Source organism: Ornithorhynchus anatinus, chromosome 18 (assembly GCF_004115215.2).
Source record: "Ornithorhynchus anatinus isolate Pmale09 chromosome 18, mOrnAna1.pri.v4, whole genome shotgun sequence".
Taxonomy (NCBI): domain Eukaryota; kingdom Metazoa; phylum Chordata; class Mammalia; order Monotremata; family Ornithorhynchidae; genus Ornithorhynchus; species Ornithorhynchus anatinus.
Genome location: NC_041745.1, coordinates 12,606,929 through 12,719,858, shown reverse-complemented (window position 1 = coordinate 12,719,858; position 112,930 = coordinate 12,606,929). Strand labels below are relative to the sequence as shown.

The window sequence follows — 112,930 nt, the reverse complement described above, 5'->3', positions numbered from 1 at the left end:
CCTGTGTCTGTACGGTTCCTTTTCCTGTTGCAATATAAAATAAAGGGATTCTTGTATTTTTTAACCACGGGAACATAATCGGTCAAATGTGTTTCCTTCAAGTGATAAGTCGTGGCCCAAGCCGGGCGAGGGTCTGATGATTTGCAACTAACCATTCCAGACTAAATCAGCTGGATCATCCGTGGGAAATTGAGAGGGGGGGAGGGAGGTGCAAAATCATATCCCCGAGAATCCCTGCCAGCACAGATGTCGAACCAGCGTGTCTTTGGGATCATTTTAATAGATTATTTCAAGGACGAGAAGCAGAGAATTGTCGCGTAACTGTAACGATGAATAAAACAGTGATGTTTCTCACCACGATTCAAGCAGAAAAGCCAGACCGTCACCCCGTCGCCGTGAACCTCGTTTAGCCACTTTCGACGAAGGTGTGTTGGCAGCCCGCCGGAGGACGTTCGAGCGGGTTGAACTGGTTCTTCGCAAAGTCCCGCCGACCGGATCCTCCTCCTCCAGGATGGCGGGCAGAGGCCACGAGAACAGGAGAGACCTCAGTGGCTCCCGGACCCTTTACGCGGTACGTGGACGATACACCTCGTAGCTGCCTTCCCCACGTATGCGTGTCGGCTCTGCAGGATCAGAACGTCCCGTCGGTAATATAGGTCACCCGTGAGGACTATTTTCCGTCGGACGGTTCAACGCAAAGCCGGAGGGGGGGTAGGCCGGGAGCGGGTTGGACGCCGCCTCGGGGCGGATTTTCCTCCTGTCTCTTCCCTCTGCTCCGTCTCCGCTGGCCACTTCCCCGTCTGGGGACGGGGGAGGGCGAGATCGGGACGCTGGACTCGGTTCCGCCGGCAAGAGGGAAGGTTCAGGGACGGAGCAGTCGGCGTAGATCCAGGGCCGGTGATCTGCGGGGATCATCTCTGGTCGAGACCCCCGAGTCCCCGGGCTTTGTCAGGCCCGGTGACAGGCGAGGGGCGAAAGGGAGGCCTTGATTTGCCCCCTTTCTTCTCCCCCCCCGCCCACAGCACTATGTACGTGTCCCTAGTTTATTTTAATGTCCGTCTCCCTCCAGTTCGGCGATCTCGAATACCTTCTGAATCTCTACTCCTTTTGCTTTCCAAAGTCTTCCCGAAAGCATAAGCGTCACGCGGAGGGAAAGCGAGGCCGTGGCCGAGTCTCAGATTCAGCCACTTCCCCATCCGAGGCGTGCCGGAAAAAATCGAAAACCACAATCGGCCCATAATTTTTCAAACGTCTTCGGCTTTATTCGTGTTCATTAGAAAAATGACGAATGGGCCGTTTTAATAAAGGGAACCAGAGGTTTTGTGGTTTGCCGTGAGTATCCCCGGGGCGGGAATTACTTCTTCATAAAATGTTTAAGTGAGTAAAATAACATTTTCCAGAGAAAAAAATTAGTTCATGACTCTTGAATTTTAACTATCCAATGGGCTACTGGCGTTAGGGTGGCACTTGATGCCTACAAGAAATTAAAATCCCGGGGGGCCGGGCGGATGGGAGACGTTCCGTATTTTTTTTTTTTTTTTAACCAAACCTTTCCCCCTAACTCGGTCAGCAACCGGACGCGTCCGCCGCGTCGGTCCGGTTGTCCGGCCGAGGGCTACGTTAGCCCGGATTATCCCGTCGCTTCGATGTCTCCCGTCTCCATGGGCGTGTTCACTTGGGCAGTGGTAAGCTCGGAGCCACAGGCCCGCTTTGGGGAAGGACGGGCCCTCTTTCGAGCTGGTCCAGCCCCAGACCGTCCCAAGCGGAGCCCACGGAGGATAAATTGGCCCCAGGCCCGTAGTAGCAGTGGTGGAGGGAAGAGTAGGGAGATCTATTAAGCATTTACTCTCTGCAGAGGACAGAGTAGGGACCTCGAGCGGAGGGATTAAGTTTTCGGAGGTGGTGGGGAGAGGAGAAGGCTGCATGACAAGAAGCTCTTTGGGCCACAGGAAGAGGCCGATTTCAGAGTCCAAGCTGGCAGATGGCAAGGGCTTGGACCCCGGTGACGGGATTAAGAGAGAGGCAGGACGCGGAGGGGGAACGACGTAGAGACGTTAAAGATCGCACAAACACTGTGACCTTTTTACGACCGAGAGGACGGGCTGGGGGAGGGGGCTTGGAGGGGATTGGGGGAAACGGTTGACTGAGATGGGAAAGGTAGAAGGAATTGTACTTTCCAAGCGCTCACTACAGTGCTCTGCACACAGTAAGGATTCAGTAGATATGATTGAAAAAGCGGGACCCTCGTACGCAGGTGCCCTGGAAGGAGGTGGAACTGCAACTTGAAAAGCGAGTTGGAGGTTGCGGCAGGTGTGATCGATTTGGAAGTGATAGTTGAAGCCGTTCATCCAGTCGTATTTATGGAGCGCTTACTGAGTGCAGAACACCGTCCTGAGCGCTTGGAAGAATAGAATACAATGCTGCCCACAGTTGGCTTTCAGTCTAGAGGGGGCGGTGCGTTCTCCGAGGGCCTTATGGTAGTGTGAAGAGTAAAAGATGAAGAATAGAGTCGTGTGGGACACCACAGCTCAAGGGAAGAGAGCCCCCGCGGGAGCAGTCAGCGGTGAGGGGAGGAGCAGGAGAGCACTCCGTCGGCGAAGCCGAGGCCGGAGAGCGGGTCCAGAAGAGACGCAACAGGATGGAAAGCAGGCAAAAAAGAAAACAGAGTCGAGTCCCAGTCACTGAACCCGTGGGTGAGTGGGATCCCAGCGGAATGAAGGGCGGGTAAACCGGGTTGCTGGGGGGGCGGGGGGGGGGGTGAGAGGATTATTGGTGGAAAGGAAGTTGTAGACAGAGGTTGTAGCCAACCAGTTTGAGCCGTTAGGACAAGAACAGGAGGAGGAAGGTTGGGATAATAGTTGGAGGGGGTCGTGGGGGCCGAAAAGACTGATCTTCTGTCACGGAGGAGGTCCAAGAGTGTTGGATAGTAGGAGGGAAGCAGGTAGGAGAGGGAGACTGAAAATCGAACGGTCTACAATGGAGCGAGGTCCGCCAACGATCCATTCATTCCGTCGTATTTATCGAGCGCTTACCGTGTGCAGAGCACCGTACCGAGCGCTTGGGAAAGGACAATACGACCGCGATCGGTGACGTGCCCCGCCGACAAGGAGCAGAGGTGCCAGAAGCCAGGCGAAACTGTTGGAGAGCGGAGGGGAGTCGCGCGCGGGACTGCGATGTGGTAGGCGACGGCGGGGCGTTCCTGGCGGGGGGGAGGGGTCGGGGGTCGGGGACGGCGAACGAGGGGGCAACGGGTATCTGGGGAGCGGAGCGATGGGTGAAGGTGGAGTGAACTGAATCGAACACCAGAGGGTTAGAGCTGGGAAGCAGCCAGCCACTTTGGTGGTGGGTGGGGTCGGGGGGAGACTTTTCACAAGAATGAAGAGTCGTTCATTCATTCAATCGTATTTACTGAGCGCTTACTGCGCGCAAAGCACTGTACTAAGGGCTCGGGAGAGGAAGCACAACAAAGAACAGACACATTCCCACCCCACAACGAGGTCACGGTGTAGAAGGGGAGACGGGCATTCATGTAAATAATAGAATGGTCACAACAACTGCTGTCCAAGTCCCTTCCGTGTGCTGAGCACTGTACTGAACACTGGGTTAGGTACAAGAATAGCCGGCCAGGCGCAGCCCCCATCCCAAGCGGGGCTCCCGGTCTACGAGGAGAACAGGTATTTCCTCCCCACGTTACGGCTTGGAAAACCGAGGCGCAGAGAAGTGGGCCAGAGAGGTGAGTGGAGAGGAGGCGATGGGGAGAACGTGCTTCCGGGGGGTTCCCAGAGGGGGAGACCCCCAGACCGGGGCATCCAGGGGGGAGACGGTACCTCAAATGGTCCTTATTTCTTCACCTAAGAGCCAGGGAAGAAGCCCCGTTCCCGGCCCCCAGCCCGTCCCCAGCTCTAGCTGTGGCGAGGGGCTTCCACGTCCCCCGGCTCCTTCGGAGGGTGACGTTCGGCTTCTAGGGCGTTGGGCGGTGGAGCAGATGGGGGCGTCGCCGGTGGTGGGCCCGGGGGGTCCTACTTGGCCTCCTCCCCCGGAGGGCGGTGGGAAACGCGCTCCGGCTAGGTGAGCTGAAACGGAATCCTCCGCCGCGGAGTTTTTGGCCCCGGGCCCTGGAGGTGGGCTCCTAGCCGGGCCAGCTACAGGAGGAAGGGAGGGGAATTAATAATAATAATAATAATAATAGTATTAAGTGCTTACTACGTGCCGGACCCCGTACTGAGCGCTGGGGTGGATCTAAGCAAATCGAGTTGGACCCAATCCCTGTCCCCTGCGGGGCTCACAGTCTTCCCGTTTTACAGATGAGTAACTGAGGCCCAGTAAAGCGACTGCCCCGGGTCACCCAGGACACCGGAGCCTGGATCAGAACCCGTGACCTTCCGACTGCCAGGCCCGTGCACTGGCCACTCCGCCTCGCCCAGTCAGTTCTCCAACCGGGGTCCCGCTCCCCGGAAGCCAGGGTGGGCCCCGAGGTCACAGGACACAGGCCGGGGAAGCCTGGCCCGGCCAAAACGGACGCTTCCAGGCTCCCGGCTTTCCAGCCCCCCGCTTTCCGCGGTGCTCACGGGGCCGGAGGGTGAGCCCGGGGAGGGGCACGGCCAGGGGATGAGGCCGCGGGGGGAACGGAGCCGGCCCAGGAGCGGGCCCCTAGACAAGCGGAGTGACGTAGTGGATAGGACACAGGCCTGCGAGTCAGAACGTCGTGGGTTCTAATCCCAGCTCCGCCACCTCTCTGCTGTATGACCTCGGGCGGGTCATTACAGAAGCGGCGTGGCTCAGTGGAAAGAGCCCGGGCTTGGGAGCCGGAGGTCATGGGTTCGACTCCCGGCGCTGCCGCTTGTCAGCCGTGTGACCGTGGGCGAGTCGCTTCACTTCTCTGGGCCTCCGTTCCCTCATCCGGAAAATGGGGATTGACTGTGAGCCTCACGTGGGACGACCCGATTCCCCCGTGTCTCCCCCGGCGCTTAGAACGGTGCTCCGCACGAGGAAGCGCTTAACGAATACCAACATTATTATTTCTCTGGGCCTCAGTTCCCTCATCTGTAAAATGGAGATTGAGACCGCGAGCCCCACGGGGGACAGGGATCGGGTCCGGCTCCATTTGCTTGCTCGCTTAGTACACCGCCTGGCGCATAGTAAGCGCTTAACGAACACCGTCATCGTCGTCGTCGTCGTTATTATTAACAGGCCCCGCCGCCCCCCACCGAGGGGAGGGGAGACGGGGAAAAGTCAGAAGAAAAGCGGAGGAGAGCGTCAAGGGTGCCGAGGAGCGGGGCCCGGCCGCCGGCCGCCGCGCGCGGCTTTTCCCGTTCCCACATCCCGGGAAGAGTCCGGCCTGCGATTTCCGAAGCCCCCCCCCCCGCCACCACCACCACAGAGGGGAGCGATGATCCCCGCGGAGGAGAAGCGGCTCCCCGGGGCCGGGAGGGAGCGAGGCACCCCGCCGGGGCCGTCTCCGCCCGGCCCGGGCCCGGGCGGCCGTCCCCCGGGGGCTCCGGGGACCCTCACTGGTCCGGAGCCGGGGTCCTCTGGGCCGCGGCGGGGGAGGCGGGGTCCGGCGGGCCCTCCCCTTCCCCCGGGGGGTCCCCGTCGCCCCGCTTCCCGGCCGGGGCCTCCAGCCTGCCGAGCCTCTGCTTCACCTTGATCTGGCTGGCGCCGAACTCGGCCAGCAGCCTGGCAAAGCGCGTCTGCAGGCCGTCCAGGGCGGCCGCCAGCCGGTCGACCTTCTCTTCCAGGTCGCGGGGGGCGGGCCCGGCCCCGGCCGCCTCCTCGTCGATCAGGTTGTCCTTCAGCAGGATCTGCCTCCCCTTCTCCTCCAGGGCCTTCTTGGCCTCGGGGTACTCGGCGAGAGCCTCCATCAGGTCGTCCTTGGACAGGCAGAAGAGGTCGGAGTAGCCGATGCTGCGGATGTTGGCCGTGCGGCGGTTCCCGGCCCGGCTGCCCTCGATGTTGAGGATGCTGATCTCCCCGAAGTAGCCGCCGTCGCCCAGGACGACGAACTGGGTCACGCCGTCCTCGGCCACCACGGCCAGCCTGCCCTCCTTGATGATGTACATCTCGCGGCCGACGTCGCCCTTCTTGCAGATGTAGTCCCCGGGGCTGAAGACGGCGGGCCTCAGCTTGAGCACCAGCTCCACCAGCAGCCCCGCCTCGCAGTCCTGGAAGATGCGCACCTTCTTCAGCGTGTCCAGGTGGACGTTGATGGCGATCTCGGCCTTGAGCTTGTCGGGGAGGTTCTTCAGGACCTCCTTCTCGTCCACCGTCTTCTCGTTGGCGCGCAGATAGTCGAACCACTTGACGACGCGGGCCTCCAGGTCCTCGGTCACCTTCCGGAAGTGCATGTACTGCTTGACGGCGTCCACCTTGGCCTGGAAGTCGGCCCTGGAGGCGTTCACGTTGGAGATGGTGGAGCCGACGTTGCCCACGATGGTGGCGAAGATCAGCACCCCCACCAGGAAGTCGGCCACCACGAAGAGGAACTCTTCGTCCCGGACCGGGGGCGGGGTCTCCCCGATGGTGGTCAGGGTCAGGGTGGACCAGTAGAGGCTGTAGATGTACTTCCTGGACAGGCGCCCGTACTCGGGGACGGACACGTTGGGGTAGACCCACGAGTCGGTCCCGAAGCCGATGAGCTTGGAGATGGCGAAGTAGACGCAGGCGTTCCAGTGGACGATGACCAGGATGTAGAGCACGAGGATGCCGATGCGGAAGCCGTTGGGGTAGTCGGTCCTGGTCTCGGTGCGGTCGAAGAACTCGAACAGCCGGGCCGCCTTGAGCAGCCGGTTGAAGCGCAGCTCCGGGAAGTTCATCCCCAGCCGGACGTAGGCCAGGTCCGTGGGCAGCAGCGACAGCACGTCCAGCTTGAACTGCCGGCTCCCCGTGTAGCGCCGCCTCAGCCTCTCGGGCTCTCGGACCAGGAGTCCCTGTTCCAGGAAGCCTGCCCGGTGGGGTGGGGGGGGGGGGAGGAGGAGGGCAAAAGGCAGGAGGGGAGGTGGAGGAGGAAGAGGGCAGAAAGGAGAAAGGGGGAGGGGGAGGAGGAGGGCAAAAAGGAAGAGGGTGAAGAGGAGGACGACGGTGAGATGGAGGAGGACGGTGGAGAGGAGAAGGAAGAGGGTAAAAAGGAGGAAGAGGAGGATGGTGAGGTGGAGAGGAGGAGAGGAAGGTGGGGACAGAAGAGGAGGGAGACGAAGGGGAGGAAGATGTCAAGCAGGGATGCGCCAAGAGGAACTGAACTCTGACCGGCCTTCTTGAGCTGACGGTGCCCTGGAAGCCGTGCCCGCCTCCGAGGGGCCCCGCGGTCTTCCAGCCGGGACTCCGGACCTTGGACGCTGAGACCGGAGATCCCCGTGACCCCAGCCGGCTTCTGGGAGTGGGGGGGGGGTGCGGCCAGAAGCGCCCGCTGCCACGGGAACGGAGGTCCTCGCCCTCTTCCAGCCCCCCCCGCCAACCTCGAAGCCGGCAGGCGTTCCAGCCGGGCCGGCGGTGGTCACCTGGCCAGCCGCGGGTGACGGCCCCGGGGCCTCACCGGCCGCAGGCTGGGAAGGAGAGACCGGGAACGGACACCGAAAGGTCGTTCCCCCGAATCTAGGAACCCTTGGGGCTTTTGTCCCAAACCCTGGCAAGGCAGGCCGGTCTTCTGGGTCAAACGGCAAGATGATTCCGCCTTGGGACTCGGCAAGGCCCGGACCCCCCCAGGCACGGGGGATGCCGGTCCCGCAATCCCGGCTCCTGGAAAACAGGAGCTTCTGGACCCGCGGAGCAGAAATTCCATTCCGGCCAGGAACCCGTCTGCCCCGAACCCGCAGAAGGCTCACCTGTCCTGGCCCGGATGAAGGAGTCACAGACATAAACGGCGTCGGCTGCGTAATCCAGGACCAGCCACATCATCAGGTGGTCGGTCTGAAGTTCGTCGAAGCAGGATCTGGGCGAGCGCAACCCCAAGTGAGTCACCCTCGGGCCCAGGGTGGGCGGGACGTCCCGGGGCCGAGCGTTCTCGGGTTACCGCCGCGGCGCCGAGAAGCGCCGCGGCCTCGTGGAGAGGGCGCGGACCCGGGAGTCAGAGGACCTGAGTTCTAATCCCGGCCTGCCACGTGCCTCCTTGTCCTGGGGTAAATCACCTCACTTCTCTGTGCCTCAATTCCCGCGTCTGTAAAATGGGGATCCGATACCCGTTCTTCCTACTTGGACTCGGAGCCCCGTGTGGGACCTGATTAACCTGCATCTACCCCAGTGCTTGGTACCGTGTTTAGTACGGAGTCAGCACCTCACGAATACCGCACTTATCACGAACACTGGCCGGGCAAAGTCGGAGCGTGCCGCCTTCCGGATCTTCATCAGTAATGATGATAGCGACGCGGTGTTTGTCAAGCACTGCGCTAGTCGCTGCGGCAGATACAAGTTATTTAGATAAGACCTAGTCCCCGCCCCACATGGGGCTCGTGGACTACAGGGGAGGGAGAGCAGGTATTTCACCTCCATTTTACAGACGGGGAAACTGAAGAACAGAGAAGTAACTTGCCAAGGCCACGCTGGCAGAGCCGGGATGGGAACCCAGGCGCCCTGGCTCCCGCACCCCCGCTCTTTCCGCTCGGCCACTCTGCTTCTCTCCGAGTAACCCCGCCGCGGCCCGCTTCGCCCGTGACCTGAGCCCACCGGGTGAGTCTGGGCACGGCCCCCGACCTCGATCCCGGGCGGAGCCCGCCCCCAAAGGCGCGTCCTCGGCTTCCGTCTCCCCCGACCGCGAAGCGACCGCGGTAACCACCGCCTTCCCTCCGGCCACCGGAGACCCCCCCGCTCCAGCACGCTCTGCGCCCTCCACATTGCCTCCCCAAGAACGGGCATGGCTCCCCTCCACCCCATCGGGTCGCCTCTCTAACCACGGCCCCCTGCTGATCGTGCTTTTCATTTCGCGTCCTTGTGTTTTCCGTGCCTTTGACGTTTTATCGTTCCGTGGCTCCAGATGTGTCCGTCTCCAGCCCCTTCTCCCCTAGTTTTACTCGTAGATTGTGAGTCGCCGGAGAGACAGGGCCTGCGGCTAATTCCCAAGTGCGTATTCTTTCCCGTGGCCTAGTGCACTGACCTGCACACGGTAAGCGCTTTAATAAATGCTATCACGCTCACCAACGCTCATCCAGACGGGCCTCCCCGGGACCCGGTGTTTCGTTCTCCTCCGGAACCCAAACCCCTTCTCCAAGGAAGACTTAGATTCCGGGTCTACTCCCGTAGGGCCCGAGGAACCCCCACCGTCCGCTCCTGCCCTGCCGTGATCCATCGGGACAAGAGACATCACGATTATGGTATTGGTTAAGCGCTCACTGTGTTCCGGGCACTATTCTAAGCGCCCGCATCCTTTTCTATCTTCTTCGGTGTTCCTTTTTAGCCAAGAGTATTGAGCCTCCAGCCCGAAGAGGCTGAACTGAATCAATCGATTGATGCTGTCTATCGACCGCTCGCTATACACAGAAAACTGTAACTAAGTGCTGGGGAGAGCGCAGTTAAGTTGGCAGACGAGTATCCCGCCCTCGAGGAGGTCTCCGTCTAGTTGAGGAGACAGACGCTAAAATTACTCACAGAACAGAGTATAAGGATATGGGCTTAAGCGCTGCGGGGGTTGGGCGAGTATCAAAACGCTTAAAGAGTACAGAGCCAAGTACGTGGGTGACACAGAAGTCAAGGCTTCTAATCATCTCTTTTACTACCGTTTATCCTCACTTCTCTCCCACTTCAACCCAACCCTCACACTCAAGCCTACTTACTTGCCTCACTCTCCCCCCCACCCTCCTCTCAACCCTTTGCTCACGGCCTCCCTCCCGCCAGCTACGCTTGCCTGTAATTCGTTTTACCGTCGGTCTCCCCCGCTAGACTATAAGCCCCTTAAGGACAGAAATCGTGTCAAACGACTGTATTGTATCCTCGCGAGCTCACGGTCCGGTGCTCCGCTTTCGTTCATTCTGTCGGTCGTGTTTGTCGAGGGCTTACTGTGTGCAGACCGCTGTACTAAGCGCTTGGGAAGTAGCGACGGATGGAGACGATCCCTGCCCACAGTGGGTTCACAGTCTGGAAGGGGGGAGACGATAGGCATCGAAACAGGTAAACGGGCGTCGGTAGCATCATTATAAATAGAATTTTAGATATCTGCACATCATTAAGAATAGAATTCCAATTATAAATACGTACATATATACACAAGTGCCTCGGGGTGGGGAAAGGGGGTAGAGCAAAGGGAGCGAGTCGGGGTGATGGGGAGGGGGAGCTGAGGAAAAGGGGGGCTTAGTCCGGGAAGCCTCCTGGAGGAGGTGAGCTCTCAGTGGGTCTTTGAAGGGGGGAAGTGCGCTTTGAAGAGGGAGGGCCTTCCAGGCCAGAGGTGGGACGTGGGTCAGGGGGTCGACGGCGGGACGGGAGAGAACGAGGAACAGCGAGGAGGTGAGCGGCGGAAGAGCGGAGTGTGCGGGCCGGGCTGGAGAAGGAGAGAAGGGAGGTGAGGTGGGAGGGGGCCGGGGGATGGAGAGCTCTGAAGCCGGGAGTGAGGGGTCTTGGCTTGCCGAAGTGAGGGTTCGACAGTCCAGTGCTCAGGGTCAGACCTCCTCACTCCAGCCCCAGGCCCGGGCCTTCTGGAAGGGATGAGTCCTTACCTGCACACCAGCAAGCACCAGTTGTAGAAGACCGGGATGGCGATGACCATCAGCCATCTGTAATACAGGTTGCTGGATGGGTCGATCACAAAGATTTCCTTCCTCTTTCTGGAAAGGGAACGTGGTCGCCTGCGTGCGGGCCCCCCAGGTCGCTTCGGCCAGAGTTCCCGGCTCGGTCCGATCGTCCCCGCCCTCGTACCCCGCCAGCCGGGGAGCCTAGATCCTCTAAGAGCCCCCGCGAGGGATCTCCTCCAGGCTCCTCCTGTTAGGCCTCGGTCCAAGGACAGTTTTCAGTGGCCTGGGTGTCATCCTACCCCCTGGCCATAGCATGGGCCACGTGGGGGAGAGTGCGGGCCAGAGCTGAGGTCAAGCACCTCTCTCCCGTACTTACCGGACCCCGTCCAGCAGGCTCCAGCGCCACGGGCTCTGCCCTCAAGAGGGGCACTGAGCCTGTCAAGTTTCTCCCAGACAAGGACCATACTGTGTACTGGTGGTTTCATTTTCCTTAGCCCCCGGGGCTATGTAATAGGCCACCGGCCCCATGGTGCGTGCCTCCTGGAGACACCGGGGCCCTCTGGGGAAGCTAGAGCCTTCAGAGGACGCTGGGCCGGTGCCCTCCGGGGTCGCTAGAGCCAGACCTCTTCCTCGCTCTTGGCTACGGCCAGGAGGACGTTGAGCCAGGGACCCCAGCGCCAGCTTCCCTGGAAAGGCAGGCATCTACATTCCTGACCCGTCACTCCCAGGCCGCTCTCTGCCGCTCTCCCGGATGGCAGCTTCTTTGAGCTCCCGTCTCTGAACCGGGCGGAGGCCGCACCTCATCTTCCCCAACTGGTGCCGAGGGAGGAGGGCAGGGTGTCCCGCCACCTCGGCGTATCCCGCCTGCTCTCCTGGTTTCGGGTCCCGACTCTCCCCACCTCCACCCCCGAGCAGGGAATAGATTCCCCCTCCGGAGGGCTGGGCTTGGGATGGCGGGGGAACAAATGAGCTGGGAGGGGGAGACCCCAGCCCGGGCAGATCCCCCCCACCCCCCGGGGCCCTCCCACCCGGGGTCCCATCCACCGGACCCTCCACCTGGAGAGCCGGAGTGGACGGGAACCTAGTTACGCGGTACACCCGCCGGCACTTACTCCTCCTCTTTCTTCTCTTCCGTCTTCTTCCCCTGCTCCTTTTTGCTGTGGGATAAACGGGAGGCATTTAGCGGCTTTAGACCCCGGTGAGGCTGCCCCAGGGTCTGGGGTGGGGGGCTGGGGGAGAGGGAGGAGGGAGTTTGGAGGTTGGACTAGCCAGGTGGAGCGGAGAAGTTTCCCAACATCCCGGTTCGGGCCTAGAACCGATCGATCGCATGGGACGGGGCAGGGCCCCTGCCCGGTGCCGATGGCCAGGCCGGGCTCCCGCTCATCACACAGCCTCACCTCCGATCTTGCTCAGCGTTTAGCTCGGTAAGTGACCCAAGAGTTCAGAGTTTAACCTCCTAAGCCGAAGGCACCCTAAGCAGCGTGGCTTAGAGCCTAGAGCACGGGCCTGGGAGTCAGAAGGACCCGGGCTCTGATCCCCGCTCCGCTGTGTGACCTTGGACAAGTAACTTCACTTCTCTGAACCTCAGTTACCTCATCTGTAAAAGGGGGATCTAAACAGTGAACCCTATATGGGACAGGGCCTGTGTTCAACCTGAATAACTTGTAATCTACCCCAGTGCTCAGAACAGTGCTTGACACATAGTAGGTGCTCAAGAAGTATTATCAGAAGGTACCTGCTCCGGTTGAAGCTGTGCGGGCAAGAGGACGCGTGAGATTGCAGGTGGAACGAGTTAGTCTTATTTATTGAGCACTTACTGTGTGCAGAGCACTGAACTGAGCGTTTGGGAAAGTACAGGGTAACAATATAATGGACACATTCCCCGCCTTCGGTGAGCTTACAGTCTAGCCGGGGAGACGGACGTTATTATAAATTACAAATATGTACACGAGTGCTGCGCGGGGAGGGGCCGGCATCCGAGTCGCCCGCTCAGAGGTGGGAGCTGAAGCCACGGGAGAAGATTAACCTCCAGGGACCCCGCAAGCCCCTCGTGGGTAAGGAGTACGCCTACCGACTCTTCTGACCTGCATTCTCCCAACCGCCTAGTTCAGTGCTCAGCCCGTAGCGAGCGCTCAACAGATAAGCACCGATCCATTGGCTGAAATGAAGATGAAGGGAGGAGAGTCGGGAACCCAGAAAATGCCTTTTTGATGGTATCCGTCAGGCGCTTACTACGGGCCAGACACCGTACCGAGCACCGGGGCAGATACGGGCTAATCAGGTCGGACACGGTCCGTGTCCCACATAGGGTTGGCCGCCTAAATCCTCATTTTACAGATGAGGTAACTGAGGCACAGAGGAGTAAAGTGACTTGCCCAAGGTCACGCAACAGACCTTGGAGTTGCAGCCAGAATTAGAACCCAGGTCCCTCTGATTCCCAGGCCCGGGCTCCGTCCACTGGGCCGTGCGGCTAGAGGCATTCCCACTCAGTGGGTGAGGGACCGAAAGAACTCCAAAAGAGCAGTCAGAGAGGTAGGAGGGAAGCAGGATAAAAGCGCGTTGGGGAAACCGAGATTAAAGATCTGTTTCCGGAAGGAGGGAGGGGTATCTGGTGTCAGAGGCAGCCGAGGGGTCAAGGAGGATTGGGATCGAGATGGTTGGACTTTGCGGGGAGGGGGTCCTCGGTGACCTCGGAGGGGAGACAGCGGGGGCCGAAACCAGACCCAAGAGCGTCAAGAAGGGAGCTGGAGGAGAGGAAGTGGAGGCCGCGGATTCGGCTAGGCAGCTGTAGCTAGAGGGAGCGGTGAGGCAGGGGATTTATTGATGATCATAATAATGTCGGTATTTGTTAAGCGCTCACTATGTGCAGAGCACTGTTCTAAGCGCTGGGGTAGATAGAGGGGAATCAAGTCGTCCCACGTGAGGCTCACGGTTAATCCCCATTTTACAGATGAGGGAACCGAGGCACGGAGAAGTTAAGCGACTCGCCCACGGTCACCCAGCTGACAAGAGGCAGAGCCGGGAGTCGAACCCATGACCTCCGACTCCGAAGCCCGGGCTCTGTCCACTGAGTTGAGCGTGCTCGCCGACCCAAGCGAAGCATCTTCAGAGAAGACGGGGGTCGAGGAGAGGAGAAACCGCCCCCCCCGAGCCGGGAGTCCCGGTGCCCCTCTCCCCACGCCCCTCCCAGAGATCATCTCCGGCCGAGGCCGGACAGAAAGTCGTTCCCGGGACAGTCGCTTCAGCTCACGCACCGGAGCCGAGGCCCTGGAATTCGGCCCCACGATCTATTCCCGGAACAGGCCGGCCCGGGCTCTGCCGCTCTATCTCTCCAGCGGGGAGGACGGCCAGGAAAACACCCCTTCACCCCCGAAAGAGCTTCTCCTCCAGAAGGAGACAGAAGCAGAGGGTCGAGGCTCCGGGGATCCCCCGGTCGGATGTCGGAGCGGTGAGCCGGCCGAACCGGGGGCCCCGCCGGACACGTCCAGGCCGGACGTGACCTTCGTCTCCTCCGTGACTTCCCTTCGAAGGGCTGGGAAATGGACGGAGACACGCTCCTCGTTCTCCAGCTCCGCGCCGAGAATGCACGCCGAGCCCTCTGACTGGGCAGAAAAAATATCTCTTCCGAATCCCGCATCCGGATGCCCCTCGGGGAAAGCCGCGAGGAAGATGGCGGAGGGCCCGGGGGTGGGGGGGGCCGGGGCTGCCGGACGGGCGGGCCGGCCGCGGGCAACCCCGCCCGCTGCCGACTCCCAGCGTTCTACCTTCCGAGCGGCCGGCGCGGCGCATCGCGCCGGGTGGGCGCTCGGCAGATACCTTTACCGCTATCACAGCAGCTTGGGAACGACCACGGCCGTCCGGGTGGCGGAGGGTCGCCGAAAGGGACCGGTCGGCGGGGGCCGGATGGCGGTCGGCAACGTCTGCGGGCCGAAGGGTCGAGAAGGCGGGAAGGAGAGCCGGGTCGGGAAGCGGCGTGGCTCCGTGGAAGGAGCACGGGCTTAGGAGTCAAAGGTCATGGGTTCTGATCTCGGCTCCGCCACCCGCCAGCCGCGTGGCTTGGGGGAAGTCACCTGACTTCTCGGAGCCTCGGTTACTTCGTCTGGGAAACGGGGATGGAGACCGTGAGCCTCACGTGGGACAACCCGATTACCCCGTATCTACCCCAGCGCTCGGGACAGTGCTCGGCACAGAGTGAGCGCTCAACAAATACCGTATCATTACGATCATCATCATCATCATCTCCCATCCTGGGTTCCCGGAGGCCGAGCGACGGAGTCACTCGGGCGTGTCCATCCGCTCAGGAAGAGGCGGACTGTGGGAGCAGTTCACCCACTCATTCGGTCGTATTTATTGAGCGCTTACTGCGGGCAGAGCGCTGTACTAAGCGCTCGGGAGAGTACAACGCAATAAGCGCACGCCTTCCCCGCCCACGAGGAGCTCACAGCCTAGAGGCGGGAGACAGATGATAAAATAAATTCCGCATATGGGCAGATGTGAAACTTGAGTGGCGAATAGGCAGCCCCTCCCAACCCGCCGCCTGTGTCCCCGACTGAGCCGACGGGGCGAGGGGCTGAAGCCCCGGGGGACGGGGAGGAGCAGAGGTGGGACCCGCCGGACCTAGAGGAGTCAGAGGGGTTGCGAGAGGAGGGGTTGGGGACGGAGATCAGGCCGCCCCGAGCGGGCACGGAGGTACTTACTCTCGGTTGGCGTCGTGGCAGTTGTTGGCGTTATATCCGGCCAGAGGCCAGGGGCTGCTAGGAAGGAAAGAGAGCGGAGGCATGGAGGAGGCGTGGGCCGGCCGGGGCTCCACAAACCTCCCGCTCCGGCCACCGTCTGCCACCCGGGGAGCGGCACGGCCCTGCCCCCTTCCCCCTGCCCGGGGGAGCCTCGTTGGGGTGCGGCGGGTAGAGAGACGGACCGGGGGAGAGAGGATAAACGCAAGTGGCGCTGCCTAAGTGGGAACGCGAAGGAACGTGTGTGAGTTTGAGTGGAAGGGTAGTGAGCGTGGGAGACTGTGTGTGTGTGTGACCGCGGCAGAGTGCAGGAAGGTACCTGTACCTCGAGCCCAGCCGTAGGCGTGAGTTTCTATCAGCGCATTCGATTCGATCGTATTTATCGAGCGCTTACCGCGTACAGGGCACCGTACTAAATGCACGAGCGTCAGTCAACTAATCACACCGTGCGTGAGCGTGCGTGCGCAGGCATCCGGCTACGGCAGCCATCGCTCTCTCCTTCTGGACCGAGAGGTTATTTTCGGTCCTCGACGGCCAGTGCCGAGCCCCCCGCCCGGTACGACGGCCACGTCCGGCCCTCTCCGGGCTGAGGCGGGGCCCGGGGTCGGAGCTGGGGCGGGGAGGCCGGGCGTTCGGGGGACCGAGGGGCCGGGGGGCGGGCGTGGGGGTGATTCTCCCCCCGGCCCCGGCCCGGGGCAACGCCGCCCGGCCCGTTTCGATCGGCTCCGGAGGTGTCGAGCCGCGGGCCCGGGGGAGGAAGGGGAAGCCGACGACCCCTCGCCCGGGAGGGCTCAAGGATGGGCGGTCGGGGAGACGCCCCGGTGCCCGACCCGGTCCTCCCGGTGCTAGGCCGGACAATGCCGGGGGAGGCCGGTGCCTAAGTAGAGCCGGCGTCAGGGGGCCGGCGCTGGGGGAGCCAGCTCCGAGGTGACCCTCCGCACTCCGCCTGCCGTGCGACTCCTCTGGGAAGCCTTCCCAGCCCGGCCCCGTTCCACGGGGCTCCGCGACCTGGGGCTGGCTGGGGCGGAAGGACGCATTTCCCCCCCAGCCCGTGTCCTCCTCAACCTCTTCCCTCTGACCGGAAGCCCCTCGCAAGGGAGTCGGAAGGACCTGGGTTCTAATCCTGTAAAACGGGGATTGAGACCGTGAGCTAGCGTAGCGGACTCCGCAGGGAGGGACCGCAGAGGCCGGGAACCCGGTGGGGGAATTCGGGGACGAGGTGGGCGGTAGGGGGAATGGCGAGGGAGGGGACCTGGGCTCCCGGCCCACCCCCCGCCCGGCCCCCCCCCCCCAGCGAGCCTCTTACCTCCGCCGGCCTCCGGTCTGGTGGCTTTCGTCTCGCCCGGGCTCTCCCCTCGGCTCCGCCCCACGAAAACGCTCCAGGAAGGAATCCAGGCGACGCGCCGGAGGAGGAGGACGATGCAGGCTTCTGGCCAGCCAGGCCCGGAGCCAGGCCCAGGAGGGTAAACCCCACCTGCCTCCCGGGAAGGAGCGGACTCAGTGCGTGCCCGCTTCCCCGGGAGCCCCCGGCGGTAGCCCCGGGCCAGCCCAGGATAGACCGGGGATGGGCCCGGGATGGGCCAGGCACAGGCCGGGGGCAGCCCGGGGACGGGTAAGCCGTAGACAAGCCCGGGGCCAGGCTCGGGCCAGGCCGGGGAGACCCCACGCAATCCTTCCTGCCCCCCCCCCAGGCTGGAGGCCCCAGCTCGGCCCTTTCCCCGGGCAGTGAGGAGGCGCGGTCGGGCAGCGGGCAAGCAGTGGAACCGGGATTAGAACCCAGGCGTCTGACTCTTAGGCCCAGGTTCTTTCTGCCTGGCCTCGTTGCCGACCGCCCCCCCTTCTCCCCTCCCTCCCCGACCCCCACCCCCCGGCCTACCCACCTAGGCCCCGGTCGTTTGCCCGACTCGTACCCGGTCGGGTTCCCGGAGCGGGGGTCCCGGAGGGGTTCAGACGGCCCTCGAGGCTCCGCGACGATCACCCGCTGAAGGGCCGGCGACAAGTCCCGGCCCGCAGACGGGGTCCTGTGGAGACAGCTGGCCTTCAGGGACCGTTCTGGAAGCCCCTTCCCCGGAAGGACCACTCAACTGGAGGGCTCAGGCCCCAGCAGCCGGGTAGGGGGTGAGAGGGAAGTGGGCAGAGAGGGATTGGGATGTACCGAAAGAATGAATGAACGGGGACCCCTCCCCCTTGAAGCGTCGGAGCTCTCTGTGGGCAAGGTACGTGTCCGTTTATCATTGTATCGTACTCTCCCAAGTGCTCGGTACAGGGCTCTGCACACAGTAAGTGCTCGACGAGCGCAACCGAATGAAGGACTGCGGGGAAACTGCCCCGCGGACGGGGAGTCTGGGAAAATGAATCAGGCCTCGTGTCAGGTTGGGAGAAGTGACTCTCGGCGTCCCGGCGTCTCCGCGGCCCGCTGAAGATTTGGCTCTGGCGAGGAATGACCGACCCCCTCGAATTTGCTCCTCCAAGACAGACCACGCAAGAACAGTCCGTCGGCTCTCTTCCTCCGCCTCTTCCTATCCACCCTCGCCCCTCTCCCACTGCTACCTAGCCCGCACACTTCGCTCCTCTAATACCAACCTATTCACTATCCCTCGTTCTCGTTCGCCCGGCCACTGACCCTTGACCCACGTCCTCCCTCTGGCCTGGAACTCCCGCCCCTCGGTCTACACCAGACCACCGCCCTCCCCCCCCTCTTCAAAGCCCTCCTAAAATCACCTCCCCTCCGTGAAACCCTCTCCGATGAACCCCTCGTTTCCCCACCCTATCTGCCCTCCCTCCTGTCGTCTGTTACCCTCGAAATACCTTGATGCTCCTCCCGCCGCGGCCCCACGGCACGTACGCGTGAATCCTCGTATCTCCCGCTCCCCTTATCCGTAATTCATTCGAATGTCTGTCTCCCCGACTAGGTTGCGAGCTCCTCGAGGGAAGGGCACGTGTCTGCCCACTCTGTTCTACTGTACTCTCCCAAGCGCTTACTCCGCTCTGCCCGCGGTAAGTGTTCGATAGATTGCGTTGACCGACGGATTGACCAGAGTGGTGCCGGGCATTCTGGATCCCCCGTCCAGACGCGGATAATAATAACCGTGGCATTTGTTAAGCGCTTACTACGCGCCGGGCTCTCTCCTAAGCTCCGGAGTGGATACGAGCAAGGTGGGACACGGTCCCCGTCCCCCCCGGGGCTCACGGTCTTAATCCCCATTTGACGGATGAGGTAGCTGAGGCGCAGAGGAGTGAAGTGGCTTGCCCAAGGTCACACGGCAGACGAGTGGCGGGGCCGGGATCAGAACTCGGGCCAGCGCTCTTAACCGCTAGGCCCCGCCGCTTCTCAAGCCATGAGGAAGTCAGGCTGTTTGCCCAGGGCAACCGTGGGGATGGAGCGGGGTCAGAGAGGAGGAGGATCCGCGTTACCTGCTTTCTGCTGCATCCGTCGCCCCGACCCAGTGCCCTGGCGAGGCCGGGAAGCAGGGCTGGGCGCTGACCCTCGCCATCTTCACCCCGTCCCCACTCCCAGCGGCTTTCCCATGGCAGCTGAATAACGATAACCCTGAAAATAATAACCATAAACGATATTCGTCAAGCCCTTTCCTGAAATCAAGCACTCTTCTAAGCGCTGGGGTTAATACCAGCTAGTCGGGTGGGACCCAGTCCCTGTCCCACATGGGCTCCCGGTCTTAAAGCCCATTTTACAGGTGGGGTCCCTGAGGCCCAGAGCAGTGAAGCGCCTCGCCCGAGGGCACAGCACAGACGTGGGACGGAGCCGGTATTAGAATTCAGGTCCTCCTGACCACCAGGCCCGTGCTCTACCCACAAGGCCGCACTGCGGAGGCTACGGCTGGAGCGGGGCGGGTTGCCCGTGCACCGGTCCTGGCCGGAGGACGGGAGGGGGATGTGATGATCGCCCGCATCCCCAGGGATACTCAAGCAGGCTGAGCGGCGCCCAACATAGACGCTGACTCCGCTAGGATCCTTGAGAAGGTTTCGTTCCGGGGGGGCGGGGGGGGGAAGGAGGCCTCAAACGACCGTCGGGGACGGCCGGCGTCTCTCACATCACCTCGTCACGTTCCAGAGGTCAAGACCAGCTGGGCCTAGAAGCTGGGAATCCCCCGAGGCAGACTCCTCTCGACTGTCAGCTCGCTGCGGGCAGGGCACGTGGCTACCAACTCTTGTACTGTGCTCTCCCAAGCGCTTAGTACAGTGCTCGGCACACAGTAAGCGCTCAATCGATCCATCGGCCAATCAGCGATATTCATTGAGCCCTTACTACGGGTAGAGCACTATATACGAGTTTGAGGAAGCGTGTTGTCCCAACTGTGTCCTAGTTGCTCGTTGCCTTCTTCAGCCCGACGGTGTAGAAGAAACCGTACTGCGTCAGGTTCGCTACGTCTCCTTTATATGGTTTAAAATCGAAAATGTGCTTAAATATGAGCAAAAGACTCCAAATACTAAATGCTCTAGAGAAGATATTTCTAGCCGGGCACCAACTAAAAGTTGGGTTTTGAGGGGGGTTTTCCCTCCTAAATGGTATTCGTTAACCGCTGACTATGTACCGGCACCGTATTAAGCACCGGGGTGGATGAAAGCTGATCGGGATGGACACGGTCCCGTCCCACGTGGGGCTCACGGTCTTAGTCCCCATTTTGCAGATGAGATAACGGAGGCACGGAGAAGTGAGACGACCTGCCCGGGGGCACACGGCGGAGGGACGGGGACCGTAACTTCCGCCTGTGTGTTTTCTCCCGGTGCTCGGTAGAGTGCCGTGCACCCAGAAAGCGCTTAATACATACTTTTCTCACCACAAGTCTCACAGTCTTCGGAGTAAAGAGCCGAAGTGAATCGCTAAGTGTTGTGAAAAGTTGCGGACAGGTGGTTCAGATTGCTATCGTTCTCGTCCGTCTCCCCCCATTAGACCGTGCGCCCGTCGAAGGGCGGGGACCCTCCCTATCTGTTACCGACTTGTAATAGTAATGTTGGTGTTTGTTAAGCGCTTACTATGTGCCGAGCACTGTTCTAAGCGCCGGGGTAGACACAGGGGAACCAGGTCGTCCCATGAGGCGCTCACAGTCTTAATCCCCATTTTTCAGATGAGGTAACCGAGACACCGAGAAGGTAAGTGACTCGTCCAAAGTCACACAGCTGACAGGTGGCCGAGCCGGCATTCGAACCCATGACCTCTGACTCCAAAGCCCATGCTCTTTCCACGGAGCCATGCTGCTTCTCTACATCCCAAGCGCTTAGTACAGTGCTCTGCACATAGTACGCGCTCAATAAATACTACTGAATGAATGAATGAACTGCTTGGGAGAATACAATACAGCACAACCGGCAGGCAAGTTCCTTCCCTCAAGGAGCTGGGAGATGATCGATGGATCAATCATTTACTGGGCGCTTACTGTACGCAGAGCACTCACTAAGCACTTGGGAGAATACAATGTAACAATATAACACACATTCCTTGCCCGATGAGTTTAAGGTCTAGAGGGGAAGACGGGCATTATCATAAAATGAATGAATTAAGGGTATGGATACGAGTGCTACGGGGCTCGGAGGGGGATGAAGAAAGGGAGCGAATCAGGGTGACGCGGAAGGGAGTGGGAAAAGAGAAAATGGGGGCTTCGGGAAGGGCTCTTGGAGGAGATGGGCCTTCAAAAAGGCTCTGAGGGCGGGGAGACTGATTTTCTGTTGGATACGAACAGGATGTGAGCGAAAGGTCAGCAGCCAGTTGGAGGAGAATGAGGTACACCGAGTAGGTTGGCATCAGAGGAGCACAGTGTGCGGACTGGGTTGCTGTAGGAGAGTAGCGAAGTGATACAGGAGGGGGCAAAGCGATTGACTGCTTTGAAGGTGATGGTTAAGAAGACAGAAATTGGGCTTCTCCAGCCTCCGTTTCCCACTGACTTTTGTTTGAGTATTGGGTGTTTGTCCTTGTCTCTTATTTTGTTTCAGTGTTTCTAGGCTCCCGTTGTCTGTCTCCGGTCCTCGCCTTACTTATATTCGGAGATCGGGAGCCCCCCGAGGGACGGGGACGGCGTCTGATCCCAAAGCGGTATCGGTCCCTAACGCCGTCGCCGGGGAGGACGCCGCCGGGACGGCCCAGGCACCGTCGCCGGAACGGCACCGCCACGGGGGTCACCGGGACATCGGCATCAAGATGTCGCCGGGCACGCGACCGCGGAGCCCGGGTCGGTAGTCGCATCCTGCGCCGACGCCGTCCCGCGGACCGTGGCCGCCAGGCCGGTCCCCGCGGCCTCGGTCGGACTCTGCCCTTGGCAGGTGGGGCCTCGGCCGCTTGGGCTCCCGCAGGGTTTTTGCGTCCGTGCTCGGGGCAGCTAGCCCCAGCTGAGGGCGAGGTGGGGAGAAGGAGTTGGGGGGTGGGGGGCGACGGTGGGGGGAGTCTCTCTGGCCCCCGGCTCCGGGCCCCGGGGCCGCTCGGCCGCAGGAGATAGACGATTCCCCCGGTCGGGGCGGGGCGGGGTGGGGAGGAGAGGCCAGTTCAGGGCAAGGAGAGGCGGAGAAGGGCAGGGAAGGGCAGGGGTGGGGTGGGGAGGAGAGGCAAATTCAGGGTAAGGGTGGGGCAAGAAGGAGAGGGGAAGATCAAGGCAGTGGTGGGGAGGGGAGGGATGGGCGAGATGAGGGCAAGGGTGAGGTGGGGAGGGGAGAGGAGGGCAGGGGTGGGGCAGGCCGGGCGACCGTGAGAGTAGTTGAGGCCGGGGGCCGTGTCTCTGTCGGGGAGCGGAGGTTGCTCCCCTCGGCCTCCCCTATTGCCCAGGTGCCCCCGCCATCCACCCATCCATCCATCCATCCATCCATCCATCCATCCATCCATCCATCCATCCATCCATCCATCCATCTCTCTTCTCTCTGTCTCTCTCTGTCTTTCCCTCCCCCGCCCAGTTAAAAGGTGGAGCCCTTCCCGGGGGTCCCGGGACGGTTTGGCCGGGCCCCGCTATCGCGGGGGCCCGGGAGCAGCATCGCTACTAGTCAGGCTAGAGAGCTCTTACTGGGTGCCGAACACTGGGAGAAGCTCTGGGAGAGGGGACCCGGGAGGGAACTAGGCAGGGAGGCTGTCCGTCGCAGCGTTTGCAATCTAATAAATTGGAGCCGGGGGTTGGGGGCTGCAGGCGGGGGCTGAGGCTGGGGGCTGTGAGCAGGGGCTGAGGCCGGGGGGCTGGGGCTGGAGGCTGGGAGCTGGGGCTGGGGGCTTGAAGCCGGGGCTGGAGCTGGAGGCTGAGGCCGGGGGCTGGAGGCTGGGGACCGGGGGGTGGAGATAGGGTTAAGGGCCGAGGCTGGGGGCTGGGGGGCTGAGGGTCGGGCCGGGAAAGCGGGTAGGGGAGCCGGGGTTCCCGGTGACGGCAGGAGCCTTGGCCCCCCGCGGGGTTCCTACCTGCCCGCGCAGATGTACACCGGCACGGCACCGCCAACAGCAGGAGGAGGACGAAGAACGGGAGGAGGGAAGGTGGAGCAGGGGAGGAGGAGGAGGACAGACCCCCCCCCCCTTCGTACCCCCACTGCTAGGCCCGCCCCCTCCCTGCCCTCCCAGCCCCGGCACACTTAGCTACAAGTCTGTCCCCGGACGGCCCCAAACCGCTCATGGCCACATCCCTCATTTTACTGATTCGTATCGATGTCCGTCTCCCCTCCTCTACGCCGTGACCGGGGAATGTCACCGTCGATTGTCGTATTCTACTTTCCCAAAGGCTTAGTACGGTGCTGTGCGCACGGTAAGCGCTCGGTACATACGATCGAATGAATGACACGTCCCGCCCCGGCCCCCGCAGCCGTCCCTGCCCTGCTACCGGACCCTTCCCACCCCCTGCCCGGAGTCGGAGAGGCGCCCGGCGGCCCAAGATAGATGCCCTTTCCGCTTCTCGACCGGCGTTCGATCCATCGGTCGATCCATCCGAAGTATTCCCTGATCGCGACCCCCCTTAGGAAAATGGATCCCTGTCCGGTTCCCACCTGTATACTCTTTCCCAGCGCGTGGTCCGGCTCTCTGCCCACACGGTGACCATTCGGTCCTACGTACGGAGCGCTCGCCTTTTGCGGAGTGTGGGGACAGACAGTAGAGTTGGTGAACGTGATCCCTGCCCCCTAAGGAGATTACGGCCCGGTTGGGGAGACAGTCACTACATCGGATTCAATCGGTGGCGTTGGAGAGAGGGAGAGATCGCCGACGCTAATCTCCCGAGCTTTGGGAGGTCAGGGGCAGGCCTGGCTCTGCCGTGTTACCCGGAAGGGCGAGGTGGAGCTGTTCGACCTCAAAGAGCCCCAAGAGGGAAACGGAAACATCATGAGCGCGAAAAGGCCTTTGAGCTTCCCCTAACGGTAATAATAATGATACTTAGGGTATTTGTTAAGCGCTTACTGTGTGTCGGACACTGTTCTAAGCGCGGGGGTAGATACGAGGTCGTCGGGTTGTCCCACCTGGGGCTCACAGTCTTAATCCCCACTTCACGGACGAGGTGACCGAGGCCCAGAGAAGCGAAGCGACTTGCCCGAGGCCACACAGCAGACAGGCCCGGGCTCTGTCCGTTTCTCCATGCTGCTTCCCTAACCCCAGCAGCTTCAGCCGGGGTGGAATGGGGAGAGCAGGATGGTAGGCAGGGGGAGAATTCAGGATGAAATTGGCAGGGGCAGCATCGGCCGGTCAGAGCTCTCTCTGCCAGGCTCCTGGCCCGGGCCCGTCTGCGCTGGGAGCGCTGGGTGCCAGGCCCGGGAAGCCCGCTGGAAACCCAGAGGAGCTGGACGCGGTCAGGGATTGTCCGCTCTGGCCTCGGGGGATAAGGGGATTAGCTTGGTCATGTGCAGGATCTCTGGGGGATTAAAAAAGCCGCGGCCCCCTCCCAGCCACCGCTAACTCCGGCCAGCCTTCTCCTGGGCCTGGAGCTGGGGTGGGGATAGAGGGGAACGGAGATGGGAGAGGTACAGGGAAGGGGAAAGACAGCAAAGAGAAACACCTCTGACGATACTCTGTAAAGTGCTCGTTATGGACTCGCAGTCCGGCTCAGCGGCAGGAGCCCGGGCTTGGGAGTCAGAGGACGTGGGTTCTAATCTAGGCTCCGCCACTTGTCCGCTGAAGCGCACTGAATTCCACCAGGATCGAAGCGATACTTACGTCATTCCCGCGCCAGTCCCAAATTGTGTTAAATTAATTTTTAAAAAATCACAAAGTAAACCAGAGTGTAATACGTTCTCCCTCCTATTAAGACCGTGAGCCCCTTGTGGGACGGGGCCGTGTCCAAGATAACTCACTTTTACCTATCCCGGCTCTTAGAATAGCGTCTGGCACATAGTGGTCCCGGAACGACTGCAGATGGAGGTGGGGCGTTGGGGAAGAGGTGTGTCTTTGGAGTTGCTATGGGTCAGAGACGACACGGCAGCGTAAGACGAGCGCTTAACAAATACCGCAAAGATTTTTAAAAAGCGTGGAGGAAACAATTATTAGCAGGATTCCTAAGATAGTCGGTCACCTTAGTCCCTTAAGTTGCCTCTGATTTATTTATTTATTTTTAATCCCGTATCGTCAATCACAACGCCGCTCAGGTAGCAGAATTCCACGTTACCATTCGGCCTCACGTCACCGACGTTAATTAGTTGTCGACGCGTAGGCTTTCCGAGGTGCAGGACTCTGGACTCCTTCGGACGGTCAGTTCGTAGTGCTCTCCCGATTCATTCATTCATTCAATAGCATTCATTGAGCGCTTACTGTGTGCAGAGCACCGTACTAATCCGTAGAAATAGTAGTAACGACATTTATTTCTTCATTTATTTAGGCATGGCCTACCTGATGCAATTCACTCTACTAAGAGTTTTGGAAGACCAACGGGAAGCCCTGCCCACATGGAGCTTAGACTCTTGGTTCATAATCACGTGAAAATCCTACCTCCCGCCCAAGACCTCCCGGGATCCAGTTCCAAATCCTCCCGAATGTGGGAGAAATTCTTCACTAGCCGGATGGTGCATAACTTGACCTCGCGAGACTGAACACAAGAGCAGCGTGCGGATAGTGCGTATCGGGTGACCGTACTCCGGTGCCGAAAGACAGAGTTTGGCTCTCCGTCGGAAAGGCCCAATCACGGTTTCGTCGAGAGGTCAAGCGGTGCTGCCAAGACGAAAGAAAAACCCGAAGTGAGTACGCTTGGCTTCCCCGACCTACGCTCGACTGCGAAGGAGATTCAGGTGGGTGCGAATCTACGGATTCACTCACCCCTTCCGGGCCTGGGCCTCTCTAATGTAGGAGCAGGAAGCCACAAATTTAGCCTGGCTGATTTTCACCAGCGCCCGCCGCAGGCAGTCTTCCTGCAGTGACATGGATCGATCGGTCGGTCGATCGGGACGTCATCAGCGTCCTCCCCGTTTCAATCAGTAAGCGTCACAGTTCAGAAAGACCGAAACCCCGATTTCCCACACCGGGTTCCAAATCGTTCTGCTGCTTCTGCTTCTCTTTCGGGCCTGCGCCCGGGGGTCGTTAGCTGGGGACGCGGAAGTGGGAAAGGAAGCAGGCCCTGATGCTGGACACTAGGAGCAGACCCGGCTCTGCCACTTGTCAGCTGGGTGACTGTGGGCGAGTCACTTCGCTTCTCTGGGCCTCAGTTCCCTCATCTGGAAAATGGGGATTAAGACCGTGAGCCCCACGTGGGACGACCTGATCCCCCCCCCCCCCGTGTCTACCCCAGGGCTTAGAACAGTGCTCTGCACATAGTGAGCGCTTAACAGATACCAACATTATTATTATCATTATTACAAGGGAATGTCCGGGTAGATCAGCGAAGAGCAAGAGGCGTTTGGGGGCGGGGGAGAAGAGAGTGGGCGTTTGTGACGGGGCCACGAAATGAATCCACTTTAAAACCGAAGCAAGCCATTTATCAGATGGCAACTCGGGGTGAATTCAAGAGAAGGAACACCCCACGGCTGGGTACGTTCGATTTACCCCCAAATCTGAAATGCGGAAAGCCCTCGCCGCTCAGGGCTCGTGATTCCCCTTCTCTCGTAATAATCGTGATGAGCCCGGCCTAGTGGATGGAGCCAGGGGCCTGGGAGTCAACATGTCACCGGTTCTAATTTCGGCTCTGCCGCTTGTCTGCTGCGTGACCCGGGGCAAGTCGCTGCACTTCTCTGGGCCTCACTTCCATCATCTGCGAAACGAGCATTGAGACCGTGAGCCCCACGCGGGCCGGGAACCGCAGCCGACCTAATATCCTTGTGCTCCCCCTCGGTCTGGCACGTAGTAAGCGCTTAACGAGTGCCATCGTCATTCTCATTATCCTTATTGTTATCTGTTTAAGGGTCGTATGCGCCGAGCGGCACTGAGCGCTGGGTCGGATACCAGATAGTCCGGTCGGACACAGTCGCCGTCCCGCACGGGGCTCACGGTCTAAGTGGAAGGGAGGTGTTGAAATCCCCATTTTACAGATGAAGAAACCAAGGCACGGAGAAGCTAAGGGACTCGCCCGGGGTCACGCAGCCGACCAACGGCGGAGCCGGGATTAGAACCCAAGTCCTCCTGACTCCCAGGCTCGGGCTCTTTCCGCGAGGCCACATTCTCGATTCTATCTATTGCCACTGTCGTCTGTCCGTCTCCCCCGACTAGACCGTGCGCCCGTCGGAGGGCAGGGACCGTCTCCGTCCGTTACCGATTTGTCCGTTCCAAGCGCTTAGTGCAGTGCTCTGCACGTAGTAAGCGCTCGATAAATACCACCGAATGAATGAACGAATGAATTCCCCCTCTGGCGGCCGGGACCCGTCCGAGAGGTCACCTGTGGTTTGGGCCAACGCCCGCGAAGGACGGAGGGAGGCGAGGCGGCGGCGCCGGATCGGGGTCGGGTTTCTTCCGAGTCCCGTGGGCGCGGGCGGCTCAGCCCTTACCTTCTCGTTGTCGTACTTCAACACGGTGTAGAAGGGGTCCGCGCCGCCGGCCGGAACGAGGATGACGATCGCGGGGACGAAGCGGTCCTGGCCCCTCGAGGTCCCGCTTCTGGCCAACACGAAGTCCCCAACCTGTTCGGGACAACCCGTTCGCGGGCGGCTCACGGTCCCCGGGCACGGCTGCCCCACGGGGTAGGGCCGGCGTCGAGGAGGCCGCCCTCTCCCCCGTCCCAAAGCCATCCCCTCCGGCGTGGCCGACCACGTTTCCCGGTCCTCGTTTTCCCAGAGCGGCAGCTGGGCAGAGGTGGGATCGTTCCGGCCCTGGGCCCCGGGCCTCCCGCCGGATCCAGAAGCGGCGTGGCCCAGTGGAAAGAGCCCGGGCTTGGGAGGCGGAGGTCATGGGCTCGACTCCCGGCTCCGCCGCATGGCAGCTGTGTGACCGGGGGCGAGTCGCTTCACTTCTCTGGGCCTCAGTTGCCTCATCTGGAAAATGGGGATGAAGACCGTGAGCCCCACGTGGGACCTGATGACCCCGTATCTACCCCAGCGCTTCGGACAGTGCTCCGCTCATAGTAAGCGCTTAACAAATACAAACACTATTATTATCCGCCCTCACGTCCACCCCAAGCTGATGGCTGATTCCAGATCTGGGTGGAGCCCCATCAGGGTCAGTTAGTTATAATAATGACGGCACTTATTAAGCGCTTACTAGGTGCCAGGCACTGTTCTGAGCCCTGGGGTGGATCCAAAATGATCAGGTTGTCCCACGTGAGGCTCCCGATCTCCATCCCTATTTTACAGACGAGGGCAGTGAGGCACAGAGAAGCAAAGTGGGTTGCCCAGGGTCACACAGCTAAACAAGTGGCGGAGCCGGGATTAGAACCCACGGCCTCTGACTTCCAAGCGCGGGCTCTTTCCCCTCAGCCACGCCGCTTCTCGTTCTGACCTCCGTCGCGGCCAGTGAGAAGCTGGATCCAGCCCCCCGCCCCCCGCCATCCCCAGGGTGACCGGAACCCCAGAGAAGACCCCCCCCCCCCCCCGGCGGACTAGAGAAGCAGCGCGGCTCCGTGGAAAGAGCACGGGCTTTGGAGTCAGAGGTCATGGGTTCGAATCCCAGCTCCGCCCCTTGTCGGCTGCGTGACTTTGGGCGAGTCGCTTCACTTCTCGGTGCCTCAGTTCCCTCATCTGGAAAATGGGGATTGGGACTGTGAGCCCCACGTGGGACGACCTGAGTCCCCTGTGTCTACCCCGGCGCTTAGAACGGTGCTCGGCACGTAGTAAGCGCTTAACAGATACCAACGTTGTTATCATTATTATTAGAGAGCCGCGGGGGGGGGGGGGGGGCGGGGTCCCAAGGCCAGGACCCCAAGAGCATGACAGTGTAGTATCACGGGAGTAGGGGAGCGTGGGCCTGGGAGTCAGAAGGTCATGGGTTCTAATCCTGACTCCGCCACTCATCTGCTGTGTGGCCTCGGGCATATCGCTTCACTTCTCTGGGCCTCAGTTACCTCATCTAATATTAACTCTGGTACTTGTCAAGTGCTTACTCTGGGCCAAGCACTGTCCTAAGCGCTGGGATAGCCAAAGACTAATCAGGTTGGACACAGTCCCGGCCCCACGTGGGGCTCCCGGTCTTAATCCCCATTTTCTAGATGAGGTGACTGAGGCCCAGAGAAGGGAAGTGACTTGTCCAAGGTCACACAGCAGATAGGGAATGGAGCTGGGATTAGAATCCAGGTCCTTCTGTAAAATGGAGATTGAGATCGTGCCCCCCCCCCGATGTGGGACAGGGACTGTGTCCACCCTGATTTACTCGTATCTCCCCCAGCGCTTAGAACGGTGCCTGGCACATAGTAAGCGCTTGACAAGTGCCAACAATATTCTTATTATTAGTAGTAATAGCTGCTAGGCTGAGTGGTGCCAGGAAGTGTAGACTGTCAGCCCGTTGTTGGGCAGGGATTGTCTCCGTTGTTGAATTGTAATAATAATGTTGGTATCTGTTAAGCGCTTACCAGGTGCCGAGCACCGTTCTAAGCGCTGGGGGAGATAGAGGGTAATCATTGTCCCACGTGAGGCTCACGGTTAATCCCCATTTTCCAGATGAGAGAACTGAGGCCCAGAGGAGTGAAGCGACTCGCCCACGGTCACACAGCCGACGAGTGGCAGAGCCGGGAGTCGAACCCGTGACCTCTGACTCCGAAGCCCGGGCTCTTTCCACGGAGCCACGCTGCTTTCCAAGCGCTCAGTACAGCGCCCCGCACATAGTAAGAGTTCAGTAAATACGACCGAACGAATAAGAGGACAGAACCCTCCCTGGCCGGGACAGAGCATCGGGACCGACCTGGAGCAGAGGACCGGGCATCGCTCCCCCGACGGGAATGAGGCCCGCAGTCGGGACCATCTCCGTCTCTCCGTGCCGGAAAGTCACCAGGGCCCGGGTGGCGCTCGGGCGGAGGATCGCAGTGCCTGCGGAGGAACGGCGCCCTGGCTTCCTCCGGGCCGGGCCACCGAGCCGGCCCCCTCCGCCTCCCCCGCTCCAGGGGGATCCTCGCCCAGCGCCCGCTTCCCCCCGCGCTTGTCGGTCGGCCCCGCCGAGCCCACCGAGGCCGCGGGCTCAGTTACCGAGCCTTCGGACGGATTGATCGGGCGCTCACTGGGTGCAGGGCGCCGCACTGAGCGCTCGGGAGAGGACCGTACGACGAGCATTCACGTTCCCCGGCCACAGCGAGCTCACAGCCCGGGAACTGGAAGCAAACGGCGGCTCTCCAAAGAGATCGGCCGGGCCCGGGAGTCGCGAGACCGGGTTTCTGATCTCGGCTCTGCTGGGTGACCTTGGGCAAATCGTGGCACTTCTCTGGGCTTCGGTTTCCTCATCCTCGTAACGGGGATTCAAAACTTGTTCACGCTTCTACTTAGATTGTGAAGGACGGGGACAGTATCCGAGTGGGAAGAGCCCTGGCCTGGGAGTCAGAGGTCACGGGTTCGACTCCCGGCTCTGCCGCTCGGCAGCCGGGTGACCGTGGGCGAGTCGCTTCACTTCTCTGGGCCTCAGTTCCCTCACCTGGAAAATGGGGATTGACCGTGAGCCTCACGTGGGACGGACCCGATGACCCCGTATCTACCCCAGCGTCTAGAACGGTGCTCTGCACGTGGTACGCGCTTAACAGATACCAACATTACTAATCATCATTATTCTTATAGTTCCTCTACCTAGTTATAGGGCCCCATTTACACCGGGCCCCCTTCCCACGGTCCAGGAGCTCTCGAGCTCTGAGGAGAGGAAGGAGAAGAGGCTCTGGGTTTGGGTAACCCCCAAGTGGACCCTGAATCCCCAGACTGCCGAGGACCATCCAAGTGTCTAAAATTCCTGGGGGTGGGAATTCCGCCCGGCTCTCACCTGGAAAATAAAAGCCGCTGGCCTCCGACCGGGCAATCACCCTCTGGCCTCTGAGGGCGTCCGCCTTCCTTGCCGGGCGCCTCTTCTCCGGGCCGGTTGGGTGTTTCTGGGATGGAATAGGGCCGGGAGGAGGTGGGTTGAAAGACGGGGAGCCCGCTCCCTCTGGCCCACGGAGCGCCAGGAACAGCCCTCCCGGGGGCGGCTGCCGGGCGGCGCAGGGGCGGAAGGAGGACAACGGTCCCGCGGCTCAGTGGCGGGAAGACGGGGAGCGCAGGAGGTGCCCGCCGTAAATGGCAGAGGTCGCCTCGACCCGAGTCCCTCTCGTCCTCGCTCCCCGGGATTGGGGGGGTAGAAGAGGCTCTGAGGGCGGAAAAGGGGGTGCAGGGCGGGGGCTCGACAGATTAAATCAGCTTACCTTTAACATTTGGAGTGGGCACGGGGATTATTGATAAAGATGATGGTGACAATAATAATAACGATCGGAATGATAGTATTTAAGTCGTATTTATTGAGCGCTTACTAAGTGCAGAGCACTGTAATAATGAAAATGTTGGTATCTGTTAAGCGCTTACTATGTGCAGAGCACTGTTCGAAGCGCTGGGGGAGATACAGGGGAATGAGGTTGTCCCACGTGAGGCTCACAGTCTTCATCCCCATTTTACAGATGAGGGAACTGAGGCCCGGAGAAGCCAAGTGACTCGTCCACAGTCACACAGCTGACGAGCGGCAGAGCCGGGATTCGAACCCATGACCTCTGACTCCCAAGCCACTTTCCACTAAGCCACGCTGCTTCTCCATCCAACAGTCCAACGGTAAACAGTGACGTTCCCTGCCCACTACGAGCTTAGGGGCTAGAGCCGGGGACATGGATGCAAATAAATAAAATTACAGATATATACATAAACGTTGAGGGTTAGCACTGGAGGAGTATGCGGGCTGCGTACTGGGAGAGAAGCGAGTGAGGTAGCAGAAGGCGAGGTGATGGAATTGTACGTTCCAAGCGCTTAGTACAGTGCTCTGCGCATAGTAAGCGTTCAATAAATACTATCGGGGAATACTATATTGGGAAAGTAGCGTGGCTCAGTGGAAAGAGCCCTGGCTTGGGAGTCAGAGGTCAGGGGTTCGTATCCCGGATCTGCCCCTTATGAGCTGTGGGACTGTGGGCGAGTCACTTCACTTCTCTGGGCCTCAGTTCCCTCATCTGTAAAATGGGGATTAAGACGGTGAGCCCCACGTGGGACGACCCGATCCCCCCGTATCTCCCCCAGCGCTTAGAACAGTGCTCTGCACGTAGTAAGCGCTTAACAGATACCAACATTATCATTATTATTATTATTCTCTGTGCCTCAGAGAAATCTGTAAAATGGGGATTTGAGCCGTGAGCCCCCCGCGGGACAAGGACCGTGCCCGAACCGATTATCTCCTATCTACCCCAGTGCTTGATACAGTGTCTGGCGCGTAGTAAGTTTTTCATAAATGCCCTAAAAAAGAGCAGAGCTATAGATACAACGGTGCTTGGGTTCTGGCTATTTCTTCTTCCCAGGGCTTAGAACGGTGCTCTGCACATAGCAAGCGCTCAACAAATACTAACGTCGTCATTATTATCATCGTCGTCGGACGGATGAGTGTTCTAAAGCCAATGGCGAGGAGTTCTTGTTCGTCACTCCCCAAGAGTCCGTCCCTGCCCGGCTCTGGCCTGGGGTCGCCCGGGAGATCGGGCCCAGGCCGGGGGACGCGGGGCCCGGAGAGGCGAGGCCTTGAGACGGCTCGCCCGCCGGGGCCCTCGGAGGCCGCCCGGTGAGGAGGAGGAGGCGGACTGAGCCGGAGCCACGCTTGGGCTCCGCTTAATTGGCTCCTCTGTGCGGGGCGTGAGGAGGGTCTGCTTCAACATGCCCGGCTGCCCGGCCGGTGGGTCTCCCCGGGGAAGGCCCCGCGTGAGGGGAGCTTAGAATTTCTGCCCGAGCAGGCCCGTCCCCTCCTGGGACCCTCGGCTACCTGCCAGATGCCGGCGGGCGTCGGGGGGGGGGGGGGGGGACGACGGCGACGACCCTCCCGGATACCAAACACCTACACGAACGCCGCAGAGCACTAATAATCATAATCGTGGCACTTGTTGAGCGCTCACTATGTGCCAGGCACCGGACTGATATTTTGTTTAACGAGAGGTACATCACCCTGATTCCATTTATCTGCCATTGTTTTTACGAGACGTTCTTCCCCTCGACTCTACTTATCGCCATCGTTCTCGTCCGTCCGTCTCCCCCGATCAGACCGGGAGCCCGTCGGAGGGCAGGGACCGTCTCCATCTGTCGCCGATCTGTCCGTTCCAAGCGCTTGGTCCAGTGCTCTGCACATAGTAAGCGCTCGATAAATACTCTCGAATGAATGAATACGAGCAAATCAGGTCGGACGCGGTGCCTGTCCCACGCCCGGTCTCGATCCCCATTTTACAGATGAGGCAGCTGAGGCCCAGGGAAGCGAAGCGACTCGCCCAGGGTGCCGCGGCGGATGAGTGGCGGAGCCGGGATTAGGACCCATGGCCTCCCGACTCCCGGGACCCCCGATCCCCAGCCTTTGCTCCAGGCCCCCTCCGGACCCGGGCGCCGCTTCCGAGCCGCAGAATTGGGCGGCCGGACCGGAGGAGCGAGGAGGACGTGCGCTTCCGAAACAGACCCCGGACGTAAAGGTGGGTGATGCCCCGCGGGAAACGATCCTGCCGGGCCCGGGAGTCAGAAGGAGTCCTGGGTTCTGATCCCGTCTCTGCCACTTGGCCGCTGGGTGACCCCGGCCAAGCCATTTCACGTCTCTGAGCCTCGGCGGCCTCTTCTGTAAAATGCGGGTTGAGACTACGAGCCCCACATGGGACGGGGACTGCGTCCAACCCAATTTGCTCGTATCCACCCCGACGCTTCGTACGGTGCCTGGCGCCCAGTCAGCGCTTAAAAAATACCGTCGTCGTTACTGTTGTTATTAATTGCCTTGCGTCCGCCTCAACGCTCAGTACAGTGCCTGGCACACTGTAAGCACTCAAATACCACGATTATCGTCGTCACCATTATTATTATCATCCACCCCGAGGCTCAGAACAGCAGGGTTAGTGGAAAGAGGACAGGCTTGGGAGTCAGAGGACGTGGGTTCTGATCCTGCTTCCGCCACCCGTCTGCTGTGTGACCTTGGGCGGGCCGCTTCACTTCTCGGAGCCTCCGTTACCTCATCTGTAAAATGGGGAGTAACGGTCTCCTATCTACCCCAGCGCTTAGAACAGTGCTTGGCACATAGTCAGCACTTCACAAATACCATTATTATTATTATGATTGTTATTAGCGGTGCCTGGTTTTGACCGTTAAAAAAAGCTGGGCTGTCCTGGTTAAAACCGGACCGATGGCCACCCTGATAATAATAACCTGCTCTACCCCGTGGAGGGGAGGGGGCAAGAGGGTCTTTCATTCAGTCACTCATTCGGTCGTATTTACTGAGCGCTTACTGTGTGCGGAGCACTGCCCTAAGCGCTTGGAAAGTACAGTCCGGCAAGAAATAGAGAGACAATCCCTGCCCACAGCGGGCTCCTAGTCCAGAGGGGGTGGCAACCGAGGAGGCAAGCAGAGAGGCTGCCGGGGCCTGGGCAGAGTTGGGGGGCGGGGGTGAGGTAGGATCCGGGGAGAGGGGAACCCCGTCACACTGAACTCTCCCAACTGCTTAGTACAGTGCTCGGCCCACGGCACGTGCCCAGTCGGTACGGCCGGTGGATCGATTTGACCGATTGAGGGGAAGCCCGGTTTTCGGGAGAAGCCCTGCGTGGGGCCCGGCGACCCGGCCGTCCCCGGATCGAGCGACGGGTCCGCGTCTCCCTGTCTTCTCCCCGCCCGTCAAGGCGGGTCTCGGGCGGTGGGCCGTCGGCTTCGAGGGGGCGGATTTAGCCCGACCCCGGGTCGGCTCTGATCACCTTCCTAAAGCGGGTTAACTCGGGACGAATGATTGCACAATGTTAATCTCGTTAATGCCCGGATTGTCCCCTCTGGGCCGGCAGAGTGACCGAGCCCGGCTGAACCAAAAACCCGCCACCGTGAACACGTTTCCCGTGGGGGCGGGAGAACCTTCCAGAACTTTTAAGGCTCTCCTCGTCTCCAAAGCCTCCCTAAACCCCCACTCCTCCGGGAGTCTCTACGTTTAATTGCTATTTAATCTCCGGGGCCGCTTTTTTTAAGCTCTCTCAGCTGAGGGGGTCTGGAGGACCTGGGTTCTAATCCCGCCCCCTGCACGTGTCTGCCGTGTGACCTCGGGCAAGTCGCTTCACTTATCTGGGCCTCATCTGTAAATCGGGGTTAAGAGCGTGAGCCCTACGTGAGACGGGGACTGTGTCCAACCGGATTTGCCCGTGCCCAGCTGCCCAGTGCTCAGCGCGGCTCCTGGCACATAGTGAGCACTGTACAAATACCACCGTTCTCATTAATTTCTTTATTTTAATATGTGTCTCCCCTCTAGACCGTAAACTGGTTGTGGGTAGGCAACGTGCCTGTTTTTTTATGATTACGCGCTGGTCAGCTGTGTGACTGTGGGCAAGTCACTTAACCTTTCCGTGCCTCAGTTCCCTCATCTGTAAAACGGGGATTAACTGCGAGCCTCCCGTGGGACAACCTCATGACCCCGTATCTACCCCGGCTTTTAGAACGGTGCTCCGCACATAGTAAGCGCATAACAGATACCAACATTATTACCGTTACTCTCGCCAGCACTCGGTGCAGTGATCTGCACGCAGTGAGCGCTCGGTAAATAGGACTGAACGAGTGAAGGACCCGGCGGGGGCGGGGGGGGGGGTCAAGGGGAGGGGCCTGGGCCCCCCTCCCCACCTCACCTGGCCCCGGTTCCGGTCTCGGAGCTGGTCCTTCCCGGCAGCTTCCTGGAGGTCCAGGGCCTGCCGAAGGTAGGCGGCCCCAGCCTCGATCTCATCCTCCAGGAGGGTCACGTCTTCCCGGGGAAGGGGCCAGTCGAGCCGCTCCAAGGCCTCCAGGAAGGCCTCCCGATTGTCCAGGTAGGTGACCGTTCCCTCGCCGTCAAACCTGGGCAGGACGAAAAGCCCCCGTGATCGGCGGACGGGCTCCGAGAGGATTCCCCGGGGGAACCTCGGTACCGGTTCTTCCTGGGCTCCCCCCAACCTCGCCGTCTAAACCCCCCTTTTCCTCCCCTCCCCATCGCCCCGACTCCTTCCCTCTGCTCTATCCCCCTCCCCGCAGCACTTGTGTGTATCTGCCCATATTTATTATGATTTATTTATTCTATAATTCTATTTCTATCGATGCTATCGAAGCCCGTTTACTTGTCTAGATGTCTGTCTCCCTCCCATCTAGACCGTGAGCCCGTTGTCGGTTAGGGATTGTCTCTATTTGTCGCTGAATCGCACTTTCCAAGAGCTTAGTACAGTGTTCTGCCCACAGTAAGCGCTCAGTAAATAGGAGTGAAGGGATGAACTGTCCCACAGCGCTGAATCACAGCGGCCTTGCCTCGTGGACAGAGCCCTGGTAGTGGCGGGTTCTAGTCCCGACTCCACGACCTATCCGCCGGGTGACCTCGGATAGGTCGCTGAACCTCTCTGGGCCTCAGTTTCCTCACCTGAGAAATGGGGATGAAGTACCCGGGCTCCTTCCCTCTTAATAATAATAATAATACCAATGGTATCTGTTAAGCACGTGGGGGCTCACAGTCTTAATCGTGGCTTAGCGGAAAGAGCCCGGGCTTGAGAGTCAGAGGTCGTGGGTTCTGATCCCGGCTCCACCACTTGTCAGCTGCGTGACCTTGGGCGGGTCACTTCACTGCTCTGTGCCCTCAGTTACCTCATCTGTAAAATGGGGATTAAGACCGTGAGCCCCACGTGGGGCAACCTGCTGACCTTGTATCTACCCCAGCGCTTAGAACGGCGCTTGCCACGTAGTAAGAGTTTAACAAATACCGTAATTACGATTTTTGCTAATCCCCATTTTACAGATGAGGTAACTAAGGCACAGAGAAGTGAAGTGACCCGCCCAGAGTCACACAGCTGACGGGTGGCGGAGCCGGGATTAGAACCCATGACCTCTGACTCCCAAGCCCGGGCTCTTTCCGCTAAGCCTCGCCGCTTCTCCCTTAGACCACATGAGACAGGGACTCTTTCCGGTCGGACTGTATCGTAGCAACCCCAGTACTCAGCATATAGTAAGCACTTAATAAATATTATTACTGCTAATTATAATAGTAACAAGGGTCAAACCTAACGGCCCGTCTTGTCGGAGCCGGGATTAGAACCCAGGTCCTGTAGCTCCGGGGCCTGTGTTCTATCCCCTAGGTCTCTGAGCCCGCAGGGGAACCATCTCTGCAGAAGGTAAAGCCGACGTCGGCCGGTCCTAGGCCCGGGTCCTTGACCCTCCCGGCTTGTCCGAGCGTCGCAGCCCTCCCTTCCCACGTTCACGTCGGCGCCGAGACCACGACGGAGCCGTGGAGCCGGCGTGGGGGAAACAGAAGAAATGGACGTAAAAGCTTCCGATCTCTAGCGGCGTCGGTCCGGGACAGGGTAGCTGAAAGCCGGGCCGCCCGGTACCCGGCTGGACAAATGACCACATCCAACCGGTGGAAGAGCAGCAGGGCGTAGTGGAAAGAGCCCGGGCCTGGGAGCCAGACCACCTGGGTTCTAATCCCAGCTCCACCGCCTGTCTGCTGGGTGACCTTGGCCAAGTCACTTCACTTCTCTGGGCCTCAGTTCCCTCATCTGTAAAATGGGGATGAAGACCGGGAGCCTCACGTGGGACAACCTCATTCCCCTGTGTCTACCCCAGCGCTTAGAACAGTGCTCTGCACGTAGCATGCGCTTAACAGATACCAACATCATTACTTTTATTATTCTCTGTGCCTCAGAGAAATCTGTAAAATGGGGATTTGCGCCGTGAGCCCCCCGCGGGACAAGGACCGTGCCCGAACCGATTATCTCCTATCTACCCCAGTGCTTGATACAGTGTCTGGCGCGTAGTAAGTTATTCATAAATGCCCTAAAAAAGAGCAGAGACATAGATAGAAGGGTGCTTGGGTTCTGGCTATTTTCTCTTTGGGTGGAGGGGGATGGATCCAAGGCAGAACCATCCTGACAGGGGCAAGACGGCCAATTAGTTGTTCAAGCTTTCCCTTACAGTCCAGAACAGCGGGGTGGTCAGGGAGGTCGTACCGGGGAAGTCCGAAGGGCCGAGAGGACTAGGGCCGGGCAGGTCAGCCAGGCAGACCCATCCTGTGGCCCCGGTGTGGTCAGTTAACTGCCCAAACTTTCTGTCCGTTCGTTCATTCGATCGTATTTATAATAATTATAATAATTGTGACGTCGGCTGAGCGCTTACTTTGTGCCAGGCACTGTATTAAGCGCTGGGGTGGATACCAGCAAATGGGGATGGACACGGTCCCTATCCCCCAAGGGGCTCGAAGCCTCCACCCCCATTTTATAGATGAGGTAACTGAGGCACAGAGAAGTGAAATCGTTTGCCCCGAGGTCACCCAGCGGAGAGGTGGCGGAGCGAGATTAGAACCCATGACCTCCCCGCTCCCAGACCCGCGTTCCGTCCGCTACCCCGAGCCGCTTCTGATATTTATGGTATTTAAGCGCTTACTGTGTGCCTCGCTCTGTTGAGCTTTTGACTCACATTAGAGACCCCCTTAAACCCCACTGGGGAAACATCGCCACGGATAGAGAAACAAATCAAATCAATTAATCGATTGTAATCCCTGCCCACCGGGAACTTACAGTCTATAGGGGGAGATAGACATTAAAATAAATTTCAGATGGAGGAAATAGAAGAATATAGGGACGCAAGTGCTGAGGGGTTGGGCGAGCATCAGAGTGCGGTAGCCAGTCAGTCCGTCGTATCTATTGAGCGTTTTCTGGGTGCAGAACACTGAACTAAAGGTTGGGGAGAGTACGATACAACAACAAAGAGATACGTAAGCGCTTCGTACCGTGCTCTGCACGCAGTAAGCGCTCAATAAATACTACTGAATGAATTCCCTCCTCGCCACGAGCTTACAGTCTAGAAGGGACAGACATTAAAATAACACAGCCAAGTGCACAGGCGACACAGAGTTGGGCTGATAAGAGAAATGAGAGCTTAGTCAGGCGAGGCCTCGTTGAGAAGAGGTGAATTTAGGTGAATTTAGGTGGGGAAAGCCCAGGATGGAGGAAAAAGAAGCCAGGACAACTCACCTGTCCCTCTCCTCTTGAGACAGCGCCTTCCAGACGATCAGATTGAGGCGCCTATTAGAAATAAATACCAAATGAATCCCAATCCAGCTCCCGCTCCCGGGCACGGCGCATTGGATAGAGCACTGGCCTGGGAGTCAGAAGGTTACGGCTTTCCATCCCGGCTCCGCCGCTTGTCCGCTGCGTGACCTTGGGCAAATCACTTCACTTCTCTGTGCCTCAGTTACCTGAACTGGAAAACGGGGATTGAGACTGTGAGCCCCATATGGGACAGGGACCGTGTCCAACCCGATTTGCCTGTATCCACGGCGGGGCTTAGTACAGTGCCTGCCATATAGTAAGGGCTTAACAAAGACCACAGTAATAATCATTATTTTGATTATATTTAATTGGACACGTATTCCACTGTTCAGGAAGCCAGCGGGACGCAGCTGGATCCTCCGCACTTGCCTGGGAAATTATCCCGGCTCCTCCACGGTCCAGAGATTTGTTCCCAGTCTCTGGGGAGGTCCGGGGTTTCTCACGCTGCACCGGGATCCGGAACCTCCAGCCTCTCGGGGGGGGGGGGCTGTGTCTTTCCCTTTCCTCATCTGTACGGGGAGAGTAAATATTCATTCTCCCACTTGATAATAATAATAATGATGTTGGTATTTGTTAAGCGCTTACTATGTGCAGAGCACCGTTCTAAGCGCTGGGGGAGATACAGGGTCATCAGGTTGTCCCACGGGAGGCTCACGGTTAATCCCCATTTTACAGTTGAGGTAACGACTTACCTAGACCGTGGGCCCGACGAGGGTCGGGGATCGTATCGACCCCAACTCTTAGCACAGTGCTCGGCACCTAGTAAGCCCTTTACGCATACCGCGATTATATCATTAGGGCCCAGACCCGGGAAAACGAGGGACGGGACAACCGGCCGCCGGCCCCCGTGAACGCCAGACATCACGCCGACGGGGAGGGTTCCACGCGTGACTAGCCGAGACTGGATTTGGGCAGATTTTTTTTTAAGTGGTGTCTGTTAAGCGCTAACTATGCGCCAGGCACTGTACTAAGCGCTGGGGTAGATATAAGGTAATCAGGTTGGACACAGTCCATTAACTATGTGGCGCTCACAGTCTTCATCCCTACTGTACAGACGAGGGAACTGAGGCCCAGAGGAGCGAAGCGACTTGGCCAAGGTCACACGGCAGACAAGTGGAGGAGCCGGGATTAGAATCCCGGTCCTCTGACCCTCGGGCCCGGGCTCCGTCCGCTTGGCCACACCGCTTCGGGTCCTGCAGAAGTGCAGTAACTGGAACGGCCGTCACCCCTCAATCATTCAAGCCCATTTATTGAGCGCTTACTGTGTGCAGAGCACCGTACTAAGCGCTTACCTCCCCAGCCCAGCACCTGGACGTCGTGGTCTCCTCGACGGCCAGAGTCCGAGGGGGCTGACCGGAGGAGGGGGATTGAGGGGGAAGGACCCCCCCCCCCCGAATACGACTGATTCACATAATAATAACTGTAATATTTGTTAAGCACTTACTACGTGCCGGGCACCGTGCTAAGAACCGGGATGGATTCGAGCGAATCAGGTTGGACACGGTCCCCGTCCCACGTGGGGCTTCACAGTCTCAACCCCCACCTTACAGATGAGGTGAGCGAGAAGCGAAACGTCTCGCCGAAGGGCACGGGCGGCAGGCAGGGGGAGGAGGCGGGATCAGAACCCGTGACCTCCCGACGCCCGGGCCCGTGTCTTATCCACTGTGCCATGCTGCCTCTCTAATTGACCTGGACAAGGAGGGGCTTCTCTGCCGGCCCGGACGGTCTCACCTCTGACAGGATCGGACGACCCGCAGGACCTCCCGCCGGTATCCCCTGAGATCCACCGCCTGAGGGTTCACCAACGTCACCTGCTTGGTGTCGCCGCTCACGTGGGCCACGGGGAACAGCTTTGACAGAGAGGAGGAGCGTGAGGTTCGGCTGGAGAAGGCGGGCTTTGCACTCCTTCCTCCCTTCTACTTCCCCATTAATAATAATAATAGTGATACTTCTTAAGCTCTTAAGCACCGTTCTAAGCGCCGAGGTAGATTCAAGTCAGTCAGATCAGACACCGTCCCACCTTGGGCTCCCAGTCTCAATCCCCGTTTTACAGATGAGGTAACTGAGGCACAGAGAAGTTAGGTGACTGGCCCGAGGTCACACAGTTGACAAGGGCTGGAGTCGGAATTAGAACCCACGACCTCTGACCCTCAAGCCTGGGCCCTTTCCACTAAGCAACACAGCTTCCGCACTAAGCCACGCTAGGCAGAGTGGCCTAGTGGGAAGAGCCCAGGATCGGGAGTCAGAAGACCTGAGTTCTAACCCCGCCTCGGCCACCGGCCTGCCTGGTGGTCGGAAGGTCGTGGGTTCTAATCCTGCCTCCTCCACTTGCCTGCCGTGTGACGTTGGGCAAGTCGCTTCACTTCGCGTGGCCTCAGTTTCCTCAGCTGCATAATGGGGATGAAATACCTAGTCTCCCTCTTAGACTCTTTTATCTTTATATCGTTCTCTCCCGAGTGCTCTACGCACAGTAAGCGCTCAGTAAATACGACTGACAGATTGATGGACCCCTGGACGGGCAGGGACCGCGCCTGACTTGATGAACCCGTATCTACTCCAGCACTTAGTACGGTGCCTGGAACGTAGAAAGCGCTTAACAAATATCGCGATTATTAATATCGTCATTGTCATCGTCATGAGTATCAGCGGCAATGATAACGCCTACGGGCCTGTTCGTGGCTTGTAGTGTCAAGAAAAGAGCTCTGCCCACAGTAAGCGCTCAATAGATGCGATTGAATGAAAGAATGTCCAGAATTCTACGTCCGGCCTGAATCTATTCTACGAGAAACATTTTCCTGACCCAAGGGATGACTATAATTTGTACCATCTCCACGACCTTCCAGGCTGGATGAAAATGATAACAATAATAATAATTATTATTTTATTTGTTAAGCACTTACTGAGTGCAAAGCACTGTTCTGAGAGCTGGGGTCGATATAAGGTATCATGGCAAACGACTTTAGCTGGCTGATGGATTCGGCCCCTCCTGACCCACGCAAATTCGCTCTTGAGGATTCACAAAACCCACCCACCGAGGGAAGCATTCAGAGACAGAGTCCCCCCGCCCCGCCCCCAAGGTAGACGCACCCAGAGGATCAGAGACGTAAAAGCCTCTCTTAGGGACCCAGAGAAAAACAGTCACGGAAACAGGAACAAAGAGGAGTCTCCGAAGCACGAGACCCAGTGGATCGGCAGACACATCATCAACCCATAAAAGAGACGCTTTCCTTGAAGCATTTAAAATCTTCTTTCTTTCCCTTCTTTCCCCACCCGGCCTTCTTCCTGACCGAAAGAGATCTCCTGAGACGTCCAGGGTCTATTCCCAATTTTGCTTCTAGGCTGCGGTTTAATCTCTGTGCTGGCTTCCCAAGCTATAAAATGGGGGGGAAATGACCCGCTCCTCCAACTTAGAACGTGAGGCCCACATGGGACAGTGATTGGATCTGATCCGATTTTCTTGTCTCCGCCTCCACTCTACGTTTGAAAGCCTGTTAGTCTGTGGTGGAGTCTAACTTTCTACACGGTTCTGAGAAGAACCCAGCTTTCTCGAGCGGTTCCGTTAACGTCACCTATGCGCTACATTCGACATCAAACAACAGGGCGAGAGAAATCTTCCAATGCGGTCGGCTCGCCGGCGTCGAGGCGACGCTCAAAAGGAACGCAGCATCCCCGGACAGGACCCGTGGGGAGAATGGATGAAGGTAAGGACTCCCAAACGGTGGCGCGGGGTGAACTGAATGGGGTAGGGGGAAGGAAGGAGAACGGACCCATTGTTTTCATTACGCTAAAAAACGGAGTCTCAAATCGGTCAGGAGTGAACTGCCTACTCTGGTGGTTAACCATCAGGAGAGGGATTGTACTCCCCGAAGCAAAGGTTTCGGGGAGAACGGGACCCCAAAAGGCAAATCAGACAACAGCGACAGGTCACGAGCCTGGTAAAGTTCGGTGTTTCCAAGCATAGACGGAATGGGGGGCTTATAGTAATTTTCCACCAAATCCGTGTGGCTGGAAGCCCGTCGATTTGGGTTTCTCCAAGAGACGCGCTTGCGTTTTACCTCATCGAATACTTTGGAAACGACGTGCTTATCCAGAACCGGGACGTACTTGGCCCGGTGGGGGATTGCCGTAGGAGCCAAGGCGGCCGTTAGCGTGAGTCTCCTGGCCTCCAGGCCGTGGATCCGAAGCCAACGGGCTGACGAGGAGTCCAGAGGCCTAAGGGCACAAGAGTGGGAGGCCAAACGGAGGGAAAGGAGAAAGTGAAACGACTCTAGGGCAATTATACGACAAGGATCGCTTTAGTGAATCCAGACTACTTACTCCTCGGGGGTCCCTGCGACCTCTTTTCCTGCCAGCCCATCAGCTGCCGTGTTGGTTTCTGTGGAAAGATATACTTCTCTGTGGGAGAGAACATCCTGCCGGCTCAAAACCATAGCGCTCAGGAACTACGGGGCCTACACCTGCGGGGTTGGCCCGGAACCTGGCTCTTCATCGGTGAATCTTGTCTTATGCCGTCGAGTCGTTTCCGACCCATACCCGTAGCGACCCCACGGACGTATCTCTCCCAGAACGTCCCCGCTCTCCATCTTCAATCGTTCCGGGAGTGGATCCGGAGAGTTTTCTTGGTCAAAATCCGGAAGTGGTTTACCATTGCCGTCTTCCGCGCAGTAAACTCGAGCATCCGCCCTCGACTCTCTCCCTAGCCGCTGCTGCCCAGCACGGGTGAGTCTTGACCTGTAGCCGACGGCTCTCCACTCGCTAGCCACTGGCCAAGCTAGGAATCGAGTGGACAGGCCTCTGCCTGACTCTCCCTCCCGTAGCCGAGACTGGTAGAGGACCGGAAACTCTCCAGGTGCGACCCTGAGAGGTGTTCGTCGGTAAATACAGACCTTATTTTCTCCAGGTCCTACTTCAGGCTCCCGAAATTAAATCATCTTCCCACCTTTCCCCAGACATTCATTCAGTCGTATTTATTGCGCGCTTACTGTGTGCAGAGCACTGTACCAAGCTCTTGGGAGAGGTCAGGCAGCGTGGCATAGCGCATAGGGCACGGACCTGGGAAGGTCGTAAATACTAATCCCGGTGATTGACAGCTCAAATCCTAGTATTCGATATTTTTTCACGTTGACGTGATCATAAGTGACTGGTTTGAGTGGCCCAGTGGAAAGAGCACAGGCTGGGCGTCAGGAGACCTGGGTTTCTCTTCCCCGCTCCACCACTTACCTGCCGTGGGACCTTGGGCAGGTCTCTGGGCTTCTGTTTCCTCATCTATAAAATGTAGAAAATGCAGGTATTGACCTGCCCTCCCTCCTATTTGGACCGCGAGCCCGATGAGAGACAAGGACTGTGTCCAACCTGATTATCCGCATCTACCTCAGTGCTCAGTAAAGTGCCGGACCACAGGAAGTCCTTATCCGATACCAGCAGCGCCCGCTCGTCCCGGCTGCGTTTGTTTTCATCGCTGACAGCAAGCATCCACGCCCATGGAAACGGTGCTCGATGGGCTGTTCCTTACCATGAGATGCTGGATTTCTTCCACCTGAAGATGCCTTCACGGTTGGGCAGTCTCCTCGCCCCTTTGTGCCTCTGAACTGGGCTCTGAGCAGGCTGGTCTTGGTCTCTTCTGGTGGATGAAGAAGAAGGATCAAAAGTCATTCTCCCATCCAGAGAAGCAGCTTGGCCCAGTATCCACCCCAGCACTTAGTAAAGTGTCTGGCACATAGTAAGCGCTTAAAAAACAACCCAGTTATTATTAGCGGAAAAAGCAAGGACCCGGGAGTCAGAGGTTCAAATACCGGCCCGCCACCTACCCGCCACGTGACCTTGGGCAAGTCACCCAACTCCTCCACGCCTCAGTTCCTTCATCTGCAAAATGGGGATTCGATACCTGTTGTCCCTCCTACTTAGACTGTGAGCCCCATGTGGGACCTGATTATCTTGTATAATAATAATAATGGTATTTGTTAAGCGCTTACTATGTGCAGAGCACTGTTCTAAGCGCTGGGATAGATACAGGGTAATCAGGTTGTCCCCCGTGAGGCTCACAGTCTTAATCCCCATTTTCCAGATGAGGTAACTGAGGCACAGAGAAGTTAAGCGACGTGCCCACAGTCCCACAGCTGACAAGCGGCAGAGCTGTATCTACCCCAGTGCGGAGAACGGTACTTGGCGCATCGCTTGGCGACGCTTGGCAATGGTCAGTGAATTATCATCTAGGGGGACCGAATCCTGAAACCAGGCAGCTGCTTGTACGTCTCCCCTTAACTGCTCTAAAACAACTGCCCAGGGCGGAGGGGGCCGGGGAGTCGCTCGGGATGGCAGTTGAGCTGCTCTGCAGCTCTGCCCCTCACTCATCGGCCACTCGCACACCCCACGTTTCAATTCAGCCAGCAACTCCGAATGCCAAATAGAAATGCTTGCCCGTCAAGGATTTACGTGCCCCCTCTGCCTAGGTCTTACTGTCTCTGCCTCTCTGGGGCTTTCAATTTCCCCCTCTAGTTCTTTCTGTGTCTGTCTCTCTTTCATTATTATGAATAATGATAATATTTGTTAAGTACTTACTGAGCGCCGAACAATATATTCAGCGCTGGAGTAGATAGAAGTAAACCTGGTTGGATACAGTCCCTGTTCCATAGAGAACTCCCAGCCTAAGGGAACGGATATTAATCCCCATTTTAAAGACGAGGCCCAGAGGAGTTGTGACGTGCCCAGGGTCATGCAGCAGGCAGATGGCACAGCCAGGAATAGAAGCCAGGTCCTCTGACTTGCAGGCCTGTGTTCTTTCCACTATACTAATGATAACAATAATAATAATTGCGGTACTTGTAAAACACGATGTGTCAAGCACTGCCCTGAGCACTGGGGGAGATGGAAGATAATCAGGTCCAGGAAGACGGGCAAATCTGTGAAGCGTTCCATTTTCTTAAATCATTTCTCTACAGAAACGTTCGGGCCATGTTGCCCCACTCCTTAAAATATTCCCGTGACTGCCCACCCAACTCTGCGTCAAACAGAAACTCCTCATCATTGGCTTTTAAAGCAGACGATCACCTCGTCCCCTCCTATCTCACTTGGCTCCTCTCCCGCTACAACGCAACCCGCACACTTGGCTCCTCTAATGCCGACCTTGTCGCCCTAGCTCGATCTCATAACGACGTTGCTCTTTGTTAAGCGTTTACTACGTGCAGAGCGCTGTTCTAAGCGCTGGGGGAGATACAGGGTGATGAGGTTGTCCCACGTGAGGCTCACGGTCGATCCCCATTTTACAGATGAGGTAACAGAGGCACGGAGAAGGTAAGCGACTCGCCCACAGTCACACAGCTGACAAGTGGCAGGGTCGGGAGTCGAACCCGTGACCTCCGACTCCGAAGCCCAGGCTCTTTCCCCTGAGCCACGCCGCTTCCTCATCTCTCTCTGTCGACCTTTTGCCCACATCCCGCCTCTGGCCTGGAACGCCCTCCCTCCTCATATCAGACAGGGACTCTTCGACCTCTTCACGGCCTTCCCGAAGGCTCATCTCCTCCAAGAGACCTTCCCCGACTTAGCCCTCCTTTCCTCTTTTCCCACTCCCTTCTGCGGCAACTTGACTTTCTTCCTCCCCCTCCCGGCCCGCCGGCACTCAGGTACGTATCTGTGACTTATTTATTTATGTGAACATCCGTCTCCCCCTCTAGACTGTGAGCTCGCTGCGGGCAGCGAATGTGTCTGTTTATTGTTATAATGTACTCTCCTAAGTGCTTAGTACAGAGCTCCGCACACAGTAAGCGCTCAGTAAATACGACGGAGTGAAGACACAGGAAGAGGTGTCCTGGTACGGTGGGAGGGGGGCACAGCTCGATGCTGTGATTGGACCGTCCCACCCCCAACCCCTCCGAAGCAGGAGGAAGGAGGGAAATGCTGGAAGGGCACCGTTACCCGCATGGAGCGCCTTCTTCTTCCGCCCCCCTGGGTTGGGACCAACTGGGAGCGCTCTTCCGGCCCCTCCGGGATTCTGGGGTGACGCCTCTCTTGGTTCCGCTGCAGCAGACGCCCAGGGGTGGGGGCTGCCTGGGGCCGAAGGCACCGCCAAGTCCCGCTTATGATGCCTGTTTCGGGGGTAAGGAAAGGTTAGAAGGAGCGTGGCCAAGCAGAAATAGCCCGGGCCTGGGAATTACAGGACCTGGGCTTCCTCTAGACGGTAAACTCGTTTTAGACGGGGAATGTGTCTGTTTAGTGTTATGCTGTACTCTCCCAAACGCTTAGTACAGTCCTCTGCACACAGTAAGTGCTCAATAAGTACAACCGACTGACTGACTAATCCCGGCTCTGCCACATGTCTGCTGTGTGACCTTGGGCAAGTCACTTCACTTCGCTGGGCCTCAGTTAACGCCTCTGTAAAATGGGGATCGAGACAGCGAGCCCCTTACGGGGCAGGGAATGTGATGATGATGATGATGATGACGATGTTGGTATTTGTTAAGCGCTTACTCTGCGCCGAGCACCCTTCTAAGCGCCGGGGTAGACACAGGGGAATCAGGTCGTCTCACGTGGGGCTCACAGTCTTAATCCCCATTTTCCAGATGAGGTAACCGAGGCACCGAGAGGTTAAGCGACTCGCCCAAAGTCACACAGCTGACAAGTGGCCGGGCCGGGATTCGAACCCATGACCTCTGACTCCAAAGCCCGTGCTCCTTCCACTGAGCCACGCTGCTTCTCGATTGTGTTCAACCGGATTGGCTTCTATCCATGCAGTCGCTTAATACGGTGCCTGGCGCGTGGTAAGTGCTTAACAAATGTCATGATTATCATTATTATTATTAATAAACACCATTCATTGATTTCTCTGCACAAAGTAAGCGTTCAAAAAATAGCCCTGATTGATTGTTAGGGTGGATGGATCAATCAGTGCAGAGCAGTGTACTGAACGGTCGGGAGAGTATAATACAACAAAGTTGTTGGATGTGTCTTCTGCCCACAGCAAGTTTATAATCTAGAGGGAAAGGAGGGAATTCTGCCCAGCGTCGTCTCGATCCTCACAGGGGTCCAATCCTGGAAATGCAAAGTCAAGCAGAGACTGACTTTTGGGGCCAGTAAGGGTTTCTACATCACCTGTCTTCACCGTCTTTTTCCCCGTTAAACCACCCGTCCAACATCAGTCCTTCAGCATAGAGGTCCTGCACTTTCTGGAGGTCTCTTCTTCCCTGTTCCATTTCTCTCTGTAAAAGGTCTAAATCTTCACTCTGCAAAACAAGGTCCGAACCCCCACTTTCAGGTTCCTGACTGGACGTGGTGGACACGAGGAACGGCGCGTCTCAGTGGATAGAGCACGGGCCTGGGGGGGGTCAGAAGGACCTGGGTTCTAATCCTGCCTCTGCTGTTTGTCTACTGTGTGACCTTGGGCAAGTCATTAAACTTCTTTGTGCCTCATATACCTCGTCTGTAAAAAGGGGATTAAGTCTGTGAGCGCCTCGTGGGACAACCTGATTACCTTGTATCTACCCCAGCGCGTAGAAGAGGGCTTGGCCCATAGTAAGCGCTTAACAGATACTGCTATTATTCTCTGGTCCTCACTTACCTCATCTGGAAAATGGGGATTAAGAGGGTGAGCCCTATATGGAACAGGGACTGTGTCCAACCTCATTACCTTGTATCTATCCCAGTGCTAAGAATAGTGTCTGGCGCGTAGTAAGTGCTTAACAAGTACCATAGTTATTATTATTATTATTATTATTATTATGTTTTAGCCGGTGGAGAACAAGCTGTTATTATTCTCCACTGGGAGGCAAAGTGCTGGGGCAGAGATTGAAGCAGCTTTTTCCTTTCGATGTTACTATTATTAATTCGTTAAACCCTTGCTATGAGCCAGGCACTGTCCTAAGCACCGGTTAGATCCAAAATAATCAGGTTGGACACAGTCCCTGTCCCACATGGGACTCTCGCTCTTATTCCCATTTTACAGTTGAGGTAACTGAAGCCAGAGAAATAAAGTAACTTGTCCAAGGTCCCACGGCGGGAGAATCCAGGTCTTTCTGACTCCCGGAAGAACCGGAGGCCGGCACGGTCTGATGGGAATGAACGGTCACCTTATCATCACAGTGATCCTTCACGGGGTTAGGCGGCTTCAAGTTGTCTTGGAAGTATAACAAATGATAATAATCATGGTATTTGTTAAGCGTTTACTCTGTGCCAGGCACTGTACTAAGCGCTGGGATGGATACGACCAAATTGGGTTGGACACAGCCCTGTCCCATGTGGGGCTCTCAGTTTCAATCCCCTCAGATAACTGAGGCACAGAGAAGTAAAGTGACTCGCCCAGGGTCATACTGCCGACAAGCGGCAGGGCCGGGATTAGAACCCGAGACCTTCTGATTCCCAGGCCCGTGCTAAGGCAAGGTTGGAACAAGGAGACGAGTCTAGGTCCAGGAACGTCTGCAAGCGACTGAATACCAGCCCACCCAGCCCCTTCCCGAACCTCCCACCCTCCCCGGCGGAGAACTTGGAGGTGGCTTACGGAGAACTCGGGGCCCACCCCGGCCTCCCAAGGGCCGGGGCTCCAGAAGTGGGGGCGTCCTCCAGTCTCCCGGGAGAGGGCATGCAGAAACGCGCTGGCCTCGGGGTCGCTGCAGCAGAAGGCGATGGTGTGGATGGGGATCGGGGGGAGGAGCCGGGCTTGGGCCAGGATCGTTTCGGGAGGCTAACGTTCGGAGACAAAGGAGAGAAGATGACGGATGCAGTTTTGGGCAACACGCTGTGGACCCCCTTACCCTCGGACCACCGTGGGGAGCATGTCTACCAACACTGTTAGATCACAGTAATAATAATGTTCCTTCATTCGTATTTATTGAGCACTGACTGCGTACTAAGCGTTTGGGAGACTGTTAGCTGGTTGTGGGCAGGGACTGTCACTGTTTATTGTCGTGTGGCTCTTTGCCAAGCCCTCAGTACGGGGCTTTGCGCCCAGTAAGAGCTTAATAAATATGATTGAATAAATACAATATAACAATAGACAGACACATTCCCGGCCCACAACGGGCTCGTGGTATTTGTTAAACGCTTACAATGTGCCAGGGCCCGGAACTGTTCCAAGTGCTGAGGTTAGATACAAGCTAATCAGGATGGACACAGTCCCTGTCCCAGATGGAGCTCACAGTCTCAATCCCCATTTTACAGATGAGTTGACTGAGGCACAGAGAAGTGAATTGACTCGCCCGAGGTCACCCAGTAGGTATGTGGCGGAGCTGGGAGGAGAACCCAGATCCTTCTGATGCCCAGGCCCGAGTTCTATCCACTGGGCCATGCCGCTTCTCTAACAGCTTAGTACAGTGCTCTGCACACGGTAGGCACTGATTGATTGATATTGGCAGCACGGTATCGAGCAGCGGAACTGAGTGGAAAGAGCACGGGCCCGTGAGTCAGAAAGCCTTAGTTCTAATCCCGGCTTCACCACGTTTCTGCTGGGTGACCCTGGGCGTGTCACTTAACTTCTCCGTGCCTCGGTTTCCTCGTCTTTAAAAATGGCTCAAAACCTGTTCTCCCTCCTACACAGACCGTGAAGCCCATATGGGACCCGATCATCTTCCAGTTGCCCCAGCACTCAGTACGGTGCTTGACATTTAGTAAGCGCTGAACGAATACCTCAGTTACGGTTTCCTCAAGCGGCCGCTTCAGTGGACCAACCATTAAGGGGAAGCAAACTGTGGGGGAGGGCTGAGGGAGAGGATGGCAGCTATTAAGTTTAGAGGTTGGCAGTCCCACCCCCTGGCAGCTCCACTGCATCACCAAAAGACCAGTACCGATGAGAACCCCAAAACAAGCCAATAATAGTGCCATCCGTTAAGCACTTCTGATGCGCCGGGCACTGTAATAATAATGATGACATTTGTTAAGCGCTTACTATGTGCAAAGCACTGTTTTAAGCGCTGGGGGAGATACAGGGTAATCAGGTTGGCCCACGTGGGGCTCACAGTCTTAATCTCCATTTTCCAGATGAGGTCACGGAGGCCCAGAGAAGTTGAGTGACTCTCCCAGAGTCACACGGCTGACAGAGTGAGGACGAGAACCCACGACCTCCGACTCCCAAGCCCGTGCTCTTTCCACTGAGCCACGCCGCTTCTCACCAAGCGCTGGGGTAGATGCAAGCAAATCGGGTTGGACGCAGTCCCCGTCCCACACGGGGCTCACAGTCTCAATCCCAATTTTAGAGGTGAGATCACTGAGGCCCAGAGGAGTGAAGGTCCCACAACAGACAAGTGGCAGGGGTGGGATTAGAACCCAGGTCCTTCTGCCTCCCAGGCCCGTGCTCTTTCCGCGAGGCCACGATGGGAGAAAGAGTCAAGATCTCTTCCCTTCTCGTTCCAAGGCCCTCAGCGGCGGGATGAATATTTCGGCCCAACCGTCCAGTGGCCCCGGGGGGGGGGCCGGAGGGCCGAGGACACATTTTTCCTGCCGAGGACGGTCACGGACCTCCATCGCCTCCGTGAACCCGGCGTGGGCGGGGCATGCCTGTCTTTATTGCTCTATTGTACTTTCCGAGCCCTTAGGACAGTGCTCCGCGCGGAGTAAGTGCTCGAAAATACGATCGAAGGGATGAATACCTGATCCGGCCTCCCATCGCTCAGGAGGTAGATGGCCTGAACGTCTCCATCGGCTACGGCGATCTGGAGGGCTCTCAGTGTGTTGGTAGAACTTCCCACCTAAAAACACGAAGAAGAGCAGAATGAAGAACAGACTGTCCCGTTGGGCTAGATTACTCTGTTGCATTGTTCTCTCCCAGGTGAATAATAAGAGTAATTATTATACTTATTAAGTACCTACAATATGTGCCAAGCACTGCTCTAAGCGCTGGGGTAGGTACACGTTAATCAGATTGGACACAACGCCTGTCCCACTGGGGCTCACAGTCTTAATCCCCGTTCTACACCATGCTGTTACGTCTACTACTAATAATAATATTGGTATTTGTTAAGCGCCTATTATGTGCAGAGCACCGTTCTAAGCGCTGGGGGAGGTACAGGGTGATCAGGTCGTCCCACGTGAGGCTCACGGTTGATCCCCATTTTCCAGATGAGGTCACTGAGGCACAGAGAAGTGAAGCGACTCGCCCACAGTCACACGGCTGACAAGCGGCAGAGCCGGCAGTCGAACCCGTGACCTCCGACTCCGAAGCCCGGGCGCTTTCCACTGAGCCACGCTGCTTCCCTCTACTAATAATGGTAGAGAAGCAGAATGGAGAAGCGAAGCGGCTAATGGAGAGGAGAAGCGGCGTGGCTTAGGGGCAAGAACCCGGGCTCGGGAGTCAGAGGTCGTGGGTTCTAATCCCGGCTCCTCCACGTCAGCTGGGTGACCTCGGGCAAGTCACGTTGCCTCATCTGTAAAATGGGGATGAAGACTGGGAGCCCCAAGTGGGACAAACTGATTACCTTGTGTCTACCGCAGTGCTCAGAACAGTGCTTGGCACATAATAAGGGCTTAACAAATACCATTATTATTATTATTATGATCACTAATATTATCATCATTCCTGCTATTACTGCTGCTATATTAGTATTACTACTATTTTTCTACTACTATTATTATTAGTCCTCGGGTGAGGGATGTTGCTGAACGGTGAAAAGAAGTGAAACCCCTCCTGAGTCCCCGGTGTCCTATTCCATCACCTGTGTGGGTCACCACCAGGCGTTCAGGGGAGAGAAAAGGGCGTTCGATTAATCCGTCGGTGGTATTTATTGAGCGCTTCCTGTATGCTTGTCCTGCCTTATGCCGTCGAGTCATCCCCGACCCACAGCGGCGGCGTGGACACATCTCTCTCAGAACGCCCCGCCTCCATCAGCAGTCTCTCTGATCCAGAGAGTTTTCTCGGTAAAAATCCGGAAGTGGTTTACCGTCGCCTCCCTCCGCGCGGTCAACTTGAGTCCCCGCCCTCGACTCTCTCCCGTCCCGCCGCTGGCCGGCACAGGTGAGTTTTGACTTGTAGCGGATGGCCTTCCCCTCGCTAGCCACGGCCCAAGCTAGGAACGGAATGGAATGGACAGGCCTCTGCTTGACTCTCCCTCCCGTCGTAGACCGGTAGAGGACTGGAAACTCTCCAGGTGCGACCCTGAGAGGGGTTCCCGTAGGCAGAGCTGTACTAGTAGTTTGACAGAGTACAATAAAACGGATGTTAGATGTGATCCCTGCCCACAAGAAGCTTACAGTCTACAGGGGGAGACGACCGTTAAAATAGATCAGGGATCGGGGAGATAGCAGAACGGTAGAGTACTCTCGGCCCCACAGCTCTCTGGCACCAACCGTAGCCTCTTCTTACCTCCAGGGCTCTGACCCAGGACCGGGCCTGCCTCAGGTTCCTTTCGTTCACTTCCGCAAGTCTGTCCTGCCACGCCTCAGCTCGACCGTCGAACTTCACAAAGTTGAATTTCCTTTTGTGCCTCAGCTGCTCCTGTAAGAGATGATGCTCGTTCAGATCTGAAAAAATATTCAGTCCTTCTCACCCCACTCCTCAAGGACCTTTCGTGGCTGCCCATCCACCTCTGCGACAAACGGATTCTCTTTGCCACTGGTTTTTACGCACTCAGTCACCTTGCTCCCTCCTACTTCACCTCTCTGATTTTCTACCACAGCCCAGCCCACACCTTTCACTCTTTCTAATGCCAACCTGTTCACCGTACCTCGATTTCACCTCCCTCGCTGCCGACCCCTCTCCTACGTCCTGCCTCAGGCCTGGATCTCCCTCGCTCTTCATCTGACAGACGTTCCGTCCCCTCACCTTCAAAGGTTTATTAAAATCACATTCCCTACTCCCCGTCCCTTCTGTGTTGCCCCATAGCGCTGAAGAACAGAACCATAATTTACGTTTTTATATAAATGTCCATCTCCGCCTCTAGACTGTAAACTTGTTGAGGCATATTTACCAACTCTGCATCTTGTAGTCTCCCAAGAGTGGAACAGTGGCCTGCACACAGGAAACCCTCAGTAAATTGTCTTGTCTTATGCTGCCGAGTCGCCCCCGACCCATAGCGGCTCCATGGGCGCGTCTCTCCCAGAGCGCCCCGCCTCCATCTGCGGTCGTTCCGGTAGTGTATCCGTAGAGTTTTCTTGGTAAAAATCCGGAAGTGGTTTCCCATTGCCTCCTTTCACGCAGTAAACTTGGGTCTCCGCCCTCGACTCTCTCCCCTGCCGCTGCTGCCCGGCATGGGTGAGCTTTGACCTGTAGTGGATTGCCTTCCACTCGCTAGCCATTGCCCAAGCTAGGAATGGAACGGACAGGCCTCTCCTTGACTCTCCCTCCCGTAGCCGAGACTGGTAGAGGACTGGAAACTCTCCAGGTGCCATCCTCAGACAGGACCTCAATAAATGCCATTAGATTGACTGATTAGAAAACACTCCTCCAGAAGGAGTTGGGACAAAGGGTCAAATGGATATCTGGATTTCTGGGACTTTGATAGTAACTGTCAGTAATGGAAAACTGGTCCCGATTTGCTATTTTGCCCAAGAGGAGCTCTGGAGGACGGCCATGGGCGGACCAAGCCGCTCCCAGCCATTGTGGAGTGTGGGATACAGGATTCAATCCATCCATCCATCAATTAATCATATTTACTGAGCGCTTATTGTGTGCGGAGTCAATCAATTATATTTATGGGGTGCTTACTGTGTGCTTACTGTACTAAATATTGTACTAAGTACTGTACTTATTGTACTAAGCTCTTGGGAGAGTACAGTAAAACAACATAGCAGATGCATTCCTTGCCCACAACAACCTTACCATCTAGAAGGGGCGACGGACATTAATATAAATAAATAAATTACGGTTAGGTACATGAGTTGATACTGAGAGTGGGTGTTGAACAGAGGGAGCAAATCGGGGTGACGCAGAAGGAAGTGGAAGAAAAGAAAAAGAGGAGATGTGCCTTCAGTAAGGCTTTGAAGGCAGGGAGAGGCATTGTCCGTCGGATATGAGGAGGGAGGTCACTCCAAGCCGGGAATCGATTCTGGGCGAGAGGTCGGCACTGAGATAGACAAGATCGAGGTACAGTGAGTAAACTGCCATTAGAGTGAAGTGTTTGGGATGGGTTGTAGGAGGAGAGTAGTGACGTGAGGTAAGAGGGGGGCAAGGTGATTGACTGCTTTAAAGTCGGTGGTGAGGAGTGTCTGTTTGATGCGGAGGTGGATGGACAACCACTGGAGTTTCTTGAGGAGTGGGGAAACGTGGACTCGACATTTTTGTAGAAAAATGATCCATTCAGCAGAGTGAAGTATGGACTGGAGTGGGGAGAGACAGGAGGCAGGGAGGTCAGCAGGGAGGCTGATGCCATATTCAAGGCAGGATCGGATAAGTGATTGGATTAACCTGGTAGCGGTTTGGATGGAGAGGAAGAGGTGGATTTTAGCGATGTTGTGAAGGTGGAACCGACAGGATTTAGTGATGGATTGACTGTGTGGGTTGAATGAGAGAGAGGAGTCGAGGATAATGCCAAGGTTATGGGTTTGATTGACATCAGCCCTACCCCCCCACAGGTTTTCTGGACCCACAGCCCCTCAGCCCCTTCCACCAGACATCCTTTCCTTTCCTGTTCAACACAGAGGGAGGAAGAGGGGGCTCTGCACACCTTCTGTTCACATTTTTAAACTGTTCCTATTTTTAAGTAGTAATTTCTACTAGGCCTACGGACTCAGCTCAGATATACAAATGATCTATCTATGTATCTATCTATGTATCTATCTATGTATCTATCTATGTATCTATGTATCTATCTATCTGTGTCTATCTATCTATCTCTATCTACCTCTATACTCTATTGAATGTGTCCATTATCCTCTCCCAAGCGCTTAGTACAGTGCTCTGCACACCTTAAGCGCTCAGACAATAAATACGACTGACTGACCGACTCTATAGAGAGATTGAAATGTAAAGCTTGGCAGGGATAGAGATAGAAATACGTGGCTATATCACAGCACGGCCTGTTGGATAGGGCTTGGGGCTGGGAGTCGAAAGGACCCGGGTTCTAATTCCGCCTCCTCAATAAATACGATTGGATGAATGAATGACTGAATGAAAGACGAAGGGGAAATCCGAGAAGCAGCATGGCTTAGTGGAAGAGAACTTAGTGGAAAGTTCTAATCCCAGCTCCGCCACTTGTCTGCTGTGTGACCTTGGGCAAGCCACTTCACTTCTCTGTGCCTCAGTTGCCTCATCTGTAAAAATGGGGATCAAGACTGTGAGCCCCCACGTGAGACAACCTGATTACTCTGTATCTACTCCAGCGCTTAGAACAATGCTTCGCATATAGAAAACACTTAACGAATACCATAATTATTTTTATTATTATGTCACAATGGAATTAATCAATCAGTGGTATTTATTGAGCACCTACTTTATAGAGAGCACTGTACTAAGTGCTCTGAAATGTGAAAAGATGCCACGTGTCTGGTATCACTAAGTGAAATCCTCCAGGCTGAAGTGCACCCCTCTAAACTTTAAGCTCCACGTGGACAGCAAATTTTTCTGGTATATTGTTATATTGTACTCTCCCAAGCGCTTAGTACAGTGCTCTGCACACAGTAAGCGCTCAATAAATACGACCGGTTGACTGACCGACCCCAGTTCAACTGTGCCATAGCATGAGGAACAGAATGGCTCAGGGGAATGGGTACGGGATTGGGGGTCAGAAGACCTGGGTTCTAATCCTGGCTCCGTCACTTGCCTGACTTTCAGCAATCACTTAACTGTGACTCAGTTTCTGCATCTGTAAATGGGGATTCAGTACCTGTTCCCCCACCCCCTTAGGTAGTGAGCCCCATGTGGAACAGGGAGTGCGCCTGACCTGATTGTCCTTTATCTCCTTCGCACAAAGTAAGATCTTAACAAAACTCACAATTAAAACATCATATTCAATTGAGAAATGTCGGGAGGGGGTCTCGCAGTCTTTGGAGTCCCTGGGTTCTCGGTCTCAGTGTCCCACCTCAAGCTGACGCTCACTCTGCGTGCAGAAAGGCCTCTCCTCCCGGGTTCTGCGAATGGCTCTGGGCTCCAAAAACCCCAAGGATTTTGGCTAAGCAGCGTGGCTCAGTGGAAAGAGCACGGGCTTCGGAGTCAGGGGTCATGGGTTCGAATCCCGGCTCTGCCACTTGTCAGCTGTGTGACTGTGGGCAAGTCACTTCACTTCTCTGGGCCTCAGTTACCTCGTCTGTAAAATGGGGATTAAGACTGTGAGCCCCACGTGGGACAACCTGACTCCCCTGTGTCCACCCCAGCGCTTAGAACAGTGCTCTGCACCTAGTAAGCGCTTAACAAATACCAACATTATCATTATTATTATTATTAAGTTTCACTGAAGGGAAGGCTGTGTTTCCCACGCCCCAGGGCGGATTCATCTCACCTGCATGAGCTGAAAGATTTTCTCCTTCACCAAGGCCAGTTTGTCCTTCATTGAGCGCGACGTGTCGATGAGGAGGCAGACGTGATCCTCGAGCACCGTCCCGAACACAGCCCGACTCCCCCGCTGCAGCCATTTCATCCTGTCTCGGCCAGAGGGAACAGAGTTCTCGGCGAGGGGTTTGGGAGGGATGATCTCCTCCCCCGAGTGAGGATGGAAGTAGCAACCGGGGCCGAGGGAGAGGAAGCAGAGGGCCGGGACTCAGGGTGACCCCCAGTTTCCCCCAGGGTCCCCATGCCCTGGAGAGCAGGGGTGATGGGGCAGGGACTTCATAATAATAATTACGATATTTGTTAAGCGCTCCCTATGTGCCGGGCACTGTGCTAAACTCTGGAGTGGATACAAGCGGATCGGGTTGGACCCAGTCCCTGTCCCATATTAATTCATTCGATGGTATTTATTGAGTGTTTAATGTGGGCAGAGCATAGTACTAAGCGCTTGGGAAGTACAATTGGGCAACAGAGGGAGATAATCCCTGCCCACAGCGGGCTCACAGTCTAGAAGCGGGGAGACAGACATCGAAACAAGGAAACAGGCATCAATAGCATCGATATAAATAAATAGAATTATAGATCTATACACACGTCATTAATAAAATACATAGAATTATAAATATGTACATATATACACAAGTGCTGTGGGGAGGGGAGTAGAGCAGAGGAAGCGAGGTAGAGCAGAGCGGAGGGCTCACAGTCTCAATTCCCAGTTTACAGATGAGGTCGCCGAGGCCCAGGGAAGTGAAGTGACTGGCCCAAGGTCACCCAGCAGACACATGGCGGTGCCGGGATTAGAACCCACAACCTCCTGACTCCCAGGCTCGTGCTCTGTCCGCCACACCCTGCTGCTTCTCTTGGCCACGCTGCTTCTCTATAGGTTAAACACTTTCTTTTTATGTGGAATTTGTTAAGCGCTTATTCTGTGCCAAGCACTGTACTAAACGCTCGGGTGGTTACAGGTTCATCAGGTTGGAGAGAGTCCCTGTCCCACATGGGGCTCACAATCTAAGCCTTCTCACCGTGGGGCAACCTTAACCAGCCTCTCCCACTCTCCTCAGCACCGGAAACTCTGCAACGCTGTGACAATCACCCCTTCGCTGAGGTTCTGCCTTCCCGAAAACAGGCCTCTCCTGGGAGAAAGGGATACCAATGTGCCCTGGCAACATTTTCCACCCGCCTTCTCCAGGGTGCAGCCAACGTGAGCCTCAGAAATGTTGCCTTCATTCATTCAGCCGTATTTATTGAGCGCTTAACTCTGTGCAGAGCACCGTACTAAGCGGTTGGCACCGTGCGCTGGAGGAAACCGACTGACCTTCGGTCAATGTGCTCCAGGGCCAGACCCATCCTTTCTTCATAGGCCTTGCACTTCTCGGCCGTGATGTAGACGTGGACCAGGGAGCCGTCCTTCCAGGGAACGTGCACAAACCTCTCACAGTATTTCGCGTGGACGATTTTCTTGTGGGTCAACTAAAAGGATAAGGGATGAATTATTAGAGAATAAAAAGCACCCCTCAACTTCTCCAAACCTGTACCTCCGATTCGCACGTTTCCACGGCTATACACGGGTCTGGCCGACGCTTCACGGGGTCTGATCCGGCCCCCCGTCCTCCCGCGAGTGAATGACTAACCCACCCAAGAACAGAGACTCCATCGCATCTAGGAGAGGTCATTCCAGTGCGCTATTCCCTTTGGCGGGAAGTCCCTCTTCACGGCCAACTGAAGTCTTACTTGCTGCCCAGCGAATCCAGGCAAAAGGAGCCTTGAGATGTTGGGAGCCCCAGGGAAGAAGCAGCTTCCACGTGCCTTCGTCAATTCCCTTTTGTCGGGCCCTCCTATTGCGGAGTGAGCCAAGGGTGTCGTGTCGCTGGGAGCATATGGTGGATCACGTTTTGAGCTGCATTTGGGGTTCATTGTCCCTCAAGGAAAGCTTCCACGAGCCCCCCAACCCTGCTCTCCCCTGAGCCCATTCCTCCTGTGTTCTTGCTGCTGCAGCTGGCTACGGACCCCTACTCAGAATCCTCTGCAGCAGTGTGATCCGGTGAAAAGAGCGAGGCCTGAGAGTCACAGGACCTGGATTCTAATCCCGCCCTGTCAGTTGCCTGCCGTGTGACCTGGGGAAAGTCCCTTAACTTCCCTGGACCTTAGTTTCCTCATCTCTAAAATGGGGTGTGACCTGGGGAAAGTCATTTAACTTCACCGGGCCTCAGTTTCCTCATCTGTAAAATGGGGATTCAGTACCTGTTCTCCCCCTCCCTTAGACTTCGAGTACCTGCACGGGACAGAGATTGTCCTTGATTATCCTGCTGCCAGCTAGTACAGTGTTTGCCACATAGAAAGTGTTAGAAAATACCATAATTATTATTATCATTACTATCAATCAACCATATTTATTGAGTTCTTACCTTTTGCAAAGCACTGTACTGAGCACTTGGGAAGAATTAAATATAACAGACTGTGAGCTCGCTGTGGGTAGGGAATGTGTCTGATGATATAGTGTACTGTCCCAAGAGTTTAGAATAGTGCTTTGCACACAGTAAATACTCACTTTTATTATCGCCCCCCCCCCCCCACTTTTCCCACCTTTCCTCAGCTCCCCCTCCCCTCCGCATCGCTCCGACTCGCTCCTTTTCCTCCAACCTCCTCTCCCTGCCCCACAGCACTTGTGTATAAATGTACATTTCCGTAACTCTATATTGATGCCTGTTTACTTGTTTTGATGTGTATATACCTAGAATTCTGTTTACATTCATGCCTGTTGACTTGATTTGATGTCTGTCTCCTCACTCCTATGCCGTAAACCCAGTGTGACCAGGGATTGGCCCTCCTTATGGCTGAATTCTGCTTTCCCAGCACTTAGTACAGTGTTCTGCACACAGTAAACACTCAAATATGATCGAATGCATGAATGTGATAAACAAATGGAGCTGGTAAGCATGTTCCCTTTCCACAATGCGCTTACATTCCAATGATGATAACAATAATAAATCTTACTATTATTATTATTCAGCAACCAGGAATCCCCTGCACAAGGGTTGACGATCTGTCTCAGTGCCTGAGGTGCTCGCCAGCCTGATGGAGTGGCTCTGTCTGCTTTGCTTTCCGTTTTAGCTCCTGCACTCCCAGACCCACGGCCCCCCCAGCGTTCTCCCGGACAAGTCCCCCCGACTCACCGCATCAGTCCGCACGGAGGGGTCTTCGGGCTTGACTTTTATATCCACCACTCCATCTGCGTGTCGGAAGGTGCAGTCAACAAGGGCGTCGTAGAAGGTCAGCTTCTGGGCTTTCAAGCCGTATTTTTGCAGCCATTCTAAGGAACTCATGCACTCTTCTTCCACTGGCTCAGTTGCTCTTTGATCAGCTGTGGTTCCTGATTGGATAAGAAAAACTTGAGTCACCCGGCAGCATCCTCAGATGATCACTCGTATTTATTGAGCGCTTACTGTGTGCAGAGTGCTGTACTAAGCGCTTGGGAATATAACAATATAACAGACACTTTCTCTGCCCACAGTGAGCTTGCAGTCTAGGGGGGAGAATGACATTAATATAAAGATATGGACGTAGTGCTGTGGGGCCGGGAGAGGAGATGAATAAGGGGAGCAAGTCAAGGTGACGCAGAAGAGAATGGAAGAAAAAGGTGAAGGAGGCTTTGTCAGGGAAGGCCTCTTGGAGGAAGTGCGTCTTCTTGAGAAAGGCTTTGAAGGGGTACAGGGAGAGGAGGATATGGGCGACGGGTCGGCGTGAGATAAACGAGATTGAGAAACAGTGAGAAGGTTAGTATTAGAAGAGCGAAGAGTGCGGGCTGGGTTGTAGTAGGAGAGCGGAGAGGTGAAATAGGAGGGGGCAAAGCGATTGACTGCTTTAAAGCCAATGGTGAGGAGTTTCTGTTTGATGCGGAGATGAATGGCCAACTACTGGAGGTTCTTGAGGAGAGGGGAAACGTGGCCTGAACGTCTTTGTAGAAAAATGACTCGGGCAGGAGAGTGAAGCATGGACTGGAGTGGGGAGAGACAGGAGGCGGGGAGGTCTGCAAGGAGGCCGATACAATAATCAAGGCAGGTTAGGATAAGTGATTGGATTAATGTGGCCGCGGTTTGGATGGAGAGGAAAGGGTGGAAGTTAGCCATGTTGCGACGGTCTCGCCCACAGGATTTAGTAAGGGATTGAATGAGCGGGTTGAATGAGAGAGAGGAGTCGAGGAAAACTCCAAGGTTCCGGGCTTGTGAGACGCAGAAGGATGGTGGTGCTGTCTACAGTGATGGGAAAGTCACGGGGAGGTCCGGGTGTGGTCGGTAAGGTAAGTTCTGTTTTAGACATGTTTAGTTTGAGGTGATGGAAGGACATTCAACTAGACATGTCTTGAAGGCAGGAGGAAATGCAAGACTGCAGAGAGGGCGAGAGATCAAGGCTGGGGATGATGATTTGAGTATCATCATTCGTACAGTGCTCTGCACACAGTAAGCACTCAATAAATACGATTGATTTGGAGTTCATTCATTGTCTGTTCTCCCATCCGTGTGGAATATGGACTGCCCAAGCCGATTTATGTGTATCCTCTCCGGAGTTTAGTACAGTTCATGGCACACAGTAAGCACTTAAATACCAGAATTATTATTATTGTTATTCGTATTACTTCTGTCTGGGACTCCCATTTTCCCCACAGCAGCCCACTGAGGGTCACAGAATTTCCTCCTCCTCAACCTCACAAGGAAAAATTGACCCCTCTTCCTATTTACAAGTTGAAGAGCAGACATTTTCTTCGCTCTCATTTCCAGGTAAGGGTGATGGGTGCTGTGCCCGATGCTCTAAGCCTCTCCGTTCTCTGTACCGTCACCCCTTCCGGGAAAGCCCACGGCTTTCTTCAGCTTCATTAGCAGCGTGAAACTGTACAAACCACTGGTGGCATCCCGAGCTGGTGCGGAAAACGCCGTGAGCAGGGCCTGGACTTGGCTGAGCGTGTACCGGGCCTCTTCCAACTCCCTCCAGACCAGGAACACATCCTCCCTGACGCCGGCTCCTGCGAGGAAAAACGTCGCGTCGGCGAAGGACAGGGCGGCGTCCATTCGTTCATTCAGTTGTATTTATTGAGTGCTCACTTTGTGCAGAGCACTGTACTAAGCACTCGGGAAAGTACAGTAATAAGCAGCCGTCGACAACGAGCTTACTGTCTAGAGAGGGAGAGACAGACCTCACTCCAAAGAAATATAATGATAGATACGGACATAAGCGCTGTGGGGCTGGGACGAGGGAATTGCGGACGGCTGGGATTTCCAGGAGCTGGGAAGGCCCTAAGCCAGATTAATTCATTCATTCAATCATATTTATTGAGCTCCTACTGTGTGCAGAGCACTGTACTAAGTGTCTGGAAAGTACAATTCAGCGACCAATAGAGACAATCCCTATCCAACGATCAGACTGTGAGCTCGTCTCTAGAGTGTAGGCTCATCGTGTGCGGGGAATGTTCTGTTTATTGTTGTATTCCCCAAAGCGCTCAGCACAGTGCTCGGCACACAGTAATCGCTCAGATTCACCTGACTGAGCTCGTCGTATCTGTTCATTGTTGTAGTGTACTCTCGAAGCATTTAGTACGGTCCTCTGCACTCGGTAAGAGCTCAGTAAATACAGCTGACTGACCGAAATGTTCTCCGTAGGCACCAGGTCCAGAACACAGGGGGAGGGCGATGGTAGCCAGACCACTCCCACGCAGCTTCCAGCCCTGCTCCCCAACCCGCCGGAAGACGCACCCCTTGGTCTGTGGATGAGCCAAGAATCCTGCACCGTTTTGGGGGTTTTTTTAATGGCATTTGCTACGCACTCATTATGTTCCAGACTGGAGTATATACCAGCTAATCAGGTAAGTTACAGTCGTTGTCCCAAACTGGGGGTCAAAATCATAATCCCCATTTTCCAGTTGAGGTTACTGGGGTGCAGAGAAGTGAAGTGACTCTCCCAAGGTCACACAGCAGATAAGCGGTGGAGTTGGGATTAGAACCCAGGTCCTTCTGATTCTCAAGCCCGGGCTCTAGCCATTAGGCCGCGCTGCTTCTCAGCAGAGTGCCAGTGATGCCCCACGCCAAATGCCCAGACCTCCGACCCTCCGGGGAATACCAAGCATTAAAACGTGCTGAGGCATCTAAGGTTTTAGAACTCTCTCTCTGTCCCCCTCAGGCTCCTTTACCTGGAGGTGAGCGGCCCTTCAATTTCCTTCTACTGCAAGATCTTTCGCTCTCAGAAGCCTTCGATGTAGACTCCGGAAGATCCAGCTGGGCTGTTCTTTCAGCAAATGCGTGGAACCTAAGCCAGCCGAGACAGATTTTCAGGAGGAAAATCGTGCGAGGGATGATTGCAAGCAGGGTGCTAAGTGCGGGGGTAGATGGAAGATAATTAGATCAGGTACAGAGCCTGTCCCGGGCAAGGCTTGCGGTCTGAAAGAGCAAGTGTCTTATCTCCATTTTACAGATGAGGAGACTGAGGCCCAGAGAAGTTAAGGGCCTCGCCCAAGGTCACACAATAGGCAAGAGGCCCAGCTGGGTTTAGAACCCGGTTCAGTCAGTCAATTGTATTTTTGAGTGCTTACTATGTGCAGGGCACTGTACTAAGCGCTCGAGAGAGTACAATGTACCCTTAGACACATTCCCTACCCACAGCGAGCTTACAGTCTAGCAGGGAGGAAGACATTAATAGAAATAAATGGGAGGGGAGATGAATAAAAGGAGCAAGTCAGGGCGATGCAGAAGGGAGTGGGAGAAGAGGAAAGGAGGGCTTAATTGGGGAAGATCTCTTGGAGGAGGTGTGCCTTCAGTAAGGCTTTGGAGTCGTGGAGAGTCATTGTCCAGCGCTTAGAACAGTGCTCGGCACATTGTAAGCGCTTAACAGATACCATCATTGTGAGGAGGAAGGGCACTCCAGGCTAGAGGCAGGACGTGGGCAGGAGGTCAGTGACGAGAGAGATGAGACTGAGGTATCGTAGAAGGTTAGCATTAGAAATGCTTCTATTTCTGTATCTGTTCTCTTCCCCCACCACTTCTCAGCTCACGCTCTTCGATCCCCTCAAGCTAACGTTCTTACTGATTCTCCCACTCAACGCGCTTACACCCCTTTACTCACACCCGACCCCTTACCCTGGAATTCCCTTCTCTCTCTAATCCAGCAAAACACCATTTTCTCCATCTTCAAAGTAGTCTTGAAAAATGTATCCTCTTCTAGGAGGTATTTTCTAATTTTTTTCCAACCGCCAGGCCATTGCAACCCAGCAGCCACTCTTATTTTTATACAATAATACGTAGCCCAGACATATACACTGTTGAACAAGCACTGCTTATGTTCCCGCTTATTTATTCATCTCTTCATCTCCCTATACTCTCTTTTTTAAAAACAACGGTAATTGTTAGGTGCTTACTACGTGGCAGACATTGTACTAAGCGCTGGGGTAGGCACAAGATAATCAGGTCGGATACAATCCGTGTCCCACGCAGTTCTTACAGTCTTAATCCCCATTTTACAGAAGAGGTAACTGAGAGCCGGAGAAGCTGAGTGACTTATCCAAGGTCACACAGCAGACAAGAGACAGAACCAGGATTAGAACCTAGGACCTGCTGACTCCCAGGCCTGTGCTCTTTCCACTAGGCCATACTGCTTCAGAGCTGGTGCTAAACTAGTAATAGTAATAATAATTGTAATAATAATGGTATCAGTGATAGACTAATACCAGCTGTAGCACGGTTCTTTTCCAAATTCCACTATTTATAAAGAATTCGAAATCAATCAGTGACATTTATTGAGTGCTTACTATGGGCACAGCACTGTGCTAAGCACTTGGGAGAGTACAATACAACAGAATGCGCAGACACGTTCCCTGCCTTAGTAAATCATAGAAAACAGATTGCAACCTAAAGGACTTTTTTCAGAACCACTGGGATACCTTTCACTGGCAATATAAGGACGGTATTTATTAAGTGCTCGGAAGCACCCTGATCTAAGGGGTAGAGCAGGGCCTAGGAGTCAGAGGACCTGGGTTCTAATCCTGGCTCTGCCATTTATTTGCTGGGCAACCTTGGGCCAGTCACCTACTTTGTGCCTCAATACCCTCATCTGAAAAATGGGAATTCAATACCTATGCTTCGCCCCATGTGGGACCTGATTATCGTAAATAACTGTAATTTATTTATATTAATGTCTGTCACCCCTCTAGATTGTAAGGTCAGTGAGGACAGGAAATACATCTGTTTATTGTTATAGCGTACTCTCCCAAGTGCTTAGTACAGTGTTCTCCACACAGTAAGCGCTCAATAAATACGACTGACGGACTGACTGACTTGTATCTGCCCCAGCACTTGGTACAGGTCTTGGCACAGAGTATGCGCCCAAAAAATATCACACAATTTATTATTATTATTATTATTATTATTATGTGAGCCAATGCCTGAGCCCTGGGGAGATACAAGATCATCACCTCAGATACGGTTCCCCAGCCTAATGTTAGAAATGCACCCAATTCAGATAGAGACAGAATTAAAATCTTTTTTTTTTTTCTTGTAGACAACGAGGAAATGAAAGGTTTTGGAATAAGGATTTAGAATTTAGGCCTGCAACATCCCGGGACGTGCTACGATGTCCAGGGATCGATCGGAAACACAAGGGCGCATCGGCAGCTAAAGTCAATCAATCGATGAATGGTATTGTTGGAGTGCTGCCGGAGCACAGAGGGCTGTCCTAAGCGTTTGGGAGAGTACGTCCCCTGCCCGCAGCGAGCTTAGCTACAGTCTGAATTCCTCTCACTTTCCTTCAGAACGTCATTTCTCCGCACCTGCCTCTGGTCAGAGAGCTCAGTTCCTTTAGGATGCCAATCGTTCCTTCTTCCGTGGCATTGAAAGACACGGGGTGGACAGGACAGGGACTCTTGGATATCATCCGTAGGAGCTCCTGCTTCGTCTCCTGAGGAAGGTCCCCAGCCACCAAGTAGTAAATGGCTTCGATCTGTAGAACAATAAGCAGGACGTCACTGCCCGTGAGAGGCAGCATTTCCCCGGAAGCAACCCCGAAGCCCGGGAGGCGGTGCGGCCTAGTGGCCCGGGCCCGGGAGTCAGAAGGATCTGGGTTCTAATCCCCGCCTGCCACTCGTCTGCTGTGTATCTTTGAGCAAGTCGCTTGGCTTCTCTGGGCCTCAGTTCCCTCATCTGTTAAATGGGGATTAAAGCCGTGAGCGGGTTTAACCGGATTAGCGGGTTTTCTCCCCCGGCGATTAGTACGGTGCCGTAAAGAAAAAAATGGACAGAGAGGCTAGGGATGGCCTCGTTGAATTAATTTGACTGGCATCTCATAGTAATAACAGAGTTGGGGTAATTTTTGTTAGGTGCTTGCTGCGTCCCCCCCCTCTCAGGGTCACACCTGGAGAGTCTCCAGTCCTCTACCGGTCTCGACTACGGGAGGAAGAGTCAAGCAGAGGCCTGTCCGTTCCATTCCTAGCTTGCCCAGGGGCTAGCGAGCGGAAGGCCGCCTGCTACAAGTCGAAACCCACCTGCTCCGGGCGGCGGTGGCATGGGAGAGAGTTAATATTCAAGTTTACTTCACGGAAGGAGGCGATGGTAAATCACTTCCGGATTTTTACCAAGAAAACCCTCTGGATCCGCTACCGGAACGATCGCTGCTAATTGACTTCTCCGCGCCTCAGTTTCCTCAACCGTAAAATGGGGATTCAATACCTGTTCTCTCACCTACTTGGATTTTGAGCCCCTTGGGAGACCTGACGATCTTCTATCTATCCCGGCACTTAGAAACGTGCTTGACGCATACTAGGCAGTTAACAAGTACCATAATTATCAGAATCATTATTATCACTATTGCTATTATTAATAAGCATGATGGTAGGTATTTGCGAAGTGCATATTATATGCTAAGCACTGTCAGTGTATATGCTACACAGTCCGGGTGGGACATAATCCCTGTCCCATGCAGGGCTCACGGTTTAAGTTGGAGGAAGTGGAATTTTTTTTTTAATGGTGTTCGTTAAGCCCTTACTATGTGCCAAGCACTCTTCTGAGCACTGGGGTAGATACAAGCGAGCAGTCCTGGTTTCACGCGGGGCTCACGGTCTTAATCCCCGTTTTCCAGATGAGGTAACTGAGACCCAGAGAAGTGAAGTGACTTGTCCAAGGTCACCCAGCAGACAGGTGGCGGGACCGGGACTGTAAGGTCATTTCGAACGGGGAACGCGTCTGTCTCTTGTTGCGTTGTACTCTCCCGAGCGCTTAGTACAGTGCTCTGCACACAGTAAGCGCTCAACAAATGCAACCGAATAAAGGTCCTTCTGACTCCGAAGGCCTTGCTCTATCCACTAAGGCACGCCTCTTCTCTCTTTACAGATGAGGAAACTGAGGTTCAGAAAAGTTAAGCAACTTGGCCTAGGTCACACAGCAGGCAAGGGTCAGAGCCGAGCCAGGAACTCGGGTCCTCTGACTCCCAGGCCTTTGCTCTTGCCACTGGGCCAGGCTGCTTCTGATACAATAGAGGATCAGATCACAGGGTCCCTGGCCCACGTGCAGCTTCCAGTCTAAGGGGTAGGGAGAATGGCCAGTTCATCCCCATTTTACAGATGAGGAAACTGAGGCTCCGAGAAGCAAAGTGCCCCGCCACGACTAGAGGCAGAATTGGGACTTAGAACCCAAGTCTCCTAACTCCCAACCCTGAGCTCTTCCCACTAGGCTGACGCCTTTGGTCTGTGGTCTCCGAGGCCCAGAGAAGTGAAGGGACTTGCCCAGGTTCACAGAGCAGACGAGTGGTGGAGCCGGGATTAGAACCCAGGTCCTCAGAAAAGTTAGGGATGAAAGGTCAAGCGGACTTACTTCCGGGTCTCTCCAGGACTCCTGCACGGCCTCCGCCGAGCGGGAGGGGTCAAGCACGGGCCCGGCCTCCAACGACCGGATCCAGGCAACGGCCGAGCCGACGGACGCTTCATCCACGGGGACTGCAGCCTCCTGCCACTTGGCCACAACTTTTCCAGCCCTGAGGGAAGACGGGAAGGAGACAGCGGACGGCGCGGTGAGCTGGCTCTCGGACGATGCGATAATCGTGGCATTTGTTCATTCATTCATTCGACTGTATTTATTGGGCGCTTATTGTGTGCTAGGAGCTCGGGAAAGTGCGATACAGCAATAAACAGTGACATTCCCTGCTCCCGGTCTAGAGTGGGGGAGACGGACATCAGTACAAGTAAATAAAATTACAGAAATGTATGTAAGTGCTTTGGGGCTGGGAGAGGGATAGACCGAAAGGATAAATAAATTTACAGATATATATATATATATATATATAAATATTTGTGCTTTGGGGCTGGGAGGGAGGCGAGAGCAAAGGGAGCGAGTCAAGGTGACGCAGAAGGGAGTGGGAGATGAGGAAAAGTGGGGCTTAGTCTGGGAAGGTCTCTTGGAAAGGATAAGGCTTTGAAGCAGAGGAGAGAGGTTGTCTGTCGGATCTGAGGAGGGAGGGCGTTCCAGGCCAGAGGCAGGATGTGGCCCGGGGTCGGCGGCGAGACGGGTGAGGCCGAGGCCCGGTGAGAAGCTTAGCGCCAGAGGAGCAAAGCGTGCGGACTGGGTTGTAGAAAGAGAAAAAGGAGGTGAGGTAGGAGGGGAGAAGGTGATGGAGAACTTTAAAGCCAACGGAGAGGAGTTTTTGTTCGATACGGAGGTGGACGGGCAACCACTGGAGTTTTCTGAGGAGCGGGATGACGCGTCCGGAACATTTTGATAGAAAAATGATCCGGGCAGCAGAGTGAAGTGTGGACTGGAGCGTTGAGCGCTCGCTATGGGCCGAGCGCTACACTGAGAGCTGGAGTTGATAAAAACAGAAACGGATCAGACATAGCCTCTGTCCCACAGAGGACTTGCAATCTAATGGGGTGGCAGAACAGGTATTAATAAGAATAACAATAATAATTAAGGTACCTGTTAAGCACTTACTACGCGCTAAGCACCATTCTAAGTACTGCGGTAGGTACAAGTTAATCGGGTTGGACACAGTCCCCGTCCCACGTGGGGCTCACAGTCTTAATTCCCCATTTTCCAGACGAGGGAAAAATAACAAATACCCTCATTATTAGTAGTAGTAATGTAAAAGTAATAATAATAACAATTCTGTAGAAGCTGTAGAGTGTAGTAGCTGTAGAATAATAACAGTAATGGTATTTGTTAAGCGCTTACTTTGTGCCAAGCACCGTTCTAAGCACTGGGGTAGACACAAGGAAGTCGGGTTGTCCCATTTGGGACTCCCAGTCTTAATCCCCATTTTATTCATTCATTCATTCATTCGATAGTATTTATTGAGCGATTACTATGTGCAGAGCACTGTACTAAGCGCTTGGAACGTACAAATCGGTAACAGATAGAGACGGTCCCTGCCCTTTGACGGGCTTACGGTCTAATCGGGGGAGATTAGATCATTTTACAGATGAGGTAACTGAGGCACAGGGAAGTGAGGTGATTCGCCCAAAGTCACACAGCTGATAAGCGGCAGAGCCGGGATTAGAACCCTCGACCTCCGACTCCCAAGCCCGGGCTCTTTCCACTGAGCCGCGCCGCTTCTCTGCTAAGCCTATAACAGCGTTAATAGAGACAGTAGTCATAATAATAATAATGTTGGTATTTGTTAAGCGCTTACTACGTGCAGAGCACCGTTCTAAGCGCTGGGGTAGACACAGGGGAATCAGGTTGTCCCACGTGGGGCTCACAGTCTTAATCCCTTAAATCATTTTACAGATGAGGTAACTGAGGCACAGAGAAGTGAAGTGACTTGCCCACAGTCACACAGCTGACAAGCGGCAGAGCTGGGATTCGAACTCACGATCTCTGACTCCAAAGCCCGGGCTCTTTCCACTGAGCCACGCCGCTTCTCGACAGTAGCGTATTAATAGGCACGTGCACAGAGTCAGACCTGGAGTGAATGTTATACTGTGAGTTGTCTTCACGCAGGACTCTGAGAGAATGCTATCCCCACATTAGAGGAGAGCCCGGGCTATTTATTATTATCGTGAAATGATTTGGGTTTCTTCGTAATACAGTTTTTGGCCACAGTCTTGCCAAGCACTTTCGAAAATGACAGACTTAAAATGATTTGGTGGGCAAAGCAAAGTGTTAGGAGAGAAGGAGTGGAAAGAACGGAGGCCTAAGATTCAGGAGACCCGGGTTCTGATCCCAACTCTACCACTTGCCCTCTGTGTGACCTTGGGTAGGTCACCTAACTTTCCTGGGCTTCAGTTTCCTCATCTGCAAAATGGGGATTCAATACCTGTTCTCCCTCTTACTTAGACTGTGAGCCCCACGTGGGAAAGGGAGTGGGTCCGATCTGCTTCTAGGGCAACTACCTCAGCGCTTAGTACAGTGGGTGGCGCATAGCGAGTGCTTCGCAAATATCATCATTTTTACGATCGGCCAGACAAGCTTCTCTAACTGGCCTTTCCTCTAGGTGCCGGTGTGGCCTAGTGGTTAGAGCACGGGCCTGGCAGTCAGAAGGACTTGGGTTCTAATCCCGGCCGCGCCACTTGTCCGCTATGTGACCTTGGTCAAGTCGTTCCGCTTCCTCTGTACCTCAGTGACCTCATCTGTAAAATGGAGATTAAGACTCCACGTGGGACAGGGACTGTGTCCAACCTGATTATCTTCTATCCTCCCCAGTGCTTAATACAGTGCCTGGCATATAGTAAGTGCTTAACAAATACCACGATCATTATCACTGTCGTTATTCCGCCCGTCCTGTTTCTCAAGTTCCGCGTGACGTCGCGACCTTCACCTGATCACGTTGAATCCGGCCAGGTGAGCCACCTGTTCCCGGAGGACCAGGACCACAGCCTCTTGGCAAAGAGCCAGTCGGGGTCCAGCCAGGGAGCCCAAGTCCAACACGACGGCCACGGAGGTCTCCTGGATCACCCCGAATATCTGCCGGCTCTCGCTGGTCAGCCACTCCAACCTCTGCCGCAACAGCTCCGCCGCTCGGGTCAGCGACTCCCCACACTGATGAAGCAGCTCTTCCTTAGCCGTCAGCTTGGTTCCGACAAAAGAGGAAAGACAGACGTCCAACTCGGCGTCGGTCGGAGACCGGAAAGACGGGAAGGGGCCTCTGATCTTTGGAGAAGCAGCGTGGCCTACTGGAAAGTCCGTTGGGAGAACCGGGTTCTAATCCCGGCTCTGCCGCTTATCTTCAGTGTGACCTGAGGTAAGTCACTTAATTTCTCTGGGCCTCAGTTTCCTCATCCATAAAATGAGGAGTCCCGTTCTCCCTCCCCCTTAGGCTGTGAGCCCTCTGTGACCTCTGACTGCACTGGCCCAGTGCTTGGGCCGTAGTAAGTGCTTAGCAAATATCATTATTATTAGTAATATTAATTAGATTATGAATAAGGATCATCGACCCATTTTGGCCTTGTCCCTAGCCAAGCTTCCCCTCCCCAGGAACAAACGTCCCCTACTCCAAGGAGCCCAGAGAGGGATGCGGCCGACAGCCGGGTCCGCCCCCGGGAAGGAAGCCGTAAGCTCGTTGTGGGCAGGGAATGTCACTGTTGATTGTTGTATCGTACTTTCCCAAGCGCTTAGTACAGTGCTCTGCGCACAGTAAGCGCTCAAAAAATACGATTAGATGAATTAATTGCCGAGAAACAGGGTGGCCTATTGGAAAGAGCACGGGCCTGGGAAACAGAGGACCTGGGTTCTAGTCCTGACTGCTACTTGTCTGCTGTGTGACCACGGGCAAGTGACTTCACGTCTCCGTGCCTCAGTTGGGGATTAAGACTCTGAGCCCCGTGTGGGACATGGACTGCATCCGACCCGATTAGCTCGTATCTACCCCGGCGCTCATTACGGTGCCTGGCACATAGTAAGAGTGCTCCCAAAATGGCTTTTAAAACCGAAAAAACCCCAAACCTGCTTTCCGTCCCAGAGGAGTGGAAATGGTGGATATCAACCACCTCCTCCGCCCAGCCTGTCTGTTCCGAGCGATTCCCGCTAAGAAACCTCTGCCGAGGCGCTGGCGAGCATCTAGAAATCTAGGCAGGTAGTGCCGGGAAACTGCATTTCCCTCCCTCCGCTCCGCTCCGTTCCCCCTCCCACCCCTCCCAGTTTCCCTCCACTTTCTCAATGCCCGACTACCGCTTCCCAGCACGCGCTTTACTACCCTGTCAGGAAGGACGAAGATGAGGACTCTCTCTGAGGCAATCCTGCACGCGCCAACCGTACCCCGCGGACCCCAGATTCAGGAGTCGTGCGGTCGTTCTCGGGGAGCTGACTCCCGGCACCCAGCAGGGCAAACCTCTTGCTCTCCTGGCATTCAGCGTGGTTTCAAGGTTTCCTCAGCTACACGGGGTGCCAGCAGAGCGTCCCGTGCCAACGGGAAACTAGACACTACACACCCGCACGCGTCGGTCCCAGCAGACGCCCAGAAAGGGGCCGGAGGTCACGGGGAGGGCGCCGGCACTTACGTTATACACTTTTCCGCCTTCGGGTGTGGCGTACTGGTGAAACAGCCCGACCGCATACCGAGAAGCCACGCGTCTGCCCAGGGAGCGTATGAACCCTGTATTTTATACAAAAATTCAAGGGGTGAATTGCCAGTTCTTCAACCGACTTCATTTCTATGATCTCCTGCTGCACGGCAGTGTCATCTCGGGATCCTTGGACCCCCCCAGATCATCGCCTGTCTGTAGAGAAGGGGTTCAACCCTAGACAGGGTGGGAGGTCGGGGTGGGAAAGAAAGGCCAGCATTCCTCTCCCAAATGCTTTGCGTGCAGTAAGCGCTCAATAAAGGCAACTGAGTGAGTACGACTGAATTCCCTCTGGTTCTCTCTGCCACATGGACGAAAGGGAGGGGGAGACGAAACTGGATTTTGAATTCCCGGGACCGATTAGGATTCAGATCTAGAGCTAGGGCTGCGTTTAGGAAAGCGGCGTGCCCTAGTGGAGAGGGCTCGGGCCTGGGAGTCGGAGAACCTGGGTTCTACTTCCAACTCCACCACTCGCCTGCTGTGTGACCTTGAATAAGTCACTTCATTTCTCTGTGTCCCGGTTTCCTCATCTGTAAATTGGGGCTTCAATAGCCATTCTCCCTCCTCTTTAGACTGTTTGCCCCAAGTGAGGCAGAGGCTGTTTTCAACCCGATTAACTTGGTAGCCAACCCAGCAGCACTTGGAACACTGCTCGATATGTAAAAAGTGCCTGACAAAATCCACAATTATTTAGGGTGAAGGCAGGATTGTACATTCATTCAATCATATTTATTGAGCGATTACTGTGTGTGGAGTACTATTCTAAGCGCTTGGGAGAGTAGAATATAACAACAGACACTTTCCCTGCTGACGATGAACTTACAGTCCAGAGCGGGAGACAGACATTAATAGAAATAAGTGAAATTACAGATATATGCGTAAGTGCTGCGGGGCTGGGAGGGGGGATGAATAAAGGGAGCAAGTCGAGATGATTCAGAAGGAAGTGGGAGAAGAGGAAAGGGGGGTTTAGGCAGGGAAGGCCTCTCGGAGGAGATGTCCCTTCAATCGGGGGAGAGTAATTGTCGGATCTGAGAAGGAAGGACGCTCCGGGCCAGAGGGAGGACGGGGGCAAGGGATCGGAGGTGAGTTAGACGAGATCGAGATAGAGTGAGAAGGTCAGCACTAGAGGAGTGAAGTGTCCAGACCGGTTGTAGCGGGAGAGCGGCGAGGTAAGTAGGAGGGGGCAAGATGATTGAGGGCTTTAAAGCCAATGGTGAAGAGTTTCTGTTTGATGTGGAGGTGGATGGGCAACCACTGGAGTGACTTGAGGAGTGGGGAACATGTCCTGAACATTTCTGTAGAAAAATGATCCGGGCAGCAGAGCGACGTACGGACTGGAGTGGAGAGAGACAGGAGGCTGGGGGGTCAGCCAGGAGGGCGATCCAGTAATCCAGGCAGGATAGGAAAAGTGATTGTGTTAAAGTAGTAGCAGTTTGGATGGAGAAGAAAGGGTGGCTTTTAGTGATGTTATGAGGCTGGGACGGACAGGATTTAGCGACGGATTGAACACGTGGGTTGAATGAGAGAGGATTCAAGGATAACGCCGAGGTTACGGGCCCGTGAGACGGGAAGGACGGTGGTGCCGTCTACAGTGATGGAAAAGTCATGGGGAGGACGAGGTTTGGGTGGGAAGATAAAGAGTTCCGTTTCGGACACGTTAAGCTCGAGGTGACGGGAGGGCAGCCGAGTAGAGATGTCTCGAAGGCGGGTGGAAATGCGAGACTGCGGAGAGGGAGGGTTGGGGGTGGTGTTTAAGGCAGGACTAAGAGTTAAGGGAAGTAACCCAGCCGGTGTGGCCTAGTGAGAAGAGCATGGCCTTGAGAATCAGAGGATCTGGGTTCTAATCCCACTTCTGTCTCTTGCCTGCTGAGTGACCTGAGCGAGTCACTTAACTTCTTTGTACCTCCGTTTCCGCATCTGTAAAATGGGGATGCGATACCTCCTACTTCTTCCTACTTAGACTACGGACACCATGTGGAATCTGATGACCTCGTATCTACCCCAGCGCTGAGCAGAGCGCTTGACACATAGTAAGTGCCGAACGAATACCACCATTATTCTTATAATTATAACAGTAGGCCAAGCGCTGGGGCGGATACAATATAATCGGATCAGGCGTAGAAGGCCCGGGCTTTAGGCACCTGTCGGAGAGGGGCAGTTCAATCTTCTGAGCAACGAGGCTGGATCTGGGGACTGTAGAGACCCGAAACAGGTAGCCGAATTTGCTCCTGGCTAGGCCAGGGCGGTGTTGAGACGATGGCCGGGAAAGTGACCGTCTTGCTCGTGCTGGAGAGGGCCCGGCTAGCATCTGAGCACCCCGGAGCCTCGTCGCCAGGTTGCTGCCGTGGCTAAGGGGGCCAGGCCCAGGCTCCAAAGCAGTTTCCTGACTGCACAGTACAGCACCGACCGAGTCCAGTCGGGACGTATCGAGATCCGGTGGAAGGCTCCCAGGCCTGGCGGTCAACGGGACGCGGGTTCTAATGCCGGCTCTGCCCCTTGTCTGCTGTGTGACCTTGGCCAAGTCACTTCACTTCTCCGGGCCTCAGTAAAATGAGGATTGAGACTGGGAGTCCCACGTGGGACAGGGACTGTGTCCAATCCAATTCGCTTGTATCCACCACAGTGCTTAGTTCAGTGTGTGGCAGGCCCTCCCATGTTGAAGCCCAGCTTTGGGTGTCCCTTGAGTATTTCCAAGCCAACGCGATAAGGTGTTCGGAGCGTGGCTCTGGAAGAACGCTCCGGGCTATATATTATGTTTTCGGAGCATATTTCCTCACTCTAAAAGTAATCCCATGCATTGTCTGGATGATACCTTTCCTCGTTTGCTGGATTGCTGCTCTTCTCCTTCCTGCTAGTTAAGGTCCATTTCTGTCACAGAATCATTTTCTCGTATCTTAACGGTAGAATCCAGCTATGGCTAGAATTTTGCCCTTGACCCTCGTGTGTATATCCGTGATTTTATTTATTAGTATCGATGTCTGTTTATCTGTACTGATGTCTATCTCCCCCACCTCTAGGCCACGAGCTCGTTGTGGGCAGGGACTGTCACTCCTTGCCGTTGTACTTTCCCAAGCGCTCAGTACAGCGCTCTGCTCACGGTAAGCGCTTAATAAATACGTTCGAATGCCACCATCATCACCTTCCCGCCGGGGAAATCCGAGCTGCGAGACGATCTGGGAGAGGGTCAGTTTGTTCCTGCGGAGCCCGTGAAGCCGGAGCCATCTCTCGGATGAGACGAGAGGTCGCACGTCTGGGTGCCACTGACCGCCGGGCCGCCCTTCTTTCCTCTCCCTCGGTCTCTCCTGGGGATCCTGTGGGCAGCTGGCCTCCTCTGGCCCGGGCTGGGCTTCCGGAGCGAGGGAAGCTGCTGGAGAAGAGGCGCAGGGCTCAGGGGCCCGTGACCGAGCTCCGGCGATCCCTCCGCTCCGCCGTCCTCCGGCGCCTCACCTCCTCTGCCCCCGGCCCCGAGGGCGCGTGCCCCCCGGCCGGCAGGCCAAAGGAGGAGAGCGGGCCGGGCGGGAGCTTCCTTGTTTTAAGTTTTATTTTTTTACGGTATTGGTTAAGCGCTTACTGTGTGCCTGGCACTGGACTACGCGCTGGGCTAGAAATAAGCTGGTCAGGTTGGACACAGTCCACGTCCCATATGGGACTCGTTTCCTCCTCCCCCTTCCCCTCCCTCCATCCTCGGCCCAAGACACCCTCAGTCCGCTGGCCTCTAGCGTTTGTGAAAGCTTCTTGAGGGCAGGGACCGTGTCTACCAACCCTAGTGGACTCTCCCAAGCGCTCAGTCCGTACGCAGTGAGCGCTACGGCTTAGTGGATAGAGTCCGGGTCCGGGAGTTAGAAGGTCATGAGTTCTAATCCCGGCTCTGCCGCTTCTCTGCTGTGTGACCTAGGGTAAGTCACCTCACTTCTCTGGGCCTCAGTTCCCTCATCTGGAAAATGGGGATTGAGACTGCGAGCCCCACGTGGGATAGGGTCTGTGTCCAACCTGATTTTCTGGTAACCACCCCAGAATTTAGTACAGTGCCTGATAGATAGACAGTAAGTGCTTAACAAATATCAAAATTATTACTATTATTGTTAATAATGGCAGTAGTTTTATTTGGGAAGCCCAACAACCTAGCGGATATAGCACTGGCCTGGGAGTCAGAAGGACCTGGGTTTCGATCCCGCTTCGCCACGTGTCTGCTGTGTGACCTTGGGCAAGTCCCTGGGCCTCAGTTCCCCCATCTGTAAAATGGGGCTTAAGAGAGTGAGTCCCATGGGGGACAGGGACTCCGTCCCACCTGATCGGCTTATATCTCCCCCAGCGCTCGGAACAGTTCTTGTCACATAGTAAGCGCTTAACAAATACCAATATCATCATTAGTAAACGGCACGATCTGAAGACATCACGAGACCTTCCAGGGCTTGTTTTCCAGGTTATCCTAGAGCAGAAATCTCTCAAAGTCAGTTGGCATAAGCTGACGAGAATGAGCAGAAGGGCAGGGATTCTCTCTTGGGCCTAGGGCAGGGGGCTGGGGGAAAGCCCCCAATCAGGGTGAGCAAAGGAAGTCGCTTGCTGACTCCACCAACCCACGTCCGAACTTTCCCCTCATTTTATTCACTCAGTCGTATTTACTGAGCGCTTACCGTGTGCAGAGGACTGCACTAAACGCTTGGGAGAGTACAATATAACAATAAAGGGAAGCACTCCCTGCCCACAGTGAGCTTACAGCCCCACCAAACTTCTCGAGCACCTTCCTCCCCTAACCCTTCATCCTGTTCCTTCTCAGGACCGTGGCAGGAGATGGGAAGAGCCCGGTTTGTTCTTTTATTTACTTTAATGGTATTCGTTAAGTGCTCACTACAAGCTAAGCAGGTTGGACCCGGTACTTGTCCCATATGGGGCTCGCCGTCCTAATCCCCATTTTACAGGGCAGGTCACTGGGGCACAGAGAAGTGAAGTGACCTGTCCAAGGTCACTCGGCAGGCAAGTGACAAAGCTGGGATTAGAAACCAGGTCCCTCCGGCTTCCAGACCCGTGCTCTTCCCACTATGTCGTCCCAACCCCCAGCCCCAATCTCCGCCGTCTCTCTGGTCCCCAGAGGCCGCGGCGTCGCCTCCCCCATTTCGCTGCGCCCCGAGACCCTGGGCGCTGGGCCCGACCACCTCTTCAGGGCCTCGCCACTTCCCCTCCCAACCTGCTCGCTCCCCCCCTTGGCCGTGACAGCCCCCCAACGCCCCCCTCCACCCCGGGGGTCCAATTCAATTTTTTTTTTCTTCCAGCCCCCCGAGAAACCCCGTGCCTTCCCCTGCCTTCCTTTTTCCTACCTCCCTCCGAGTCGCGCCAGGCCCGCCCGCTCCGCGTTTCACCGGCCATTCGAGAGGACGGGATCTGGCCCTTCCGAGGAAGCCGAAGGCCTGCTTGAGAAGGGGCGAAGGCAGCGCGGTTCTGGGGTCTTCCTGCGGCTCAGCCTCCCCGGAGAGACCGATCTCCAAGAGGCAAGTCTAGTCAGCGGGTCCCGGGCGGGGGGGGGGGGGGGGGGCGGCGGAAGACCACCACCCAACGAGTTTGGCGCTTCTGACTTCTATAATATATGCAGGCACCACGCTCTGAAGCCACAGCGTCCTGCCCATCCCGAGTCGATGCTCACGAGCCTGCTCAGGGTGGGCGAAGGTAAGCTAGGGGCCGGGCAGGCTGGGCCAGGGGCCGAGGGCTATGGTAAACGCTTGACAAATACCAACGTTATCATTGTTATTATTATTACCCCGACACCCCATCTGCGCTGGACCTAGGCGACCCACCCACCCTGACCAGCCGACTCTCTGGCCGTCGGGGTGGAGGCGGGGGGTGTCGGGGAGAGGGAGGGGGCCGAAAAGACCGTAGCCCGGGGGCTCCCAGCGGCGTGGCTTAGTGGAAAGAGCTTGGGCTTGGGAGTCAGAGGACGTGGGTTCTAATCCCGGCTCTGCCACTCGTCCGCTGCGTGACCCCGGGCAAGTCACTTAACTCCTCCCTGACCTCATCTGTCAAATGGGGGATCAAGGCCGTGAGCCCCACGTGGGACAACCTGATTACCCTGTATCTACCCCAGGTGGTAGACCATCGCTTGGCACATAGTAAGTGCTTAACAAATGCCGTAATTATTAATTATTATTAGCGGCAGCCTCCGGGCCGGCGGCCTGGGCATGGTAGTCCAAGGCTCCCGGCGGGGGGGGGGGGGGGGGGGGGCGAGGGAGGGGATCCAGGCTCCCGGGGGGTCCTGCCCGGGGTAGGGGGGGAGAGGAAATCCAGGCTCCTGAGGTCCTGCCCGGGGTGGGGAGGAGAGGGCGGGCATCCAGGCTCCCGGGGTCCCGCCCGGAGGGGAGGGGGTCCAGGCCCTTGGGGGTCCTGCGCAGAAAAGGGTGGGGGGGAAGGGAGGGAGGGGATCCAGGTTCCTGAGAGTCCTGCCGGGGGTGGGGGGGGAAATCCAGGCTCCCGGGGGGTCCTGCCCGGGGGGGGGAGGGGAGGGAATCCTGGCTCTTGGGGTCCCGTCCGGAGGGGAGGGGGTCCAGGCTCTTGGGGGTCCTGCCCGGAAGGGAGGGGGGCGGGGGGGCAGGAAAGGGACGGAGGTACCCGGGGGTCCCGCTCGGGGGGGGGGAGGAGGGAGGGCGGGGATGGAGGCTGCCGGGGGTCCCGGCCGGGGGGTGCGAGCGGGGACCGGGGGGGAGAAGGGGGACCCCCGGGGGCGGCTTGGGGCGGGGGTGGGGGGCAGCCCCACCTGGGCGGGGGCCGGGCCCGCTCAGCCTCGGGGACGCGGCCGGAGGTTGCTAAGATACCGGGGCCGGGGGGGGGGGGGGGGGGGGGGGACCGGGCCGGGGGGCGGGGACCGTTCCCGTCCCAACCGCCGGGCTCGGTGCTTAGCGCGCAGGAGGCCCTGCGGACCTCCGATCGAACAGTAAGAGTAACGTTGGTATCTGTCAAGCGCTCACTCTGCGCGGAGCACTGTTCTCTCAGGGTCGTCGGGCCGTCCCGCGTGAGGCTCACGGCTAATCCCCATTTTACAGATGGGGTGACTGAGGCCCGGAGAAGCGAAGTGACCCGCCCACGGGCCCACGGCTGCCAAGTGGCGGAGCCGGGAGTCGAACCCACGACCTCCGACTCCCGAGCCCGGGCTCTCGCCATCGAGCCACCCTGCTCTCCCCTCCTCCCCGCAGCACTTGGGGGTCCATCTCTACTTATTTATTCGTCTATTCCTTTCACTGATGACGTCTCTGTCCCTGGGATTCTCTTTCTTTATTTTGATTCACGCGCTCATTCATGCCATCGTATTTATTGGGCGCTCACTACGTGCACGGCACCGTACTGGGCGCTTGGAACGGACGATGCAACAGAGACGATAATAATCATGTCGCTATGTGTTAAGCGCTACGTGCCGGGCACTGTGATAAGCGCTGGGGTGGATCATTCGTTCAGTAGTATTCACCGAGCGCTCACTATGTGCAGAGCACTGTACTAAGCGCTTGGAATGGACAAATCGGCAACGGAGAGAGACGGTCCCGGCCCACTGACGGGCTTACAGATAATGACGGTCTAAACGGTGCTGTCGACGTCTGTCTCCCCTGTGAATCCGTTGTTGGGTAGGGATCGGTCTCTATCTCTGGCCGAATGGTGCTTCCCAAGCGCTTAGTACAGTGCTCTGCACACGGTAAGCGCTCAGTAAATAATAATAAATAACGTTGGTATCTGTTAAGCGCTTACTCTGTGCAGAGCGCCGTTCTAAGCGCTGGGATAGACGCGGGGGAATCGGGTCGTCCCACGTGAGGCTCACCGTCTGCATCCCCATTTTCCAGATGAGGGAACCGAGGCACGGAGAAGTGAAGCGACTCGCCCACGGTCACACAGCTGACAAGTGATAATGATAATCATAATGTTGGTATCCGTTAAGCGCTTACTCTGTGCAGAGCGCCGTTCAAAGCGCTGGGGGAGATACAGGGTCATCGGGTCGTCCCACGTGAGGCTCACCGTCTTCGTCCCCTTTTTCCAGATGAGGGAACCGAGGCCCGGAGAAGTGAAGCGACTCGCCCACGGTCACCCAGCCGACGAGCGGCAGAGCCGGGAGTCGAACTCGTGACCTCTGACTCCGAAGCCCGGGCTCTTTCCACCGAGCCACGCTGCTTCCCACTAAGGGATGAATGAATGAACGCTGGGGTAGTCACGAGCAAACCGGGCCGGACACGGTCCCCGTCCCACGTGGGGCTCAGTCTTAATCCCCATTTTACAGGTGAGGTAACTGAGGCCCAGAGAAGCGAAGCGACTTGTCCAAGGTCACACAGCAGACAAGCGATGGAGGTGGGATTAGAAACCATGACCTTCTGACTCCCAGGCCCGGCCTCTACCCACTAGACCACCCGGCTCGAAGGACAGACGACTACGTGTGGGCTCTTTCTCCCCATCTCCCCTCTCCTCCCGGACGGCGTCGTTCTGGGATGGAAGGCGGCGAGGGCCCGGGGTCCGGGCCCCGTCCTCGGGGGCTTGGCCGCTTAACCCTTCTCCCACCGTCGGGCCGGGAGGAGTCCGCCTCATTCGAAGCGGGCCTCAGCCGAAACCCGCAGTCTCGTTTTGAAACTTCCCCTTCCTCGATCATCCGAGTTGGGGTTTGGTTAACCTAGCCGCCTGCCTCCACCGTGACCGTGGCAGGCCAGAGAGTCACGTAAACAAGTCCCTCTCCGAGCCTCCTCGCTGACAAGTCGCAGGGAGAGGGGCCCGGACAGTCTTGGCCGCCACAGGCCGGGGGAGCCCGACCCAGACGCAGCCTGGACGTCGCCTCCTGGGGTAAGTTCGAGAGATGATATTCCCGGAATTCAATTTCACCCGCTTTGCCCCTCGGATAGAATCGCCCCTCTCTTTTCCTCTCGCCTGTCCGATCTCAACTTCCCCAGCTGGGAACGCCCTGGGCTGGGTGCCTTCGTTGAACTAGATGCATCTGGAGATAGTTTGCTCCTTTCTCCCCGTGTCTCGGCACCTTTGGGAAATGATTTTTCTAAACGGTGGAAGACTAAATTCACTCCCCGAAGAGACGGGTCTCCGGCAGAGGAGCTGGGTGGGAGAATTGATAAGGTGAAGGGTCCAGCCAGACTACTTCTCTGCGTCCTTAAAAGCCCCCGATCACTGCTTCCCCACCCTGCTTCACCCCGGGAGTAGAGGGTGTCACACTCGGCTCCCCTCTCTGGCTCCGTGGAAGGAGCCTGGGCTTTGGAGTCAGGGGTCATGGGTTCGAATTCCGGCTCTGCCCCCTGTCAGCTGTGTGACTGTGGGCGAGTCACTTCACTTCTCTGGGCCTCAGTGACCTCATCTGGAAAATGGGGATGAAGACTGTGAGCCCCACGTGGGGCGACCCGCTTCCCCTGTACCTCCCCCAGCGCTTAGAACGGCGCTCTGCACATAGTAAGCGCTTAACAGATACCAACGTTATTATTATTACTATCATTATCATCCTCCCCACCGGCAGAGCCGAGGCAGGATGGTGGGGGCTGGGAGTGTTGAACTGAGTCAGTCAATCATATTCATCGAGCTCCGACCACGTACAGAGCACCGTACCAAGCGCTGGGAGGATACAAGAGAGCGATGCGTCAAACGCGTTCCGCGCCCACGGGAGGCTTACGGTCTAGAGCAGGGGACAGACGTTCACGGAAATAAATAAACGACAGCGGTGGCAATTCGTGGCCATTACAAATTTGCCGTGGGGCTGCGAGGAGGATGAGTAAAGAGAGCGAGTCAAGGGGAGGCAGAAGGGAGTGAGAGAAGAGGAAAGGGGGGCTCAGTCAGGGAAGACCTCTTGGAGTCCCGAAGGGAGCCCGGGTGAGGGTAAACGTGGAGCTCTGGGGGCTTCGGAGTCCATCCCTCGAACCATCCCTGACCGGGCTGCCTTCTCGCCTTCGCTCCGCCAACTGCAGGAAGCTACTTTCAACCCGCAGTAGAGGAGGTTCCCCATTCCCCAGTCCCTATTTCACAGCTGTTTGCGGTCGGCAAGGTACACATCCCTGTTCTCAGGAGGCGAGAAAGTCAGGCCCACACCCAGACTGGAAGGACCCTGCCTGCTTCTCGCCTCTTCCTTCCCCTTCTGCTTCTCCTTCTGTCCTCTTTTCTCGGTGCCTCAGTTACCCCATCGGGAAAATGGGGATGAAGACGGCGAGCCCCACGTGGGACAGCCCGATCCCCCTGTGTCTACCCCGGCGCTTAGAACAGTGCTCGGCACCTAGTAAGCGCTTAACAAATACCGACGTCATTCTCAGAGGCTTTCACAGACGCACACGCACACACGGTCCTAGCCAACGTACACAGAATTAGCACAGAACACACAGCTCACAGGCCGAGAGACGGCACGCACGGCCACACGGTCAGACTACACATCAAATGTCAACCCGATGCTAAACCCTCAGCATCCTCCGGCTGTGGCTGAGGGAACTGATGTGAAATCCCTTCCCCTTTCCACACTGTGGACTAAGACGAAGCATCCCCTATTCTTTCACCTGATCGTAAACTTTGTGCAGAGCGCTGTACTAGGCGCTTGGGAGAGTGCGCCGCAACAGTAGACCCATCCCCTGCCCACAGGGAGCTCAGGGAAGCGGCGTGGCTCAGTGGAAAGAGCCCGGGCTCGGGAGTCCGAGGTCATGGGTTCGAATCCCCGCTCTGCCACGGGTCAGCTGGGTGACCGCGGGCGAGTCGCTTCGCTTCGCTGTGCCTCAGTGACCTCATCTGTAAAATGGGGATTAACTGTGAGCCCCACGGGGGACGACCTGATGACTCTGTATCTACCCCAGCGCTTCGAACAGGGCTGTGCACATAGTAAGCGCTTAACGGATACCAACGTTATCATCATCATTATTATTACGGTCTAGAGTCGGGGAGACAGACATCAGTGCAGATAAATAAATGACAGATATGGACGTAAGTGCTGTGGGCTGGGAGGGGGGAAGAACAAAGGGAGCGAGGCGCTGCAGAAGGGAGTGGGAGATGAGGAAAGGGGCGCTTAGGCTGGGAAGGCCTCTTGGAGGAGATGGGCCATCAGTAAGGCTTTGAAGGTGGGGAGAGCGTGGGTTAGCGGAAAAAGCCCGGGCTCCGGAGTCGGAGGACGTGGGTTCTAATCCCGGCTCCGCCACTCGTCTGCCGTGTGACCTTCGGCGATCCACTTTACTTCCCTGGGCCCCGGTTACCGCATCTGTAAAACGGGGATTGAGACTGTGAGCCCCACGTGGGACGACCTGGTTCCCTTGTGTAATAATAGCGGCATTGGTTAAGCGCCTTCTATGTGCAGAGCACTGTTCTGAGCGCTGGGGGGATACAAGGTCATCAGGATGCCCCACGTGGCGCTCACAGTTTGAATCCCCATTTTACAGATGAGGTAACTGAGGCACGGAGAAGTGAAGTGACTCGCCCAAAGTCACAGAGCTGGCAAGCGGCGGAGCCGGGATTAGAACCCCACGACCTCTGACTCCCAAGCCCGGGCTCTTTCCACTGAGCCGCGCTGCTTCTGTCTACCCCAGCATTTAAAACAGTGCTTGGCAAATAGTAAGTGCTTAATAAATGCCATCGTCATTATTACTACCGTAATTATTATTTGAGAGAGTGAGGGCGTGCCGGGCCAGAGGCAGGTTGCAGGCTAGGGGTCGGTGCCTAGTGAGGAGAGATGGAGGCAGAGTGAGTAGATTAAGGGGTGGGAGGCAGAGGAGGAGTCTACTATGAAGGAGGATGTGGGCTGGGGTGTAGAAGGAGACTGGCGAGGTGAGATAGGAGGGGGCAAAGTGGTGGGATGCTTTAAAGCCGGTGAGGAAGAGTTTTTGTTTGATGCGGAGGTGGGTGGGCAACCACTGGATTTTTTTGAGGAGGAGGGGTGACGTGACCTGAACGTCTTTTGTAGAGAAATGACCCGGGCAGCGGTGTGAGGTATGGACCGGAGTGGGGATGGGCAGGAGGTTGGGAGGTCAGCAAGGGGGTTGATGCAGTCATCCAGGCGGGATGGGAGGATTGATTATGTTAACGTGGTAACAGTTTGGACGGAGGGGAAAGGGCAGATTTTAGCGACGTTGCGAAGGTGGGACCGACGGGATTTGGTGACGGATTGACTAGGTGGGTTGAATGAGAAAGAAGGGTCCGGGTCGACGCCGAGGTTACGGGGTTGTGAGACGGGAAGGATAGTGGTGCCGTCTACGGTGATGGGGAAAACAGGGAGAGGAAAGGGTTCGGGTGGGAGGATAGAGAAGCAGCGTGGCTCAGTGGAAAGAGCCTGGGCTTGGCAGTCAGAGGTCATGCGTTCGAATCCCGGCTCTGCCGCTTGTCGGCTGTGTGACTGTGGGCGAGTCACTTCACTTCTCTGTGCCGCAGTTCCCTCATCCGTAAAATGGGCATTAAGACTGTGAGCCTCACGAAGGACAAGCTGATGACCCTGTATCTGCCCCAGCGCTTAGAACAGTGCTCTGCGCATAGTAAGCGCTTAACAAATACCAACATTATTATTATTATAAGGAGCTCTGCTTTGGACAGGTTAAGTCTGAGGTGAGGGGAGGACATCCAAGTAGAGATATCTCGAAGGCAAGAAAAAAATGCGAGACTGCGGCGAGGGAGAGAGATCAGGGCCGAAGATGTAGCTCTGGGTGTCATCCATGTAAAGGTAGTAGTCGGAGCCATGGGAGCGAATGAGTTCTCCAAGGGACTGGGTGTAGACGGAGAATTAGAAGGGGACCTAGAATTGAACCTTGAGGGACCCTACAGTTAGGGGGTGGGAGGCGGAGGTGGGGCCTGAGCAGGAGATCGGGAATGAAAGGCCAGAGAGATGAGAGGAGAGAAAGGAGAGGCCAGAGTTCAGTGAAGCTGAAGTTGGATAACGTTTCCGGGGGAAGGGGATGGTTCACAAAGCCAGAGGCAGCTGAGGGGTGGAGGAGAGTTAGGATGGAGTAGAGGCCGTCGGATTTGGCGAGAAGGAGGTGATCGGGCGGTTTCTGTGGAGGGAAGGGCACGGAAGCCAGATCGGAGAGGGTCAAGGAGATGATCGGAGGAGAGGAATTCGAGACGGTAGACGTAGCGGGGAGAGAGCCCATTGACTCCCTTAAAGCCAGTGGTTGAAAGTTTTCGCTTGCTTCCTGGAGGAAAGGGCAACCACTGGAGGAATTTGAAGAGATGATAATAATAATTATGGTATTCGTTAAGCGCTTAGTATGTGCCGAGCGCTGTTCTAAGCGCTAAAATAATAACGATGGCATTTGTTAAGCACTTATTATGCGCAAAGCACTGTTCTAAACTCTGGGGAGGATACAGAGTGATCAAGTTCATTCATTCATTCGATAGTATTTATTGAGCGCTTACTATGTGCAGAGCACCGGACTAAGCGCTTGGAATGAACAAGTCGGCAACAGATAGAGACGGTCCCTGCCGTTTGACGGGCTCACGGTCTAATCGGGAGAGACGGGCGGACGAGAACGACGGCGATAAATAGAGTCGAGGGGAAGGACATCTCGTAAAAACCGATGGCGACTAAATAGAATCGAGGCGATGTACATTTCATCAACAAAATAAATAGATAGTTGTCCCCGGTGGGGCTTACAGTCTGCCTCCCCATTTTACAGATGACCCGCCCAAAGTCACACAGTTGACGAGAGGCGGAGCCGAGATCTGAACCCGTGACGAAAAGAGAGGTGCACTGGCTACTAATGTCTACTAACTCTGTTGTATCGTGCTCTCTCGAGTGGTTAGTACAGTGTTCTCTCCGCAGTAAGCACTCATTAAATAGCACCGGTCCCTCCTTGACCGCCCCCCATCCCAGCCCCCGTCATTCCCTGAGTGCTGGGCTCCAGACTCGGCTCAGCGGGTCCTGTTCAGCTGCCCACCAGGACCCACGGCCGTAATAATAAGAATAGTGATAGTAATAATGGTATTCGTTATAAGGGAAGCAGCATGGCTCAGTGGAAAGAGCCCGGGCTTCGGAGCCAGAGGTCATGGGTTCGACTCCCGCCTCTGCCACTTGTCAGCTGTGTGACTGTGGGCGAGTCACTTCACTTCTCTGGGCCTCAGTGACCTCATCTGTAAAATGGGGATTAACTGCGAGCCTCCCGTGGGACGACCCGATGACCCCGTATCTACCCCGGAGCTTAGAACGGTGCTCGGCACACAGTAAGCGCTTAACAAATACCAACATTACTATTATTTGTTAAGCGCTTCCTATGTGCCGAGCACCGTTCCAAGCTCCGGGGTAGATACAAAATAATCAGGTTGTCCCACGTGGGGCTCACAGTCTTAATCCCCATTTTACAGATGAGGTCACTGAGGCCCAGAGGAGTTAAGTGACTTGCCCCGAGTCACAGAGCTGATAAGTGGAGGAGCAGGGATTAGAACCCACGACCTCCGACTTCCGAGCCCGTGCTCTTGCCACTAGGCCATACTGCGTCTCACCTGCCATCTGCCCATCCCTGCGGCTGCTACCCCGTGGTCCCAGGAGCCGCTTCCCTCACTGGCCCTGGGCCCTGGGGCCCTAGCCCGGCCCGGCCCGGGCTTCTGCCCTCCTTCTCTGTCTGTTCCTGCTCGTGGGACCCCAGTCCCGCGTGACACTTCTTCATCCCGGGCTCTGCAGGATGAGTTCCGAGTCCCTGGGTTTGAAGAGCTGCCTGGGCCGAGGCAAGTTGGCGGGGGACGGAAGAAGGAGGAGGAGGAGGAGGAGGAGACTTCCGAGCCACTCCAACGGAGGCTTGCACAGGAGCTCGGCTGTGGTTGAGGCCGGGTTAGGCCGGGGCTGGGTGAGGGCTGGGGCTGGAGGTGGGCTTTATTGGGGTGGGAGCTGGGGGTGAGGCTGGGCTGGGAGCGGGTTAGAGTTAGAGCCGGGTTGGGGCTGGGGCTGGAGTTGAGCTAGGCTGGTTTTGGAACCGGGCTGCGGCTGCCATGGGCTGGTGGTGGAATTGGGTCGGGACTGCACCGGGCTGCTGTTGGGGCTGGACTGGGCTGGGTCTGGGTTGAGGCTGGGTTTCGGTTTGAGCCGGGGCTGGGATCCGGGTCGGGGTCGGGGCCGGGGGTGGGTTGGATTGGGTTAGGGGCCGGGGTTGAGGCTGGGCTGCACCTTCAGGCTCGTTTCCCACGCCTCCTCCCTTTTGCAGGAGCCTGTCCCGACAAAGATCCCCGGGACCTGCGATCCGCCTCTTGGAGCCCGCCACGGCCGACCCCTTCCCGGACGGGCGCGGGCCAGGGGGAGCATGGCCAGTCCCCAAAACAGCTCCTGTGCCGTGGACTTCCCAAGCAACCGCTCCTGCCCCATCGACTTCGAGGCTTTCAAGTCCTTCCAGGTGATCTTTCTGTCTCTGGTGCTGGCCCTCGGCTTGCCGCTCAACTCCCTGGCCCTGCGGGCGCTGCGGTCCTCCCGCAGGCAGAGCCAGAGGGCGTGGGGGCAGACCGCGTTGACCGTCTACTTGACCAACATGGCCGTAGCCAACCTGCTGCAACTGCTCACCCTCCCCTTCTGGATTCACTACATCTTCGTCAGCCACCAGTGGAAGTTCGGGTTCTCTTCCTGCCTGCTGGTGGCCGTCTTCTTCGTGACCAACTTCTACGCCAAGCTCGGCTTCCTGTGCCTGGTGGGCCTGGAGCGTTGCGTCGGCGTCCGGTGGCCGCTGCTCTGGAGAACTTGGCATTCCCCGCGGCTGGCCGCCCGGGTCAGCCTGGCCTGGTGGGTGTTCGTGGCCACCTTGAGCACCTTGGATCGCTACTACCTACACTTTGACCCGGCCTACAACGATTCGTTCTGTTCCGAAGCGTTCCCGCCGGGGCGGAGGTACGTCCTGTTCAAAATAAGCACCGTCCCCTTGACGTTCTTCGGGCCCCTCCTCTTCGTGAGCGTCAGCTACGGAATCATCCTGACGGAGCTGCGGAAAGTGTCGTTCCTGGCGACCAGGAGGCAAATCTTCGCCTGCATCTTCCTCACCGTCATAACCTTCTTCCTGGTGCTGGGGCCGAACCAGGGCGTTTCCATCTACAGGTTCTTATGGCTCCAGTCCATGAATAACAAGGGTGGGGAAAACTGTCTCTGTACTGTAGAGGCAAAACTGGCCACCCTTCAGAACGTGACGTGGTGTTTCACGGTCCTCGGGAACATTCTGGATCCCTTGGTGTACATCCTGCCCATGTACTTCCAGCAGGGAGAGAAAGACGGCGGCCAGGATTTCAGCCATCCGACCCAGGGTAGCATCCTCTCTGCCCCCTTGGTCCCTTGGCTTCCGCAAGCCCGGATGGGGCGAGCGCGGAGGGCCACGGGGGGATTAGAAAACCAGGCCCCAAACCTGGGGACTGAGGAGGCTGAAGCTCTTCCCCTCGGAACGTTTCCGGGCACGGAGGAGGAGTGGCGGTCCGGGCAGCCGAGGGACTTCCCGTCTCTGTCAAAAGTTCTGTGAAGCAACCGGGCCTAGCGGAAAGAGCCCGGACCTGGGAGTCGGGTGACCTGGGTTCTAAGCCTGGTTCTCCCCCTTGCCTGCTGGTGTCACCTCGGCCAAGTCCCTCGACTTCTCTAGGCCTCGATTTCTTCCTCTGTAAAATGAGGAGGAAATACCCCCTTCTCCTTCCTACTTGGACTGTGATTCCTACCTGGGCAGGGGACTGTGTCTGACAGGATCATCTGCTCTCTACCCCGGCGTTTAGTACGTATTCGGCGCGGAGTAAGTGCCTGACAAATACTACAGCGAATCCTTTGTGGGACAAGGACTGAGTCCGACCTGATTATCGGCAAGCCTCCAGTACAGTGCTTAATAAGTACCACCGTGATTGCTTTGAACCTTGAGTCCCGTATAGAGCAAGGCATAAGTCTGAGCTGCTTATCTGTTATCTACCCCAACATTTAATACAGTGTTCAGGACAGAGTGAATGCTTAAAAAATATCACAGTTGCCACTTAGACTGAAGGCTCTGTGTTGGAAAAGGCCAGCATTATCACAGCGTGCTGAAGAAATACCACAGTTACTGCTTATCCCGTGAACCCTATACGGGCAGGGACTGTCTGACCTGATCGTCTCGTATCTTCCCCGGCTTTGAGTACAGTGCCTGACACAGAGTAAGCCCTCCGTTCCTTCAGTCTTACTTACTGAGCACTTACTGTTTGCAGAGCACTGTACTAAGCACTAGGGAGAGTACATTCTAACATTAAGCAGACACATTCCCTGCCCACGACAAGCTTACCGTCAAGGGGGGAGAGAGATATTAATAGAAATAAACAGATTACAAACGTGGGCATAAGTGCTGTGGGGCTGGGAGGGGAGAAGACTAAAGGGAGAAATCAGGATGGCGCAGAAGAGAGTTGGGAAGAGAAAAAGAGGGCTCGGTCAGGGAAGGCTTCTTGGAGGAGGTGCGCCTTCAATAAGGCTTCGAAGGCAGGGAGAGTAATTGGCTGTCGGATAGGAGGAAGGAGGGCGGTCCAGGCCAGAGGCGAGAGGTCAGTGATGAGATGGATGTGACTGAGGTACAGTGAGATGGTTTTCAGAAGAACAAAGAGTGTGGGTTGGGTAGGGAGGGGAAGTAGGAGGGAGCAAGGTAATTGAGTGCTTTAAAGACAAGGGTGAGGAGTTTGGGGTTTTTTTAATGTGGAGGTGGATGGGCAACCACCGGAGTTCTTGAAGAGTGGGAAACATGGCCTGAATGTTTTTGTAGCATAATCATCCGGGCAGCAGGGTGAAGTACGGACCGGAGTGGGGAGAGGCAGGAAGCAGGGAGGTTGGCAAGGAGGCTGATGGAGTAATCAAGGCAGGATAGGATAAGTGGGTAAAACCGGTAGCAGTTTAGATGGAGCGGAAAAGGCCGATTTCAGTGATGTCGTGAAGGCGGAACGGACGGGATTTAATGATGGATCGAATGTGTGGGTTGAATGAGAGAGAGGAGTCAAGGATAATGCCAAGGTTATGGGCTTGTGAGACAGGAAGGATGATGGTCTACAGCGATGGGAGAGTGAGGAGGAGGACAGAGTTTGGGTGGGAAGATAAGTTCTGTTTTAGACAAATTAAGTTGGAGGTGACAGGAGGACAACCGAGTAGAGGTGTCTTGAAAGCAGGAGGAAATATGAGATTCAGAAAGGGAGAGAGATCAAGGCTGGAGTTGTAGATTTGGAGACCATCCACCTAGAGGTGGTAATTGAAGCCATGAGAGTGAATGAGTTCTCCAAGGGAGTGGGTGAATATGGAGAATAGAAGGGGACCCAGAACTGAACCTTGAGGGACCCCCACAGTAAAGGGATGGGAGATGGAGGAGGAGCCCACGAAAGAGGCCGAGAATGAGAATAAAGGGAGCAAGTCAGGGTGACACAGTTGGGAATGGGGCAAGAGGAAAGGAAGGGTTAGTCAGGGAAGGCTTCTTGAAGGAGATGTGCCTTTAATAAAACTTTGAAGAAAGGGAGAGTAATTGCTCATTGGATATGAGGAGGCAGGGCGTTCCAGGCCAGAGATAGGATGTGGGCGAGAAGTCAGCGGTGAGATAAATGAGATCCGGGTCGAGTGAGAAGGTTAGCATTTAGGGAAGTGAAGCACTGTAGTGGGAAAGTAGAGAGGTGAAGTAGGAGGGGGCAAGGTGAGTGAATGCTTTAGAGCCAATGCTGAGGAGTTTTAGTTTAATGCGGAGCTGGATGGGCAACCACTGGAGTTTCTTGAGGAGTGGGGAAACATGGTCCGAACGATTTTCTGGAAAAATGCTGTGGGCAGCAGCGAGAAGTGTGGACTGGGGTGGGGAAAGAAATCAGGTCTAGAGATGTAGATTTGGGGATCATCCGCATAGAGGTGGTAACTGAAGCCTGGGGAGTGAACGAGTTCTCCAAGAGAGCGGGTGTAAATGGAGAATAGAAGGGGACCCAGAACTGAACCCGAGGGAGCCCCCCCCCCCCCCACAGTTAAGCGTTGGGAGGAAGAGGAGGAGCCCAAGAAGTAGACTGAGAACGAGCAGCCAGAGAGATAGGAAATCCAGGAAAGGACAATATCCGTCAAGTTGAGGTTGGAATATATTTCCAGGAGAAGGGGGCGATCCACAGTGTCGCAGGCAGCTGAGAGGTCGAGCAGGATTAGGGTGGAGTAGAGGCCATTGGATTGGGCAAGAAGGAGATCACTGAGAGGGGGTGGTTTCTGTGGAGTAAAGGGGATGGGAGCCAGATTGGAGGGGGTCAAGGAGAGAATTGGAGGAGAGGAACTTGAGACAGTGGATGTAAACAGCTCTCTCAAAGAGTTTGGAGAGGAATGATAGGAGGGAAATGAGGGGATAACTGGAGAGAGACATAGGGTCCAGGGAGGTTTTTTAAGGATGGGGAAACATGGGCATGTTTGAAAACAGTGGGGAAGAAGCCATTGGAGAGTGAACAGTTGAAGGTGGCAGTTCGGGAGGGGACAAGTGTTTTGATAATTTGCGAAGAAACGGAATCGGATGCACAGGTGCCCCCACTTCCAGTTCCGCTCTCGTCTGTGTCCTGTGGCATCGTGGTTAGAATATAGAATCCACCTTCTCACTGGTCTCCCCATCTCCAGTCTCAAACCCCGCAATCAGCCTATGCCATCCGACGCCCGTCGCTAGCTGCAAGGTAACCCCAAACTGTCAGGGCCTAGCGTGCAAGAGCACAGACGGCCCCATCCCCCATGACACAAAAACTTCCTTCAACCCCTGGTCCAGCCCAGGGAAGACTCGAACACTGGCAGCAGCGAGAGACCTTGTCCGCCGGGGAGACAACCGAGGCCATGACTTCTGGGACTGGTCGACCGAGCCGCGAGGGACCTGCAAATCCTGCTGCTCTAAGCCACGGTGCCCTAGTTAATGTCATCTCTGTTGCCTGTATTTTTTGTTTTCATTCTTCCTTACGGCCTGTCATCAACCCCTACCCCTCTTTACCCTTAGGTTGTAAACCCGTTGAAGGCCAAAACCTGTGACTGTATCTCATCTGGGTACCGGTTTCCCCATGTTTAGTATAGCAGTTTAAACACAGCAGGGGCTTAATAAATGATAGTATAATAACAATAATAGTAATTCTGGTATTTGTTAAGCGCTTACTGGGTGCCAGGCACTAGTACTGAGCCCTGGGGTGGATCCAAGCAAACCGGGTTAGACACAGACCCGTCCCACGTGGGACTCACAGTCTCAGTCCTCATTTTACAGACGGGGGAAGTGAGGCCCAGAGAAGTGAAGCGACTTGCCCAAGGTCACATTGCAGACAAGTGGCGGAGCCCGGATTAGAACCCATGACCTTCTGACTCCCAGGCCCGTGTTCTATCCACTAGGCCATGCGGCTTCTCTACTGCTTCATCTTTGAGAGCCACTCAGCAGGTATCACTCCTCAAAAACCTCCATCAGCCACCGATCTTCTGTTGCATTCAGTCAAAACTCCTCCCATTTGGCTTCGGGCCCCTCAACCAGCCCTCACCCTCTTAACGTAGCAGATCCCTCCACCTTCGACAGCTTTCCCTCTCTCTGTCCCTCTGACACAGTCATATCACTACCTGCTGTAACCTCCTTCAGTCGTATTTATTGAGCGCTTACTTTGTGCAGAGCACTGTACTAAGCGCTTGGGAGAGTACAATACAACAAGGAACAGACACATTCCCAACCCACAACAAGTTTACCGTAATTCTTCCTCCTGTTCTATTTTTAAACAATTTCTGGGGCTTCCTCCCGTTAGATCTTATACTCCCTTGAAAATAAAGGTGTGCATTCTGCTTCTGTGTACTCTCCTGAATGCTTAGCTTATCGCTTTGCGCTCAATAAGCACTAAATAAATAACCACCGACTAATTATTTGGCCGCGTATCAGAAAATGCGGCTCCTTTCCAGCCTGCATTAGGTGGGCTGAGCCGTCTGTCTCAGCAAGAGAAGCAGCCTGGCCCACTGGTTAGAGAGCGGGCCTGGGAGTCAGAAGAAGCCGAGTTCTAGTCTCGGCTCTGCCACTAGTGTGTTGGGTGATCTTGGGCAAGTCCCTTAACTTCTCTGTGCCTCAGTTTCCTCATCTGTAAAATGGGGATTAAGATTGTGAGTCCCATGTGGGACACGGACTTTGTCCAATATGATTAGCTCGTATCTACCCTAGTGCTTAGTACAGTGCCTGGCACATGGAAAGTGCTAGACAAATGCAATAATAAATAAAGAGAAGAGCGTGGTCCGGTGGATAGAGCACAGGTTTGGGAGTAAGAGGATTTGGGTTCTAATCCTGGCTCTGCCGCTTGTCTGCTGTGTGACCTTGGACGATTTCTCTGTGCCTCAGTTACCTCATCTGTCAAATTGAGACCGTGACTAAATTATTTAATGTGTGTATCTACCCCGACGTTTATAGCCCCCCATTAGACGGTCAGCCCGTCAATGGGCAGGGATTGTCTCTATCTGTGGCCGAATTGTACATTCCAAACGCTTAGTACAGTGCTCTGCACATAGTAAGCGCTCAATAAATACTATTGAATGAATGAATGAATGAATGAATGAATAGAACAGCAGCGCCTGACACATAGTAAGCATTTATCCCATGAAAAAAACCCCAAAATCCCAAAAACGTCTCTCAGTTTTTAGTTACGCTGTTGCGCTGTCTGAAGCTGTGTTTCCTGGCCTCCTTAAAACCCTCTTTCCGTCCCCCTTGCTTCAGCTGCAGCGGTAGCCAGTGGGACCTACTGGAAAAAGGATGGGGTTCTAGTTCCTGTTGGTGCTGCTGGCCCCCCTGTATGACCTTGGGCAAGTCACTTAACCTCTCTGTACCTCCATTTTCTCATCCTCGATCGGGAGCCCCTTGTGAGACAGGGGCTTTGTCCGATTGCTTATCTTGTTGTCGTTGTCTTATGCTGTCGAGTCCCGTCCGACCCTTAGCGACGCCACGGACCCATCTCTTCCAGAACGCCCCGCTTCCATCTGCAATCGTTCTGGTAGTGGATCCAGAGAGTTTTCTCGGTAAAACTATGGAAGCGGTTTACCACTGCCTCCTTCCACGTAGTAACCGAGTCTCCGCCCTCGACCGTCCGCCGCCGCTGCCCAGCGCAGGTGAGTTTTGACTTTTTGCAGATGGCCTTCCACTCGCTAGCCACCGGCCAAGCTAGGAATGGAACGGACAGGCCTCTGCTGGACTCTCCCTCCAGTAGTCGAGACTGGTAGAGGACTGGAAACTCTCCAGGGCGATTGCTTATTTTGCATCAATCAATTTAGAGAAGCAGCACGGCCTAGCGGAAAGAATGTGGGCTTCGGGGTCAGAGGACCTGGTTTCTAATCCCAGTTCTGCCACTTACCTGTTGTGTGACCTTGGGCAAGTCACCTAACTTCTCTTTGCCTCCGTTTCCTCAACCGTAGAGTGGAGACTGAATATCTGTTCTCTCTCCTACTTAGACTGCGAGCCCCATGTGGGACTTGATTGTCAACGCTTGGCACACAGGTGCTTAGCGAATATTCATCAGTGGTATTTACTGAAGCCTTACTGTGCGCAGAGCCTTGTTCTAAACGTTTGGGAGACTACGGTGCAACATATTTGGTAAACACAGTCTCTGCCCACAAGCAACTTACAGCGTAGAGGGGAAGGCGGACATTAAAATCAATTATAGCTTTGTAAGGACTTAACAAATACTATCCGAGTTATTACGGGGGCGGGGGAGAGCGTAAGAACCTACTCTGCTTATATTTTACTTGCCCAAGCACTTAGTACAGTGCTCTGCACACGGTAAGCCCTTAATAAATACTAGTGATTGATTATTACCATCCGGAACATCTTCTGAAGCCCATTCTGTTTCGATGTGGAGCAGAGGGGTGGGTTGTAAGAACTGTGTCAGTGACGGTGAGCTGACCGATTTGGGTTTTTCGGGGTATTTATTAAGTGCTTGTCATGTACCGGGCACTGTTCTAAGCACTGGGGCAGATACCAGCCAATCAGGCTGGACACAATCCATGTCCCACATGGGGCCTCAATTCCCATTTTACAGATGAGGCGACTGAGGCCCAGAGGAGTGAAGTGACTTGCCTAAAGTCACACAGCGGTGGAGCCGGGACCAGAATCCAGATCCTTCTGCCCCTCAGGCCCGTGTGCGCTATCCACTAGGGCCCGTTGCTTCTCATGCTCTTCTGAACTATTCTTCCTACCTCAGCACGGGCCATCACAGGTGCTTACAAAAATCACGTGGTGGAAGGCACTTATGATAATGGTGGTATTTGTTAAGCGCTGACTATGTGCCAAGCACTGTCCTAAGCGCTGGGGGAGATACAGATGAATCAGGGTGTCCCTCGTGGGGCTCACAGTCGTAATCCCCATTTTACAGATGAGGTCACTGAGGCACAGAGAAGTTAAGTGACTTGCCCAAAGTCACACAGCTGATAAGTGGCGGAGCCGGGATTAGAACTCACAACCTCTGACTCCAAAGCCCTCACTGCTTCTCTATGCGAGTGACTACAGGATCCTAAGCATTCCAGCTCTTTCTCAGTTCAAACCAAAGCAACACGTTGTGAAGAGACCCACATTATGAGAAATCCACCTCCCTAGCCCAGCCCTCTCTCCACATCTGCAAGCCCACGTTTCCTTTCCCCGCCAGACGTCTCCTTTTGGGTGTCTCACCCCGCATTCATTCATTCAGTTGTATTTTTTGAACGCTTTCTGCGTGCAGAGCACTGTACTGAGCGTTTGGGAGGGTACAATATAGCAACGAACACATACCCCCTACCCATAGCGGCATTTCCTCAGGTTCAACAGGTGGGAAAGTAAACTCATCTTTCCTCCTGAATCCTCTGTTCCACTTTCTCATCCCAGAGATGGTGTCTCCCAAATCTGTTGCGCTGTACTTCTTATGATATTGTATTGTACTTCTTATGGTGTAAGCGCTTACTACATGTTAAGCACCGCTGCTCTGAGCGCTGAGGTAGATTAAAAAAAAAATAGAAGCGGCGTGGTCTAGTGGACAGAGCCCGGGCCTGGGAGTCAGAGGACGTAGGTTCGAATCCGGGCTCTGCCAATCGTCCGCTGTGTGAGGTTGGGTAAGGTCAAGTGCTTAGTACAATGGATCAGTCGATCATATTTATTTCGCGCCGACTGTGTGCAGAACACTTGGGAAAGTACAATAAAACAGAGTCGGAAGACATATTTCCTGATCACAAGGAAGTTATCATCTGGTCGGTGGGACAGAAACGGATATAAATAAATGAATTTTGGATATGGACATGAGAAGCGGCATGGCCTAGGGGAAAGAACACGGGCTTGGGAGTCAGAGGACCCGGGTTCTAAACCCGGCCCCGCCAAGTGCTTGCTGTGTGACCTTGGGCAAACCACTTAACTTCTCTGCAACTCGGTTCTCCTCTTTCCCTCCTACTCAGAGTATGAGCCCCATGCCGGACAGGAACTGTGTCCAATCTAATTAACTTGTATTTATTTAGAAAAGTAACACATGGTAAGCACTTAACAAATACTTTTTTTAAAAAAAAGGCGCTGTAGAGCTGAGGGTGGGGTGGGTGCAAAAGTGCTCGGGTGGTGTGAAAGTGGTGTGGTGCTAAGAGGGAAGACGTTACCTGAGGAGAAGAAAAAGTAATCAAGGAAAGTCTCCTGGAAGAGATAGAATTGCAGAAGGGTTTTGAAAATGGGGAGACGTGAAGTCTGGAGAATTTGAAGTAGGCGTTCCGGGCAGAACTGAGGTATGAGTCGGGGGTTGGAGGAGGGAGAGGTGAGAACAATTCTACTAAATTCTCTCCAGTTCATTCAGTGGTATTTACTGAGTGCTTACTATGTGCAGAGCACTGTACTAAGCGCTTGAAATGTACAATTCAGCAACAGAAAGAGACGATCCCTGCCCAGTGACGGGCTCACGGTCTAATCGGGGGAGGCAGACGGACAAAAATAAGACAACATAATCCCGATAAATAGAATCAAGGGGATGTACACCTCATTAACAAAATAAATAGGGTAATAAAAAATACATACAAATGAGCATATGAGCATAGTGCTGTGGTGGGGGGGGGGGAAGCAGAGGGAAAGGGGGCTCAGCTGAGGGGAGGTGAAGGGGGGAAAGAGGAGGAGCAGAGGGGCGAGGGGGAGAAGTTCTTATAATAATGTTCTGCAGAGCGTAAGCACTCAAGCCACCAATCAGTGGTATTTAATACAACAATAATAATACAAATAATGATAATTGTGGTACTTGTTAAGTGCTTACTATGTGCTAAGCACTGTACTAAGCACTGGGGTAGATACAAGTTAATCAGATTGGGCACAGTCCCTGTCCCACATGGGGCTCCTACTCATAATCCTCATTTTATGGAAGAGGTAACCGAGGCCCAGAGAGGTAAAGTGACTTGCCCAAGGTCACACAGCAGACAAGTGGTGGAGCTGGGATTAAAATCGAGGTCCCTCTGACTCCCAGGCCTGTGTTCTAGCCACTGAGCCACACTATTTCTTGGCCACGTACTGTGTGCAGAATACTGTACTAAGCGCCGAGGAGAGTACAGTACAATCAAGTCAGTCTTCTCTCACAGGCTTGGAACAGTGCTCTGCACACAGTAGGGGCCCAATAAATATTATTGATCGATTGACCGTAGTATTGGTTGGACTCAGGAACCAGTTTCAAACCTGCTTGTGGAAGGGGAAGGAAATCTAACTGGTCTCCAGTGTCGTTACGACTCTCCCGCCGACAAAATTCTCAGTCTCTGAATCCCCAACAGCTGAGACCTGGAGAAACAATCTGTCAGTTCTCTTCTGCTTGAACCATTAGCCAAAATTATCAGTGTATCCTGTGGCAATTGGGATTCAGCAGGATACCGTGCGGCGTCTCCTCCTTCGGAGTAAAAGACGGAAATGATCTCAGAGCAGGAAAATCCATTCCTCGTTTTCCAACACCACAATTCCTGGCCATATTCGTTGTGGGAATAAACCAAACCCAACAAATCGCTCAATCAATCAATAGTATTGGGCACCTAATAGTAGAGGGAGAGAACCTGCCCTAAGTTTTTGGGAGAGTATCATGAAGTTAGACCCCCCCCAATCCCTGTCCTCCAGTTGCTTACAATCTAGCGGGGAAGACAGACACTGTCTCCAGAGGATGGTTCAGATGACGGGTAATCCCGCTGTGGGCAGAAACGTGTCTAATAATAATAATGTTGGTATTTGTTAAGTGCTTACTATGTGCAGAGCACCGTTCTAAGCGCTGGGGTGGATACAGGGTCATCAGATTGACCCACATGAGGCTCACGGTCTTCATCCCCATTTTACAGATGAGGTCACTGAGGCCCAGAAAAGTGAAGTGACTTGTCCACAGTCACACAGCTGACAAAGTGGCAGAGCCGGGATTCGAACCCATGACCTCTGTCTCCCAAGCCCGGGCTCTTTCCACTGAGCCACGTCTACCAACTCTGTTGTATTGTACGGTCCCAAATACTTAATACAGTGCCCTGCAAATAGTAAGTGCTCAATAAATACCATGGAGGATGACGAAGGAGATGGATATTCATTTGACTATGGAGCAGGGAACTGTGACACGTTCTCAGAGTTGAACAGACCCGTGAGGAATAAATATCCGTTCCTCCTCTTCCCTAGACTGGTTTCTGAGTCCAACCAGTACGATGGTCAATCAATCAGTAGTGTTTATTGGGTCCCTATTGTGTGCAGGGAGCTGTTCCACTGACTGACTTGATTATATTCATTCAATAGTATGTATTGAGCGCTTACTATGTGCAGAGCACTGTACTGAGCGCTTGGAATGTACAATTCGGCAACAGATTCTATTGTACTCTCCCCAGTATTCTGCATAAAGTAAGTGCTCAAGAAATACCATTAATTCATTCAATAGTATTTATTGAGCGCTTACTACGTGCAGAGCACTGTACTAAGAGCTTGGAATGAACAAGTCGGCAACAGATAGAGACGGTCCCTGCCGTTTGACGGGCTTACGGTCTAATCGGGGGAGACGGACAGACGAGAACGACGGCGATGAATAGAGTCGAGGGGAAGAACATCTCGTAAAAACAATGGCGACTAAATAGAATCGAGGCGGTGTACGTTTCATTAACAAAATAGATAGGGTAATGAAAATATATACAGTTGAGCAGACGAGTACATTGAGTGATCGAGAGCTTACGCTCTGTAGAACCCTTGAGAGAATATAGTAGACTTGTTCTCACTTCCCTCTCCTCCAACCCTTGACTCATGCCTCATGCCTTGGAACGCTTTCTTCAGATTCTCCAGACTTCAGCTCTCCCCATTTTCAAAACCCTTCTTCTTCCCTCCTATCACCACACCACTTTCACACCACCCGAGCACTTTTGCATTCACCCCACCCTCAGCCCCTCAGCACTTACCACGTGTCACTTTTCTAAGTGCTGAGGTAAAGACTAGTTAATTAGATTGGACACAGTTCCTGCCCGGCGTTGGGGCTCACACTCTAAGTAGGAGAGAAACAGGAGAACTGAGTCACAGAGAAGTTAAAGGACTTGCTCAAAGTCACGCAGCAAGCAACTGGCAGGGCCGGGTTTAGAACCAAGGTCCTCTGACTCCCAAGCCCGTGCTCTTTCCATGCTGCTTCTCAGTGTCCATATCCAAAATTCATTTTTTTGTATCAGTTTCTTTCACCCCATCCAGATGATAAACTCCTTGCTATAAACTCCTGTTGTATCGTACTTTCCCAAGCGCTCTGCGCACAGTAAGGGCTCAGTAAATATGATTGATTGTATTAAGCACTAAGTTCTTGAGCTTACCCAAGGTTACACAACAGACAAGTGGAAGAGCCAGGATAGAACCCAAATCCTCTGTCTCCCAGGCCCGTGCTCTATCCACTAGGCCAAACTTTTTTCTTTAATCAGCGCCTAGAAAAGCAGTGCCTGACAGAGTAAGTGCTTATACCTGAAGAAGTATAATACAACAGAGGTGGCGGACACCATCTCCGGGATGAGAAAATGGAACATAGGATTCAGGAGGGAAGACGAGTTTACTTCCCCACCTGTTGAGTCTGAGGGGCCGGTGCTGTGATCGGGAAGTGTGTGTGTGTGTGTGTGTTTATTGTTAGTAAGGGTTCTGCACACAGTAAGCGCTCAACAAATACGTCTGAACGAGTGAATGGATGGCGGGACATCGAAATGGATATGTCTGGCAGGGAAAAGAAAATGTGGGATTGCAGATTTGGAGAGAAGTCTGGATGGTTATTATTACTATTATGATATTTATTAAGTGCTAACTATTAGCCTAAGCGTCGGGGTAGATAAAGGGGTAGTCAGGTTGGCCCACGTGGGGCTCAGAGTTTTAATCCCCATTTTCCAGATGAGATAACTGAGGCACAGAGAGTGGCTTGCCCAAGGTCACACGACAGATAAGTGGAGGAGCCGGGTTTAGAACCCATTTCCTCTGACTCCCAAGCCCGTGCTCTTTCCACTGAGGCACCCTGCTTCTCCAGCGTGGGCTAGGCAGGTTGGCGCTTCTGACTCCGAGGCCCATCTTCTTTCCGCTAGGCCTCTCTGCCTGCTCTAAATATGTCAAAGGCGGGAAGGCAGTTCAGAAACCCTTGGATTCAACCAACTGTGGTTTCCATAAAGGGTGTTTTACGCCAAACTGATGAACAAAAAAATCTCCGGGACCAGAAGCATCCCCTGAAAGTTCTGAAAGAACTCAGAAGGGAAGTAGCGGAACTGGAATTTATTTATATAATCTGTTGGTCTTCCCATCTAAACTGTAAACTCACTGTGGGCTGCTGAGTCTGCTACACTGCTGTATTGTACTCTTCCAAATGCTTAGTACAGTGCTCTGCAGATGGTAAGTGCTCAATAGAGAAGCAGCGTGGCTCAGTGGAAAGAGCCCGGGCTTGGGAGTCAGAGGCCGTGGGTTTGAAATCCGGATCTGCCACTTGTCAGCTGTGTGACTGTGGGCAAGTCACTTCACTTCTCTGTGCCTCAGTTCCCTCATCTGTAAAATGGGGATTAAGACTGTGATCCTCACGTGGGGCAACCTGATGACCCTGTGTCTCCCCCAGCGCTTAGAACAGTGCTCTGCACATAGTAAGCCCGTAACAAATACCATCATCGTCATCATAAATATGAATGATTGACTGGATTTGAGCCCTCTCTGCCCCGGGGGGGGGGCGGTGCCTGATGCTGTGGGAGTGACCAAGTTCCAGACTCAGTTCCGGTTGCAGCATTAAACTCAGTGCTTGAGAGAGTACAATGTAACAGAGTAGATTCTCACTCTTCCTGCCCATAATAAGTGTTACGGTATTTGCTAATCTGTAATTGAGTTTAATGTCTGCCTGTCCCTGTGCACTATAAGTTCCTTGTGGAAAGGGAGTGTGTTTACTAACTATGTAGTATGCTCTCCCAAGCACTTAGTATAGTGGCCTGCACACAGTAAGTGCTTAATAAATACCACTGATGAATAACTGTCATATTTGTTTAGCACCTACTATGTGCCAGTCGGGTGACAATCAGGTCCCATATGGGGTTCGGTACCAATAGGAGGGAGAACAGGTATTGAATCCCGCTTTACCACTGAGGAAACTGAGACAAAGAGAAATTAAGTGACTTGCGCAAGGTTACACAACAGGTAAAGGGCAGAGCCGGGATTAGAACCCAGGTCCTCTGACTCCGAAGCCCACATTCTTTCCACCAGGCCGTGCTGCTTCTCCAGATTGACTGATGCAAGATAAGCAATCAGACAAAGTCCCTGTCCCACAAGGGGCTCCCAGTCTAGGATGAGAAAATGGAGGTGCAGAGAGGTTAAGTGACTTGCCCAAGGCCGTACAGGAGAGCCAGCAGCACCAACAGGAACTAGAACCCCATGCTCTTTCCAATAGGTCCCGCTAATACGACGGCTACCATTGCAGGTGAAGCAAGGGGGACAGAAAGAGGGTTTTAAGGGGCCAGGGACGTATAGCTTCAGACAGCACAGCAGCATAACTAAAAACTGAAAGACCTTTTGGGGGGGTTTTGTTGTTTTTTTATGACATAAACACTTATAATATGCCAGGCACTGCTGTTCTAAACACTGAGGTAACCAAGGCACAGAGAAGTTGCCCAAGGTCACACAGCAGACAAGACCTCTGACTCCCAGGCCCATGTTCTGTCCACTAGACACACTGTTTCTCTTTTTTTTAAGGTGTCTGTAAAATTCTTACTCTGTGCCAAGCACTGTAATAAGCTCTCGGGTCGATACAAGTCAATCAGGTTGGACGCGGTCCGTGTCCCACGTGGGGCTCATAGCCTTAATCCCCGTTTTACAGATAAGGAAACTAAGGCAAGGAGAGGTTAAGTGACTTGCCCAAGATCACCCAATAGACTAGTGGCAGAGTCGAGGGCCCAGGCCCGCGCTCTAGCCGTTAGGCCACACTGCTTCTCCTGCGGAGACAGACTGCCCAGCCCGCTTAATGCAAGCTGGAAAGGAGCCCTATTTTCTGATAGGCAGGGAACCCCGGCCAAACAACTAGTCAGTGGTATTTATTTAGTGTTTACTGAGTGCAAAGTGGTAAGTAAGCCTTCGGGAGAGTACACAGAAGCAGAAACCATACCCTTGTCCTCGAGGAGTTTGCAATTTAATTGCAATTTGACGGGAGATGGCCCCAGAAATTGTATACTAACAGAAGAGGAGGAAGAACGAGGTTACAGCAGGTAGTGATACAACTGTGTCAGACTGACACAGAAAGAGCGAGCTGGGGTGTGGAAGACCGAGCGAGCTGATATATAAGAAGGGGAGGGGTGATGGAGGGGCCTGAAGCCAAATGGGAGGAGTTTTTACTGAATGCCAAAGGAGGTTGGTGGCCGAAGGAGGTTTTTGAGGAGTGTTATGTGCTGAGAAGTGCGGAACAGGGCAGCGGTAAACCTCTTCCTTATTTTTACCGAGAAAACTCTATGGATACGCTACCACGACGACTGCAGGTGGAGAGCAGGGCGTTCTGAGAGAGGTATGTCTACGGTCACTAGGGGTCTCGACAGCCTGACAAGATGTGCCCAGTGCCTTTCAAAGATGAAGTGATAGCAGTAGTAAGAATATCATTTATTAAGCCCCTACTGTGTGCAAAGCGCTGTACTAAATCCTGGGAGACAAGTACCCTGAAGAGCTACAGGCACGGGTTCTGGGCTTCAAGGGGCTCACAACCTATGAGTAAGGAGCAGTGGGGGTTGGTGACAGACCATAATGACGAATGAAAACAAAAAATATAGGCAACGAGTATGTTGTTAGGGCACCGTGGCTTAGAGGAGCAAGATTTGCAGGCTCCTCGCGGCTCAAACAGTCCCAGAAATCACGGCCGCGGCTGTCTTCCCGGCGCTCAAACCGTGGACGAGGCCTCTCGCCGCTGCTAGTGTTTGAGTCTTTCCCGGGCCGGAGCAGGGGCTGATGAGAGTCCCGGTATCACGGTGGATGGAGGCGTCTTGGAGGCCTCTTTCCCCTTGCAAGCTAGGCCCTGGAGGTTTAGGCTCATCCTGCTGCTAGTGAGAGGCGTCGGATGACCCGGGGGTAGAGGCTGGAGATGGGGAGACCAGTAAGGAGGCAGATTCAATATTCTTAACCACGATTCCACGAGATACAGATGAGACTCCCCCAGACTCACTGGGAAAGGAGGAGGTTTCGGCTTCCTTCTTGTGCCCTAATGCCGCTTTTACACCATTCCACCTCTCCCATTCCCGTTCTTTCCCTTCCTTTGAATCCCATACCATCCTCACCTCCAGACTCTAGTAACGGCCATCTACCAGCCCCCAGGTCCCACCTCCAACTTCTTTAAATATTTTGACTCCTTTCTCACATTCCCTCTCTTTTTCTCCAGGCCCGCGCCGATCCTTGAAGATTTCAATATCCACATAGATGTTCCTGATGACCCTTCCGCTGCCCACTTTCTATCACTCCTCAACTCCACTGACCTCTTGCTCCATCCCACCTCGCCCATCACCGACCTGGACACACACTCGACCTCATCAACTCTAGCCGCTGCACAATCTCTACCCTCACCAACTCTGAAATCCCGTTATCTGGCCACAACCTCCTCACCTGCCTTCTCTCTCCCACCCTTCCTCCCCGTAAATCTGTACCGTTCCCCCTCGGAGATCTCCGATCTTTTTGACCCCATCCAATTTTCTCAATTCATCATGCGCCATTTGGCCTCCACACCCAAACTACCTTCCCTGGTGGCCAAACTGACAGTCTCACCACCCTCTCTACTGAACTCAGCTCACTCGCTCCCCTCTCCCTTCGGTAATCTCGTATCACTAACCCACGGCCCCGGATCACCTCACCATTCTGCCTCCCATGCAAGAGTCACAGAGTGCGGCTGGTGGAAATCTAGGTATCAGGCTGACTTCAAGTTTATCCTTGCGTGCTTTCACTCTGCCCTCTCCTCTGCTTGGCAAAAACGAATCCTCCATCTTTATTGATTCCCATGCCCATCACGTTCGTCAGTTCTTCCGGATATTTAACTCCCTCCTCCAAGCCCCGTCCCCTCACCCCCCACATCCCTTGTCCCTAATGACCCGGCCACCTACTTTAATGAGAAAATTGGCAGTGTCAGATGTCAAAATCTAAAATCTACAATCTCCCCTGTCCCTCCCCAGTTCCTTCCCCCCCTGCCCTTTCTTCAACTCTCCCATCTTTTCCCGCGGTCTCTCTAGAGGACATCTCCGGCCTTTCTCTCAGAATCCCCTCCCACCAAGTGTGCATCCTAACCCATTCCTTTGCACCTTATCGAAACATGTCTTCCCCTCCCTTTTTCCTTCCTTAACTGCCATCTTCCAACTGGTCGCTCTCCAGTGACTTCTTCCCCACTGCTTTCAAACAGCTCCCTCTAGTTATCGCCCCATCTCCCTCCTACCATTCCTCTCCAAACGCCTTGAGTTAGTCGCTTACATCCGCTGCCCCAGGTTCCTCTCCTCCGATTCTCTCCTTGACCCCCTCCGATCCGGCTTCTGTCCCCTTCACCCCGCAGAATCCACCCTCTTAAAAGTCACCAATGATCTCCTTACTGCCAAATGTAATAGCCTCTACTCCATCCTAATCCTCCTCGACCTCTCAACTGCCCCTGACGCCGTGGACCATCCCCTTCTCTTGGAAATATGATCTAATAGCTTCACTGACACAGTCCTCTCCTGGTTCTCCTCCTATCTCTCCGGCCTCTCATTTTCAGTCCCTTTCACGGGCTCCTCCTCTGTCTCCCATCCCCTAACTGTGGGGGTCCCTCAAGGCTCAGTTCTGGTTCCCTTTCTATTCTCCATCTGTACTCACTCCCTTGGAGAACCCATTCACTCGTGTGGCTTCAACTCCCACTTCTATGCGATGATACCCACATTTCTATCTCCAGCCCTGATCCCCCTCCCTTTCTGCAGCCTCACACTTCCTCCTGCCTTCAAGACATCCGTACTTGGATGTCACCCCGTCACCTCAAACTTAATATGTCTCAAACAGAATTTCTTATCTTCTCATCCGAAACCTGTCCTCCCTTTCACTTTCCCGTCACCGTGAACGGCACCACCATCTTTATTTTCTCGTAAGCCCATACGCTTGGCGTTATCCTCGACTCCTCTCTATCATTCAACCCATATAGTCAATCAATCACTAAAGTTACTGCTGGTTCCACATCACTAAAAATCGCCCCATCCTCTCCATCCCAAACTGCTGTCGTGTGAATCCAAACACTTATCCTATCCTGCCTTGTTTACTGTATCGGCCTCCTTGCTGACCTCCCAGTCTCCTGTCACTCCCCACCCCATTCCATACTTCACTCTGCTGTCCAGATCGTTTTTCTACAAAAACATTCAGGATGGTATTTCCCCTCTCCTCAAGAACCTCCCGTGGTTACCCATCCAACAAAAACTCCTCACCATTGGCTTTTAAAAGCAGTCAATCACCTTTACCCCCTCCTACCTCACCTCACTACTCTTCTACTGTAACCCAGCCTGCACGCTTTGCTTCTCTCATGCCCATCTTCTCACTGTACCTTGATCTCGTCTATCGCTTCCTACTTCTCGCCCATGCCCTGCCTCTGACCTGGAATGTCCTACAACCTCATAACCACCAGACCTTACTGAAGGCACGTCTCCCTACCAAGAGGCCTTCCCTCACTAAGCCCTCCTTTCCGCTTACCTCACCCCCTTCTGTGTTTGTCCTGACGTGCTCCCTTTATTCATTCCCCTTCCCAGCCCCACAGCACTTATGCACATATCTGTCATTTACCCGTAATTTATTTATTTACGTTAATGTCTGCCTCCCCCGCTAGACTGGAATGTGGTCAGACAATGTGCCCATTTATTGTTCTATTTCACTTTCCCAAACGCTTAGTTTAGTGCTTTGCACACGGTGAGCACTCAATAAATACCACTGAACGAATGAAGTAATGAATGAAGCTGTTTGGGTGGAGAAGTTGAGGCAGACGCAGGAAATGTTGTGGAGGATGGAGAGGCAGGATTCAACGGGCTTTTGACTATGAAATCCGGAGGGTGGGAGCTGAGAGTGACGCCCCTAGGCTTGTGGGCTTCTGGAACAGGGAGATAGAGGTGATAATGATAGTGATAGTAGTCTTAAGTTCTCGATGAATGATTATAGCCTTGGTTAAGTGCTGTGCTAACCCGCTACGCTGGATCACCCGCACAGCCCGTCTCTTTCCTCACTGTGCCCGAGCTGCAGGGAACTGCTGGAAGAAATTTAGATACCAGGCCGACTTTGTCCGCTTCAAGTTTATCCTTGCTAGATATCACCCCGCGCTCTCCTCTGCCTGGCAAATTTATTTCTCCATCCTTATTGACACGCGAGCCCATCACTCCTGTCAGTTGTTCCAGACGTTTAACTCCCTCCTCCAAGCCCCTCTCCCCTCACCTCCCCCATCCCTTGCCCCTAATGACCTGGCCACCTACTTTAATGAGAAAATTGGCACTTATCAGGTGTGTTCTTCCTAAAACCTCCTCTGCCCCTCCCCATGCCCTCCCCCCCCTCCTGCCCCTACTTCATCTCTCCCATCTTTCCCAGCAGTATCTCTGGAGAAGATCTCTTGCCTTCTCTCAAAATCCACCCTCCGCAACTATCTGAACCTTTTCCTTCATACCTTCTCAAAACACTTGCCCCCTCCTTTCTTCCCTCCGTAACTGCCATCTTCAACTGTTCAGTCTCCAGTGACTTCTTCCCCACCGCTTTCAAACATGCCCGTGTCTCTCCATCCTAAAAATACCCTCCCTTGACCCCGGAGCTCCCTCCAGTTATCGCCCCATTTCCCTCCTAGCATTCCTCTCCAAACTCTTTGAGAGAGTTGTTTACATCAGCTGTCTCAAGTTCCTCTCCTCCAATTCTCTCCTTGACCCCTTCCAATCTGGCTCCCATCCCCTTTACTCCACAGAAACCACCCTCTCCAAGGTCACCAGTGATCTTCTTCTTGACCGATCCAATGGCCTCTACTCCATCCTAATCCTCCTCGATCTCTCAGCTGCCTGCGACGCTGTGGACCCGCCCCCCCCCCCCGTCTCCTGGAAATATCCTCCAATCTCAGCTTGACTGACACTGTCCTTTCCTGGTTCTCCTCCTATCTCTCTGGCCGCTCAGCCTCAGTCTCCTTCTTGGCCTCCTCCTCTGTTTCCCACTCCCTAACTGTGGGGGTCCCTCAAGGTTCAGTTCTGGATCCCCTTCTATTCTCCATCTACACCCACTCTCTTGGAGAACTTATTCACTCCCATGGCTTCAGCTACCACCTCTGTGTTCATGATCCCCAAACCTACATCCTCAGCCCTGCTTTCTCACTCTCTCTGCAGTCTTGCATTTCTTCCTACCTTCAAGACGCCTCTACTCGGATGTCCTCCCATCATCTCAAACTTATTATGCCTAAAACAGAACTTCTTATCTTCATGCCCAAACCCTGTCCTCCCCTTCACTTTCCCATCACTGTAGACGGCACCAACATCCTTCCTGTCTCACAAGCCCATAACTTGGTGTTATCCTTGACCCCTCTCTCTCATTCAACCCACATATTCGATCGATCACTAAATCCTGTCTGTTCCACCTTCACAGCATCACTAAAAATCACCCCTTCCTCTCCATCCAAACTGTCACCATGCTAATCTAAACACTTATCCTATCCTGCCTCGTTTTCTGCGTCAGCCTCCTTGCAGATCTCCCAGCCTCCCGTCTCTTCTCACCCACTACGCTGGATCATAGTTCACTCTGCTCCCTGTATCATTTTTCTACAAAAATGTTCAGTCTCTCAACCTGCCCCTCGAAAAACTCCAGTGTCAGCCCATCCACCTCAGCATTAAAAAAAACAAAACTCCTCACCGTTGGCTTTATAACACTCAATTTTCTTGCCCCCTCCTACTTTGCCTCGCCATTCTCCTCTTACAACCTAGGCCACGCACTTCGGTCTTCTAATGCAAACCTGCTCACCGAACCTCAGACCCATCTATCCACCACCGATCTCTCGCTTCCGGCCTGAGACGCCCTCCTTCCTCCTATCTGACAGGCGATTACTCTCCCTGCCTTCGAAGCCTTATTGAAGGCCCATCTCCTCCACGAGGCCTTCCCTGACTAAGCCCTCCTTTCCTCTTCTCCCACTCCCTTCTGCCTCATCCTGACTTGCTCTCTGTACTCATCCCAGCTCCCAGCTCCACAGCACTTACGTACGCAATTGCAATTTCTTTCTTTCTATCGGCGTTTATCTCCCCTTCTGCACTGTGAGTTCGTCGTGGGCCGCACAGTAAGCTCTCAGTCAGGATGATTGAATGGTTGAAGTGCTTGCTATGTGCAAAGCACTCTACTAAAAGCTGGGGAGGACACAAGATAATCAGGTCAGACATAGTTCCTGCCCACAGAGGGCTCACAGGATAAGCAATAACTGTGGTGTCTGTCAAGCAGTCTGCGTCGGACACTGTGCTAAACGCCGGCTTTGTCCAATACAGATGTTACAGTCTAAGCAGTAATTTGCTATGTGTTGAACACTCTGTCTCCAACACCGTACTAAATGCTGGGTTAGATAGCAGTTAAGCGGATCATACTCGCTCCTTGTTCCATCCGGGTCTCACGGTTAAAAGCGGTCATGGTGGTATTTGTTAAGCACTGACTGTGCCGCGAACTAAACGCTGGGGTAGATGGCAGATAATCAGGTCGGACTCAGTCCTTGTCCCACAGAGGATTCACAGTCTAAGTGATAACTGTGGTATTTGTTAGGCACTTACTCCGCGCCGAATATGCGGTAAACGCTGGGGTAGAGAGCAGATAATCCTGTCAGACACAGTCCCTGTCCCGGGTAGGACTCGCAGTCCAAGGAGGAAGGAGAAGGGGTATTTCATCCTCATTTTACAGATGAAGAAATGGAGGCCTAGAGAAGCCGAGGGACTTGGTCGAGGTGACACCAGCAGGCCGGGGGAGAACCAGGCTTAGAACCCAGGCCACCCGACTCCCAGGTCCGGGCTCTTTCCGCTAGGCCCGGTTGCTTCACAGAACTTTTGACAGAGACGGGAAGTCCCTCGGCTGCCCCGACTGCCACTCCTCCTCCGAGCCCGGAAACGCTCTTAGGGGAAGAGCTTCATCCTCCTCAGTCCCCGGGTTTGAGGCCTGGTTTTCCAATCCCCCCGTGGCCCTCCGCGCTCGCCCCATCCGGGCTTGCAGAAGCCTAGGGACCAAGGAAGCAGGGAGGACGGTCCCCTGGGTCAGATGGCTGGAACCGTCTTCCTCTCCCTGCTGGAAGTACGTGGGCAGGATGTACACCAAGGGATCCAGGATGTTCCCGAGGACCGTGAAACACCACGTCACGTTCTGAGGGACGGCCAGTTTTTCCTCTATATAACAGAAACACTTTTTCCCGCACGTGTTATTCATGGACTGGAGCCATAAGAACCTGTAGATGGAAACGCCCTGGTTCGGCCCCAGCACCAGGAAGAAGGTTATGACGGTGAGGAAGATGCAGGCGAAGATTTGCCTCCTGGTCGCCAGGAACGACACTTTCCGCAGCTCCGTCAGGATGATTCCGTAGCTGACGCTCACGAAGAGGAGGGGCCCGAAGAACGTCAAGGGGACGGTGCTTATTTTGAACAGGACGTACCTCCGCCCCGGCGGGAACGCTTCGGAACAGAACGAATCGTTGTAGGCCGGGTCAAAGAGTAGGAGGTAGCGGCCCACGGTGCTCAGAGTGGCCACGAACACCCACCAGGCCAGGCTGACCCGGGCGGCCAGCCGCGGGGAATGCCAAGTTCTCCAGAGCAGCGGCCACCGGACGCCGACGCAACGCTCCAGGCCCACCAGGCACAGGAAGCCGATCTTGGCGTAGAAGTTGGTCACGAAGAAGACGGCCAACAGCAGGCAGGAAGAGAACCCGAACTTCCACTGGTGGCTGGCGAAGATGTAGTGAATCCAGAAGGGGAGGGTGAGCAGTTGCAGCAGGTTGGCTACGGCCATGTTGGTCAAGTAGACGGTCAGCGCGGTCTGCCCCCACGCCCTCTGGCTCTGCCTGCGGGAGGACAGCAGCGCCCGCAGGGCCAGGGAGTTGAGCGGCAAGCCGAGAGCCAGCACCAGAGACAGAAAGATCACCTGGAAGGACTTGAAAGCCTCGAAGTCGATGGGGCAGGAGCTGTTGCTTGGCAAGTCCACGGCACCGGAGCCGTTGTTGGGGCCGGCCATGCTCCCCTGGCCCGCGCCCGTCCGGGAAGGGGTCGGCCGTGGCGGGCTCGAGGAGGCGGCTCGCAGGTGCTGGGGAGCCTCGTCGGGACAGGCCCCTGCAAAGGGAGGAGGCGTGGGAAACGAGCGTGAAGGTGCCGCCCGTACCCAGTCCCACCACCAGCCCAGGTCAATCCCGGCCCCAGAACCGACCCGGCTCTGACTCTGTCCCACTCCCAGCCCAACCCCACCCCCGGCTCCCGTCCCGATAGAGCCAGCACCAACCCGGCCTCGACCACAGCCTAGCTCCAGGGCAAGCCTCCCTTGGTGTGGCCCGGAGGTCTCCTCCTCCTCCTCCTCCTTCCGTCCCCCGCCATCTCGCGTTGGCCCAGGCAGCTCTTCAAGCCCGGTGACTCTGAACTCATCGGGAGCAGACAGAGAAGGAGGGCAGAAGGGCTGGCCAGGCCGGGCTAGGGCCCCAGGGCCCAGGGCCAGCGAGGGAAGAGGATCATGAGACAGGAGCAGTAACGGTAGCAGCGGAGGTGGGCGGATTGGGAGCCGGGGTCACCGGTGGGCAGCCGGACGGGACTCAGGGGGCGATGGGAGGGGTCAAGCGGGGACAGCTGTTCCCCTGCGGGGGCCGAGGGAGAAGCCCCAGGGAACAAGCCGCCCAATCCCCACACGCACACAGGCGCAGTCGGTTCACAAAACCTGGCAAGATTCACTACCAGCGTAGACACAAACCCTCATTCACACCAGCTCTTAAACCCAATACAGCTGGCAACGCGTACGTACGTCCACACGACACAGACGGGATACACGCGCTGCCGGCACATACACCGCCCTCCCCGCCCCCGCCAGTCAGCGCGCCCGCCCACATTCCTACACGTCCACGCCCGCACTCATAAACAACTGTGATATTCTCACACTACCGGCCCACGCAACTAAGATGCCCGTACTTCCACCGCCCATTCACCCACCAACACGGCCAGCTCCCGGACACACGCCCGGTCGCATTCCACCCTCCCTTAGAGGTTTTCTTCGGCGAAAGCAAATGGGAAGCCCGAGACGGTTTCGGCCTCTCCGCACCTAATGCCGACCTAGACTCCCTTCTGCCTTAGGCATTCTGATACTCACGCGGCACCCTGGTCCTCGTGTACGCCTCCTTACACTTTACGATCTCCCCTATCTGTCATTTATTTTAATGTCCGCCTCCCCATCCAGCCGGTGAGCTCGGGGACCGTGTCTACCGACTCTGTTATATCGTGCCATTGTACATCGCGCAATTATACCGGATATTGTTATATATTTGAGGTCACGCCACTGACGAGCAGCAGAGTTTCAGCTGGCAGATCTCGGGTACAAGCCGGAAACGTCGCAAGCGGCTAATGGGAGACTCTCTTAGATTCCCGGATTTTAAGTTCCTTTAGGGCGGGGAGTGTGTTTACGCGGTCCGTCGGACTCGCCTCAAACACTCAGTACAGTGCTCTGAGCAAAGGGAGTGCTCAGTAAATAGGTTTGATGGATAACTGAAGGCTGACCAGTTGCCCGTCTGATTCTACAAGCTTAAGATCGTAGCTACCCACAAGGTGGCAGCAAGAGATTGGCACA

The 112,930-nt window shown here is 55.2% G+C and overlaps 4 protein-coding genes across 8 annotated transcripts; 1 reads left to right on the top strand and 3 right to left on the bottom strand.

Moving 5' to 3' along the window:
* Positions 1 to 5,507: 5,507 nt before the first annotated feature.
* CNGA3 (cyclic nucleotide gated channel subunit alpha 3) lies at positions 5,508 to 18,876 on the bottom strand. The gene is made up of 8 exons (XM_029046759.2): positions 18,797 to 18,876; positions 17,263 to 17,403; positions 15,347 to 15,403; positions 12,385 to 12,399; positions 11,762 to 11,806; positions 10,635 to 10,742; positions 7,818 to 7,924; positions 5,508 to 6,940 (listed from the first exon to the last, which is right to left on the bottom strand). Exons 1-8 carry the CDS (start codon positions 18,874 to 18,876, stop codon positions 5,508 to 5,510), a joined length of 1,986 nt encoding a protein of 661 aa, XP_028902592.2.
* Positions 18,877 to 24,872: 5,996 nt separating this feature from the next.
* VWA3B (von Willebrand factor A domain containing 3B) lies at positions 24,873 to 78,305 on the bottom strand. Of its 5 annotated transcripts, XM_029082986.2 has the most exons (27): positions 78,167 to 78,305; positions 75,991 to 76,218; positions 72,789 to 72,883; positions 71,111 to 71,361; positions 68,173 to 68,332; positions 66,138 to 66,307; positions 63,510 to 63,625; positions 62,226 to 62,348; positions 60,505 to 60,701; positions 58,647 to 58,801; positions 57,282 to 57,420; positions 53,213 to 53,344; positions 51,504 to 51,602; positions 49,421 to 49,603; positions 48,019 to 48,149; positions 46,846 to 47,015; positions 44,447 to 44,554; positions 43,252 to 43,309; positions 42,990 to 43,146; positions 40,666 to 40,784; positions 38,857 to 38,907; positions 35,500 to 35,704; positions 30,648 to 30,753; positions 29,592 to 29,716; positions 27,251 to 27,382; positions 25,593 to 25,684; positions 25,395 to 25,487 (listed from the first exon to the last, which is right to left on the bottom strand). In XM_029082986.2, exons 1-27 carry the CDS (start codon positions 78,213 to 78,215, stop codon positions 25,478 to 25,480), a joined length of 3,561 nt encoding a protein of 1,186 aa, XP_028938819.2. In that variant the 5' UTR covers positions 78,216 to 78,305; the 3' UTR covers positions 25,395 to 25,477. The 5 variants fall into 5 exon arrangements, with proteins under 5 accessions (XP_028938817.2, XP_028938818.2, XP_028938821.2 ...); XM_029082984.2 differs by lacking the exon at positions 25,593 to 25,684 and having other exon boundaries at positions 24,873 to 25,487; XM_029082985.2 differs by lacking the exon at positions 25,593 to 25,684 and having other exon boundaries at positions 24,873 to 25,487; positions 75,991 to 76,215.
* A 9,743-nt stretch (positions 78,306 to 88,048) lies between these two features.
* Positions 88,049 to 105,811, top strand: LOC120638992 (G-protein coupled receptor 4-like). Its single transcript, XM_039914721.1, has 2 exons — positions 88,049 to 89,030; positions 105,681 to 105,811. The coding sequence occupies exons 1-2, from the start codon at positions 88,049 to 88,051 to the stop codon at positions 105,809 to 105,811; spliced, it is 1,113 nt and encodes a 370-aa protein (XP_039770655.1).
* A 4,350-nt stretch (positions 105,812 to 110,161) lies between these two features.
* Positions 110,162 to 111,343, bottom strand: LOC114805492 (G-protein coupled receptor 4-like). Its single transcript, XM_029046758.1, has one exon. It carries the CDS (start codon positions 111,341 to 111,343, stop codon positions 110,162 to 110,164), a length of 1,182 nt encoding a protein of 393 aa, XP_028902591.1.
* Positions 111,344 to 112,930: the final 1,587 nt, after the last annotated feature.

Excerpts from the sequence above, each read along its gene's own strand:
- CNGA3 (XM_029046759.2), bottom strand. The coding sequence starts at position 18,876 with ATGGCGAGGGTCAGCGCCCAGCCCTGCTTCCCGGCCTCGCCAGGGCAC. Across the intron at positions 10,743-11,761 it reads GAAGAGAAGAAAGAGGAGGA|AAAGAGGAAGGAAATCTTTG; the intron begins GTAAGTGCCGGC and ends TTCCCTTTCCAG. Across the intron at positions 6,941-7,817 it reads CTTCATCCGGGCCAGGACAG|GCTTCCTGGAACAGGGACTC; the intron begins GTGAGCCTTCTG and ends CCCACCGGGCAG.
- VWA3B (XM_029082984.2), bottom strand. The coding sequence starts at position 78,215 with ATGGCCGGTGAAACGCGGAGCGGGCGGGCCTGGCGCGACTCGGAGGGA. Across the intron at positions 63,626-66,137 it reads AGCTCTCTGACCAGAGGCAG|GTTCCACGCATTTGCTGAAA; the intron begins GTGCGGAGAAAT and ends CGGCTGGCTTAG. Across the intron at positions 38,908-40,665 it reads GTCGTCCGATCCTGTCAGAG|GCGCCTCAATCTGATCGTCT; the intron begins GTGAGACCGTCC and ends TATTTCTAATAG.
- LOC120638992 (XM_039914721.1), top strand. The coding sequence starts at position 88,049 with ATGGCCAGTCCCCAAAACAGCTCCTGTGCCGTGGACTTCCCAAGCAAC. Across the intron at positions 89,031-105,680 it reads TTTCAGCCATCCGACCCAGG|AATCCACCCTCTTAAAAGTC; the intron begins GTAGCATCCTCT and ends TTCACCCCGCAG.
- LOC114805492 (XM_029046758.1), bottom strand. The coding sequence starts at position 111,343 with ATGGCCGGCCCCAACAACGGCTCCGGTGCCGTGGACTTGCCAAGCAAC.